The 124,902-nt window shown below is 41.8% G+C and overlaps 2 protein-coding genes and 1 long non-coding RNA gene across 6 annotated transcripts; 2 read left to right on the top strand and 1 right to left on the bottom strand.

The window, feature by feature from the left end:
- The first annotated feature begins 5,124 nt into the window (after positions 1 to 5,124).
- trioa (trio Rho guanine nucleotide exchange factor a) lies at positions 5,125 to 73,079 on the top strand. 2 transcript variants are annotated; one of them, XM_046418701.1, is made up of 63 exons: positions 5,125 to 5,486; positions 21,007 to 21,057; positions 31,456 to 31,530; positions 33,495 to 33,609; positions 35,245 to 35,437; positions 37,613 to 37,717; positions 37,952 to 38,148; positions 38,909 to 39,161; positions 39,923 to 40,045; positions 40,597 to 40,788; positions 42,230 to 42,361; positions 43,965 to 44,195; positions 44,921 to 45,043; positions 45,846 to 46,037; positions 46,651 to 46,820; positions 49,020 to 49,194; positions 49,358 to 49,553; positions 50,178 to 50,344; positions 50,462 to 50,581; positions 50,690 to 50,881; positions 50,980 to 51,129; positions 51,254 to 51,368; positions 51,529 to 51,644; positions 51,764 to 51,886; positions 51,974 to 52,168; positions 52,279 to 52,394; positions 53,628 to 53,694; positions 53,822 to 53,931; positions 54,163 to 54,232; positions 54,488 to 54,577; positions 54,663 to 54,755; positions 54,842 to 54,953; positions 55,107 to 55,297; positions 55,655 to 55,756; positions 56,892 to 56,921; positions 57,752 to 57,894; positions 58,038 to 58,137; positions 58,256 to 58,499; positions 58,648 to 58,755; positions 59,040 to 59,233; positions 59,329 to 59,499; positions 62,599 to 62,694; positions 63,040 to 63,188; positions 63,300 to 63,366; positions 63,538 to 63,641; positions 63,724 to 63,793; positions 63,891 to 63,980; positions 64,088 to 64,180; positions 64,400 to 64,450; positions 64,538 to 64,615; positions 64,802 to 64,993; positions 65,087 to 65,267; positions 65,361 to 65,627; positions 65,721 to 66,229; positions 67,105 to 67,352; positions 67,611 to 67,752; positions 67,861 to 67,888; positions 67,984 to 68,146; positions 68,271 to 68,392; positions 68,482 to 68,560; positions 68,686 to 68,886; positions 69,497 to 69,635; positions 70,348 to 73,079. In XM_046418701.1, the coding sequence occupies exons 1-63, from the start codon at positions 5,417 to 5,419 to the stop codon at positions 70,903 to 70,905; spliced, it is 9,339 nt and encodes a 3,112-aa protein (XP_046274657.1). In that variant the 5' UTR covers positions 5,125 to 5,416; the 3' UTR covers positions 70,906 to 73,079. The 2 variants fall into 2 exon arrangements, with proteins under 2 accessions (XP_046274657.1, XP_046274658.1); XM_046418702.1 differs by lacking the exon at positions 56,892 to 56,921.
- On the top strand, positions 24,542 to 27,555 carry LOC124075205. Its single transcript, XR_006845967.1, has 2 exons — positions 24,542 to 25,235; positions 27,042 to 27,555. It is a non-coding gene; the product is annotated as an uncharacterized LOC124075205 (long non-coding RNA).
- Positions 73,080 to 77,875: 4,796 nt separating the features above from the next.
- On the bottom strand, positions 77,876 to 119,290 carry LOC124074305 (growth factor receptor-bound protein 10-like). Of its 3 annotated transcripts, XM_046417065.1 has the most exons (17): positions 119,010 to 119,290; positions 116,016 to 116,104; positions 112,146 to 112,239; positions 106,021 to 106,276; positions 105,667 to 105,790; positions 95,224 to 95,380; positions 92,488 to 92,603; positions 90,408 to 90,482; positions 89,869 to 90,006; positions 89,560 to 89,670; positions 87,944 to 88,042; positions 87,769 to 87,846; positions 86,259 to 86,375; positions 85,520 to 85,586; positions 85,290 to 85,377; positions 84,765 to 84,858; positions 77,876 to 83,411 (listed from the first exon to the last, which is right to left on the bottom strand). In XM_046417065.1, exons 2-17 carry the CDS (start codon positions 116,064 to 116,066, stop codon positions 83,265 to 83,267), a joined length of 1,812 nt encoding a protein of 603 aa, XP_046273021.1. In that variant the 5' UTR covers positions 116,067 to 116,104; positions 119,010 to 119,290; the 3' UTR covers positions 77,876 to 83,264. The 3 variants fall into 3 exon arrangements, with proteins under 3 accessions (XP_046273021.1, XP_046273022.1, XP_046273024.1); XM_046417066.1 differs by lacking the exons at positions 105,667 to 105,790; positions 106,021 to 106,276; positions 112,146 to 112,239; positions 116,016 to 116,104; positions 119,010 to 119,290 and adding an exon at positions 96,797 to 96,938; XM_046417068.1 differs by lacking the exons at positions 105,667 to 105,790; positions 106,021 to 106,276; positions 112,146 to 112,239; positions 116,016 to 116,104; positions 119,010 to 119,290 and adding an exon at positions 95,552 to 96,674.
- Between the last annotated feature and the right edge of the window lie 5,612 nt (positions 119,291 to 124,902).

The following is a 124,902-nucleotide window of genomic DNA, read 5'->3' as shown; positions in this document are numbered from 1 at the left end:
ATAAAGTGAGAGTATGTCCCTGCACAGTTGCCTCAGTATGTTCCTTTATGATAATAACACTTGTCTCTTCAAGGTCCTCTGATTGTCTTTCTGTGATTCTGCTGTCTACCTCTGGCAGCAGAATCAATTTATAAACTGGGCAGACTCTCCCTCAAGCACAGTGTGGAATATGTGTTTCAGTTATGGGTCACAACAAAGTCCAGTTGTTGAGACTTCAGATAAGAGAATAAATATCCTCTCAGTCATTGAGCAGCTGTAGTGCAGATAGAGAGCTGCTACAAAATAGACCTATACCACTTACCTAATGTTAAGAAATGAAGCTATTGCTGGGTGATAGTTAACATAGATTAGCATACAGACTTGACACTGGGGAAGACAGCACCTGGCTCTGTTCAATAGTATAATTTTATGGGGAGTTATGTGTCACTATTTATGCTAAGCTAAGCTAAGCTAAATGGCTACCGATTGTAGATTCATACTTAACATACAGATATGAAAGTACCATCAACTCTTGGCAAGAAAGCAAATACTGCCAAACTACTACTTTAATTTTAAATTACTGTATACTTTGAAAATAACATGCTGAACAAGCTATTTTAACAGGGACACCAAAAACTTAAATTCAGATGAATATGTTGTCATTTTATTTTATGGCACACATTTTTGGAGGCTGTGTATGAGCCTGTGTCCATCACCTTCGACACACAGACACAAAGATACGTCAACCTATCACTTCAGAGAGTGTGTGTGTGCCTTGCACAGTGACAGTGGCCCTAGAGAAGGCTTACATTGTCCACATGGTGGGCCAGTTAACCTTTCAGCTTTTTCCATTTAGGAGATTACAGCCGTGACATACACCTTATTTATGTGTGTGCGAGTGTGTGTGCCAGTCCCACCTGCTGTTATTATTCTCTCCTGTAATTACGACAGAGCAGCAGGGGGCGGCCAATAAGAGAACATCACTCACTGCGACTTGAGTTGGCCAAGACCATAACATACACACATGCAAAACCCCAACATAAAGCCCCGCATCTCTCTGCGAGATGGGAAAAACAGATTTTGATAACATTGTCCACAATTCAGCAGCAGTTCAAGAGGTTTCCAACAACTGTGACGTAGAAGACAGTAGGGATGTGTGGACAGCCAGAGACAGACAGAGTGAGGGAGCTGGAACATGATCACCACCTGCTTTCTTTCATTTTAGAGGATGTCTCAGAGCACAGGAGTAATTACTGCTGACATTTCAGAGGGATATATTGCTATTTGGTAGGAGTCACTGTGGGAATGAAACCAAGTGAAGGTAGGGGTCAGCTATTCAGTGGTTCTGAGTTATTAAAGGGAGGTACCTGCGTTACTGAGCCTTGTTCCCATCTGTATATTTTTTCCACTGCTTCAGATGTTTTATTAATAAGAAATCAAATGTTATGCTATGCACATGTTTTATGTCATTCAAAGTAGTAGTGAATATTTTATTAATATGAAGTTCTCATCAGTATGAAGCTGGGAATAGAGGTAATATGATTATTTAACAACCAAAGCACTAGTCCCACAAATGTCTCATAAAATACAAATTAAAAATGACATTAACATTCAGAAAGTATCCATGTACCACAGACAGCAACTTTATTGTGAAAAGCAACACATTTTTCACTATGAAGCCCATGTGAACTTTCATCAGGATCATGAAAGGCTCTGAAATCAGCTTCTTACACAGAACAACGACCTCCTACATGACCTCAACGCTGTCAGCCAAAGTTTAAACAGTTTTAGTTGTTTTTCGTGTGAGATTTCTGTATTTGTCTTTTTTGCCATTCTTCACCTTAGGTTACTTGGTTACTTTAATTTTAAGAGGGCAGCCTCAGCTAAGAAAAACCACCAGTCAGTTGTTTCAGTTAAAACATGATAACAGGTGTGGGGTTGTTTGCTTGAGTGTTGCTGCTTTCCAAAACCTATTCTTCCATACTATTAGAATTAATATAGAAGAAAAAAGATTTATTTATGTGTGTGTATGTGTGTGTGTGTCCATACATAACATGACAAATGTTGCTTGCTTTTCTGGCTATTCTGACCCAAAATTCAGCAGCAGTACAGCCGAAGATTCGTCCCATGGGCTGAACTTCCTAGAGCACACAGACAGAGTGCACATTGGCTGCATCCCAAAACACATACTTTGTCTTTTTATTTCAAATTTCGCACTACAAATTGTGACAGATGTTATAACATACAAGTAGTACATCGTAATTGTATGCATACTGCATGCAATATTACAAGAAGTATTCACTATTGCAATATATACTATTTGTAATGTAGCCTGCGTGCGCTGTCCAAACCACATGCACAGTCCTGAAGAAGCAGATTCAGTTAGTCTTAGTAAGTTCATAATGTTGTGATTATCAAATGATTTCAGAAAAGTCTTTAGGGGCTTTAAAAAAGAACATGCAAAGGGCGTAAAAAATACAAAAAGCTCTGCAAAACTCAACCACTGATCACTTTTTACTTCAACTATCACCATGTCCACCAGGTTCGTGTCTCTTACTGGTACAGACGGAAGCCAACTTGTTAAAGAGCAGCAGTTCTTCTCATTCTTCCACTACACATCATTAACATCCCTCTGTGGACCGAAGCCAGTTCATCCCTAGTATCAGCCTCCCCCCTGCTGGACATGGCAAGCAATACATCAGCAACTGCAACAGAAACAAAACACCATAAACATTAGAAGAAGTAAAACTAATCGTATATGTCAGTATTCTACGAGCTGTTTTTTTAAAGGTAAGAGCAGGACAGATGCAACCAATAACATTCCAGCGAAGGCCACAGCAGAGGGGAGAACAGCCATCTCCCCCATGTTCCAGTGAACAATCAGCTTTAGCTCATGGGAGCACCACTGGACTTTTCTTCAGAGGAGAGGTACAGTCACACACCCGGTGCAAACTACCCACAACAGGACGAGAAGACAGGACAGCAGGACACAGACAGAGTGAAATCAATAAGAAAAATACTCCTGCTGTAAACTGCCCTTGTGTGTGACTGTGGACAGAACTGGACAATTTCTATGTTGAGGTTTTGCTTTCATGTAGTTTGCAGTGCTCCTGCAGTGCTGTTTTGAATGAAATTCATGTTCTGTTTTTCTGTTAGGGTTTTTTTTTGTTTGTTTTATGGCCTTTCATCCCCTATTACACTATGTAGACGTATTTATTGAGTTGCATATACAATTAGCTGAGGCTGGGATGTGTATAACTTGATGAAAGTGTAACAAATTACATCTTATGTCCTATAAGATGGTAAAATGAGTTAAAAATGTGTTGCACAGGTGGATAATTTGGCATTACCAAATCTTGAATACATACATACAGAGAGAAATGTGTTATCCAAATGACCTGTGAATAAGAGAATAACAAGTGAAGTAAGAATAAGTGAAATAACAAGAATAAATGAAATAAGAGATTTTTCATCATTTTACTGCTGCTGAACAATTAAGCAGCTGCATCATGGAAAAAAATATGTAAGAAAAAAATAATAAAAAATAGTATAAGAACAGTCATGCCTAAAACTCTGAATTTAAGTTTATTTTATTTTAATTGCATCTAATTTTATTACATATATTCAATGAAAAGAGTCAGTAACTAATTTGAAATGCATTACTTGAAAAAAGGACATTTGAATGAACACATTATGTAGTTTAAGTTTCTCTTGACTCTTTATATGTAATAATTAAATAAACACATAAAGATTATGTAGGTTTGTATATCTTTATAGATATATTTTTATTTTAAAGCTTAACATTTGTTTATTTGTTCATATTGGCTCAACACATGAAAAGAAATGTGACCCTTTACATAGAACTTAAGTAATGAAATTATATGAAAAATGTGTTGGGCATAGTTTTTGTGAGTGAGAGCCAACAGAAATGAGGCTGATCTGTAGTCCTGCACTGACTGCAGTGAATACATTACAGTACATTACAACTAAAGGTCATTCTCCATGTTAAGTTCCACTTAAAAAGGACAATATAATGTCACCTCATCAATGAATCACTCCACTATTGGCTGCTACATTGCCTCAGCAGCTGATCAATATCAGCATTTTCACTCACAGAAAAATCATTTGGAGCATTTTGTGCAGTGTGGGGGGGGGGTGTAGGTGGGTGTGATCTTCTCATTTTCACTGGAATAAAGTGTGGGGGGGGGGGGGGGGCTCCAAATGTCAATTAGCACCATACAAGTAACCAGTTGTGGATGATCAGGGTGTAATAATCAAGCAACAGCATTCTGAAAAACCTGAATACAGCAACAAAGATGGCAACATGGTGATACTGCTTTTGCTTTCTGGAGAACCAATGTGATATAAAGTAAATATTCATAATAATAAATGCAGGAAAAAACACAATATAAACATACTACTGTGAAATAATCAATTGTAAAACACAGCTCAGTATTATGAAACGTTACTTCATCCATCTTCTTTCCACAATAACAAAGCTTACTGCAGTATTTTTACTTAACTCTCTGTGTTTTTATTCCAAAATACAATTTATGCTTTGTTTGTTGTTTATGTTGTTTATTTTTCTGCACATGATAGACACTAGTTTCTAATGTTCATGTGACATTTTCATGTGAAAGACTTTCATGTGAAAGACTTTAAGCAGAAGTATCATGACGTGATTTTATAGACCAGCAGATGGCGATAGTAATACAGCTCAGGTCACAAAGCACGGTGGACCTTTTCTGTTTGTATCCGGGAGACAACCAATCGTTGCACTCCTCCCTAGAAGTATGAGTAACTAAACATTCACCCAGTTTTTATGAAAACATCACAGAAGCTATCAACAGTATATGAATCATACTCTATTAAATTCCCTAAAAGTAGGTCTTTTTCCAGCGGTGTGTCGCATATTTGAGCCAGACAACTCGAGTTACACATATATAAACTTGCCATTCACATCATTGTCACCATTAGTATTGTGTAAGCCTTGTTTCTGCAGTAGTTTGTATTGGTTTGAAATGTCCTACATTTCACTGAGTCGGACACGCACGCACGCACGCACGCGCACGCTCGCGCGAACCCAGTGGCCGCCGTCGTTCCTTGATGACCCACCGTCTGCTCATTTCCGAAAGCCGAGATTCACCGAGTACCAACCCGGCCCCTCCCGCCCCCCCTCCTCCGCGCCACAGCTACTCTCCCCTCGGCTTCACTCCGAGGAGGAACCCGGTGCCCCCGGCTGATCGTTTCCAATTACGTTACCCCAAGATGGAGGTCTTCAGATGGCACTGCTAGCATCTACGAGTCACCGTAACCGTCCGTGTGTCCTTAATGACGCTTTTGTAGGGACAGAAGTGATTTCTTCCCACCTTTTTTGTCGATTATTTGGGGAATCTACTTGGGAGTCACTGAGCTCCAGGTTCGGATTGTGGCAGCCATGAGCTCCGGGGAAGGAGCGGAGGAGACGACGAAGGACGCCAGCGACATAGCGGCGTTTTTTAAGACCGGTAAGCTCGAAAATGAGTGGAAGAGATCGGACTCAGCTCCACTGAGAGCGGCTCCTTTCGTTCCAGTTACATGAGGGACATTGTTCCCTTCTGTTGTGACTGTTGTGGGCTCTCAGACAGTGAAGGACAGGAAAAGCTTTTGCCGATTAATTTCATATATATTATTGTAAAAGCAGTGTATAACAAATGGCAATATCTATCACAGCTGTAGATATCTGCGAAAACTGGCGTCTTGAATGCATTTCTCCAACTAGCCAGGCAACGTTAGCCTCAGCGCTAAGCGTTACAGTTCCATCTTCGGACACCTCCCAGATTTGGCAGAGCTTGCCAGTTATCTTTCGGTGTACTTTCAAATACATTATTCTCCATTTCACCCTTTCCATGGTAATACTTAGATCTATTTATATTTACTGTCTGCTGTCAAATTGATGATAGGGACTATAGTTAAGTTTGACTCAGTAAACGTCAGAAGAAAGGAAAACACAGGGATCGTGAATATATGTTCTCCGTCCAGCATATCAGACAAAATTGACCAAAGAGACATTTGTCATCAAATTTAATACACAGCTACAATGGGACACGGGGGGCATACCCCTTGTCTTAATCCAGTGGAGTGACTCTAGATTTTTTGAAGCTAAAAGCTAAAAGAAGCAGGTCATGGCTGTCCGATAATGTGTTAAGTAGTTTCAGCATTTGCTTCCAGTGTTAGCCTGTAAGCTAGTGAATCCTGTATCAGATTTGGTGAATCCTGTCTGCTTGGTTAGCTAACAAATGCTAGCTAGTTTAGCATTCCTAGCTTGCTAGTGGGTTGACAAAGCTGGCGTGTATCTAAACATCTTATCAATGCATTAACTACAAACATATAAACCGTACGTCTGTTTTAAATTCACTGCTCCTTTAACTCTTTGTTTGTTGTTTTCTGTGCTGTCAAAAATAGCACAACTGTGCAAGCTATGTAAACAATACATGGCGTGGCACATACAGCCTGGGTGTGCACTGTACTGGATAAGCTAGCTGTGTAACAGAGCTATCAAGGCCAAAAGGCTTCCTATTATCAGGATCACGGTCTGTTGGTTGTGATACAAACTCCAGAATGTCAGTGAGACTGATTTCCTCATACACAACCAGACCGTTGTTTTTAGGTGTGGTTAAAGGCTCCCCATTGGAATGTAGCGTTACAAATTGTTAACATTAGCTAAGGAGGCTAATTAATCAGCAAGCACTACTTGAAGTCCTAACACGGGCCTACAGTGATTCTATAGGCTGCAGCAATAGCTCATAAACTGTCAATTCTAGGGGATCCTAGCAGAGAAAAATATGGTTAAGTTTTATTTTATACAGTTGAATGAAATGTTGATCCATGGGCCAATATCTGTTTAGTTGTGGGTCTTTGACATGAAAGCAGAGCTTATGGGGTGCACTTTTATATACAAGTTAATACTCATATATTAATTATGTTCACTGACCGCAAGCAGTCATTTAGATTCTTTGCCTGGTGTCACATCTGTCAATGTAATCATGTAACACCACTGTTGTAGCTTAATATTACTATGAACCAATAGCTGGCTTTGTGCAATGCTGGTTTCAAGTGAATTTTTCCTGGTTTTACACGAAAAAGTGTGTGATATCCAAATAATAAACTTGGGCATTGGAGAATAGCAATGTATTGTATGCACTGTTCTTAAGCAAAATCACTGGCCGTTGTATGGCACTGTCATGTGTAGGACCATTGTGGCAGAACTGAGATTCTGAAGTACAGTTAGAGGCTTCTAAACAAGGGGGAAAATGCAGAATATTGACATCCAGCCTCTGGCTCCTGTGGTTTTGTGTCTAGCTAGATAATAAGCACAGAGGGAAGTTCAGTATCTGTATTGAGCTGATCTGATGGCTTCCTCTTAGCTAGAGAGGCCCGTAACTCACTTGCAGCAATGCTTTGTATGTTTGTTGATGTTGCACAGCTGCAGCCATTCTGATTCACTGTCAGTCAGAGCTGTTGCTAATTGCTGAATGATTAAAATGTTTAGATATATCTCCTTTTCTTATTACTGCAAGTCCAGCTGCTGCAGTTTTACTTATAGTTTTGAAATAGCTCTTTATTTACCAATAGAACACTTTATTTGAGAGAAACAAGTTGTTAGTTTTCGTGGTGGTGGTGCTCATGTTGAGTTAATAAAAGAGAAACTGTGGATAATATGAAAACAAATCTGCATCTGTTTTTGACAAAAGGCCATTTCAAGGACCATGAATGAACATTTCATGCCACTGGCATAAAAATCTTAAAAATAATTTTACATTCATTGTCAAATAAATTTTTGTCCAGTCTGTAGTAAATTCTCTTTATTGCCACTGAATCTTATTAGGATTTGCAATTGTGATAGCCTGCTGGCAATTAAGTACATTTATTGATGTTTTCTTGACGTAATGCTACAGTAACTTGCTTTATTAGCCTAACTGCTATCTTGTATGAAGATCCTTTAGTAGAATGTTTGTTTTGCCACCGCACCACTAAAGATATACTTCAGACTGATTATGAAGTATGTTTCAGACATTGTGCCACAGTCCCAAGTAGCTGGTCTGTATGGTTAATATGACCCAAGTTTTCTCAGGTGGTGCTGTTGGTTTGTGCTTATTGTTGATGCTGCTTGTGTGTTTTTGTACCCCCCTGAGAGTGCCTGGCATTGTCAGTTAGTGTGCTGATGTAACTAAGCACAACAGGACATTGGTTGACAAGACTGCCAACTGTTTAAGATAATGAAAGCTTTGGACAGATATTTACTGTAAACATGAAATTTCTGCGTCCATTAAAATTTGTCTTCAAACAATGTGTAGCTACCAGGGAGATCAGATATGCTTTTAGTAACACTTGTCTGCACATTCCTGAGCATATATTGTGCACAGTCCAAGTATTTTTGAGTTCTCGCAACCCCATCTGGTATTGAACTAGTTCGTATGGTTATTAGCAAAGTGGAGCCTCCTTATTGAAGGTCTTGTTTAGAATTATCTCAGCGGTGAAACTACAATACCCCTTATAGTCTGCAACAGATTTGTACAAGCTGGTTGGAGGACTTGAGTGTCACGTTTGGGCTCCCCTCCTCTTTGTTTTGCGCATGAACTTCCTCCTCATAGATCTGGGAGTCTTGTTTTGACATGCACAGGTTTGAGTGTCTTGCCGCAGGCTATGCTTTTTTCTCCGACTCCATCCCCAGCTCCATCCACATCTCTTTTTCCATCCTCCGGCATTTGGTCTCTTTGTCTTTCCCATGTTCTCCCTCTTTTCTTTCTTCCCTTCTCTCTGCAAGCCTGCTGTCTGAGTGTTCATTCGCCAGTGTCTGTTTCACGTTTTCCTTCCTCCATCATTCTTGTTGCGTCGTGTTGGGCCTCTCCGTCCTGATACAAAATGACAACTAATAAAATAATGAAACAGGACTCCCCCCCAGTTCTCTCCTCTGTCTTCGAGACTGGAATTAATACCTAGGCCTCAGAGCTCTGAAAGGGGGAGTTTTGTTGTGGCATGTTGTCAATCATCAAGTTATTCCACTCCAAACATATCTTTGGCTACACTGATGACTCAGAGGCTGATTTTGTGTTGATTTCATACACTTTTTACTTTTTTAGTGTAGGTTATTATTTATGGAGGAGGGGAAAAAATCTGCAATCTGCACTACCCAGCCTTCATGAATGAATGTTTAGAGCGTAGAACATGTCGTTCACAAGGTTGGTCTGTATGTTTGAATGAGCATCAGTGTGTACGTGTGTTTGTGCAAGAAAGAGAATGAAACAGACAAGCAGTGGAGAGAGAGAAATCTGATCCAGAGCATACATTTATGACTCAGGCCCATTCACCCAGGATGAGGTCTGCTCTGACACACATACACACACATGCACCGCGACTAATGGGTATTGATCCAGGAGATGGAGACTGATTGAGGTCCCTCAGTAAAGGTTTCCTCCAGGCTTAAAGCTGCCAAGTCAGACACAGAGCAGAGACTAAAACCTAATGCTCCACAAAGCAGATTTCTTTTATCATCCCTGAGTTTATGGGATGGAGCTAAACAGAGAATTGGTGACTCTTAGATCAATACCAATGGATAATTCAAGGCATGGTTTGTTGTCACTTAGTTTCGATCCTTTCTCAACAACATACATTTTCACTGAATTACTTGACATATTGTATTCAATCTGTAATCATAAAAAAAATTAACTAAATGAGTATCAAACAAGGTGTTTGTTGAAGTCGAGAGGCTTTAAAAAGCAACAGACACAGAGTTGTCCTGATTTTTAGCCCCTAGTATGTGCCACACCCCCGAAACTGTAGAGCCTACATTTCCCACAGTGCAACTTGATAGCCCCTGATGACATCATGACCAATGTTATTTTATCAGACTTTAGAAAACCCCCTGCAGATTCACAGAGGACAACTGAAATTTCACATCACAAAGTCATATTTCTGACCCAGAAAACTGGGAGAACCTCACCAAACCTGACCTCAAAATCCAGTAGTACAGTACAGTAATGAAATGCATAGCATATATTGCTTATTAGTACTTTTGTCTTATTTGTGTATTTTGAGTACCTTCCAAGTTGTATCTGTAGACTTGATGCTGCGGTGTTGTATGTGCAAAATACTGTGTAACGCATTATCAAATTATATAGCTAACAATGGTTTACCTGGCAAGTGAAGTTACCTTTAGAGACAAAAAAAGGTTGAAATTTGCTGAAGAAAGGTTTCAGAGCACAGAAATCAGTGCATTGGAAAGATAAATTCCACCAAGCTTAGGCTGAAGGGGAGCTGTTCAACATTCTTCATGCGGCTCGCAGTATGAGGGGCTTTGTGATAGGCAGCTACTTTTCTCTCTCAATTGCTTTTCACACTTCCTCACACCGGCACTTTCGTTTGCCGTTCTGCACTGACCCCGTCTCTGTCTCCTGCATCTCATCTTCTCCCTCTCTCTGTATTGTTAATATCAAAGCGTACATTCACAACCACGACGAGGGGCCAATTTTTACTCATACACACATGCAAAATTTGAGCTACCTCACACACCTCTAAGTAACTGTACTATTGAGCAACAGAGAGGAGTGAGCATAATAAATGGAAACCAGCTGGAGGGAAAGATGCTGGTTATGAGATTTTAGCTTTTTATTTATCCAGGCAGCTTCAATCAGGGAGCAAATGGATAAAAAGCTTTTAGAAATGGCTGGAGATTAAGCTAAAAAAAGGGGGATAAAAAACCCCTTCTACTCAAATTGTTTCCTTTATTGTGGCATTGAAAATGTGATGTTTCGGTTGGAGAGGCATTCATCCCTTAAAATGAAGCACAAATACAAACACTGAACACATGGTAACAAGAAGAACAGCACAGGCACTTGGAAGCCATTAGTGGCACAGACCATCATGTCCTGAATAACAACCTTTTGCTGTCATGCACCGATTTTTACCGAGAAAATTTCAGAAAGATGCTGAAAATTTCAGTCAGTTATTAAAGTGTAAATAATTTAAATTGCTCTCATATTCCCATGAGTACTTGTATAAACACATGATGTTTCCCATGGCTACTAACAGGTGCAGGTGCATTAAAATTTAAAGGCAGATTAGAGTAAGCAGAGTAAACCAAACCCCCTCAATCTGCTCTGAGGTTGGTGAGAATGAGAGGATTGTGTTTTTGTTTTTTTATTATTATTATCATCTGTTGAAGACTGTGGCAAGATGATCAACGTTTTTGGTAAATCATTAGCAGTCAAACATAGAGAGCTGCCAGTATGTCGGTTAAATGAGAGGAATGACGTGGCAGATCAGGATTAGTGAAAGTGTTTGTTTGTGTCAGTAAGGAAGGAGAATGTCCAAGGTTATGTTTGATGGCTCACCTTGTAGAATAACCACTTTTTTACCACATCATGTGACTGAAACCGTGACTGAGTGCAGTATGACAGTTTGACATGTGCCAAAAGTCACACCAACACAAACAGCATAGGTATATTAAAGGCTACTAATGTCAGAGCAAGAAAAAATCTGCACAGCAACAGAGCAGCTCTACTTCAAGTTTTAGCTTAGTTGTATCAAATAATTCCTTACTTTACACACCCAGCAGGTAAACAACATCATTAATATTATTTTTGGATTTGTGCTTCTGGCCACCAGATAAATATTTAGTCCGATATTAACTCTCACTCTCTGCTGAGCAGGTAGCGTACACTGGGTTTCTATAGGTTTTTCACTGCCTGAGAGTGAATCAGTTCAGCTTTGGGCTGGTAAACCAAAACACTGGGCTGAAAGATGCTAAAATGTTCTGTATGCCTGAGGGGAACTGCAGAGTCAGGTGATGATTCTCTGTCAGTTCAGTATGCAAAACTGTCCACGTGCTACGTGACATGTCATGATCCATTGTTAATATAAATATATTGATAATGGCAGCTTTGACTATTGCGCTATGTTTCGCTTGGAAAGATTACCCATGCTCAGTTAACGTTCCCTGGAAAAATTCTAGCTAGACAATTTCTGGGGCAAAACTGACGCCAGGCTGGCACAATACATCATCTTGCTGAAGGCCTTTTGTTGTTGATCTCTGTATCATATCACAGGCTTATATCACAGCACTGGTCACCTGGTTCAGGTTTACATTGGCATAACAGTGATGTATGCCTTTGTGCAAAATCTGGGTTTTCCTGCTAATTTTTTTCCAATGTGCCATTTAATTAATGTCATGATGTAAGTCAAACGGTAAATTTCTTTTGGTAGCAGTAGGACAGAAACAGTTTTCCTGTCTAAACCACACTAGGCTTAGTGGTTAAAATCAGTCAGACAGAAGGTAATGAAATGACTTACACACACAGATCATGGAGAAATCAATTGCAAAACTGTCACTATGCACTGTGTAAAAATCTAAAGGAAGAATCTACCAGCAGTAGCTTCAGTTTACCAATGCAAATGGAGAAGTTATTGAGGCTTATTTAAGTTTTTTTTGGGGGACTGCTATGGTGACCAACAAAGAGTGAAAAACTGTTTTGACCTCACAGATTGAAGTCCACTGGTCGGAAAACCGGCCCACAGATGTCTGGCTAGACTGAACGTTGTAATTTTTCAATCAGAACACGGTGAGCGAAGAGAGAGCCATGAAGTAAATATGAATGGCAGCACAAGAGTCGTTTGTAGCCCAAAGCATGTATGATGTCAGTCAGTGTGAACTCGCAAGGCGCACCACAGTAATGCAAACCTAAACCTGAACAAAAAGCACCGGATTGCATTTCAAGGGGAGTAACATTCACTTCCCTGATAGTCACATGCTTGTAAACAAGTTGGATGTGCCGTACATGGCAATGTGAAGAGCGGCCTGTAACAGCTTACTAACGAGGTAGGACAAGTTTGGGGAGTGATTTTAAAACAATGGCCCTGTGTGTCTGCTTATACTGAATTTAGTCAGTAAAGAATGGATTTAATAAGACTGCCTTAGATGTACATGATGATTGTAAAGTGCTGTAAGAATATATAGCTGAGAATACATTGTTTCAATACCAGAAAGTCAGTATGTTATTAATAATATAGTGAACAGATTGCAGATCATCTGAGAGGGTACGGAGTATGTAAGAAAGCAGACTTGCCGAGAACTGTTTTAACAACACATCTGCTTGCTTAAACAGAAATATATACGTGATGTGTTTGAGAGCAGAGTCGTGTGGCAGCAGTACAATTCCCTGTCCCTGTGTGTGGTGGTGTCATGTTGTCAGCTTTAACAGCATTAGGCATGTTAGAGGTGAGAGTTCATTGGATTACACACGCAGACCTAATCTAATCTGGTGTTCAGTCCCTGGGATTACTGTGTGTGTGTTATCATATGTAGGCGTGGAGGTGAAAAGAGAGGTAGGAAGGTGTCTTTGCAATGTGTCAGTGCACATGGTTACACACATACACACACACTGATCTGCTGGGAAACCAGAGGTCCTGGTGTTCATGAGGATGTTCTTTAACATGCAGGCTACCACCCTTCTTAACACCCCTCAAGGGGCCCACCTGGCGCCAGATCCCTCCAGATCTCAGTCAAATCGAGCATCTGCTGGATTTGCTGTAACGAGCCCAAATAGTTTGATATCATTCTCATGTCTTTCTATAAATATGTAGCTGGAACCAGTTTAGCCTAAAGATTTGGAACAGGAGGGATTTACATCTATTCTGAGTGTTATGGACACATTGTGGGTGGGTAACAAAAACAGTATGGAGCTCATGTGTAATTTTTAGAAAAGGTATTGGGTATTTTAGCACAAGATCTAGAGAGCTTTATACACTATCAGTGCATGTTATATCCTGCTTTCATGTTCACCAAACAAGGCTGAACTAGCAGTCTGTCACCATGGTAACAAACAGCTATCATGTCTGTCTGACCCATGCTGTCTTTCCTAACAGGTCCTTGTAAACCGGGTTGGCAAAGGCCTGCGCTCTCAGTGAGCCTTTGCCACACACATGCACACAGGTAGCCAACAAGATACACACAAGATAAGACCAAGATAAGAGAGTCAGTTTCTGTGCTCTTGATACAGGCCACTTAGTTCAAAGGTGGAGCAATACTGGATGTATTGCAAACAAAGTTTTACCTGTGGTGCAACTCCAAGTCACCTGCCAAAATAAAACAAAACAAAAAAGCAGAGGAAGGTATTTATATTCAGTTTCAAAGTAGGCCGTTGAGTGGTAGTTGGATTGATTTTGCACCGTTGGATAATAGTTATTTAAATACAAAAATATAATCATGTGAACTAATAGTTATATTTTGAGTATTAGTGTGTTTGACAGTTGTGTAAATGAAACAGTTTTTGGCTTGTTTAAATCCAATCTTAGGAACACACACACACATACACACACACACACACACACACACACATGCAAACCTCTCCCCTGTCTGTGTGTTTATAAAAAGGAGCTTGTCCCACTTTTTCCTCTCATCTGCCGTTTTCTCGTTCACTAATTTCTCCGGCGTGATAGCTAATTGGTGCGAGCTTGGGGAAAATTTGCCGCCCCGCTGCTGTCTCCTTTAAACAAGCTGGAACCAGTGAGGGATAAGAGTCGAGGGGGCAAAGAGAAAAATGGAGAGAAGATGGAGAAAGAGGCGAAGACGGGAGGTAGGTCGTTAGGCAGGCGGGGTGTGCAGGTTGTGAGATTACGTGCAGAAAAGCATTTTCTTTACGCATTCTTGTCAGAGAAGCATAAACAATAAGTGGAGTGCGTGAATGATTTTATTGTCCTGATAGAAGGAAATAAGGAAGTCTATTCACGGCAGGTGGAAAGGAGAGGAGAGGAGCTGTGAAATTCAAAGATGGAGAGCAGGAGAGAGAGAGACCTTGGAAAGATAACGTTGAAAGAAAAAGTGTAGGTGTGAGTGCCAAACTGTGTTAACAGAGTTTCTACTGGTTAATGAAAAAGGTTGGTAAAGGAATTGGATGGGCTTGCAATTGATTAGGATCAGTGTGAAAGATTTGCCAGAATGGTCTCCACTCCTATTTTGAGATTAGAAAGAGACAGAGTGAACCAAACTAGGACAAGTCCTGAAAGACCATTGTACTCCTTTTCTCTTTGGGTCTCCGGTGCATTCAAAACTGCTATCTCACTGTTCCCTCCCCATCTCTCTCTCTCTCTCTCTCTCTCTCTCTCTGTCACTTTCTCTTTCTTTTACTTCCTCTGACTACTTTTCACCCCATTTCTCTCCTGATAAGAGCTAGTAACCGAGAGAAATTGATCCACTGTAAACCTCACAGTCAGCGGCCTTTTATGAGCAAATGCTATGGACCGAGGTCCTTGAGGGGGTCCCAGTGGTCCCCAGACAAAATGAGGAACAGTTTAAAGCAGTGGCCTTAATGGCAGAGCCATGTGTTTTTTATCTTGGCTACAGTGTCTAATTGGGACTATTTTACAACTGGGATCCAAGGTGGGGGCAGATAACAACAGGATTGGATAGAAAAATGTGCGTCTTGAGCATCAGGACTGAAGAGAACTGGCTTAGTAAAATGCTTTTCACATTACGTTAATTCTGTCTGCTCCAATAAATTTTGTTCTGATTAAACATTTCTGATTTCTGGATAGCTGACAGCTATATCATTCAGTCATTCACGTCATTCAGTCAGCTGCCTGCATTTCCTGTAGTACTTGGGTGTACAAGTAGTAATGTATTCTGTGTTCATCTGAAATGATGAAGAACAGACTTAGTAGTCCCTTCAGGGTTGCCGATAGAAACGGTATGACACACTACAACCCATTTCATATGGGTTTTATGGTATTTTATCCTTTAACCCAGAAGCTGGACTTAAACATGAAATACCCATGTTAGGGGTAAAAACAATGGACTGATTCTCTTGTAAATGTCAGATTGATATTCAAGAGACATCATTTTAATAACACTTCGCCTCCCCCTCATTTTGTTATTCGCATGCAGCCAGGACTGGAAAATGCTTTCAAAATATTTCATTAATTAATGCTGTTAACTATTTAAAATGGAAAGACTGCAGATCATTTGTTCTAATTTTCAGCTGTGTTTCACATTGCATTTTAGTAGACCATGGATGTCTGTGAATGGCTTGACACAGAATATTAGAACAAGAGACTGAAAATACAACCAGTTTCTCTATTTATTCCATCAACAATCTATTTGGAATCCCTACTATTATAATAATCATAATTACTTAATATAAAACTGAATGAATTCAATTAAATTAGTCCAATAGGCAGGACAGACTAGACCCCCACCCTCCAAGATATGAGGTTACCAGACCTCTTAAGCCTGCTCTTCAATTCTGCTTGAGGCTAATGGCTCCAGGCTTCATTAGCCGCTGCGTGCCTAACACACCTGAATCTCCCACTGAACTGTTGGCGGCACTGTTGCATTGTGGCTAATGTGGGGCCCTGAATGTGTAGAATAAAATGGTTGGTATCACTGGTTCTACTGTGATACATATTTATATTAACTGTGCGTCGTCAATCTGAGAAAAGCAATACTAATTCAACGTGAACTTTAAAGATGGGCTTTTTAATAAGGCATTGTTGGGCAGGCTGGTGACCATCATGGCTGAACTGACAAAGAAAGGAGATGGCAGAAAGCGGTGCCACAGTATCAATCACCTTGCTTGACCATGAGGTTATCTCTGGGACGTGAAGTGCTTAAATACCACAGTGATGAGCATTTGGTTTCAAAATCAGAGGCCAAGATAACAAAATGCAAATCTCTGTATTACATACCACATGACTATTTGCATCATGAGTTTTACAGGCTGACATCACAAGTTTCACTCTCTGTTGGTATCTCACCACCTATAGCTCTCTCTATTATTTTATTAAATGTGTTGTCCGTGGCCCTTGACATTTAAATGTTTGCTAAATCCCTGTGGCAATGTCTTGCGCTACAGTCTCCAGGACAGCTTTGACAGCATGGTATTGCTCATTGTTTTTGAGCCTCTCACCTCATTCTAGTGAGTGTGAGCCAGACAAAAGGTATTTTTAAATGAAAGGGGGTCTTTCCTTTTTGTGTATGAGTCAAACGATGAGTGTGCCTGCCGAGAAGGGAAAGGCAGGGGCCCACAGAAAGGGTGGTCTTGTGTTAATGTGGGCTTAGAGACAGAAACTGTGTGTCGGGACAAGAGAGAGCCGACTGTAGAAGGGAGCTCGGTGTAGGATACAGTATAGCCTGTGTTCAACAGAGCTGAGCTCCAGGTGAGTTCACTGTACCCGAGTGTTTGCATGTTTCCAAGAGATGGGAGCTTGGTGTTTTACGAGATCGGGTCCTTTTTGCTTTGTCATTTCCTCAACGGCCATTAGATGTGTATGTGTGTGTGTGTTGTGTGTGTGTGTGTATGTGTGTGAGTGAGAGAGAGAGAGAGAGAGAGAGCTGTTTAACTTTTTTTCCAAGTGCCTCCGCTAGTGTTTTGGCAAAGTTGGCTCAGTGTTATGTGTGTATGTGTGTGTGTGTGGTTGGATTATCCCACTGCTTCAATAGCCACATCTCTGAGGAAAAGCCTCTGTTGATGACTGAATCTGTGTGTATCTCTTTATGCACACATACATTGTGTTTTATCTCCTTTTTGTCCATGTGTGTTTGACTTCTGGCTCGGCTACAGCTTTTTGTTGTTTAGATTGTGATAAGATGTGGGCAGCCACTACTGTGGTCTGGTATTACATTGTTGCACACTGTGGCTTAAGTGGACATCTTTGGCATTGCAAATATGTGAGGTATGTGTGTGTTTGGTCTTTCTCTTGCCTTCCCTTTTTCCCTTCTATTCTCCTTCATCCCATTCATTCTCTGTTAAGTTCTCCCAGGTACACGGCCTCAGAGGAAATTCCCCTGAGATCTTTGTGCTTCTCTTCCCATGCCATGTTTATGTGTGTGAAAGCTTTTCCTTATGAACATGAGCCTCTGTGGCGCTGGCAGTTGTTGGCAGCAAGTTTGCTCATGTGTAGATTTATGTGTGCTGTGTTGCAGTATGCTCATTGCTGAAAATTGCCATGAGCAAGATATTGCTAAGTCATAGCTCTCTGGTAAGACAGTTTACAAAAGGAAACCGATTGTCATGTAGAAAAGTATTTTATCAAAAAAATAGGGCAAACTGAGAATGGAAACTTCAGGGTAACTTAAGGTGACACGAGTATGTTGGTCCTTGCAGGGAAACCTTTTCCTTCTTTCCTCTGAAGGGCAGAGGTCACAGTGTGTTACGTCAGAAGCTAGAAGGAGTTATGTTTCTTAAGGGCCCTTTAGCAAGGACAGATTCTTCCCTAGTAACAAGCTCGGACCCCCAGCTAACAGATGGCCAACCCATGTCTAGTGTATACCGGTCCTGCTGGTGTACGTATGTAAAATAACGGTAAACAAAAACAACTCCAACTTTTGTATGTAGCCACCACATCAGCACATATGCTATAGTAATGACTGTTTATTCCCTGATCATCATAATGAATAAAATCCTGTTGTAAAATCCTGAATATTTTACATCATTATGCAGTGCCTTATAAGCCTTTAGATGCATTAATCTTTGTATTATATTTCATTGTCTCAATGGTCATCTTGAACAATATGTACTCTACAACCAATTTTTCAATACATAATGATTCTCAATATCTGAGTTATTGAGAATCTGTTGACTATTTGAGTCTTCATTTTCAGTATTGTTGTACCCTCTGGTGTTCCTTGCGTAAAAAAATGTGGATGTTATAAAGAAACTTGAGGTTACAATGTTTGTTCTGTAGAATGTGTCTGCAGTATAGCGTGCAAGAATAGTAATAACCTTTGTTTACTTATAAAATTGTACTGGTTTGTTTTTCATTCAGCGGTTGTTTTGTTTCAATAGTAATGGTGGCACTGTAATTACAGTCGCACAATATATATCAGACCAATGATTTATTAATTTACATTATCAGCAACTGACCAATAATGGAATAATAACTGACAAATAGCTGACGTTGTGAAGCCTAATTTCTTGCATTGACTTGTAGCATTCATAGCTACATACTCTGTCTACTCATGATGTTGCAGATGTGGACATTTTTAAAAGTTTCAGAGGTAGTCAATATGTCAATATGGTTGTAGTTTGCAGTACATCTTTCACAAAGGTTCAGAGAGGAGGGAAAAATTCTACAAGTTTTAACACAATAGATATTTTATTAGAGCTGTGCAACGTTAAAATACATCTCTGCTCACTAGATCTTAGCCTTTCTTACCCTCAGGTGTGTGTAAACTACAACAACTAGAACTAGAACAAACATCTCTTTAAAATACAAAAATGTGACGTTATCAGTTCCTATTGGTAACAGTCATGAGAAAAGGTAATTATCAGTTATCAGTACTGGCTGGGAAAAAAAATCCATATTGTGTTTCTGTAATTATAGTAATAGTGCCAGTGCAGATATTCACATCGCAGATGTTTGAGTGCAGTCCAGAAACAAATGTTTTCCACAGCAAGGAAATGGTGCGGTAACAATACTTATTTGCATCCATGTATTGGAGGATGCTGGTTAACTGGTAATCCGTCACAAATGAGCATCTGTTTTAGTGTGTGAAATTTTGCACGTGTGATCTTTGGCAGTTGAGCTGTGCTCTTCAGTTTATGGAAGTCTACTCTGTTTATAGAAGGAACAAAATGTTGAATTCTGTGTTTTTTTTTGTCATTTCATTCCCCAAAGTAACAACATAATCCCACATCACAAAATCAAAAGGGCACATTGTCTAGTTTGCATCCCTTTAGCGTATCATTCGTATACTATACTGTACGGTACATGCAGCATGGGTCTTCTGTTAAATATAGAAAATATCCTAGTCCGTAATAAGTATTAAAGTATTGACATTTTTTCAATACTGTGTGCTTACAACAGTACTATATTTCTGTTTGATTGTATTGAACGTAACAAAGCTATAAAAAACAGATATCAACATTATTACAGCTTGTTTTATACTAGTTTTGTATAAAAGTTAAAAATTCTGATGTTGTGACAAACTTAGTCTATATTGCTGGATACCTGACAGTACAGATCCTGTATTCAGTACAACCTCCAGCTTCCCCCTGCCTTAGTGCAGCCGTCTGTAAGGTTCAACAGGAAGGCGTAAGCCTGAGTCAGAACAGAGGGAGCGTGTGTCACTGACTCAGCCAGTAGAGCGTCCAGCCTGTTTACATGTTGACGGCACATGATGCTGACTGTATCTTCCCCCTCAGTCACAGCAGCAGCTTCTCTCACACACAGGCTATAGGCTTGATCAATGGGCCGATTGTTGCATTGGTTGAAAAACCAGTGGGCCTCGGTCATGGGGTATAGGATGATGAGAAGATGACTCCTGCATGCACTGATCCAGTGTAAGCACAACATGCTGTTTAAGAAGAACGTGGGAACCTGACATATTGGTGGTACCTTGATATGACAATTATAAACAAAGGATTCTATGGTTGAGACAAGCGGTAGCTTCTTTTTCCCACACCAGTGACACTGACCTGCTCATTATTCTGAAAATTAGGACTGGGTTTACTGCTTCCTGTGACTTCCTGTGAAGTCAGTTTTTGCTTTACTGAACAAGCTAATATTGGAGGGTTTTCCATCAGCGTTAAACTAATGCAAAATTTCTAAAAGCCTCAGCTCTATAAACTGCACCCTCTTTTGCTGTTAAGCAATCCAGCAGATTTCTGAATCCACCATGGTGGAACTTTGGATCACCACAAAGACTGGCTGTGCACAGACTGCCAGTCTTTCTTTTTACCCGCACAGCAGCACTGATGACAGCATCAACAGTCAGTGCTTTTACGGTTTGGAATGAAATCTCAGCGACAATTGGATAGATTGCCATGAAATTTGGTATAGACATTTGTGTTCTGCAGAGGATGAGGATAATTGTTTATACTTTGAACCCTTGACTTTTTCTCTCATCCTGCCAGCAAGGCCCAAATTTTAATTTGTCCAATATAATTCGCAAATAAAAACTAAAGTGGAGAATGAGGAAACTTAAAACCTGCTTAACAACAGCATATTAGCATTGATTGATACTGATATGTTTCTGTGTTTGTGTGTCTACAGATGGATCCCTCCCTAAAGAGCCAAAAGGAGATGTATCGAGTCAGATAGCAGGTAAAACATGTCTGTTTTTGTTTTACACACACACACACACACACACAAAATAAATTTGTGTGTGCACTCCCATACCATGTTCTCCACACCTGTGATAGGCTACTTCTGTCAGCGACTCAACCCCTAGTGTCAGCAGGCTCTTTATGATGAGCTGAGATGGAATGTAGCTTTCATTATGTTTTTTTCTTTTTTTGGTCCAGTTGATCTGTCCATTATCATTTCAGTTGATATTTCCATTTGCTTCTGCTGTCTGCTTCATGGTGATTTGTTCATCCACTTTGCCATTTTTTCATCCTAAAATGGCCTTTCTTTTCAGCCATATTTGATCTCAATATTGTTGTTATCAATGCAGCAAAGACCAGAGGCAAAAAAAAAGTCTTAAGATGCTTTTTTCTCTCATATAAGACGGTTGATATCTGCTAGTCAGTGTTGCCTGGCTCTGATGTGACATTTCGAAGAGAAATATTACTTTGATATTTAAGATTATTACTCTCCTGTGCTTCAGTGGGAAGTTTTAATGTTTCATGGTCTAGACTTTCTACTCCGAAAAGGAGACACTAACAAATGATTAACTTTCAGTAGTTTTAGTCCAAAAGTATCAGCAGTAGTGGCCTTGAAAAATCAAAATCCTCAAACCCTCCATATAAAAGAGGACAGTGAGTTGGCAGGTTGCTCTGATGCCCAAGGGCCCTGATGAAGAGAGCTCTAGCGCCTGCAAAGAAATGTGATGAAAACACCATGAATAGCGGTTGTATCAAGACAATACTTGGCTTTCTTGCTACCGTTTGGCCTGTGTTGTGTGAAATGCTGTCAGGGCAGTGTTTTTCTTAAGCTTCCTGGTTCTTGCCAATTATCACTTCCTGGTTTTGGGGGTGGGAGAGATTAGGCCTGTCCATCTGCTGGCCTGTCCTCCTCATCCACTGGTCTGTGTGGGTGACTGATGAGTGGGTTACAAGGGGAGGGGTGGGGGCTGTGCTGTTATGTAATAATGTTAATGCCCTTGGACCTTGACAGATGTGCTAAAGACTATTTTTCAGAGAGAGTGTTGTGGGTTTGTGCATTTCCACCCGTGTCTCGGTCTGTCTCCCTCATAGTTTGGTCAAAATGTAGAATGACTCCTTTATAAGTGAATCTTCAGTAATCAGTTGCAAGTTGAGAATTTCTTTTTATAGTCAACTCTAGATGGCGTATTCGTGCAGATTGAAGAGCAGAAAAAGTGTTGCAGCAGGCTGAGCTGCAAGTTGCTGTTGACAGTGTAAGGCAGGAGGACTCGGCAAACAAGACTACGGTCTCCAACTCTTCACTGTGTGTTGCATGGAATCTCAGCTGGTGAAGGGAGAGAAGTGTGGAAGTATTGACCACTTTGAAAATGTACAGTGGTTGCTTTCGTCTTTCTATTGTAGTAGAATCAGATTTTTATATGTATGGTAAGCCTTTATGTTGTCAACACTGCTTTTTCTCTCTCTTGTCACAGTTTGTCAGGTGACATTAAAATACCCGGACGAAAGAACTCTTGGCACCGATAACAAGCCATCTTTTCTCTCTCTCGTCTTTTCTTCCTCCTTCCTCCTCCCTCTCCCCTCCTCCCCTGCTGTGTTTGGGTCGCTGGGGTAACCCTGGCCTGTGTCTCGCTTGGTTAGCATACCCTGCTATTAGAGGTCTGGATGGATGGAGAGAACAGAAAGAGGCGGAGGTAAAGGAAAGATGGTGTTGCTTGCTCTCTCTCCCAGGCCAAAACTCAGATTTGGGGACAAAAAGAGGAAAATGGGGCAGGACATGGAGAGTCTGAGTAGAGTGGATTGGAAACAACCGGCCAGGCTGTTCTGCTTAATTGTTCGTGCTGTCAGTTTGGTGTTTTGCGATAACAATAGCCCGTTTTCATCTGATTCTTCAAAGCAACGTGAAAAGTGCTACAGAATTATTTTTTTAATGAACTGCACCTTTTAGTCCATGCTTGGATCAGACCAGATGGCTGGCCAGAGAAATTATTCCAGTGGTGTCGAGGAGGATTTTATTCAGCTAGTATAGGGGTATCAGGCTGTACAAAATGTAGTGAAATCTACCTCCCACTGCCTGAAAGAGATGCCAACAGAGAGTTTCAGTGTCCCATAATGCAGTGCAGGCTTTCCTACCCCTATGAGACAAAAATGTTTGGATGCGAACACTATATTTATATAGTGTTCGCTTCCAAATATATGAATTCCTTACACATCTAAAAATATGGGCACCGAATGCCCATCTACCAGATGAAACAGCAGGTAGTAATTCCATGCTTCTTGTTAAGTAGTTACCCACTTGTTTGTGTGTGTGTATAGTGGCATAGCCAGTGCCATAACCACAGAAGATGCATTGGTAGAGTAGCATAGCTGTGTCTGATCTCAACGGCCAATCAGCTCAGCCCTTCATGGCTGTCAAGTTGGGGGCAAAGCCCTCCTGTGCAGTAGCCAATCATAGCTGCGGACCGGGACAGAGGGGCAGCTCGACATCTGTTAGAAGTGAGGGAGGGTAATGACAGTTCACACAGGAGGAGATGAATGCGAAAGTGTTGCTGGATGTGAATAAAAACACAAAGCATGAAATAACAATTGTCATAGAGAGAAAGAAGGAAGTCTGAGTGTTTCGTAACGTGAGAAAAAGAAAGATGTAAGAGTCAAACAAAAAAGGGAAGCAGATGAGAACATTGGCTGAACGAAGAAGGAAACATAATGAGAGAATGTCATCCTCTGAGTGTCAGCTGTTTCCGACCCAGGAAAGTGACTGCATCAGTCACATACTCATATTTATTATCTGTCACCTTTAGCTCATTTCTCTTGAGTGGGAATGGGTGTGTCTGTGGTCAGTGGTGAAAAATGACACACAGTAACTGATTGTTTGCTAATCTGCAGGCAGTGACTGTCCACCACACTTCATAGTGTAGTCCGTCATAGGGTTGTCAGCTCAGAAAAAACATCTAGACCATGTAAAAAATGTAATGTTCATGCATACTGAGTAAAGTCAATGCAAAGTATACCAATCAAGTTACCGTAATCCCTTTTCCCTTTTCCCACAGTGAGACATTCATGAACAAAATAAGCATACAGTCAGATAAAACTGCTCATCTTCAAACTGCATCATATCTTTTTCTTTTCTTTTTTTCCCCCCTAACTGAGCTTTTCAGTGCGTTTGATCAGGATGTAGGTCAGGGGTCCAGGTCACGGACACCCTATTCCTGTCCACTCCCTCAGCTTCAAGGAATTCCTGCCATTCCCACACATGGCTCACCAAGGAATTCCTGGCACGCTGTGAATGTGGGAAGTCCGGAGCTATGCCAGGATGCACACACATGTGCATGGTTCTGGTTTCTCTTGACCCGTAACAGCTGGTTTAAAAAAAATAAATAAATTAAAAAGAAGAAGAAGAGTCAGCCGGAGAGCCATTATGAGATTACGGCTCTATGTGACTGCTCTTTAGTCAGATGGGGAAGTTGCTGCGAGTGTGTGTGTGTGTGTGTGTGTCCTCCTTTTGCGGAATGTAGGCAACTTTTCCCCTCCCTCTGCCGACTGAGCGTACCACCCGTCCCATCTGTCTCGGTCCAAGCAGCTGTTGCATTCTCCTGCTATGTGTGTGTTTTTTTTTTTTTTTGAACACAGAAACACACTCACTTTGACCGCTCCCCAAGCTATTTGTCGCAGTCTCTTTGGGCCAATCTTTAAGCGCCATTGTCGAGTGAACTTCTTTGTTGCATCAGTCAGCTTAATGCCCACTTGACCTCTCGGAGGACCTTACAAGTGCCAAGCCTCTGAAGTGTGTGCTGAGCGTTGACATATTGTGACAAACACACACGACCCAGTAGCACTCCTGACCTGGAATGATGAACTGACCTTGCTATGCTTTCCATATAGCAATGGATGATAAACATTTCTGGCATTTGCCTCATCTGTTTCTCTTTCCCACTGAAGGGTGTAGCCCTATCAGTGCAGCCTACTGTGTTTCACCACTACCCACTTCACACAGGACCCAGGAAGTACTGGAACTCACTGTCGATTAGGAAGGGTTAATCTAGTTAATGTGGCATTTCTGTCATATGGGATAGAAAAGCTTCCTGAAAAATACCTCAGCTTATGGAGAGTAAATTTTTCTTTGGGATTTATGGCTTGGCAATGGATGAAGAATTCCTGAATTTAGACATCATCAACAAGGTAATAACTTCATCAGCTGCAGCTAATGGCTTATTGGTTCTAAATAAAGTGAGGAATGTTATGAAAGTGCTCATTCTGGTGTTCCCCACAGTTTGCCTCTGTATTTCATCAGTGGGGAGTATCAACACTGACTTCTTGTTATTTACTTTTCATTTTAAGTTCTTGCTTGGCAGCACTTTGGAATGAGTCCAAATCAGAAAGTTGTTTGCCAGACCTAACTGAGCTGGGTGGTAAATGGATGGCTTAATCATGTTGTTCAAAGTAACCAAGTAAGTTTTTGTGAGGATTTTAAACCAGTTCTGCAAACGTAATGATAATATCCTGTTTCACTAAGATCTCAGACATTTTTTTTGTTGCATCAGAGCGTGGGGGTTTTTTGTATTCTTGACTAATTTAATAACTTTCTGTGGTATATGGAATTAGTGCCACTGATAACAGTAGAAACTTATCTGATAATCAAAGAAGGTTTCACAATTCAGTTCAGCAAGTCATATTCAGACAGTCTCTAATAAGATTGCAACTACTGCTTATTTTCATTATCCGCTGATTTTTTTTTCCTGGATTCAGTTGAATTGTTATAATTCATAAGGTAATGTATTGTCCTAACAACAACTTAAATATAACCAATTTATATTGATATAACGAAAATCTAATCAGAAATCATCTCCTTTTTTGAAAAATGACAGAAATGTTTCGTTGATGATTTAAAAAAGAATCTTCCAATGATCTTTTTAGGGCTGATAACAATATTAAGCAAACAACGAGGCCGTTAATAATATGCATTTACAGTAAAGAAATAAAAATCATTCTGTCAAAATCTAGAACCAGTAATTGAATGTACAGTAATTAAGTGTATTTTCCATTTTCCACTACTTTGTACTTCTACTCCACTAAATTTTGGGTTCAGATATTGCATGTTTTACTTTATAGTTATATTTAAGTGAATTTTAAAAATTAAAAAAAAATAAAAGATAACCAGTCATTTAATATAATAATAGCTCCAAGCCGATAATCAGTTTATGTCTTTTTGTAAGTCAACTATTAATCACTAGGTCCATATTTGATTAATCATTAAACAAATAATTAACTGCTAAGCAAGGACAAGAACTAAGCAAAGGTATGAATTCAGTTCCTTCCGTCCATTATATAATGTAACCTAATGACGGCCTTTCCCAGGGCCTTTCTGTGTGGAGTTTGCGTGTTTGCCCTGTGTCTGCGTGGGTTCCCTCTGGGTACTCCGGCTTCCTCCCACACTCCAAAGACCTTCAAGTTAGGTTAATTGGTTAGGTTAATGAATTCAGTTTTTAAAGAGGTGTTAATCATGAGAAACATTGCCATAAAACCAGACATTGTTCTGTGAGGATTACAGCCACATAAACATTAAATCATAAGACGATACACACAGCTGCTAATGCTGTAATCAAGTTGGGACCTTCAGTTTCAACCTTTGAGATGTATTATGATCTAAACACTGATACACATGACACGTACAGGTGTGGATGCTGCCCAATATAATCACAGGCAGCAGGTAACGTGACTATGATGTGTAACACTCTGCTGCACTGTTAGGGTTTCCCCCATCAAATTAATCCCCCCCCCATGCTAAGCAGCTTCTCAAGGTGTGTAAATGCAGTGCAGGCATATTATAATTACTGCCCCTCCTACACATTGGGGATTACCTCCAGGAACCTGCCTTTCCGAAAGACGGGCAGATTAGCAGCTCACCAAATGCCGCATGAGGTGCACATTGACTCTACACGTCCACACAGCACAGACAGTCCACACTGACAGCCGTCTTTCTGCTAGGAAATGTTTGCACCAGCTTTTCCGTGTGGACGTGTAGACGACAGCAAAATGGGTGGTTTTGGTTGTCTGCTGGATTGGAATATCTCCCCTCAGGAATCCCAGGATTAGCCTCAGCTGCTCCGACTGCGCCCACAGCTCAACACGTCGGCCCGTCAGTCTGTCATTAACTGATGGTAGCCGCAGACGGCGATTCCCCAGATCCACAGCAATTTCTGGATTTTTTAAATTGTCATTTCACAAATTGTGGAAGATTAATCAAGCATGACTTGCTGGGCAACCAATCACAAGTGGCGGAACACCCAGAATGGCTTCGGCCTCATCCAGCCGACAGGTACAACACTACATCGGGTGGGTGGATGTTTGACTGAGTGGGTTGCAAAATTGGTTGACCATGAGGTCATCACCTGCGTCTCCTTTTTCTACTCTTCTTCCTCATGCATTGGTTCACCCTGATGTGAAGTAAACTTAACTTCACTTACTTTCTTCTGGATGCTCTAAAAGAAATGAAAACAAACCTTAAAGTAAAGAAAAAAAAATAAAGGAGAAGAAGTCTGGAAGAAAAAAGAACAGTAAATAAGAAGAGGATAAAAGAGATGATGGAAATGTTTGCTTGACAGTAACTGATTGGTTGTTACCATCTCTGTCTCTTCCTGCCTCCTTCTGTCTGTCTGCCTGCCCACCTGGCATCTCTTACCCCTCCTCCACCTTCCTCTTCCTTACTCTCACTCACGTTTCCTCCCCCATTCCCTCACCGCCCCCTTGATTCTCTCCTCCCCATTTCCAACCGGAGGATTCATCTCTTTATCTCTCACATCACCCATTCACACTTTTGTGGTTTTTCTTTGCCCTGTCCACTTTATTTTGGCTCATCATTCATCCAGAAAACCTTCCTTCTCTGCTGTGTGTGTGTGTGTGTGTGTGAGAGAGAGAGAGTGAGAGAGAGACAGAGAGAGAGAGAGAGAGAGTTAGAGAGACCTGGCTGCTCTATATTTAGCTGCTGTGCCACTTTCTCCAGTCCCAGCACTGCAGAGTCCAGGGAAGTGATGCAGCTGTGTGGTTAAACTTACCTTTTGTGTTTGGTAGAAGAGAAAATCCACCCTAGAAATACTTCAGCACGGGTCATATAAATATGTCCTTATGTTCACATTCTTCTAGACAAAGTGCCATTTAGAAGCAGGGAATGTTTCAGGGATCCACATAATGAACTCTGATCATAGCAAGTGATCTTGTGTAGAGAAGCAATTTTCCATCAATGTTCAGCCACACAAAATGAAATCAGACATATAATTGTCATGGAGGCAAATATACAGTTGCATCATCAATCAGCAAGACTGCATTTCACTGCGCTTTCCTGGAGACTGTTGGAAAGTATTTTTGAAAGATGTAGGAATTCACTAACTGAAGTAGAAGTTGATGAAGGAGTGCGTTCACAGAGGAGAGAGTGTGTGTGTGTGTGCGCAGACCCTAATCCAGTTACTGTTAAATTTGACTGTACAGTAGTGAATTCACACAGAGCTACAAAGCACTCACTGTGTGCGCTCTCTCCCTCTACACACTCCCTTTCACACACGCACACACGTAGTGGTTTTCTGCTTGTCATCTTGTCAACATTAGGTTTTTCATTGACCTTTGATTATCCTGCTGCTTGATGGCAGTCAGCCAATTTGGGGGAAAGATCAAAGATTTCTGTACTCTAGAAAATGAATCACTGCATGGTGAAAAAAAATGCTCACTTATCCATTTGTGTGAACATGTTTCACACTCTCACAAAGCAGTAAAGAAATAAAAATCAATGAAAAACCTAATGTTGACAAGATGACAAGCAGAAAACCACTACTTTCACACTCTCACAAAGCAATGATTGAGGAATTACAACTGTAAATAAGTTGTTCGAAAACATTTCACTGTTAATACAGTGGAAGGTAATGTTTAGCATGCATGCCCCAAAAGTGTCTAAGGTAGCCATATTGGACGTCCACACGACATGGGGAATGTTTTGTAGTCTATGTAAAACTGCAACAGTTCTTGAGTTGATTTATTGAGTAGTCAATCATCAGAAAAACAACAGAGAGCTCTGTTTTGAAGAACAAGCTAATTATTAGCTGCAGCCTAATTTGACACCCCTGCACTCTCTATGGACAGTGAAATCTGTCTTCTGTCTGCATCAGCCTCCCCTCATGCGTCATCTATAAAGAACTACAAGCTCACTCTCTACTGGGGCACAGTGGGAAATGTAGTTGATCATGCTAATTTGTTTTTTGTGGCACCCTGAGGGAAGTCGGGAGATAAATGAGTGGAGGAAAGAAGAGCAAAAATAGAGACAAGTCCTGATTCTCATCCATCTCCTACGGTGGTTGAAAATAATTAGCATACATTAGCATACAGTCATGAATATGACGACGTGCTGAGAGCAGAGACTAGAGTACAATGCACTCCGAGTGCCCAAGACGTGTGTGTGTGTGTGCGCGCATGTGTGTATGAGTGTGAGGTTTGTATCACAACAATAGTAGACAGAGAAATCAGAGAAATCATCCCTTCTGTTTACACAGTACTGGTTATGTAATACATGGTAACAATTTTGTGTGTGTATGTGTGTGTCTTGCCAGTTCACCACCACACTATTAAGACACTGAAGACTTATCCATCTCTTTCTAAAGATTTTATCTGAATGAAGGCCTCTTACATGAAGGACAGCAGAGTAGGGATTCAGTTCTGTCAACCAGGTTGGGGCTGAAAAAGAGGAGAAAGTCAGAAGAGACACCAAGACAAAACAAGAGAGAATGAAAGAACCTCCTCACTGTCATGTCAATATATGGTACTAACACACACTAGTAAATGTGTGTGCTTAAAAATATTCAGACAAGATCTCGAGAAAACAAAAAATGAGTCTTAAGACGGACAGAATGAGAGAGAAGAGAAACGCTTATAAGAACCGCGGTAATCAGTCCTGATCAGTCACAAACCACACCTCTGCTCTGTGTCAAGGACAAAATCTGGGCCTGTGCTGTCCACCTGGGTGGTTTTTCACTTATTGAATATCTCTTGACAGCCATTCATTGACTTCTGACAGAATATTAGCAGCACAGTGAGGGGCTTTTTGGCACCATCACACCCACGAGATCCAGCTTGACATTTATAGTGTGTCAATTTATAGTTCAGCTTATTGCTGTGGGGCTTTCTTTTTTTTTCATTAATTCTCATGCTAACCATCCAGTTCTCCTTCCATTTATTCCAGAAAAACCAGTATGTAAAACACATCAGGCCTTGTGTGACGTGCCAGAGGATTTTTTCCCAGGACAGAGCCACAGTTATTCAAGAGCCAGTGTTGAGAAAATGTTCATCTTTTATGAAGCAACGAAAGGCTCAGCCACTATTGTGTGATTCATCAGTGAATGCGAGCAAGTCCTAGCAGACATTTATTTATAGGAAAATATCAGAGATTAGTATTCTAAGAGAAGGCGAAGAGTTGAAGTGGGTAAAGTATATTTAATTTTTCTTAGCTGACAGATTGTTGGCCTTCCCTAATAGTGCCATTTAGAAAATCTCCTGACTGCGGTTTGTACAGAAAGTGGAGGGAAATTTTGAAAGCTGAGATGTCTAAATTTCAAATTGATACCATGCAGTTAGTTGACAATCCCCAGGATTTATAAGGTTTATAAAAATTGTTAAATGGTGTAATTGGGGTAATAGTTTTTCACCATGGCTCTGTGGATGGAAATCGATCTGTTGATGGATTGGTCCAGGATGACATCGTTCAACGACTGTGGGATACTGCTAACAAACAAATGTTAGCATGCTAACACACTAAGTTAAGGTGCTAAACAAGGAAGACATTACACTTACTTAACAGCAGCATTAGCGTTGTCCTATGGTGTGCTGACATTTTTTTTTGTTCCCCCACTGAACACTTACTGGTAGGTTTGAAAGCTCACCACCTACTCTTGTTTAACAGTGTTATGCTTTAACTGTAGCTGATGGGAAGTGAAGTGGCCTATGGCACTTGGTGTTGCTTTACCCCGTTTCACCTCTGTTGCTGCAAGAGTTACAACAGCTCTTTGTTTCTCCTGAACTTCCCCTCAGTTTGGCCTCACTTAGTCTCACCACTACTGTTGCTCCAACCACAGCCTCGCTTCCTCCTGCTGTGTGTGTGTGTGTGTGTGTGTGTGTGGTGGTGGTGGTGGTGGTGGGGAGATTTGTTTAAATCTTAACAACTTTTTCCTCCTGATACGATACTAGCAGTCTGGAATGGAACTCAATCCCCTGTGTTTTAAAGCTGCAGATTTCCAGATTACAACTTGCTCTGTCCCAAATAATCTGCCTTTAAGAAAAACAAAAGTCACAGCTGTTCAACTGGGAAAGAACAGCGAGAAACATGTTCTGTAATTCCCCCATCCCTCTTTTTATGTCTGTCCAGGTTTCAGGAGAAATGAGGAGATGAGAGCAATGGAGGTACTTCCCATCCTCAAAGAAAAAGTTGCCTTTTTGTCAGGTAAGATTATGTGTGTATAGATGAGTGTGTGTGTATGTCTAGTCGCACAAGTCTACCAGCCTTGACTGTCTGATCATGAAAGATGAGGCTAATGAAACATGAAGTAGAGTCCTTAGTTCACGTAAATGCACAACTGCACAACTTGCAGGTATCTCTCTCTCTCTCTCTCTCTCTCTCCCTCCCTCCCCCTCTCTCCCCCTCTCTCCCTCTCACTCTCACTCACTCTCTCTCTCACACACACACACACACACACATAGTCTGGACATAATAAGCTGAGCACTCTGCCTGTATAAACTCACAGGGTCAGACTAAGACTCCAGCACTTAACCCTTGACCCTTCTTCACACACACATACGTGCACACACGCACACACTCAAAGACAACACACAATACACACACTGATAGACACAGACATCCTTTGTTTTGCCAGTATCAACAGGACTACAGGGTTACAGCTGTGTCTTTGCCTCTTCCAAGGAAAGCTCAACCATGTCTGACACACACATACACACATACACACATATATACATACACACACACTCACACACTTGCACACTCGAATCATGCCGGAGAACACTCACAGGAGGCCGAGCTGGAGATAAGGACTGCCAAGAACATCCAGCTGAATTATTTGTGTAACACACAAAAACATTATTCAGCTTGTGTTTTATGTGTGTCTGTGTGTGTGTCAGCGTGTGTGTTTTGTCATCACCTTTATCTGTGTGCACGCAAATGACAGCAACAAACCTGTCATGCTGTCGATCTGAAATGGAATAACAAAGTGAAATATAAGGTAATTTGTTAGTCTGTGTGCACACCTCTCTTTGGCCTCCTTGTGTCCGTGTGTGCAGCGGAGGGCACAGGCAGATACACAATGATGACGATGACTCAGACAAACACGCTGAAATTTAGAGAAGGAGAGACGGGGCACCGTTGTCATGGAGATGACTTACTCTCAACGACCGCATCCCATAGTAGTCGCTTGCGGAGTAATTGGCTTTGATGTGAAGGAGGGGAGGAGGGGCCGCTGGTGAAAAGGAGGGTAAATGAGCTAAGCCTATTATCCTGAAACTGGCCCCTTTAATAAATCGGCCATGTTTGCCACGTGAGCGTTTGATTTTCTCCTCTGAGCAGCCGGGTCGAGCCTACAGGCGCACAGCAACCCGTCTGAACTTACTGATTTGTGGGCTGAATGCAGTCAGCCTGTGTTTGCAAGTTCCCATGTGACTGAAAGAACTCTCTGCTTCTGAAACAGTACAGCAAATTATATTATAATTATTATTATTGTGCCAAATATTCTGAAGTTAGTCACAACTATGCATGTAAATGTAATTAAGCAGCAAATGTTACTCAACTACCATTTGAAATGACAAAATAATATTCAGTTTAGAAGGTTTTTGAAGGAACAAATACTGTAAACCCACAAAATATCATATATGGGAAAACTGCACACGTTGTATCACTTTTCACCTTGCTAGCACCACAGCTTTAGGGATGGCTGGATGGATACCTAAATGATGAATGCATGCGAACCTCTGGCCTTCCATCTAGCACCACCAGCAGATCAAAGTTTTCATCATCCTGTGAAATATTTTTAACATATACTGGTGCAAAATATTGACATTCATGTCCTCTCTACAATGAATTTTAATTACTTTGGTGAATTTTTCATCTAGCATCATCATCAGAGCAAAATTTTCTTTATCAGACATATTACTCATTGAATTATTCAGCTTCTTACTGTGCCTATTATACTTCAGTCATATTTTTGCTGATTTAGAGACAGCAGTGTAACACTCAGGTAATTTAGAACAGCTACCAACTCTTTAAAAGAATAAATGAATTGTTAGATGTCAGATACATTGCTTCCAAAATACTAAAACTAAATGGATATGCACATGAGTATTTTGTGTGTTGTTCTTACTCTAATCTTCCACTGTGTGTGTGTTTGTGTGTCGCCTCAGGTGGCAGAGACAGACGCGGTGGTCCGGTGTTAACATTTCCATCACGCAGCAACCACGACAGAATACGATCAGACGACCTGAGGAGACTGATCGCCTACCTAGCCGGCATCCCCAGGTTACATTTTATTACGTTTGCATGAGTACAGCATCTCTCTGTGTGTTGTCAAGGAGAAGCAAAACGATCACCCGCAGCAAGTGGATTAGGCTCTCTGAGAAAACACGTGAGAGAGTTGAGATGAGTGTGTGAGGGTTGAGGGAGGAATGAGAATAGAAATAATTCAAGACCATTTAGTTTGCCGCAGCTCCTCCGCTGCCAAAAATCAGTTCTGGAGATGCAGGGAGATGCTGAGACAGCGAGGGAAAAGCCTGAGCTAAGAGAGGGATGTGTAAAACACAACAAATGATGGAAGGAGGGAGGGATCATCAGAGAGAAAGCAGTAGAGAGACAGGGAGAGAGGGAGGCAAGGGATTAAAACTGACAGAGACAGAGAGCGCATGTGTGAGGAGGTGTGTGTGAGCGAGCAAGCGAGCGAACGAGTGTGTGTGAAAGCAAAACATAGTGTCGCAGTAGCTGAGGCAGTGCAGCAGCAGCGGCAGCAGCAGCAGCAGTAGTTACCTTGGAGGAGTAGCTCCTCGCCTCGCAGGTAAAACATCTTTCATCTCCAGCTCTCTGTTTACTTCTCTGTCTCTTTAATCTGGCACTTGTCTCCTCCTTCCCTCCATCTGTCTTAATCCAGCCATTCTCCTTCTCTCATTGGCATTTAAGTCACCACACTACCTCTATACAGTTGAAAATGCCAGTAAATTCTCTGTTAAAAATGATTTTTTTTACTTTTTTGTGCTCTTAAGGCGTTCATAACCGTGCTGTCATCATGTCATGTTTTGCATATCTTCATAATCTCTGAGCTGTGTTTGGTGACCAGAGGTGTTCTATTTTGGGAAAGGCAACATCTGTACACTGCACATTGACTACTGGGAGAGGTTTGGAAAGGGATGGAGGTATTTAGACGTGCATTAATGGAGGGATGTTACAATACAATTAGAATTCGCCTACAGCATTCTAAAAAGACCGAAGGACCGGAATTCATAAAATTACCAAAAGGAAAAAAGGGCAATCCTGGTTTGCCATATAAAATAACTAGTTGTAATCAGATACTTGATACCAAACAGGCTTTGTAATAATGTTACTCCTCAACTCATGAATACAGATTGTAGCAGATTTTAGTTTTAGGTACATAGATGTAGTTTGTATGTTTGTAAGGTTATCTGTTAACAGTGTCAGCCAGAAGTGAGCACCACAGGGAGTTGAAGCTGCTGATGCACAAATGTGCTGATTTGTATTTTTGTATTTATGCACATGTTTGTGACTCATTCGTCGCAGGTTTCTGTGTGGGTGTGGAAGAGAGAGTGTGTGTGTGTGTGTGTGTGTGTGTTTGGGATTGCGTGGGTGGGTGTTTGTGTGGGATGCATGTTCGCTGCGTAGGCTTCTCACAGTATAGAAAATGCGTCATCTCACTGTTTGTTTTGATCCTTTTCCTCCCTTTTTCTTTCTTTCCCCTTTTTCATCTCTCTCTCTCTCTCTCTCTCTCTCTCCTCTTTTCTCTCTATCCCTCACTCATCCTTTCCCACGCCTGTCATCTGTCTCCTGTCCTTCTGGATTATACTCTCTCTCCAATCCCTTGCTGCCCCTCCCTCCCTCCCTTCCTTCTCTGTAATTCCTCCCACTCCTGCCGACCTCCCTCCATCCCAGTGAGGAGGTGTGCAAACATGGCTTCACGGTCATCGTTGATATGCGTGGCTCCAAATGGGACAGCATCAAGCCTCTGCTGAAGATCCTGCAGGAGTCGTTTCCATCCTGCATCCACGTCGCCCTCATCATTAAACCAGACAACTTCTGGCAGAAGCAGAGGACCAACTTTGGCAGCTCAAAGTTCGAGTTTGAGGTAGGACAAGGAAGGATTCTCTGCAATAACAGATAATTTCCCAGTTCTCTGACTGTTTAATTTATCGGCTCCCTTCATGTTAAATGTTTCAAACTTGTTTTTAACCTGTTAAATGCTCACCTATGAGTTAATATTAATTAAAATGTAAGGATATGTTTTGTTTGAGATTTGCAAAATATTAAACCACACACTGCCAATGCATGGCAGCAATACATGTTAACTCGTAGACAAATTATGTCATTGAAGTTTACAAGTGGAAAATTATAGGAATTGCTGCCTGTTGCTTAGTACAGCTATAGAACATATAGTATGCTCTAATGAATTTTGAAAACACTTCGATATAGAGACACTCAGTACCTCAGTTTTATATTTGACATTTTGAAGTAATGAACTCTAAAAGAATAAAAAAAGTCAGCCATTTCCCCTTAATTTTCTGTCAGCTGAGTTGTGATAACGACTGCTGTATCCAGCTGAGCAGCTCATCGTCAGCACATTTGATTATTGTCTTCTCCCTGCTGCTTTGAGTGCGTACATCACCAGCCAGCTGTCTTCGAGAGGACAGATTTCATCACGTGCAACAGCAGATCACGAGGACCAGTGTTTGTGGTGCTGTCAGTCTTGTGATAGAACACATTTTCACAGCTAATTTAATGATATATTCACAAGTACAGGCTTATTTTTGTGTGCTCAAAGGGAAAAAAAATATTGAAAATACCACTGCATAGATCTGGGCAGGTTTTCTGCTTTTGACGTTGTGAAGACACCTCCATCTAATTTGAAGCTTGTTAAGTAAATTCCCTCTGATGAGGACTAACACTAGCTAGCTCCCACCCTCCTGCTTGATTTGTCATTTAAGAACCAAGAACCTTCCTTGCTGTGAGAATTATCAGCTTCTTGTTCTGTTTTTGCTCTGTGTACTCAAGGTTCTTCTGCACACGGCATTTGACTTTATCTGTGTATGTGTGTGAATGCATTGGTGTGGAAATGGCTCTGATCGCTCCCATGCACACGCAGGGTCTCTGTGTTCTGATTGTGACACTTTATTGATTGTTTGAGAGAAAGAACAGGCAGATGCCAAAGGGCAGGTTGCAGTTATCCACGAGCCACGCTGCCAGGCCACATGGGCATTGATTGGGTTCACTTCATGTGTATTTGTATGTGTGCCTGCCTTTGTGTGTCACTGTCTGAACTCATAAGACTTCTAAATAAGACTTCTAAAAAATCATAGCTTGTAATTTATGCATACCTTAGCATAATATTAATCTATCGCTGGTTCTGAGGATGGACATTATTGACTGTTATTGGAGCAAATGTGTGTTTCTCTCAAAGATTTTCTCCTGACTTGGTGAAATGAAAACTGGAAAAGGAGGTAGGACATGTCTCCCCTCTCCCGTCCTGTTGTGTTGGACTCAACAGAGTACAAATCAATTAAGTTGAACAACAATAGCGAACACGGCAGCATCAGTATTTTCCTGTGGTGAGAGCCACTGCGCTTTCTTACCCAAGGACAGTGTGTTTCTGCTTTGTTTGGCCTACACAAAGCTATCTCGTTATCGTTGTCTCCATCCATCTCTGGCCATGTGTGTGGGGGTGTTGCGCGGAGGTGGCACAGCAGAAACACAGAGGCACTGAAACCAAACAGGGAGACGTTTCCTCGCTGTGTCTTTGAAATTGATATGCAGTATGCAGTTGTTGTGTGGAGAGGATTTTAATTTCACTTAGCTGTAAAGTGAAGCACGACCAGAGGGGATCAAAGTGTAATCTTCCCAAGGTGTTTTAAATGTTAAATTCTGAGCTTTTTTGGTCCGTGAAAGAACCGTGGATCCACTGAAACAGTTTTTTTTTTCTCTATAGTATTGCGATGTGCTGAATTGGCAGGATGAAGAGGATAAAATGGGCTTAAGTCATGTCAGTGATGTATTAAGTCATTAATTACAGGAATTTAGCTACAAAATCACATTTATGCAACTCTGCTGTCATTAAAAAACTGGGCACTACGGGTTGGTCCTCTCTAAATAAGTAACAGCACAAGACGGCAGCAAAGAAATGCAGTGGGAATACAGGAGTGATTAGAAACATTTTGCTCTTAATTGATTGAATTTAACCTAAGTCCCCCTAAATCCCATTCAATCCCTCTTTTTCTTCTTTTGCTTGTCCTCTACCTTTGCACCCTAGACCACCATGGTGTCACTAGAGGGCCTGACGAAGGTTGTCGATCCCTCCCAACTGACGGCGGACTTTGACGGCAGCCTGGACTACAACCACGAAGAGTGGATAGAGGTGAGATTGGCTCACCCACTGCCTGTCACTCAAACCCATCTGCCTGATTGGAAAATCTGTCCTGAAATCCCTAAAACTCTTAATACCTTTCAAATACAATGGTGCTGTATGCAATAAACAGAAAGCAGGGCAAGAAACTAAGTGGATGAATTGTATCAAACCTGTACAGGAATGGAAACTGCTGCCAGCTGTCAACTGCCCCATACTCAGATGTTTTGCTGTGTTTTTATCCAGGTACGTGTGGCGTTTGAGGAGTTCTCTGGTCATGCCACGCAGATGTTGGCTCGACTCGAGGAGATGCAAGAAACAGTGTCTAGGAAAGACTTTCCCCAAGATCTGGAAGGAGCCAGGCGGATGATAGAAGAGCATGCCACACTGAAGAAGAAAGTCATAAAGGCCCCTATTGAGGAACTGGACACTGAGGGACAAAGGTTAGTATTAAGAGATAAGTTTTTATTAAGTTTATTGCTTCTTCCTTGTTTAATTTAGGAGTGAGCAATAGTGCAAAGGCTGGATAGCTTGAATGACCTTCTCTCAAATGTTTTCACATCTGTTCGTTCATATCAGTTTTGTCCCCTCTTCCCTGCGGCTTTGTCAACCTTTTGTTGTCATTGTATAAATGAAGCTTATTCCATTCATGCTCTTATTGGAAGTTGTTCCGAAGAAGTGAACATTTAAATGTCAGTTCAGTTCAGAATGCTTTCGAGGCAAGCGTATGTGCAAACACCAAAATACCAAGAGGTGACTATTGAAAGGAAGAAAAAGTTGTCATGGTCACCACAGGAGCAGGATGTCGTCGGTGAAGGGGCCCAGTGTTCTACATCAGAACTTCTTCACAGGTGATCAAGTAGCTTCAGAGCTCGGATTACGGAGTTGGTTTTGTCCGACCATTTCTGTGAAATTTCTGAAACCAGTGATCAAACCATGATTACAATGCCATGGTAGTGAAAAGTCAGGGTTAGAAGCAGGTTCTCTTGAGGATACCCCGCCCCTTTTCAACATCATGCTTGATAGGCTTTTACAGTTTACAAGAAACCGATCCCTGCTAATGTGCTATCTAACTGTGCTACTCAAGTCAACCATTTTTCTCAATAAAATATTTCACACAAATGCAAAGTTTTGGTCAGTAAAACAATTGTAACAAATCACAAACATGAGTAATGCAAAAGCACACATTAAATCCCTGTCCAGGTTGCTCCAGCGCATCCAAAGCAGTGAGTCGTACTCCAACCGCAATGGCGGAGGCGGCGGCAGCGGTGGCAGCAGCAGCAGCAGCAGTGGGGGGATGTGTAACGCTGACACCCAGGGATTGGTGCCACGGATCACCCAGCTGCTGGATAAGCTACATTCCACCCGACAACAACTCCACCAAGCCTGGCACGTTCGCAAACTCCAGCTAGATCAGTGTTTCCAGCTCCGCTTGTTCGAACAGGACGCAGAGAAGGTCGGTGGATTCAGTCAGCATGAGCAGCATTGTAGTGGTAATCTATAACCACAGTTGGTGATCACTGTAGGGCAGACAACTGCCAATACAAACAAAAACGTAATTACGCCCACAAAGGAACATTGATTTCTGCTGTGTAGAGCTCATGAATTCACATCCTTTTTATTTTGGCCTTTAAACAGTGACTTAAACTTTATTTTGCGAATCTAATTAGAGGTAAAAAAACTAAGTGACTTTACCCTGCAGACAGTGGAAGATGGAGGATGGCTTATGCAGGCACAAGGCCACCTGCTTTGACTGCCTCCCTGACAGCTCAGGTGATGACAGCTGCAGCACAAAATAGAAAGAGACAGGTAGAGACATTCAGAGATCCATGTTTGAGTGAGCAGAATAAAACAGCAGGTTGCAGCAACACAGAGAGCTGCAGTCTTGGATACACTGCAGTAGTAGGAGCTTGTTGCTAGGACACCACAGGCCACGAGTTGTTCTCTTGGAGAGCCTGAGAGGATACTCTTAATAGAAGCAGTCCGTTTCTCTGTATTCTGGCCTGGAAAGATGACAAGTATCTACACACTGCAGAAGTACATAAACACACACAGGTCAGCCTACAGTGGCTAAGTGCCAGCTGTTTGTTTTTACCTGCTCTTGCAATGATCTGTGAAAGTTAATGATGAACCCTGTGCCTTTTTTGTATATGTTTTTATTTGACTGACTAACAGTGTTGTTTCTCTGTGTCGGTTCTGTCATTCCCTGTGCCTCAGATGTTTGACTGGATCATGCACAACAAGGGTTTGTTCCTGGCAGGCTACACAGAGATTGGCAACAACCACCCCCATGCTGTAGAGCTACAAACCCAGCACAACCACTTTGCTATGAACTGCATGGTAAGACACGCACACACGCACACACACGCACGCTGATCCACAGCAGGAGGTAATGCTCTTCCGCCCACTTGGACTATCGAGTCCGTGTGGTGCACTGTATAATCATATAGTTATTGCACTTAGCGTCAACCTTTAGCACTGTGTTTGAGTGTTTGTTTGGAGCAACATGTGCTTGTGTGCACTCGCACATTTTCTGTTCTCAGCAGCACAACTAGATATTGAATAATCCTATTCTTTATCCACAGTCGGTCTTATGTAACCATTATGAAACTGTTGAGACGAGGAATCAATCTGGCTGCTAGAGTTTCTGTCCTCAGATGAGAAATGATGCCGACGATTCGATAGCCATCGCCTCAGTCTTGACTCCTCTTTCACTCACAGCACTTAATTTACTCTTTCCTCAAGCCTATCTCCTCATCTGTCTAGTTTTTGCTTTTTTAAATCAGTCATTTTTCATTTCGTTTTTCGTTTTTCATGTCCGGTTTCTAATCTGCCTACAAACCCTTCTCTTCAACCATCTCTTTCCCTGTCTTGCCCATCCCCCTTTGCAGAATGTGTACGTGAACATCAACCGCATCATGTCAGTGGGCAATAGGTTACTGGAGTCTGGTCACTACGCCTCCCAGCAGATTAAGCAGATCTCAGGCCAGCTGGAGAAGGAGTGGAAGGCCTTTGCCGCAGCACTGGATGAACGCAGTACGCTGTTGGAGATGTCAGCCAGCTTCCACCAGAAATGTGACCAAGTGAGACAAATTCAAATTCCCTCGCACGAGAGTAGGCCTGCAACTACAGATTATTTTCAGATGATCTAAAGAATCTTTTGTCAGTTAAAGGATTCATCTTTGATGTAAATATTATGAGAAAACTGTGATAAATATCCATCACATGCTCCTAGAGTCCACGGTGATATTTTCAAATTGCTTGTTTTGTGTGAATAACTGTTTCAAATTCAAAGAGAGAGACTGCTGTTTCATTTTATTAACCATAACAAATCAAATCCAGTCAACAATTTATGTACAGAGCAGCAGAAATAGTTTCTTGTTTCTCTTTCATACAATATTTTGTTTTATCTCATGTTCAACTTGTGAAACTGATCTAAATTAGGCAAAAAAAAACATGTCCTCCTGTTGTCACAGTTTTAGTGATCAAATGAAACTCACTTTACTTTATTGATTTTAAAGAAAGAGCAAATTGATGCAGCTCTCATTTCTGAAGTTAGAGTCAGCAGGCAGTTAGCTTAGCTTAACGTAAATAAAAGCTAGCCTAACTCCAAAGGTACTAAACTCCACCTGTCGGCATGACTAAAGCTCATTAATTAACATGTAATATCACAGGTTTAACTCTAAGTTGGAACCGGCTGAGGTGTTGACCCTCGCTATGTTTTTGGGTGCACACAGCCAGGGATGCACACGCTTTCAGGATATTAAAATACCCATTTGGCTTCGTTAAATCTATAAAGCCTAACGTATGCATTGCATTATCATATATTTACATACACAATTCAGAATCTAAGTATTTGTTATCTACTGTTATTTCTGTCTTGTGCTCATTAGTTTGGACACTGTGGAATGATTTATGGCCTGGAAAAGCATGTAGAATCCCAACGGGGGAACATGGATGGTACAGCTTTTCCAACCTGAAATATTGCTGTCATCAGACCAGCCTTTCATGTTTGTGAGCTGAAATAGAAACAGCTTTATTTTGTCAGAAGTTTCACCCCAACCTTTTGTCCTACTCATATAAGGAGAAGCTCATTTTAAATCTTTCTTCTGTTCACGTGTCTAGTTATCAGCAATAATGAAATCACTTCAGCTTTCTGTTATTTCTTTGAGGCCAGTTATGCTGAGTGGTTTGCCTCCCCTCCCACGTGGGGGTACAGAGAGTTCTAGGAAATCACAACAAGGCAACAAACAGTACACTCAGTCATGAATAATTTCTCTGACAAAGTCTTAAAAGAGCTCATAACCATATAAAAGGACATTTCTCCATGTTTAAGCTCAGCGATGGTAAAGAAAATGCTCCGCGGGCGATTTCTTGCACACTCCAGTATGTCTGAAAAACATGTGACTCCTGGGAAGAGCACAAGGATGTATACGTCACTGTCTCACGCTGTGTCTCATGTGAAATACTTTACATCTGAGCGGCAGTGTGTGCAAATGTGCATGTGCGTTTCTTCCCCTGCAGTACATGAGTAACGTGGACTCGTGGTGTAAGGCGTGCGGCGAGGTGGATTTGCCATCCGAGCTTCAAGACCTTGAAGATGCCATTCACCATCACCAAGGCTTGTATGAACACATCACTGCTGCCTATTCTGAGGTAACATCACACTTTATCTACATAAAAAACCATGAAACCATTAAGCACATTTGCAGGGTAGATAGTATTTGTAACACTACACAGCTAAAATATGGACTGTAATTTAATTTGCAGCAAAAAACTTATTATTATTATTATTCAGTGCAATTCCAAGAGTCACAAGTAGGTTTACTGCATTATCAAAACATAATTTACATACAGTTACTGTGGTGGCTTTTCTCTATTAGTGGAAAATAAACTTTTAAAATGCAGTTTACTTTCACAAACTATGAAAAATGCATCTCATATTGTTTGGTGTAGAATTGCTTTTTGTAGAATAAAGTCACAATTAAAACTTTTTCCAGCCAACTTTTACACAGTACAACTCTGTGCTTCAAATTTAATTTTACAGAACTGATGCTGACTGTATGAAAGATGTAATCGATCAGTTCAAAAAATGGCTTTCCATTCTCACAGACTTTTTGTCCTTTTGTGAGAGACTTTTGTGTGATGCTTTCATTTTTCAATTCTCTTTTTGAGTTTCTGAATATAATGTCATATAACATCATATATTCATAAAACATCAAGCTTCGTTCTTACAAAGAAATAGGTCCTCCTTGCTGCAACATACTAGCTAAAAGTGCTAACTTAGCCTGCTTCTGTTGCCGTGTTAGCCTAGGCCACGAATTTAGCTTCATCACGGCATTCAGCTTAACATCGTTATCTGTGTCATCTTTCAGTCAGTCAATAAATCAAGTTTATTTGATACACGTAATTAGATAGGATGCTTTGTGTTCAGTACATTTGCCGGGACAAGACACAGAGGGACGGCTTGGCGCTGTCCACAGTGCTGAACTGGACAACAGCCGAGACCCTAAAATCCCAGGGACTACTGAAAAGTCTCATTTCTCTCTCTCTATTTCTCTCTTAAGAACTTTCACTGATACAAAAACAAGGACTGAGACCGATATGTATCTTGGGAGCCTCTCTTAATTAATTTAACAGGATTCACAACAACACAGGCATCATTAACACTGGGCAGATTAATGGAAAAGTAAACACATTCATTTTGGATGTTAACCTACCTGACGACAGTTAGCCCACGTGCCTCCACTTATCTTTCCATTTTGTAGCACTTATAACAGACAGAATTGTGAAATGTATTTATAGCTTTAAGTCTCTTACCATCCAACCATTACCGGGCTGCCTTGGTACAAAAGAAGCAATACAGAGCAACTTACGTGCGGAACGATACAGAGTTCTGCAAAGGAACTTTAAAGGAAACGTAAAGCTGTTATATGCAGCGTCAGCCAAAATAATGTATACTCACATCAGGAAAAAAAGGTAATGCCATCTGTTGAGAAAACATTGTACAACAGTACACAGTGTTATCGTAATTTGATCAAACTTTGAAAGTGGTATCTATATGTATAGAAGTACTTATACAATGGTATAATTAAATATTTATGCATGTTTTTCTTTTCCTGATGTGTGTATACCGTATATACCACGGTTATCCTTATTATAAATCATGTTATATGTTTCGGGACTCTTCACCTCTGTGCATTTGTGTAGTTGTGAGGAGAAAAATACCACAACAACTTCTTTTCTAACTGTTCCTCAGGTGAGCCAAGATGGCAAAGCCCTGTTGGATAAGCTGCAGAGGCCTTTAACCCCAGGCAGTGCTGATTCACTGACAGCATCAGCAAACTACTCCAAGGCAGTTCACCACGTCCTGGACATCATCCACGAGGTGCTGCATCACCAGAGACAGTTGGAAAACATCTGGCAGCACCGCAAAGTGCGGCTGCACCAACGTCTGCAGCTCTGCGTCTTTCAACAGGATGTCCAACAGGTGAACACATTCTTGTGTTTTTGTTTACATGCATGCACATGCTTTTTCAGCTACGTGGTAATTCCAGGACAAAACTTAATTGCCAGGTTTTGTTTTGTTTAGGTTTTTTTTTTTTCAATTTAACATGAGAGGGTTAGACAGTAATTTGAAAATAGCAGGGTTGCCTGCTGGTTAGAAGAATTCTACTAATGGAGGGGTTTGATCCCAGCAACAGCTATGTTTCCTATCAAAATGTCCTTGAGCAAGTTGCTGGAACCTTGCGTCTTCGCTCATCATGCAGTGGAAAGGAACGCTGGATAAAAGCCTCAACTGTAAATGTTTTCTGCAGAACAAAAGATTTGAAAACAAGTCTTGTGAGCATACCCCAATCAGATGCTCCAATCTGATAATACGGTTGCATACTGTCCAAAAATCACGGGCATTTCTGAGTGTGTTGACATGGCAACTGTTGCTATGGTAACTGAATTGGGTCAGTGTCCGTGCAGATGCTGTTCATCCGTTAACGCTTTGAAGGACAGAGTGCAGGGAGAGGAGTGTGAAAAGAAAAGGCTCGGTGTGACGCCTCGTACAGTACTGATCTGCATAGATGTCATTCCCCTTCTCTTACACACACTTTTAATTGCCATCATGACTCGTGGTTCATCTGCCACCTTAAAGCGCCCCCTTGTGGCTGCCGGGCTCTGAGTGTCTGTCTCACTTTGTGGATGCGTGGCCTCTGCTCCCAGGTCCTGGACTGGATAGAAAACCATGGTGAAGCCTTCCTGAGCAAACACACAGGTGTGGGAAAGTCCCTCCACCGAGCCCGAGCTCTACAGAAACGGCACGAAGACTTTGAGGAAGTGGCACAGGTAGCTTGGTTCTCTTTCTTTAACTCTCACTCTCTATTAGATTTAAGCCAATATAGTGAGTGTCAGCAGCCACCAGCATATTGCTGTTTTTTTAACTGCCACAAGAAGACAGCTTTAAAATCTTTAAAAAAGTGATATTGTCTTGTTTTTTTGTATCTCTTTATTTGTTGTTCTTACTCCACTGCGTTTAATTGAGTACTACTAGTTACTTACAGAGATTTTACACACAAAACATATTAATTATGAGCAAATTACCCAGTAGTATCAGAAAAGTTTAACTCCGCTTAATTACATTAAAATGCATCTTACATGTCAATACGTCAGTTATAATAATTAAGTAATATACAATACGTAACACTAACATTTTTCTGAGTGAGTTAATTTTAATGCTTGCATATTTTTACATAACTGACATTTTCATTTCAGGATTTACGTAACAAATTATTATCGCAGTATTGCTGCTTTACTGAAGTAAAGGAGATCTGCTATAAACCAGCAACTTTGTGTAGAATATTAATATCACCTTACTGATATCCCACCTTCTTATAGCCTCTTGTTTCTGCAGCGTCTTTCTCTTCCTCTTTATGTGACATTTGGCCACGCTTCTGTTTCCCCTCAGTAGTTATCTCTGTGCAGCTCTAGTATCACTCACTCTTATCAGTGTGTGCATCTCCTGCATATCCTGTTTGTCATTTCTCCTGCTTCTACTCTTTCTCTCACTGCTTGTACTCAAAATATGTTTTACTTGCGTTGTATTGTCGTCCTGGGTTAATCCGTCTCTCCGTCTCTGGCCTCGGTGTAGAATACATACACCAATGCAGACAAGCTGCTGGAGGCGGCCGAGCAGCTAGCTCAGACGGGAGAGTGCGACCCAGAGGAGATCTACCAGGCCGCCCACCAGCTCGAAGACCGAATCCAAGACTTTGTTCGCCGCGTGGAGCAGCGCAAAGTCCTGCTGGACATGTCTGTCGCCTTCCACACACACGTCAAAGAGGTAGGAAGGGAGGATGACGTAATGCTGAAGTGGATGGTGGGCTGTGTGGATGAGAGCTTTCACAGTGCTCCCTGAGCAAGAGGGAAATAATTACCAGATAAGATGGAATATATGTTTATGTTTTGTTTTTATCCAGTTGGTAACATAGAGCTGGACATTTTTTTTAATATTTTTTTCAAATCTTACCCTTTATCAAACAAAGAAGGATAAAATATAAATTAGGATGAGGTTTAGGTAAAGGTGTATATAAAGGTTTGCAACGAATTCAGATGGCAGTCGTTGTGAGTGTCATTAAACAGCCTTCATAATGACAAAAGTGATGGCAAGTTTGTGTTACTGATGGCGTGTTAGGCTGATCATACTTTGTGTCTTTGTGCGTATTGTGTGATCAGAGTGAGAATTTTGAGAGGCACAGATGAGTGTGAGCTTCTATGCAAGTCCATCAAATGATGGATGTGGCTGAAATTTGACAGTGACTTCAGACAAGTCTGACAAAATATTTTGTATGACAGTCACCACAAAAGTCCCTACATAACATAACATAACGTAACATAACACAACACTCTGTGTTGTAACAAAAATGTACATCTTACTAATAAATGTCTTCCTGTAGCTGTGGACATGGCTGGAGGATCTCCAGAAGGAGCTGCTGGACGACGTTTACGCCGAGTCGGTGGAGGCTGTGCAGGATCTGATTAAACGCTTCGGCCAGCAGCAGCAGACGACGCTGCAGGTCACCGTCAATGTCATCAAGGAGGGAGAAGATCTCATCCAGCAGCTCAGGTAGAGACTAATATACCTGACTAAAAATGAAACCCGGCAAGCTGAGATCATACACTGAGATGTTCCGTAGCAAGCAAATGAAGAGTTGTGAATAGGGAGAAATCTCTGATTCAGTGCCACAATTATTTATTTTAACCTCCTAAGGTGATTCATTAACTATGTCACATGTATGTCAACTGTGGATGCATTTTCCATCTCTGTACAGTAACCTTATGTTTTATAAAACTCAAACTAAATCATAAAATAAATCATAACCTGAGTAGGAAAGAAAAATGAAACAAGACTTAAAACATGTACTTCTGAAAAGTGATCTGAAACCAGCCCAAATTTCACTTCTAATGTGAATCCAAAGCCAGTCCAATGCAAAACCAGTATTCAGTCAGGCAGCTGCAGAGGAAAACCAATAACCTGACGCCAATCAGTCCTTTAAACCTTAAACAGGTCTTCTTACGTAATGGTTTTCTTCTAGCCATTCTTCTGGCAGGGTCATTTAGACATGGGCAAATTTGGGATTAAAATGTGCATGAGTTTATACGTGTATTTAATGAGTCTGCCCGTGTAATTTTGAGAAGACAGCAGCAAGATGCATGAAAACCCGAAAAAGAAAGCTGAGAGGATGGAAGGATGTGTTGGAGAGGTGGATGCAGCTGAACGTCATTCTCCAGCTCTATTTTTACACAGAGGATGTTCCAGTCCCTCTTCATCCACCCGCTTTGTTCTCTTCTTCTCTCCTTCCCTCTCTCGCTGGTATACCGGCTCCACAGTGAATTCTTACATAAGTCTGCCACACAATTAGACACACGCTTGCAAAGTCAGTCTCCTCACGAGGCAAATGCAACTCTACACAACTTGTGTGTGCGCGAGACCGCACACGTGTGATTGTGACTGTGTGTTTGACCTGAAACTATCTCGCTCATTTATGAACCTCTTAGGCAATCAGAATGCGTCTGACTCCCACTGTCTTTGCTTACTCATATTTTGCCTCTTGGTAACTCACTGGTGTCCGTATGTTCATACATCATGCATGTGCGCATCTGTCAGACTGATGAATCAGAATCCATTTGTGTTTCATGTTTAAACAGTTATTGGCCTTTAATTATTCTGGAGGAACAGTTCAATGAAGTACAAGGAAAATGAAATTAATTCAGTAAAAGTAACCTCCGTCTAAGAACTTTCATCTCGAAACGAATGATAATGCTAATGATATAAAGAAATAAAATTACACATTGTGGAATTTTGTTAGAACGATGTGAACATCCCCAAATTATGTAGTTTTTGGAAAAGACAGTTATGGACAGTTATTAGACTTGCTGTACAGACGTGCGGGGTTAAAATATACACATCCGCATTCTGCTTTTTAACCTTCGTAGAGAAGCACGTCCACCAGCTCTGCGACGAAAGTAGAGAACTAGTGTTCTACCGATGTGTGTTCTTCGGCGGAGAGAACTGGTGGTCTGGTCGGCGGATAAATAATGCCCACATGTTGTTGTTGTTGTTATTGTTTTGCATCTGCATAAAATACAGCAGTTTAAGAATATCAAATAAGAGACAAGTGAAATGGAAAAATACAGTTTGGAAGGTTAAAGGTTATTCTTGTCAGATTTCACAATGTGACTGGTATTTAAGGGAGAGCAGGTTACAGTTTGTCAGAGGCGACATCATTCATCTGCATCATTCAGTGCATTATAGCATACAAACTACTACTGCAGTCCTTTTTTGTTTATTAGCCTCATAAGTGTAGGCATCGGCCGATCGATCAATTGACTCTGAATTTGAATGTTTGAGTGCAGAAAGTTAAACGGTGTGTTGGACTTGAGTCAAGGCCTTTTTTTCTCACTAAAAGATAAAAGAAGTAAACAAATTTTACATGAGACCACATTTAAAATGTGATTTAATTAACAGACATCATGAAGATCGAAAGCCTAAAATGTCTACAAAATTCAATCTTGAAATTGAAATTTTAAAGGTGAAATTTGCTTTCTTCAGGCAGAAATTTAAATTAGATGAACATCAGTTCCCATTTTTGAAATCTGCTGCTTCACTACAGCTGAATAAACTGCTATAGGCTGTGCTCTGCCGCACTTGGTCAAGCTGCTTGGCGTCATGCCCAGCTGTGCCCTTATAGCGTTTTTATTTTTTTATTTTTTGCACAGTGCAACCTCTTAGTGCTTATTGCTTAATTTTGCGTTTCTGTTCCAGGGACTCGGCCATCTCGAGCAACAAGACGCCCCACAACAGCTCCATCAACCACATCGAGAGTGTCCTGCAGCAGCTGGACGAGGCCCAGGCCCAGATGGAGGAGCTCTTCCAAGAGAGGAAGATCAAACTCGAGCTCTTCCTGCAGCTCCGCATCTTCGAGAGGGATGCCATTGATGTGAGTCTGCTTTTGGGGAGTCTGTGTGAGAGTGACTGGTGGCGAGACATTTTAAGTAAACATTTAAATAGACCCTGTAGACATTGTTTTTTAAAAAAAAAAAAAAATAATGATTGCTTGCTGTCTTTTCTACATTGTCAATAAATACCCCGTCTTTCCTCAGATCATCTCTGATCTTGAGTCGTGGAATGAGGAGCTGACAGGTCAGATGAATGATTTTGACACGGAGGACCTCACGCTGGCCGAGCAGAGGCTGCAGCATCACGCTGACAAGGCCCTGACCATGAACAACCTTACCTTCGATGTCATCCATCAGGGACAGGAGCTGTTGCAGTATGTCAATGAAGTCCAGGCCTCTGGTGAGTACACCACCCAAACTGTACTCTGTATACAGCACCACACCATGCAGGGTAGCCATTGGTCTTTACAAGGAAAAAAAGCAGTGTAACAGTTACGTTTGTTGTCCTCATTTCCTTTATACAGCAGAAGTGAAGAGATGTTTGACTGTCATTTGATTGCTGCCTTTAGACATCAGTCATCATCCAGCTGATGGTTAAAGCAGGATACAGCTCATATTCACTGTTACTGCACAGATTTTTGTGTTGGCTACATTTGTTTTAATATTGATACTGTGTAGGTGTCGCGGGTCAGATTTGGTCAGCGTTTGTGATGAGAGGCACCCACTCACTAACCATAATATCTCACCTGTGATCTCACATGCTAATAGGTGCTCTCTGAAACTGTGCAAAGAATGGTTACATCATATCACATGTTTGAAACAAACTGATAATATTCATCAATCATCGGTTAATAGAGCAAGAAGTAAATATCCTTAACAAGGCTAATACAAATGTGAATAATAATAATAAAGACTGTCTAGGCTAAGAGTATTTAAAGCAGCCAGCAGAACTTAGAAAGAACTGCAGCTAGCATGCATAGAGGTCTCCATTCAAAGCTAATGTCATTGTGTGTCTTGCCTCCAGGTGTGGAGCTGCTGTGTGACCGGGACGTTGACATGGCAACGCGGGTTCAGGACCTGCTGGAGTTTCTCCACGAGAAGCAGCAAGAACTCGACTTGGCAGCCGAGCAGCACCGGAGACACCTGGAGCAGTGTGTCCAGCTGAGACACCTGCAGGCAGAAGTCAAACAGGCAGGGCACGCCGAGTGCATACCAGGATATCTGCACATTATTAAAAAATAGATCAAAATGAAATATTGGATTTCTGACATTTGATCACAGCTTCCCTCTTTTTTTTTTTCTCCCTAGGTTCTCGGATGGATTCGTAACGGCGAGTCAATGCTGAACGCTGGTCTGATAACAGCCAGCTCTCTGCAAGAAGCTGAACAACTGCAGAGAGAACATGAGCAGTTTCAACACGCCATTGAGGTGAGATGGCGTTTATCTCATCAGTTTCTCCCTCTCTTATGTTTTCTATACAAAGTCTGAAGCTGGCTTTTACACAATGAATTCCTCATTATTTTGGTCTTTCTGCAGAAAACCCACCAGAGTGCCCTGCAGGTTCAGCAGAAGGCAGAAGCTCTGCTCCAGGCAAACCACTATGACATGGACCTGATCAGAGACTGTGCAGAGAGTGTGGCCTCCCACTGGCAGCAGCTCATGCTGAAAATGGAGGACCGACTCAAGCTGGTTAATGCCTCAGTGGCCTTCTATAAGACCTCCGAACAGGTAGGAGACCCCCATGTGGGCTCAGCATTCAGTTGAACTATTTCTTGGTCTGAAAAATTCCACAAAGAATAAACACAATTCTGTGTTTATCCCCACAGGTCTGCAGTGTGCTCGAGAGCCTGGAGCAGGAGTATAAGAGAGAAGAGGACTGGTGTGGAGGAGCCGACAAACTGGGGCCCAACTGTGAAACGGACCATGTCACCCCCATGATCAGTAAACACCTGGAGCAGAAGGAGGCCTTCCTCAAGGTAACATACAGCAACATCAAAACAGTCTCTAAATATGTTACCAAGTTACATCAGAGATGTAACTTGATACATCTCTGATCTCAGTGTGTGTGAGTGTCTTGGTGTATGTTGATATTTCTAACAGGCGTGCACTCTGGCCAGAAGAAATGCAGATGTCTTCCTCAAGTACATGCACAGGAACAGTGTGAACATGCCTGGGATGCTGAGCCACGTCAAAGCACCAGAACAGCAGGTTAAAAGTGAGTATCCGAAAGTACATCACCTAATAATTACCAGTTCTTTTAAACAAATCTGAGTTCTTGTAATGTATTGCTGGTATGCAGCACTGCTTAAATCTGAGCTTGGTTGAGTGCTCAGCGCCTGAAGTTTGACTGGTTTATGTGTTTCTGTTGTGTTAAGACATCCTCAATGAGCTGCTGCAGAGAGAGAATCGTGTTCTCCACTTCTGGACCATGAGGAAACGGCGGCTGGACCAGTGTCAGCAGTATGTGGTGTTTGAACGCAGCGCCAAACAGGTACCTGAAACACACAGTGCTGCAACACTTAAGTAAAATGGCAAGATACCCTTGCACATACACTGCAGTCTCTTGTCATGTGATGTGAAAATATGTGTATCCCGTCTGTGTCTTTACAGGCTCTGGAGTGGATTCATGACACTGGGGAGTTTTACCTGTCCACACACACTTCCACCGGCTCGAGTATCCACCACACGCAGGAGCTCCTGAAGGAGCATGAGGATTTCCACATCACAGCCAAGGTTGGCTTCACGCATGCAGAGACACACACAAGCAAGCATGTCCCTGTGCTCATACTGTGTGTTCATGCATATAACACTGTCCTTCAGCAAACCAAGGAGCGTGTGAAGCTGCTGATCCAGCTGGCTGACGGCTTCTGCGAGAAAGGACACAGTCACGCTGGGGAGATCAAAAAATGGGTGACAGCTGTGGACAAACGCTACAGAGACTTCTCCCTGCGCATGGACAAGTACCGCTGCAGCTTGGAGAAAGCCCTGGGCATCTCCTCGGACTCTAACAAGGCAGTAAGTGGTCATGTGTTCTGCCCGGGGTTTACAGGTGTAGAAAATCAGGTACTTCACAGTCTGTCTCCTTTTATCACTTACATTTTTGTCTTTGTTTCTGCCTGTGTCAGAGTAAGGATCTCCAATTGGACATCATCCCAGCCACGGCTCCAGGGTCAGAGGTCAAGCTGCGGGATGCAGCTCACGAGCTCAACGAGGAGAAACGCAAGTCGGCTCGCAGAAAGGAGTATGTCACCACTTCCGGTGTTTAGAAAAATGAGAAAAACTGAAAAATTAGAAAAAACAGGTTTACAGATAAATATCAGCTTTCTCAGAAGAGCTAATTGATTATAAAAGTGATTGTTCAGAATGATTTAGCAGATTAAAAATGTTTCATAAAACTGTTGAACCTGCAGAGCTGAAAACTCCAACTCTAAACAGTATGTGCTGTGCCTACAAACTGAACAAATAGTAGCTAATCATCACTTTCACTGTATTTTTCCCCCTGTTGGAAATTTTATTTTATTGGCCCAAAGGACAAGTGATTAAAGTATTGGCTCAGTGCCTGAAGTACCAAGCAGAGCAGTCTAACGGGCGGCATGCGTGATGCACAGACGCAGAGCGGCACGTCTGCTGCAGTGTGCCTACAGCAAAATGTGTCCATTGTAATTACCTGAAGCGGCTACACTGACCAAGCAATAAGCATCCTGCTGCACATCTCTGTTTTTACTGGTACAATCTGTTTAAAAATGATTTTAAAAAAAATACCTTATTGTGCCAGGGGCAATGCAGTGCACTCAGGCAACCTTGTGGGTGTTCGTTCATTACACATTCAAATAAATCAGTTAAATGAATTTATCTATGATCCTGCAGTTAAAACTGAGTACCGGTTAATATGGCCTACACGTACAAAACACCCGCTCCGCCCCGGCCAACCTGACACGACACATCCACACCTGTGTATTTCAGCAGCGATACTTTCTAAGGTGGCACACGATGAGAAGGTCACAGTTTCGATTATTGCACCCGTCACTGTCCTTGTTAACAGTAATGTCAACACTGAAGCTTTACTTGCTTAATATTTGTAAGTGATTCTGAGTAGGAGAGTGAGCTCAGTGCAAATGTACGTACATAATGGATTTCCTCCTCCACACAGCAGCCTATTCTTCACTGCGCCAGCAGATGAACTGCAGGAACAACAGTCAAGCTCCACAAGAGATCAAATGAATCTGCATGTAGTACACAGGAAAAGGAGACGGCGTCATTTTATATGAGCAACACAAATCATGAGCCTGATTTCAGTCATTCACGGCTGGTTTATGACCAAGTTTTATGGCCCGTAACTCTTTCATTATTCATTAGCGTAAATGGATGAAGCAGACAGGATGAAAGAAAGCTGCTGGTGATTTATCATTCTCTGGATGAGGACAGTAGGACTATTGCTAATTTTGTGTGTGTTTGTGTGTGTGTGTGTGTCTAGGTTCATCATGGCAGAGCTGATTCAGACAGAGAAAGCCTACGTGCGAGACCTGCGGGAGTGCATGGATGTAAGTCAAGCCTCACAGCCCACCGCTGTTAACCTGTTTTATGCCAGAGTTGTGGAATAACTTTTCACACAAAATGTGGATATGAATCAGAACCCTGGTTTAATATTGACTCTCTCTGTCCGTGCAGACCTACCTGTGGGAGATGACCAGTGGAGTTGAGGAGATTCCTCCTGGAATCATCAACAAGGAGCACATCATCTTTGGAAACATGCAGGACCTTTATGAATTCCACCATAAGTAAGAAACATCTTGACTCTGTGATTTATTCAAAATCAAATTTTAATATTACTACATTTAAACAGAGTTTATTATCACAAGAGCTCTTATACTGCAGTTCCTGTGTAGTTAATGTTTATACAGATTTGCTGTTTTATTTTTCATTTTGTAATAACACTCTTAACACTCTTTATTTAATGAAGCTCTCACACTCTTTCTCATGTTTCAATCTGTCTTTCCTTGTTTCGTCAGCATCTTTCTGAAAGAGTTGGAGAAATACGAGCAGCTGCCAGAGGATGTTGGACACTGCTTTGTCACATGGGTATGTGTCATTTGTTTACCAGCATTTGCTGTGTGTGCTCAAACCTGCCATGCGATTAAAATATTTTGAATCTTGTGCTGTACCAAGGGACTCGTAGATGCTTTCATCCTTGATGTTCCTGGAACTAAGCAAAAATATTTTATAATTAGATTTTAATTATGATTGATCGCTTGTAGCTTCATAAAACACGCTTAAATCAATCACTGTCAACTTTCATCATCTTTCAAGTCACATCATGTTTCTTGTTTCATCCAGGCGGATAAGTTCCAGATGTATGTGAACTACTGTAAGAACAAACCAGACTCCACCCAGCTCATCCTAGAGCATGCTGGGAATTACTTTGATGTGAGTGTCACCTGTGGCAGTTAAAATGAAATTGCATGTTCCTGGTCAGTTATGTCTGATCACATGACTGTTCTTCTCGCTACAGGAAATTCAACAGAGGCACCGACTGGCTAACTCCATCTCTTCCTATCTGATCAAGCCCGTGCAGAGAATCACCAAGTATCAGCTCCTGCTGAAGGTAACACACCATACCAAATCTCACTGCTGTGGTGGCTGTTGGCCTATGTTCTTGTTGTCATGGTTTCTGTGTGTGCGTCTGCTTAGGAGCTGCTGACTTGCTGCGAAGAAGGGAAAGGAGAGATCAAGGACGGCCTGGAGGTGATGCTCAGTGTTCCGAAGAAAGCCAATGATGCCATGCACCTCTCTATGCTGGAGGGTAATTAGCACACGCTGCACACACACACACACACACACGTTGTTTCTGAAATCCTTTACTGTTTGTTGTAAGTTTTATTTGTAGCAAGCTTCAAAAATCAGGCAACGTATTCTTTAAAGAATTGCGATGCTAATATCACCCTCCTTCTCCCAGGTTTTGATGAGAACATCGAGTCGCAGGGTGAGCTCATCCTCCAGGAGTCGTTCCAGGTCTGGGATCCGAAGACTCTGATCCGTAAGGGTCGAGAGCGCCACCTCTTCCTCTTCGAGATGTCTCTTGTCTTCAGCAAGGAGGTCAAGGACTCAAACGGCAGGAGCAAATACATCTACAAGAGCAAACTCTTTGTAAGTAGATGATTATGAAATGTACGTAGCGACGGATGTTTGATTGTTTCTCTCAGCTAAACTAATTTAAATACAATGTATTTAAAATTCAGTCAGGCTTTTGAGTGTTCTAGAAGTCCTGTAAGCATTTCTTATGGTTCTCGATGCCTCATTTCTTCAGCTATTGTATTTGCACTTTAAGAGATACAATTTAATTGCAACTTTCCAGTCTCAACTATTTCATAAAATCACACTTTATTTGAAGACAGAATATTTCAGCTTGCCATTGTACTGCAGTGACAAAGTCATCCCATTAGAAGGCTACCTGAGTCAGCTGTGAAAATTCTGAAGACTCAAATTGATCTTCTCTCTTCCCAGACATCAGAGTTGGGGGTGACGGAGCATGTTGAAGGGGACCCCTGTAAGTTTGCTCTGTGGGTGGGACGCACCCCGACTTCTGACAACAAGATTGTGCTCAAGGTAAAACACACTTGCTCTCTCCTTCTAAAATCTCTATTAGGGTTTGACCGATATTGGTTTTCTGAAATCATGGGGGAGGGGGCTAAATGTCTTAAAATCCAAGATGGTAACATTGAAACGTCAGACATTTTAAATTAAAGTTTGCAAGGTATGTAACTAAACACCCATTCATTCACAATATCTGGTTAAGAGAGGAAAAACAGGCCAATGCTGGCTAGATGTGTCAGAAGATCTTTATATTGGTCTAACCCTAACTCTCTATTCAACCCTACCTTTCTTTTTATATTCTCGTTTCTCTGACGTCCTGTTTGATTGCATGAGCAGCTTCAAGGTGGCTCAAGAGGCTTTCTGTATTCACAAACTCCTCTTCTGTCCTTCTGATTTCTTTCTTCTTTCTCTGTGTCTGTCTCTCTCTCTGCTTTGTTCCATCTGTTAACAAATACAGGGACATCTGTATATCTGGGGCTGTGTTTTCTGTGGATGTTTGTATCTCTAATTCTCTCTGTGGGCTGACGTGCCTCCACCAACGCCACTGACACTGATTCAACCTCTTTACGCCCACAATCTCCCATCCTGGCTTCACGCCACTTTATCAAAGTGACGAATAGCCGTGTTTCTCGACAAGAAAAATAAGCTCTTCAGTAATTTGCGGAAATAAGAAGAAATATTCAATGTATTTAACTTCTTTTTTTTAATTTTTGGTCCTGACTGTATTTTTCAGCCCTTTATTTTCACGTCTTCTGTGTGGTGTGTTTACCTGTTGAGTACTGTCACAGATGGATTAAAATCAATGTCAGTCGTTGGGACAGCATGAAGCCGCAATCCTAACACGTTTAATTCAGAGTGTTACAACTCTATAATCCTTGCTGACTACCAGACTAACCACTGAGAAGCAGTCACGTGGTATGTGCATTGTAAATGAAGTGTGTCTGTTCACTAACTACACGTGTTCACACGCACAACAAACCATTACATCCTGCTACACATTTAATTGGCCTATAGTCTGTTGTCAAGGCAAATTATCAGTGTTGTACATTTCTATCATGTCAAGCCGTTTTGTCAGCATAAAGAATGTCATGTACATCTTCTAAAACCAAACCAGTGAAATTCTCTATTTTATATTTTAAATTCAAAGCTAAGTCAGGGATCCAAACATGGAGCGATGGTGAGTACAAACTTCTAAAACACAGCCCTCAGCCATTTCTCACAAGTCTGAAACACGAGCTTTTAGCACTTCTTGTCCTTCTTTTTGAACAATAGCTGAAGACCACACATAGGCAAAACCAGTACATGTGGTCAAAAAGAACATGGGGGCGTTGAAAGGTCATAGCATAAAATATTCTACAACTGTGATTCCTAGCTGTACCCCAGGATGCTATATATCAGTTGCCAAGAAGTATATAAAAGAACTGTTATCACTCAACTAATTTACAAACAAATTACAAATAGAAATATCCACATATTAAGTTTGCTGTATCACATGAACACTGCATGTTGTGAAAAGCGAAAGAGAGGTCTAAACACTTAACTAGGTTAGCTAAAATATACAAATATACAAATAAATTGTTGAAGTAGATAGCTACCGCATCACTTAAACAAGTAGATAGTAATGAAAATGTAAACTTAAAACAACCTGACCTGAACAAAAAACTATTATATCCAGTTTAATGTAACAATTCTCCTGTCAACATCCTGTTTAAAATCAATACCAGGGAACAAATTTGGAAAATGCCGGGTGAGGGCTGTAGCAAGTTCATCTGTAGGGGTACAGCTGGGAGGAAAAAAGGGTTGGAATAAATCTTCCAGGGGTCCAAAGCTGGAGAGGGTTCACATGAATTAAAAATAGTCTGAAAAAGTACTTCAGTTAATAAAAGATAACAAGAGGTAAATTCAGACTTGTGTGAAACGCACAGAGTGAAACAAGAATTCCAGATGAAATCCATTTCCTGACAACCTTTGACCTCTTGAACTCATTCTATTACTGACCAACAACAGGCGTCAAGCATAGAGAACAAGCAGGACTGGATCAAGCACATCAGGGAGGTGATTCAGGAGCGCACCATTCACCTGAGAGGAGCGCTCAAGGAGCCCATTCACATTCCCAAAGCAACCACAGCCAAGCACCACAAGGGGCGAAGGTAAACGTGACACCTACTGCTCAAGATGTTCTAAGAGGACAGGCAGTAATGCTCACGACAAAGTGATGTGTTTTTCATCCCTTCATTTAAGCTCACTTTCAGAAACACTTACACCTTTTATTGATCATTTGTGTGCCTAATAGAGATGGAGAGGACCTGGACAGTCAGGGTGAAGGCAGCAGCCAACCGGACACCATCTCTCTGGCATCCCGCACTTCACAGAACACACTGGACAGCGACAAGGTAAGCCAACACACTGATAGCCAGAGAAATGACATCCTGGCAGCACTTGACATGCAGTTAGAAAAGTACTGTCAGGTCAGCTTCTTTCTAAGAGTCATCATCACCTTTTCCCGCTCAGCTTTCCGGCGGCTGTGAGCTGACTGTGGTGATACACGACTTCATGGCCAGCAACAGCAATGAGCTCACGGTGCGCCGTGGTCAGACGGTGGAGGTCCTGGAGCGCTGCCACGATAGGCCAGACTGGTGCCTGATCAGGACAACAGACCGCTCCCCTGCTTTGGAAGGTCTGGTGCCCTGTTCTATGCTCTGCATCGCCCACTCCAGGTCTTCCATGGAGATGGAGGGCATCTTCAACCACAAAGGTACTGTTCTGACAGTGCATCTATGAAGGAGGAAAGAATGTGTGTTCTGTGTTTAAGAAATTTTTACAGCCTGGGACTGAAGCGCTATTTGTGAAAGTCTGCATCGTAAGGTAAATTCGGTAAGGTAAACATCACTTTGATTTCACAGACACTCTGTCAGTGTGCAGCAATGACTCCATCATGCCAGGGTCGTCCGCTACGCTGCAGCCCGGTCACGGCATCAGCTCCCACGCCTCGCCAGGGCCTAAACGACCAGGTATGATCACCTGTGCTGTACCATCTGTTCCATCTGCTCTCTGAAATCCTGCAAATATTCTCACAACCATGTCAACTCAGAGAAAAAGTAACACCAGCATGGTGTACGCAAAGATCCCTTTCCACACAGACAACTTTCACTAGAGCAATATTAAGGTTAAGTAAAAGTACTGCTCGATTAGGGTGTTCTAGTGCTGTTTCTAAACATAATATTACAGTGAGGCAGCATTAATGGATCTGCGGAAATAATCCACATGAGTTTTGTGTGTCGGCTTTGTTCCATAGGTAACACGTTGCGGAAATGGCTCACCAGCCCGGTGCGTAGGCTGAGCAGCGGTAAGGCAGATGGTCACGTGAAGAAGCTGGCCCACAAGCACAAGAAGAGCCGTGAAGTGAGGAAGAGCGGGGAGTTGACGATAGGTTCCCAGAAAGACTCAGACGACAGCGCTGCTACACCCCAGGATGAGACTGTGGAGGAGGTGGGCTGACACGCAGTCCATCACACTCTCGACGTCGGTCTCTCTCCATTTAGCAGTTCTGTGAAGATTTATGGTGTTCTTTTTATGTGCTGCAGAGAGTTCGTAACGAGGGCTTGTCCAGCGGCACCTTGTCCAAGTCCAGTTCTTCGGGCATGCAGAGCTGCGGTGAGGAGGAGGGAGAGGAGGGCGCCGACACGGTACCTCTGCCTCCGCCTATGGCCATCCAGCAGCACAGCCTGCTGCAGCCAGACTCGCAGGATGACAAGGTGAGGAGGGGGAGGACATCACAGTGAGGACAGAAGAGAGGGGTCAAAGAACAGGGAGGGAGGTAGACAGGCACAGATGATGAACAGAAGAAGCAGGGAAGACACTGGGAGCAGGAGAAATAATTAACAACTGTCGGACTGTCAACATTTTCTGGTGCTACAAAGTTGGTTCACAGTATTCCCTAAATTTTAGGTCTAGAGAGGCTAAGTGTTATTCGCTTCTTTTTGGAGTTAGAGGTGAGAGAACCTACATGGTGATTCTAGATGTTATTTTTGGTTATCTGGCTGCAGCAACATCATTTTAGTGCTGGATTTTCATGATCTTACAGGCTACATTACAGTTAAATGATAGCTTTCTGACCAAATGTTTGTCATTTTTTAGTGCAAATGATTTGACTAGCTGTTTGGACACCATACAGTATTTCTCAGTTCTTGTGAGTAATGAGCTTTTAAAAGTCCCAGTTGCTGTCACCAGTACGTTGGGCTATTTTCTTTAGAGTTATGTGCTATTAAATATAGCATTTAATTCCTATTGCTCAGTCCTAATTCAGAAATATTCTTTTGTACTATTGTTGAGAGAGAAGTGTTATGTTTTATCTCTCAACTTGTGTGCAGTGTTTTCTGCATTGTGTAACCTTTGTTCATATAATGAACAAAAGAAGCTCGGTATAAGGGCATTTTCTCCTTATGGTTTTACTGTGACAATAAAATATCGAAACTAGACAATTTAATCAACAAAATAATACCAAAAATATCTTTTACAGCTTAATGAGGAGGAATTCTTTTCAAGTCAGTGACTGCAGCTAAATCACATTTGGTCCAAGACTGAATAAAGTGTATACTGTAAGGGTTTATTTCCATTAGACCATACATCATGTATAGCTTTTTTAGACATAGGAACAGGTTAAGAACTTGATCTGAAAGAGAAATTAAACACTTCTTACACAGGCTCTCATAACTACAATTATGATTTTCAGTTGTTGTAGGTTATGTTTTCACTCATTTCAGTCTCCAACTTTCCCCCCCAAAAAAGAGCATTTCCTGACATGGTTTTGAGTGACTCCTTAGTTTCTGTTATGCATAACATTTTATCTTGGCATTTTGCATCATGTTCTCCCCTCTCTTCTAAAGCAGAAAGCGATGAAAAGTTTCAGGCGCTCTGAGTCTCCTCCTCGACTAAAGCGGAGACTCCTCTGACACTAATTTCTGTTTCTCTTTTTTGTTTTGTTTCCTGGTTGTATCGTTTGCTGTTGGCCACGCTGTAGCATTACCTTGATTTATGTCCTGTCTTTGCTTTGTCTCAGTTTCCATACCTCTCCATTTGAAATGCCCTGCTCTTCCCCCTCTGTCTCTTACCTCAGTCACTTCTTCAAATCTCTCTTTTTTTCCCCCCACTCTTCAGCTTTAAATGCTACTTGCTAAAGCCTTTTTTTGTTTCTACAGCAGTTTATAGACTGAGAGGAAATTAAGCTAGCAGCTTTTTAGACTTAATTTTCTTAAAACACCTTTCTCTGTCCACTTAAAGTCACTCTTTTGTATTTTTCTGAATTTTTAAACATTCCCGAACTTCTGAATTTATTCTCTCTTTTTTTTGTTTTTGTTTTTTTTGTTTTTTTATAAGTTTCACTCATTTTGACTTGTATTTTCTGCCCTGTTTCTTCCACACACCACTATAGTGCAGAGTCATCTGGCAAATGAGTAAGGACGCTAACATGTAGATAATGAGAGGATGCATGTAGCGCTTTACTCTACATAAAGAGCAATGTGGAAGCTTTTTTCTTTGGTTGTTAGTGCAGATCAGAATGTCTTACTTGAGTCAAATTCTATACATTTCGAGGACATTTTCCATTGAATCTGTTGGAGTAACGCAGGACTGCAGCTTTTTTCCACATCATTCATGAGTTGGGAAAAAGGTTGGTAGCGTTGGTGAGGTTTAAAAGGAACAAGTAGATGTCGATATGAATGCAAAGTTGGTAAGATCAGCCCTCCTGGATAACAGTGTAAACATGACCCCACACTGAGGTGAAAATTCAAAAGCCCCTCCCCTGTTCCCATCATCCTCCAACCCCCTCCCTCACCCGCCCTGCCCGCTCGTCCTCATCTCCCTTTTACCCTCTGTGCGTTAACCTCATTACCCATGCGAGTAATTGGCATCTCTAAACGCTGGCGAGGCCAGAAGGGCACACAGCCTCACCCAGAAAACCTAATTGGGGAAAGTCTTGAAGCACAGCACAGCAAGGGTGAGAGTCTCCTCAACTATTTATACATACATACATATACCTTCTTCCATTCTCGCTCTGTTAGCATCCTTTCTTTATTTCAAAGGCTGGTCATCATCACCAGGGAAAGCAACAGAAACATCTTTCATTCAAACATCACTGTTTTTTTTTTTTGTTGTTGTTTTTTTCTCTCATCAACATTTTCTGACATTTTCTCTTTTTTTCCATATCTTCATTTTGGTCAACCCACTTTCAGCCTCATGTTTGTACCTTTTCATTGACGGGTTTAAATTTCATACACTTCTTCATATACTTATTCTTACTTCTACTTTTTAGATACAAACCCCAAGCACTGGGGTTTCGCTTGTGGAAACATCTTTGGATCGCTCTTCAGATTTTTACTTAAACATTTAACAAAACTGTCTCGCTTAGATAACTAAAATGAAATATTCACTTATGGTAAAACTAATAAAAACACAAGCTGAACAAAAGGTAATCATGAAATCATTCTTAACCAAAACTCAAGCATGACCTTTCACCATAAAATAACATGAGGTTACAGAGTCCAACTTAGTGCATTTAAATTCACGTTTGTGGGTTCAGTCAGCTTTGAGGTTCTCACAGAAAATAGATCATGAAAACATCATTGTGTTTTTTAGTAATGAAGCAATTGATGTTTAAGTTATTAGATCTCCTGAAATGATTAAGTTCGTATCCATCATGAACTATAATCTGGTTACTGTAAATGTAACACTGTAGACAGAGTTGTACTGACACCAGCAGCCAGAGCAGACTTAACAGGATTAGGTGTCAGGTTATGTTTTAACTGTTTCTAATGCCTTTTTTCTTTCTTCCTCAATCCTCTCTGTTTTTCACCCAGACCTCTTCTCGTCTGTCAGTCCGACCCTCCAGTTCAGAGACACCCAGTGCCGCAGAGCTGGTGAGCGCCATCGAGGAGCTGGTCAAAAGCAAGATGGTAGGATAATAGAGGAAAGCAAGGAGACACTCGGCTTGACACACCCCTTCATGTGTGATATTGTACTTTCCATGGCTTTTTTTTTTCTCATAAAAATTTTATCTAAGCAGGTTTTAACTGGTTTTCATTTGTTTTCTTCAAGCTTTGAACAAATCCAGTTTGTCACTGAGATCAGTTAACTGACAAAGTAAACATTTCATTTGTATTCATGTCGCTCTTCCTCAGAAACAGACGGAAACGTTTGACCTATTTAGTGCTCTGTTTTTTTGTTTGTTGGTTGGTTTTTGTTTAGTTTCTTAAGTAGTACTTAAGTAGTTTCTGGTGGGTTTTTTTTCCCCGGTGCAGGCTTTGGAGGACAGACCCAGCTCGCTATCAGTAGAGCAGGGAGACAGCAGCTCTCCCTCCTTCAACCCCTCCGACAACTCCCTCCTCTCCTCCTCCTCCCCCATGGAAGAGATGGACGAACGCAGGACCAGCATCCTGAAGAAAAGACAGTACGTCTCCTTCATTCGTCTGTATCACAAACACACACTGAGGCATTTGGGAGTTCTTAATCACCTTTCCTTATTTCCTGAATTTGGACTGAACTTTCTTCTTTGATATAGTTATGTTCTGCTGGAGCTGGTGGAGACGGAGAGAGATTATGTTAGAGACCTCGGCCTGGTGGTGGAGGTAAGATGATCACTGTCCTATAGATCCGAAAATATGACTGATTCTTGGTTGCTTCTTCTGCGGTAGGCCGCCATTTTAAAATGTGACTTAACGTATAAGAATTGATTTTGCTGACCTTCAGACTCCCTGGTGTAAACTTATGTCAATGTGATTGTGTGTCTCCATCATAAGGGCTACATGAGCCGGATGAAGGAGGAGGGGGTCCCGGATGATATGAAGGGAAAAGACAAAATCGTGTTTGGCAACATCCACCAGATCTACGACTGGCACAAAGAGTATGTAATGCTCACATACAGAGCAGGAGCTTTTGCTGTTCAGAGTGACTCGTCTCTTACGTCCCTTTCTGCTGTCTTTTAGTTTCTTCCTTGGGGAGCTGGAGAAATGTTTGGAGGACCCTGACAGACTAGGACCGCTCTTTCTCAAGCAGGTTTGTCCACAGTGAATTTCCAACTTCGGCTCCATTATGGGCACAGGCTTTGTATACGTTTGACCAGGATGTAATTGCGAGTTCTTTCTGTATCCAGGAACGGAGACTAAACATGTACGTGGTGTACTGTCAGAACAAGCCCAAGTCAGAGCACATCGTCTCAGAGTATATTGACACCTATTTTGAGGTACAAACTCATAATTTTAGAGATTTTGCCCTCTGAGTCAGATACTGCAAAACTCCATCTAGCTATCAGCATCTCAGGTAGGTAACTTCTGGCCTTTGACTTTGTAGGACCTGAAACAGCGGCTGGGACACAGGCTGCAGATCTCGGACCTGCTGATCAAGCCAGTCCAGAGGATTATGAAGTACCAGCTGCTGCTCAAGGTTGGTTTGTTTCAAAACACCAGAGGGTGCCAGAGATTAAGCTGCTTTCTACTTTCCCCTTAAACTAGTCTTAAAATCTGGCAACCACAGCGTTATACAGTATGTCACTGTCATCTGCTGTCTATAAATATACATCTGAAACCACAATCTAGACTGAAATTTAAAAGTGTAAATGAATGACTTTAAACTTTCTTTAAAAAATGTTATCTTCTCTTCAAGGATTTCCTGAAACACTCTAAAAAGGCTGGGCTGGAGTCTGCTGACCTGGAGGTAAAATAACAAGTTTCTCAATGACTTAAAATCGAGTCAAACATGCAGCAATCCCATCAACCTTTTGATCATTTGTGACTCTTACAGAAAGCGGTGGAAGTCATGTGCATCGTGCCAAAAAGATGTAATGATATGATGAATGTCGGCCGGCTTCAGGGATTTGATGTAAGAAATCATACTGAATTATGAATGAAAGCAATGCTGCAGTAGCCAGCACAACACACTCTTCACAGCCTGTTGTTTTATTGAACTTTATATTGCATCATTTCAACTTTCTCTAAATGTTCCACATTGTCTCTATCATCCTACACCTGATCCTCCCAATTCCTTCTTGTTCACCTCCGTCTTCAGGGGAAGATCGTGGCTCAGGGTCGCCTTTTGCTGCAAGACACATTCATGGTGTCTGACCCGGAAGGCAGTCTGCTGGGCCGGATGAAAGAGAGGAGAGTCTTCCTCTTTGAGCAGCTGGTCATCTTTAGCGAGCCCCTCGATAAGAAGAAAGGTTTCTCGTTGCCAGGCTTCCTCTACAAGAACAGCATCAAGGTAACAGACAGAAAAGAGGGTCAAGGATGTGGACTGCGCGTTGAAACCCACTGTGACTGTGACTAATTACATGTCTACCTCCCCACACTGTAGGTGAGCTGTTTGGGCCTAGAGGAGAACGTGGAAGGCGATCCCTGTAAATTCATTCTCACTTCTCGGTCAACCAATGGCACCGTGGAGTCCTTTGTTCTCCACTCCTCCCACCCAGGGGTGCGCGAAGTCTGGACCCTTCAGATCAGCCAGATACTCGAGAGTCAGCGCAACTTTCTCAATGGTAGGAGGCTAACACGCACGCACACAGAGGACACGCTTTATCAGTGGAATTGTTTGGCTCATGGCCACCCTTGTCTGTCATATCTTATCATAGCTCTGACCTCACCAATAGAGTATCAGAGGAACCATGTGGCAGCGAGCAGTGGGCCATGTATGCCTGGCATAGGAGCTCCGGCTGGAGGCAGCAGTGGGTCCAGTGTCCCCCATGGAGTCGGAGGTGGAAACTCCCAGAGTAGTGCCATCCCTTCAGGGCCCCAGGGTGGCTCTCGTCGGCCCTCTAGGATCCCTCAGCCCTCCCGCCTGCCCCAGCCCCTACGCCACCATCCAGGGGCAGATGGCGAAGGCCCCAACAAGATGTCAGGTATGGAACACCTATCTTTAATTTTGAAATGTGTTTTTATGGAATAAGAAAAAGGTGTGACTGAGGAATGAATATGGTTCACTTATGATCCAGGTTCGTCCCCTTGTCCTGTCCTTCCTTCCCTACTTCCTCCAGGGGGTAGCCCGCAGGGCAAGCGCCCTGTCCAGATCCCAGAGGACCCAGCACAGACCCCTACTCCTGCCAGTGCTGTAGCCCCTATTCCCCGTGCCACGGTTGGGCCCCTGCCCTCGACCCCCACTTCCAAATCACGGCCAGGAGCCGTGTCCCCTATGGCCCCTCCCCTGGCCACTCCTGCCTTTGGCAAGGATGGCCTGCCTCCGCCCCCTCCCAGCCCGGGCCAGAAGTCCGGCTCTGGATTTTGGAGCTCCATGCCGGGCTCTCCAGCCAGCCGGCCTGGCTCGTTTACCTTCCCTGGGGAGGGAGGAGAGACTCCGGTTCGTCAGAACTCGAATCAGATCCAGACTGGCTCTGGATCTGGGAGCCAAACCCACAGACACTCCACGCACAGCAAGGAAGCTGATCGCATGAGTACGTGCTCATCAGCCAGCGAGCAGTCCATCCAGTCCACCCAGAGTAACGGGGTAAGACTACTAGCTGCTGCGCAGTGTTGCACCAACTAACACCGTGACAGAGGGAGGCCTGGTCTGTCCTGTCAGCCTGCTGTCTTCTGTCCTGCTGCAGCCAGCTCTACTAATCTGTCCCCTACTACACATCTCTGACAACCTTCACTGCTCTTCAACATCATCTTCTCTTGCTTTGACATTTTCTGAAGACACGTGTTTTCAGGTTCAGAACCTCTCTAGTGGACCTCAGTCAGCTGTTCAGCGATCCTCTTTCAAGGCTGTCTCTAGATTTCTTAACTCTGACAAAGCTTATACTAACACCTGACTTCCTCTCGGCCGTCCTTCATATCCTGCTGTCTTCATGGTGTGTTACTGCAATGTACTTTTTCTGCAACTAACCTCTGACGTTTGTGGGCGGCCCACAAACGTACTCAACAGCGATCCTCTCATTCAAGCTAACCTTCCTCCTTTCATCTTTGCCTCGAGCTGCAGAGCAAAGACGAGTGAAATGGAAATCATCTTATTCCAGCCTTTCTTTCTTCAGCCAGGTCTTTGTTTTTTCAAAGAAGACAATAACAAATTACCGTTTTTTTAATTCTTTCTTGCACTCTAATCCTTTCTGAAGGCTTTATCAAATGGACAGTAATCAAACTTCTATTTCTACTGTTCGTCCTCCGATTCAGCCTTTTCTCTCACTTGTCCTCACCAAAAGCACCAGATTTCTGAATTATATAAAATGTATGATCCTATTGCCCGCTTAAAACTCTGTCTGAAGGAGTCAACTTTGATTTAAAAGCTGATTTCTAGTCAGTTGTTTATGATTTCACTGCAATGAACCATGTGAGTTTGTCCTTACGATTTTCCACCTGCCATGTTTCCTCCCCGTGGTGTAGAGTGAAAGTAGCAGCAGCAGTAGCGTATCCACCATGTTGGTGACCCAGGACTACATGGCAGTGAAAGAGGATGAGATCAGCGTCATTCAGGGCGAAGTGGTACAGATCTTGGCCAGCAACCAGCAAAACATGTTCCTGGTGTTCAGGGCAGCAACCGAGCAGGGCCCCGCCGCCGAGGGCTGGATCCCCGGATTTGTGCTGGGACACACCTCAGCCATCGTCCCCGATTGCCCCGAGGGATCCATCAAGTAAGGGCTCTGAGAAGTTCCACAAGGATAAATTATTTATACTGTTTCATATTTACAAAAGCTCCATCCACATTAGTTGAAGTTGTCCTGGACTGATTTTCAAAATAAGGCTAACATCACAAACATACTGGTGAATTCATATGATGCTATCATTAACTTTGAAAAGAAATTCAGTTGTTTTATACATTTTTGGCAGTCACGCTCTCACCTAGTTTTCATGTTTAACAACTTGATTTGACATTTTTTTTGTCATCCCAGTAGGAAGTCTTCATCCTGGCACACGTCCCTGCGCATCCGAAAAAAGTCTGAGAAGAAGGACAAGGAGGCAAAGAAAGAGACCAAGCTGGAAAACGGTTACAGGAAGTCCAGAGATGGCCTGGCCAATAAAGTTTCTGTAAAGGTGAGTTTGTCCATACATCTGAGGACATTCTAATGCTGCTATTAGCATGCATGTTTGTTTGCCTTAATGCATTTTCCACTCTGATGTGATTTGTTCTTTGTTTTCCAGCTTCTAAATCCAAACTACATCTATGATGGTAAGTGTTAGAACAGAACCAATTCCATGTATTATTTTGAAGATAATTTTGAATTTCTCAGCATTTAATCTCAACCTTTTTTTTTGCCCCTTCAGTTCCCCCAGAGTTCCTTGTACCTCTGAGTGATGTGACGTGTGACAATGGAGAGAGCGTCACCCTCAGATGTAAGGTCTGCGGCCGACCGCGGGCTGCTGTCACCTGGAAGGGACCGAACCAGAGCAACCTCACCAACAACGGACACTTCAGCATTGCCTACAGGTAAGAAAACACAGTGTGAATGTCACCACACAACTCTCTTCTGAAATAATCAAATTGTTGCTCAATAGTGAAGAAGCCGAGTGTTGAAGTCAGACGTGAATGAACATGTATGTGTACATTTCAGCGATACAGGTGAAGCAACGCTGCGGATAATCGGCGTGTCCTTTGAGGACGATGGTGTTTACACTTGTGTTGCCACCAACGAGCTGGGCAGCGTAACAACTTCAGCTAGCCTCAGAGTGTTAGGTAAGAGTGCGGGTAGAGAACACAAAAGCATCCATACCTTCAGAGATTATTTGAGTGTGGACATGAATTAATTGTCTCTGTTGTCTCAGCTGTGTCCACTGATGGGATCAGAGTGAGCTGGAAGGACAACTTTGAGTCTCACTACACTGAGGTGGTTGAACTGGGAAGGTAACAGACTCTGCTTAATAGCTCCATGGTTAGACCAGTGATAGGTTTTGTTATGAATTATATTTGGTATTCAGTTTTTTTCTTCCTCATATTGATAGAAGTTTTTTTTTTTTTCTTCCCACCAGGGGTCGTTTCTCTGTTGTCAAGCGTTGTGACCAGCGGGGCACCAAACGTACAGTGGCGGTCAAACACGTGAACAAGAAGCTGATGAGGAGGGACCGGGTGACTCAGGAACTCAACCTGCTCCAGAGGCTCCAGCACCCCCACATAGTCAGCCTAATGGACACATATGAAACCCCCAGCAGCTACGCTCTGGTCTTGGAGATGTGAGTACGGACCAAAGGAAAAGAAATTTAACAAATTAAATCAGAACTAAAGCTGAAGGGATCTTGGTCTCTCTGCCTGTGTGTGTCCTTTCATTTTTCTCGACAACCGTTCATCTAATTGACTTGCATGCGTGAGTTTAAATGACAGTTAATGATTATGTTTCTGACTACTGACAACTACCCAGAGCCATGCAGAGAGAAGGTTAGGGTCAGCTAATTTGAGTTTTAATGTTAACGTTTCGATAACTCTACTCAGTGATGAACTTAGTGTTGTCAAGCTAACATGAGCAAGTCACTTTCAATAAATAATGTCAGCCTATCCTTTTCAACACCCTGGGAACCAGCTGTAAGTTTGGGTAGCTGCCTTTCTTCGGCATCAGTTCAGAATGAATTTAATCGACAGTGATATAGCAGTAAAGTTTTCCTTCTTTCATTATTGAGTCTGCGTGTTAAACTTAAGAGATACTTTTTTCAATGTATCTCGAGCAAATGAATAATACTTCAAGTGGAATTTGGCACAAAGCAAAATTCTCAACAGACACTGTAGTAGTAAATTTAACTCATTAGCTTTAATAAACCTCCATTCTCCCATGTGACGTTTGTGTTTCAGGGCTGACCAAGGTCGTCTGCTGGACTACATTGTCAGCTGGGGGAATCTGACAGAGGAGAAAGTGGCCTGCTACCTTCGGGACATTTTAGAAGCTTTACACTACCTGCACAACAGCAGGATAGTACATTTGGACGTAAAAGTAAGAACCTTCACTTAATGTCTTAATAATGTGCATGATTTTAGATATGGTAGTGCAGGAAAACTGTACATCACAGACCAGAGAGTAAAAGATCAGTATCACACTTAAAATTCTGCACAGACGGTGCAGAGTGGTCAGGTTGGGCAAAAACACAAAATCATTTGCTACGCAAATTGATACCAGTCTCTTTTCTGTATGACAAACATGGAGCTCCTGCTAGCAGCTAGCTAGCTTAGCTTAGCATAAAGCAAAGTCTGGTACAGAGTTTTTGTACAGATTAAACAAACAAGATATAGCGTTCTATTGGTGAGCTTTAGAGGTGTTGATGGGTAGATTTTGCTACCTTCAGACAAAGCCAGGCTAGCTGTTTTCCGCTGTATTCAGTCTGTATGCTAAGCTGAATCGCTGCTACCATACAAACATGAAAGTGGTAATAATCTCCTTATCTAACTGTTTGCAATAAACCAAACAAAGTGCATTTCATCAAATATCAAGCTATTCCATTAAGATGTACCCTAGCCTAAAATTGTAATACACTCAAATAGGATAAGATGAGCCTTTATTAGATAGTTCGTATTTTTCTTCTTTACACAGTAAAAGCTCATCAGTCAAGACTGTCCTTTGCAAAACACTTTCCTTATCTCAAGCTGGTTTTTATGGTGTGTTTGTACGTATATAAAACTAATGGTAACACTGTAATCCCTTTTCCCAGCCTGAGAACCTGCTGGTAGCCCACAGCTCCAGCGGCCAGCCAGTGGTCAAACTCACAGACTTTGGTGATGCTGTCCAGCTCAACAGTTCCCACTACAGTCACCCTCTGTTGGGCAGCCCTGAGTTTGCCTCCCCAGAGTTGGTCCTCGGGGAACCGGTGTCACTGACCTCTGACATGTGGAGCCTGGGCGTGGTGACATATGTGCTGCTGAGCGGCGCCTCCCCCTTCCTCGATGAAAGCGCAGAGGAGACCTGCCTCAACATCTGCCGGTTAGACTTCAGCTTCCCCAGGGATTACTTCCAGGGCGTCAGCCAGGCCGCTCGGGACTTCATCTGCCTGCTCTTGAGGACCGACCCAGGCAGGAGGCCTCCAGCTGGGCTCTGCCTTCAGGAGCCGTGGTTGCAGGTTGGGTCGGCTGACGGCCGGGCCAGGGCAGAGGGGTGCCTGGACACTTCCCGCCTCATCTCCTTCATAGACAGGAGAAAACATCAGACTGACGCCCGGGCCATCGGAGGAATCAGGAGCCTCATCCAAAGTCGCCTTCAGCCCCAAGTCTAAAGGATAGGATACTCAAGTCTAAACCAAACCTCAATCCCTACTGCATCCCGTGTGATCGTAGCAGAAAGAGGCCACAGGAACTGGACTGCAGTTTGTTGTCCAGTGCTGAGGCTGTCGGGGCTGCAGGTTCCTCTGGAACTGAGCATCATGATGGTCTAGGTGTAAAAGGAAGGAGAAATAATGAACACTGATCTTATCCTCTTTCAAAGAATGTTGATTCACTTAAGTCCTGTAGTCCTTTGACCAGTTAACCAGAGACCTTTGAGGGCCTTTGGCCAATCAGAGTCCTAGAGAACAGAGTTCTCACCTATCACCTAAATTAATGGATGCCCTTGTCTACTGCTGCTTGCTGATTTCAACTCAAAACAGATTTTGTAGTTAAGTGAACAAAAAATTAAAAAAAGGACAAAAAAGAAAAAAAAGAAAAACATTAAGAAGCAATTTATTTTCCTTTGCAAGAGTTAAAGCTGTTGAGAGGAGCCAGTTGATTGAGCCTTGACACCACTGCACAGAAGCAGAGCTTTCAGGAGAAAGTGATGCCAACAAAGCTAGTGATAGCGGTGAGGGAGACTGCCCTCTCAGTTGTTGCTAGAAGAACACAGACGTGTGTTTTTGCTCTTTTACACTAAAACTGTAACTCAGAGACTTTTGAGAAGCAGCCCTTTCTTATAGAAACAATGTATACAAACAAAAATACTGTCTCTATGTTTCCAAGAAAAAAAAATTAATTGTAGAAAATGCTCATCAGTTGAAAGTTGCTGTGCTACTTTGGACTCTGTAGAGACAGTCACTGAGGTTCTTGACTTTACTGAGACATTTATACGTCCGATCAGAGTTTTTTGATGGCTGCGCTTATATAATGTACCTAATCTAAGACACCATGATGACCATGTCGCAAGTAACAATGCTGCACTGTCCAGTCTGAGAAGAAACAATAGACATCCATCGTTTGCTTTTCCTAGAACAAAACTTGTGTTGCGCAGGTATGAGATGTTTAAGCCTTACCTTGTATATAGACTTCTGCCTTCTTTCCTCCTACATTCACAGCAGACTCCAGCTTCTGGGTGGCAGGACATGGAACGTTGGAGCCTCAGTGGCAGCAGTGACTGCCTGTCAGATGAGAGTGAATGTGGAGGCAGAGTAAGACAAATTACTGTAAATGCACTCATTGTATGTTATGTTTGATTATCATGTGCAATGTTGCGGCTTTAACATTTTATGCAACTATTTATGAAGACATCTGTTGTATCTGTAATAAATCTAGAGAAAAGCATGTACTTGGTACTGCAAGCACTGCTGGTAGTTTGTGTTTATTTGATCTCTGAGTGTTGGGACTGCCAGGCCAGGCCAGGTTAGAGGTCACAATCTACAATCATTATGGTTTGATCAAAAAATAATTTAACATTTTTTGTACTGTATGCCTCTGTAGTATTGGTACACCAAAGTTGCTCTAGCTTTATAGTACTTAATAAAAATGTTTTATTGTGATTGTTTCACTTGAGTTAGGCAATCTATGACCATGTGAAATGATTGTTTACACACTATGTTAGAGAAATGCAGTTTGGTCTCCTGTGCGCTTTGTTGAAAAGGCGGGGGATTGAAGAAAGATGGTGGAGCGTTGCAGTTTCATTAGAAGCATTGAATGGGAGATTTCTGCACATCGTTTACTAAATGGTGTTCTAACTTTATGCTCAGATACTTTTTGCCAAAATGTTCCTTCCGTAACTTCCAGTTCCTTACAAAGAAAACACCATAAAACAGCAGCTAACCAGTGGTTTTTGGTTTGACTTGTTTGCTTCGCTTTCCTAGCTGTGTGATAACCACTTGACTCTACATTAATCCAGTATGGGGGTTGAGATGTGTCACGTTTGAACTGACTCTACCAGGAACAGAAATCACAGTCCTCCGTTACCTTTTTATTTATTTGAAAGGTGTGCACAGGCCATTTAAAAACAAGGAAACTTGGACTGGATACCTCAGTTTAGGTTTGTGTTTTTTTCCCCATTGTTGTTTGTCCTTTTTTTGTCATGTTTGTTTCCGGTTTCATTTGTTTCATGTTTGCTATTTGTTTGTTTTTTATCTTTGCATGTATATTTCTTTGTACAGACCATTATTTGTAAATATCCTCATTTTGCCATCAGTTATTTGAAAATTAAACATAAAGAAGTCATGTATCTTGTTCTACATTTTTCTTGAAGTCTTGTTTATTATTTCTTTTTGTGTTTTATTATTTGGACAGCTGTATTTTGCAGCCCTTTTCCATGGGAGCCTGCAGGTTTTCATCCTAGTTATGAAACCAGACGAGCTACAGTAGGACGAGTATCTGAAGGGCTCTGTTCGCTCTGTGGAATAGTCTTTGTAACAACAGTGTTCAACTAATAATGAGATTTTCAAGACACAATATTCACCCACATTATCAAACCTGTATGATAAAGCTCCCTTTCATTTGGTTATTAATGATTTTTGAGCACTGAGCACAACATATAGCTCAGCCTATTACAGTACATATCAAATAGACAATTTACATCACACAATCTCTTTACATTAACCAAGATATTTAAAAATCACAAAAACAGACCTTTCAACAGCAGAAGTGTTGATCAAATTTAAGGTGGTCATTCAAAGCTCGCTCTCAGGTTCGTGTTTTTATCGTGGGTGTAGAACAGGTTTGCATCCTTTAATGTTCGAAAAACAAGATTTTTCTAATGCTTTCCATCGCGGCAGCATATTATTGACCTTCAGTCTGAAAGGCTTTGAGCAAAAGTGCCATCAACAAAACAAGAAATAGCTGAGTGCTAAGGCTGCACAAAAAATAGAGTAACCGGCATCTCAACTGTCCTTCAAAATAAAAGCATTAGTCGAGCATCGCCCCAGGCTGGGAGTTACTGCATTAGCTGAGCAACATGCTGACACCTAATTCAATCAATCTGAAGCTAATCTACCAAATTAACAGTAAAAAAAACACATCAAACACTGCAAGACTTAAAGCCTGAAGTCTGGTCACAGACAGCCGTTGTTGATCCATCCTTTATCTTGTATGGTCACACACAAAATTAAATAGTTTACAAGCCGTTATGGAAACACTTCACTCAAAACATAAAGTTAATCCACTTGGTCTTGACATCCTCAGATCAGAGTGGATGAGAACTTTTGTGAGGATATTTATAAGCCAACAACAGCGCAGCTCACATGTTTAGCTCAAAGATAAGAAATGGACAAGATCTGATTGACAATATCCAGTGGTTTCACACTTAGAAATGTTGAAATGTAATCATCTCTCAAAATATCCTGCCAAAGCTGTACCCTCCACATGTTCAGAGCCAAAGAGTGAGGCGGGCAGCACCTCTGTGGGGGTGGAGCAGAGCCCTGAGTTGAAGTTGGTGCTGTGTTACATAGTGACGTAGAGAAGTTACAGAAGCATAGGCTGGACTACTGGCCAGGTTTTTCAGGCTGTTCAGGAGCCTTATTTTCTGTAGGAGAGAACAGCTCCCTTTGGCATGGATTTGGAGCATATAGATGTTTTGCATGCACAAAAAACTGTATTACACACTACAGGAAAGGTCAGAGAAGGGAAAAACATAATATGTCCTTTCTAATATTAACCAAGTGGGCGTCTCTGCTATGCAATGCCTACTTCAAAAGGTCTCTGTCTAGTTAGTGGCATCTTAGGTAATCCTTAAAATAACATTTTGTACTTGGAAATACATATTTTATCTGGGCCTTGCAAAGAACTTATGCTCTAACACTCTAGTCTGGTCTACTCGCTAACAGCATCTAAGAATAGCTCTGCAAAATGTAATTAGACGTACAGTATGTGTACACAAGAGTAATTATCTCCCAGTCTCTTTTCAGCACACATTTGATAGATGACAGAGCCTACCTAATTAAGCAGCCAGGTTGATACTGTTGGTTTATTTTAGCTTATTACAGAAAGATCAATATCTGTGTACATGTCAGCTGATAAGTAACATGAAATGACATGATAAAACTGTTACGTTAAGTTTGTCCAACAGAGAGCACTGGCCAGCTTACTTTCCACTTCCCTCAGCACGTATGCGCTCGGTCACTATGAGCCTTTTGTCTGAACTCTACGGTGCGAACACTTCTTCCTACAGATACCCCTTCCTTTGGTGTTTTGATGATGGCAGAGCAGCGCGCTGTCTGACATGTCACTCTTAAATCTCAACCTGTTTCAGATCTGGCGACTGAAAATCACAGCATGTGATCCATATCAGTGTCATCAGACTATTCAATGAGCTCTGCCACCCTTTAATTCAGGTTTCTCCTTTAATTTGTAACTGTTCTTTTTCTTGGTCGAATTCCTTTTATAGCCACTAGTGGGTGTTTATTTATATAATGTGTTTATCTCAAAAGCAGCTTAATTTTGCTTGGCTGATTAAAGGGAGACAGTTTAAGTCTTGCAATTAAGTTACAAAAGTATATTCTAAAAGATAAAAAATCTTAAAAGTTAGTCTTGTTATTATCTAGAGATTTGATTCCGGTCAAAAACAATAGCCTACACTGCCCTCAAGTGGCTCTTTGGTCACATTAAAAGAAGAATTTGCTTAACAGGACTCAGATGATATTTCATGTGCTTAATTATTTATGTTTTATCCTCCAAGATCCTTGAGGGGGACTGTTAGATGCCATCAACATCTATTTGTCCATGACACTACCAGAGAGTAATGTAAGAACATTGGATCTGTGGAAAATAAACCTGTTAGATACCAGCTATTTCCAGTTACAATATCCAACAATATCCACTCATGCAGGAGTGGCACGTAGAGGCAGAAAAGTTCTTTCTTACCTTGCATTTATCTTGTGTTGACTCAGCAGGACTTGATGCAATCTGTCTTCTACAATGCTTGAAGTCTGGCTTATTTTCTGGGCCCTTGAGATGATGCCCTCACATGTCTCAGGAGGGACACGTCAATACTTGAATTTGATGTGTTTCTGAGTAGATGAACAGTAAACACAATTTCACTGTGTCCTGTTCAAAAAATATGTTATTTCTGCAAAACATCACAAGGTTGTCCTCGCTTTCCAAAAATGTCCTCATTCTGTTGGTTAACTGTCAAGACTGAACTATGGATCAAAACCCAAATGCACGACTCTCAAAGTTTCAAAATAAAGTTTTTATTCACAAAAGTCCAAAACTTTCCTTTCTTCGAAGAGGAAAAAACCTACACTAAACTAAGAAACAAAAACTCACTAGACTGAACCTAGGCTAAGAAAACAAACTGAAAAAATGTCACAAAATAACAAGACTGGGGAATGGGAATGGGAATGGCATGGAGATTAACGCTGATTGTCTGACACAAGGGACAAGATGAACTGATACAGGACAAAGGAAGACGAAAACTATATACACACACACAAGGTAAGGGCACAGGTGGAGACAATCAGGGCGGAGACAGGTAATCCCAAAGGAGGGAAAACAGACAAAGGGAAAAAGCAAAGCTGACGACAATAGATACAGACAGGAAGTAGTGACAAAATAAAACAGGAACTCACAAGACAACAAAATGATAAATTAACTTAACGTTTCCTGGAGATGACAGTTAACAACTTGCTACACACTATATAGCAAATACAAGTTTACGCACACAAACACTGTGCACTTACTGTTAATACAGCAGCTTGTCCACTGGCATCCAACACACCAGTAAAATAATTGAGGTTGGCTGGGTCTGCTGCCTGCTAAAATGAGTTTAGACTAGACCTGGAGGGTGTGTTACAAAGCAAGTTTGACGTGAGCCGGCCCAGTCAGAGATAATTGAGTATCACAGTGGTGGTTATCAAATTTCTTTGTTGATTCAGGCTATCTGCTTCAGCCTCTGTGAGCATTTCCACAAAACAGGACATCTGGTTGACAAAATGGTCCAATCGCATGCCGCCTACTTCAGCTAAGACACTGTCCTATAATGAAGGACACATGGAAACAACTTCAATTTTTAGCCAAATAAAAATGAAATGAATTTTATTGATTAAACATTATGAATACCAACAGACTAATCAATTTTGAATCAGTTGTAAAACAGACACTGGCAACAAACAGGACCAAGAATTAAAACATAATCTAAAGTCTATGGTGGCTGTGCTTTCATCACTCTTACGTTCACTTCCTATTCCACTATATTCAGCCTTCCCATAGTTAGACTATTTTAAAGGTTGAGATTTTAAATGAAAATCAAAAATTCATAAAGGAAACCCTAAAGAGCCTTTGCATGGGGCAGCCCTCCCTATGGGCACCAATTTGCTGAACTATCTAACTATACGTAATGTGGTTAAAGTAATTCCATCCTGAGCCGCTAGAACAGTAGAATTCTGCCTGTACATTGAAGCAGAATTTAACTACTGATAATGTCATATTTTATATCATTCACAGAAGCCATTTCTCTATAAAAATAAACAAATACTTTTGATGCTTTAATTACATTTTGCTGATAATACTGCACTTTTACAGTAGGAATTTTTTTTTAATGGAGTAATATTACATGACGATATTGGAAGTTTTACTTAAGTATAAGTATAAGCATATGCAAGTAAGTATAAGAAACAGTATATGCATGACATTTTTAGTATTATTATTTATTATTTTATACTAGTATTAGTATTATCTGAAATTGTGAATTTAAAATGTGTAAAGAACTCATGTATATGAGATAAATTTGATATTATTAATAGATCTTTTTGAATTTGAAAAGCTTTGTATGTTTTTGAACACATGCCAAGGATCTGCAGTACAGTAGTTATACTGCCTTGTTTGTAAAATCATTAGAGCATTAAAGTCAGCGAGCACACAGGCCTCATTTTATTTCTGGCCAGTCAAAAACGTAAAAGCATTACGTTAGCAAAAGTTCAAGATTATACAAACCTGATCTGACCCGCTTGCTCTCACTGATGATCAATAGTACCCTCTGATCAGGAGGCTGCTCAAACACAGAATAACACAGTACTAGGCCAGCCATTTTTGGTTCATAGCAAGGCTGTATTTTATTCTAATTTCCAATAAACAGAGAATATATCAGTCCCTTATTTGTACAAAAATACCTGAACAGGATATAATGGAGATCCAGGAGCCATACAGACAGAATGAAGCAGAGCACAGTGGGGTTATCAGAAAAAATGATTCTGGTTCACTTGCTTTCATTTTACTTTCCCTGAAATGATTATTTAACTTCAGCTTATGACTTCAACCCAAAAATAAAACACAACCAACAGCGAGTCAGTTTCATTTGCACCTACACTGTGAGTCACCAATTTCGACCTGTATGCAATGTTGACCTGATACTAGGATTTAGTTCCAGTAGGATTATGCTGTTGCAGCTAGCTGTAAATGGATGCAGCGAGTGGACGGATGGCAACTAAGGACTTGATGCTGTTCATAAACAAGAGGCACCTGCTGCAACAATAGGATTAGTACAGAAAAATAATTTTAAAACTTTGTTATGCACCTTAAAATGAGAGTAAATGAACATAATGAAATGCAAAACCTTCTTGAGCTACAGCATATACGGTAATTGCACTACTTGCGATGAAAGGTGTACAAAAGCTGCTAAGACTATCCCCAAGGGTTAAGTGTTGGTGTGTGTGCTCTTGTGTGTGTTTGTGTGTGTGTGTGTGTGTGTGTGTGTGTGTGTGTGTGTGTGTGTGCTGAACAAGTTTAATATCAAACATTTACTGTCTCGAAAGTGAAAGTAAATGAATGGAACCAGATGTGACAGACTGAGAGGATATATTCTGTAGATGTGGTTTTAAAACAAAATGGCATCAGAATTGAAAACTGGCAGATTTGAAGACTGTCAGCATGTCAGCTTATACACACATCTGATGTTCAGAAATTTGACACGTGCCAAAAATCCAGTTTGATCTCTTCAAATAAAATAAAAAAACAGCTTAATTTAATACTGTATATACTGTGGTATATTCTTTTTTCATATATATAAAAGGTCATTTTGTGGCAAACCAAAGAAAATACACAATAATGTCAATATACACACAATCAAATAATGGAAAAAAAGGACAAAATAAATCATTCTTCATTTTACACGGAGTTATGAGCAAAAGCATAACACCCCATACATAGTGATCTGTGACCTAGGTACAGTGTTAGATCTACGTCTTCTCCATAGCTTCACATATTTAGAAAACAAATGATACTGTATACTGGTATATTCATATACTTGGGCTTGTGTATAGGATTGCATTGTAGCACAGTGATTAAAAATGGAGGGAGAAGGAGAGGATGGTGGCTCGCCCCTGCTGACCCAAAACAATGTGGTTTCTTTGACTGACAGGAAGGAACCTCATCTGAGCACTGAGAATGCTGGGATACCTCCAGCTAAACTCCCGTCTCCTGTAAATCCACGGCTTAGCTTGACTTTACCCAACTGACAGAAAGCCTTCCTCTTACAATCTCAAAAAAAGCAAGTTATGATAACCAGCACACTTAGCAATCCTGAATAGTAAATATAACAGTCTGGCCATCGACACACACACACACAAACAAACACACACACACACGCATTCACCACAGGGTCATAGCTTACAGGCTGGACACAGGTAGGAAAGGGGGGTAGGGGTTCAAGCATTATCCAATCCCTGGAGAGAGAGAGAGAGGGAGGGAGGGAGTCTGCCCTGGCTGACTAGAAAGGCCTGATTGGTGGAACGCAGAGCTGGTGAGTCAGTCAAGTCACGCAATTGGTTGAATGGTGGCAGTGGCTTGCGAGTCAATGACAGTACTTGGAGAGAGTTTAGTTAGCCTGGCAGGGTGTCTGATGGCCTCGTGCAAACCCTGTTCACTCAGTCTGGCACAGGATAAAGAGGAGGTGCAGGTGAGGGCGGGAGGACAAAGCAAAGCTTTTCATTCGCTGGTCACGCGACAGTAGGAGAGGGCAGGAAAAGACTTCAAAAGCATGTTCCTACAAATTCATTCATTTTTCTTTCAGATGCGGAGAGAAAATAAAAATCCACTCAGATCATCTGTTTAAGCCACTAAATTAGCTATTTTTTAGTTAAATACAGCATGTGAAAAAAGCTGTGTTTTGTTACCACTAGGTGGTGACAAAGTTGGACATTTTCAATTCCTACATATCACGGCTTTAGGTAATATTTGTTTAGTGATTAAATGTCATAGTCTACTTTTTTGGTGGACAAAGGCTTCCTACTTCATCTCCCAGAATAATAATTACATTTTTGATTTCGTTTGAATTTTGCCATGAATTACACATTTGTCAATTTACAATTTAATTTCTCAAGTCAAGAAAGTCACAGTTTGACACAAAGAGAGTTAAATACCACAACCTTCACCTTGGCATAGAAAGAATATTAAGAGGTGAAAATCACAGCAGGTCTGGCCATGTTGACAGCTACAGCTATGTGAAAGGAATTGTGTAAGCTAGCTGCACATGGAACCGGCTTTACAAGGTTTAATTCAAGGGTTTTAGTGAATGTTAATCAAGTCAGTGTCATTTACAAGACTGCTGAGACTGTGCATAGTCTTTCTAATTATATATTTCTATACTTTAACAGTTTTATGACAAACTGACTTTCTTCAGTTGCAAATGAATTCTTTAAAATTGACAAAAATGTACAATTAATAGCACAGTTCAAACAGAATCAAAAAATGTTTCTCTCACCATTAACTGCTGTACATAATTTTGCATCTCTATGTTGTGTTCAAGGAAATACTGCCATGCAGTCACAGAAGGTGAGCAAGGTAGCTACATTATTATACATTTGCCATTTTTTTTCCCATTTGTCTGTAAAATGACAGAAATTTGTGAAAACTGTACATCATAATTTCCTTCATACCAAGGTCCACAAGATATTCAGTTTACTACAGGACAAAAAAAGCACAAATGCTCACACTGGAGAAGTTGGAGCCATCACGTTTTTGCTTAAAAACTATCCAAACTGTTACCAGTCAATTTTCTACAGAATAATCAATTGATCATTTCAGCTCTAAATGATTCATGAACACTGGTATAGCTAACCCTACTGACCACTTGCCTGAGGGCTGCAAGGCATTCTGGTCTACTGAGGCTACCTGATGTTCACCACTGATGCTAACAGTCTGCTGCAGATATCTGGACATCTTATATTTTAACCATGTATGTGCAGAAATAAGATACAGCACCCAATGAAGAAATAAGCTCAGAAATGGAAGGTTACACACCAGTACCTGTTTTCTAAAGCATATTCAAGTAGATTTTCAATTTTAAGAAATAGTTTGACATTTTGGAAAATATTTGCTTTCTTACCAAGAGAAAGATGATAAGATCGATACCATTGTCATGTCTTTAGTTTATCTGACACAGTGTAGGAAAAGAATCCAGGGAACACATACCTGAAAAAGTCAAGGAGAAACCCATTAAATCCATGACTGGCGGTCTGTACTGCAAATATGAAGCTACCATACTGCAGCTGGTTATCCTAGCTTAGCTTAGGAAGTGACTGCACCTGGAATAGTCCAGCACACAACAGATGGTAAAACCACAAATTGTCTTTTTCAATGAGACATAACATGGCAGATTTTGTTACCTTTTGACAGAGCCAATCTAGCTGCTTCCCCCCGTTTCCAGGCTTTATGCTAAGCTAAGCTAACTGGCTGCAGGCTGAAGTTTCACATTTACAGATGTGAGATTTTTATCGATCTTCCCATTTAACTTTCAGTAAGAATGTGAACAAGAGTATTTCCAAAAATTGTTATCATTTAACATAATCTTAAACACTGATGTAATTCCATCCTCGTAAAATCTGTTACTATATGTGCATTTTAATATAACTTGGATTTCATGCGCAACGCTTGCAATTTTCACTTAAGGCGAGTGAATCTCATTTGACTGTGTGCTGATGAACAGTCAACTGAGTTCACATTTCAAGTTATTTCTTCAATTCCGTATTAAAACAAACAAAACAAGATGTAATGGGAGTGCTTTTGTTGATTTGTCTTTTCTAAGAGTGAGTGAACAGTGGTCAGAATCTGAATGGGACACCTCCAACCCACCAACGTCAAATCGAGATAAATAAAATGTGCAAGCAGTGAGCTCAGACTTAGGAAAAGAAAATAACATTCAAAGAAAAATTCACCTACAGATTTAACCCTTTCAATTAAAAAAAAAATATATTGTAGAAGCCTGGGGGTGGACGTACTTTTCAGGAGTCTATTTAACAGTCTTCCTCCTCTTCATCACTGCAGACACTTCAAGAGCACATTCATTTTTTTACCAAAGCATGGTCATGTTGGTTCAAGCCACACAGAGGTCCAAGATATTCTTAAACCTGTCTGAAAGGCACTGCATAATCAGCCGTGACTCTCTTTGCTCCCACGCCACTGTAATCCAATCAAAACTCGTGGAAATTCACATGCATCCTTCTAAAAAGGGGGGAGGAGAAGGAGGACGAACAGAAAGCAGCTTCATTTAGCTGGAGACAACAGCTGTCATCTGTCCGCCCAGGAGTGCAAAACTAGTTCTGCATTGAATCAACAGTAATAAAACAGCATTAAAATGACATCAAGTAATCAACTCTACAGGAGAGGCTTGTTACAGCGTTCCTGATAAACATTCCTCTGTCCTTTCAGCAATCCCTCGCCACTGCTCTGCTTTTCTTCCTTTAGCTACTTCTCTTTTTTCTCACAACTTTTCTCTGAGCTTTTGTGGAGGAGGAGAGGTGGTATCAGGGTTGCACCAGGGGATTGTGGGACAAGACACAGTAGAGAGGCCGCATCAAGTCCGCTCGGGTTGTGGTGGTGGTGGTGGTGGTGGTGGTGGGGTGTGTGGGGTGTCAGCTTATCCAGACTGGACTGCACAGGTTGAGAAGACTCCTGGATCATGTTTGATAAGACCCAGAGAGGTTCCCGTCCATCCCTGATGATTGATGAGGAAGTCAGAGGGTGGTGCTCCCCGCCCTCCTCGGGTGGGGTGGGCACCACAGCTTATCAGGCCTGGAGGATGAGGGAGGTTGTGGGGCTGAAGGGTGAGGGATTCTGAGGGGTGGGGGATCCATCTGGGACAGACCTTAGCTGTCTCGTGGTTCACAACATATGGTCTCTCTCTCCAGGATCAAAACGGCAATGACAAAACGACTGAGTCTCCTTGATAACGTTGCAGGAGCCGGGCAGCTGCTGGGTCTACTATCTGGAACTGTTCAAACGGTTGCCATTCAAACATCCAAACAGCGGTAAGGCAGAGAAACGCACGGGCTCCCGCTGAGTTGCTCACATCCCGAAACTTGACTTTTCTCTATCTCCTCAACCTCATTGCGTTGGTGAGGGAGGGGCAGATGGGGGGGGGGGGGGATCTCAGGGTGAGAGGTGTGCAAAAGGGGGGTGGAGGTGTTGGGGGTTTGGAGTGTCACAAGGCCACAGCGGTACAGGGGTGTTTGAGCTTGCAGGGCAGCACTCCTCTGTTGAGCTGGTAAAACTCCACCAGATGGATCAGGTCAGTGAACTTGGTGGCGCCGTCATCAAGGCTGAAGAACACCTGACCGTCCTCCTCACACTTTAGGCCAGTGCCAGAGGGAGGAGAGAGGACAGTTAACCATCGCATGACAGTAAGGTTTGCATATTGAAAAAATGACATCATCAGACAGGTGAGAGCAGCGTAGGGAAAAATCATCATCATGTTAGCATTGTCATTGTGAGCATGCAAGTATGTTAATATTGGCCTTTGGCACTGCTGGCATAGCTGCAGACTCTTGTTAAAATAAATATCCCATTCTTTATTCATGTGTATACTGCTCTGCATGCACACTTCACATTATTACAAGTTTTTTAAGTTAACCACAGCTGTTGCACCTATACAGTCCTATACAGTGTCCTAACATTTACAAGTATTAGGCCAGCTTTCTCAAAACCTCACTTTCTGCATAGGTAGATACCTCTAGGGGAAAGTGGAAAAGTGTAGTCTCGCGTTTGTGTGCTGTTCTTTGAGTGAACTAGCCCTTTATGCCAAGTCAAAAACATATTTCAAAATCTTAAAACAGAATAACTGCCTTAGGCACCAGTCAAGATGCAGTTTACATCCATGTCTGTCCAGACTCACGTAGTGACTTAGAGGCAATACCATCAATCAATACCATCAAAGCCAATGAACTTGTGATGACTACGATGCTTTAAATGTGGATGTACTCCACAGAAGCTAAATTTCAAAATGTGCAAGCTTCACACACATTTACGACCTGGCAGCACATGAGATCAGTCAGTAACACATTTCATGCTGTAGCCCAGTCACAAACTGCAGGAACAGCCTCAAAAGCTAGCCATCGTGTCCACCTTTTCTGAAAGCTCAATGATATCCAAGCCATCCATTTTACAAAGCATGCCATACTTTATATTTATAACTTTTATTTAGTTTATTTATTATGTGTTTGAGTTGTCCATCAGCACCTCCGTCCATTTGTCCGTCCCATTCTCGTGAATGAGTTAAGTAAGCCTTAAGGGAATTTCTTCCAATTTTACACAAATATCAACTTGAACTCTAGGATGAACTGATCCGACTGCAGCAAAGGTCGCTGTCACATGTTTTTAGCCATAACCAAAGAATTCATGCACTGATTATGACAAAATTTCACACAAATATCTAAAATGATGAAGTGATGACATTTTATATCCAAAAGGTCAAAGGTCACCTTCACTGTAACATCATAACATCAATAATCTTGAGTGTCAATCTCAAAACTATGCTGATTACAGTATTTTTACTGTAAATTTTACTGTCCTGAGAAAAAAAAATCAACCTGTGAGCACTAATTTGAGATGCGTGATTTCTAAGAGAGTAAAGCAGTGATCTGCCTCACTGTGTCTTGACTGATTTTACAAGTGTAATATGACTGTATGGTACAATGTGACTGACCGGAAGGATCTGGAAGTGCTTGATCTTCTGGTGGTGGCACAAGGTGAGCACAAATGCCTTGGGATTACTCTGACTGTCCCGCAACAGGAATAACCTGACACACAGAACGTTGAGGGACACAGAAATGATTAATGCAAAGCATGACATATACATCACTACTGTAACTCCATTTCAGTGGTTTTTCATACGCTTATGTTTCAAATGCTTGGCGATGTGCCGCTGCATGAGCTGAAGCAGCTGCGACTCACTGAGAACCTTATCTTAATCCACCGGGTAAAGGCTAAGATTGTGGTTGTCAAGTCAAAAGGCTGATTTTAGACACAGACATTTTACAGATCTAAGGTTTTCTTGGCAGCAGTGATGTCTATATTTTTTACATTTTTTTAAATTCATATTTTATTCATATAGTTCCCGTTTGACAAAATAATCTTCATTTAACTTGCTTTTTTTCCAAAGCTTTTCATATGAGGAACATCTTTAGCGATAATGTCACAAAAAGTGAGTTCAATATATAAATGCTCTTACCCGTCTACTTGGCCTTGCTGTATGATCATTCTGTGGGCTTCCTCTCTCATGATGCGTCCATGAAACCATACCTGTGTCCTGTGGATCACTGAAAAACACACATCTTTGAGTTTCAGTTTTCTTATTTCTACCACCTTGGACAACATTCAGACATATAGTTCAGTCTTTGGCTACAGCAATAGTCTGTACAGGACAATTAATGTTGTATTTGTGGTTTGAAGTGAGAGTACCTGTGCTCAGAGAGGATGGGTGCAGGGGGCTGGGACTGCCCAGCACATTCATACGCTGACTCCGTTTCTATGCAAAAGACAGTACATGTGCAACATTTACCATAAGATAGCAACATATCAAACCAAGGTCCTCAACATCCAGATTCAACATCAGCTGCAAGCCTTGAACTTCCATTGGTCTTATGATGCCTTTATAGTGAAACCCGCTGAAATATTTATTTTAACCAAAAACACAAAGAGATTAGATTTTGTGTGAAATTCAAACGTTGATTCTGTTTAATACAGTAAACATCGTAACGCAATGCAGGTCAGCCACAAACCAAAAACATGTGAGCATCTTTTCTGCTCAAGCCCGGTCAGAAGAATGATCTGAGCAACAGATAAGTGGAGCTGCTGCACACAAGAATGTACTCGGGAAAGGAGATGCAGAGGAAAGACAAAATCTGTTTGAATGGAAACGTTTCCATGAAAGAAACTACAAAAAGATGGCTAAGAAGTCAAAGATATAGGAAACATGTGTCAGTGAGTGCAAAAGCAGTGATCTCAAATGACCTGTGACAATATATTTGGTGTGATAGGGGAAATCAGGGTCCAATACAAAACCAATCCAAGGGAGAGTTTTTTAAACACTGTATCCTTTGCATCAATCACATCAAACAACAATGCAGCTTTGCATTCAGATCTCTTTTACTTATGATGAACTCTCTTTCCAAAACCCCAAGCTTCACCCCGTTCTTACCCTCCATGTCTGTCCCTCCTCCAACGCAGCGCTCTGGGCCTCCACCGGGTTGTCAATGACGCGGCCGGTCCGTCCGGAGAAATCCATGGCGACAAGGGAGTTCTCAGATACACTCCGCTGTCGGGAGACATGGCAGGGTGAGAGGGTAGGTGGAGGGTGGTGTGCAGGGGGAAGGGGTACACAAGGATGGTGGTGGCGGGGTGGGGGGTAGACAGGGGTCAGAGGTCAAACAAGCCAGACACAGTCACTGGGGCATGACAAATCCTGTCTGCACAGAGACCCACTTCAGTCCTCAAATGCCTCTCTGAAGGAAAAGCACAAGCCTCTCCTGGCTTTCCGGCACTCCTGCTCAAATTAATTACTTATGTGTTTCCTTTATTTCAAAAAAAGTCAGTTAAACAACATTTTGAGCAGAACTGCATATTACGATGATATGATAACGGTAATGGTTATGTTATGTTGTGTTGTTCAGTAATTGGTGTACCTTGTGTTACATGAGTTTGTGTCAGGGGGGTTTTCGGATGTCATATTTCCCTTTACAGTTTCTCACACTCACTTGGCCATAGAATGAAAGGACCTTTCACTGTCCGGTGCCCTAAAATTTGCCTTTGTGACATTGTTTGACATCATAACATACCTCCTTTTTCAGCCATTATAATGTCCAGTTATACAGCCTTTTCATTTTCTAACTGCTCTTACATTACAGCAAATATCTACAGTTTTAAAGACTGATAATTTTACTGATAATTTTCAAACATTTTCAAAAACATGCATTATTATTATTATTTTATTTACCTGCAATTTACTTTTTTTTTTTAAACCGAATCTGGGTCCAGTGGTATTCTGCAAACAGTGGTGTAAAGATTTTTCATCACAACCTTTAAATCAGAGCGATTAAATTTTGTCCTGAAACTGTTTTTATTTTTCAATAAATCAATTGGTCAGTTAACAGAAAATGAATCGGCTGATGTTTGTGTTTTGGATTATTATATGACCACAAGTCTTTAAACATAACTTACTTCATAAGTCTGTAACAAAACATTCAAAACATTTGACAAAACACCTAAGACATTACTTTAGAGGCCTCCTGGTGTCAGCCAATTAGTGTCAGTTTAACACAGCCTCCAAGTATGCAGATTCCTGTTTGATGAGGTTATGTAAATGTTGTTAGCTGCCAAATGTACTTTTGTTATAGACTGCTGTTTGTTTAAAGGAGTAGTGTGACCTAAATCTGGACTATAAGCCTTTCACTACTGAGCACTACTTTCAAATCATTAACAGAAAAAACCTAATTGCTGCTGTTGCTATTATGACTGAATAAACGACTAGCAAACTAACAAATATTAGTGACCTAGCACACGGTTGCATGTTTTCCTTTTAAGAGCAAGGCGCAAGGTGAGCACAAAGTGAACTGGTTTCCACATCACCATCAGCTAATTAATGGATCAATCTGGATTGGTCTTGGCTGAGTGGGGGCATAAGGAGGTGATGTCAGAGAGCAGATCCTCACCACAGGCGCAGAGAAAGGTGACAGGTTAGACTTCCTCTGCTGGGGAACGTTGTAGCTCTGATATAGTACTATCCCATACTGTCAGGACACAAGAGAGAAAGAGGCGGCATCAACTCGTGTTTCCATGTGCTGATAATTTAATTCACTGAACAATATTTGACAGCAAAGGTAGTACTTTGAGCAGTCTGAAGGCAGTCATCCAGCAGGTCCTGCTCTGTTCGTCCTCTGCACATAGCATCTTCAGCTCCTTACAGTCGCTCCTCGCTTTACTGGGCTGTCAAGCAAACAGTAAACATAACAGGACATTTAATTAGATTAGAAGATTGCCAAAGTGATTAGCCTATGTGTCTGTATTTTATGGTCACTATTGGAGCTAAAGGCTATTTAACATGTTCTAACAATGGCCACAAGTAACAATAACGAAAAAATGGAAAGTTTAATATACACAGCAATATCCCCATATGCTACTGGTCAGATCAAACCAAGTAAAGCTGTAACTGCTAAACTCCTGAATGTAATAAAACGAATAAGAATGTATAATGTGTAAGAATGTGTAATGTATTTGACTGATAAATGAAACTTTTCATTTTTGAAAGGAAGAATGTATTATTTATACTTTAAAATATTACATATTTTACATAGTACATAGTTTTAAAAGCACCAACGACATGCTGACAGTGACCACTTCCACTCCTCACCGAGAGTCAACTCATGTTTGGTCCAGCAGACACAAAAGGATTCACAGTGCCATTCATTAGCACTGTGCTGATATCCTCTGAGACAAAATGTGCAAAAGGTGTTTGAAAACATTACCATTCTTACTTAAAATATATTTTTCATTATATCTTCTAACATTAATAATGGAATCTCTTAAATTAAAAATATTGCTTTATTTCATCTATATTATACTATACATTATAATAAAAATGTCGAGATGAGAATGTCGTCATAACAATAAAGAGAAAATATCTTGACTTTGGTCCATGATGTCATATTAAACACCCTCACATGAACAGTCTTTCAGACAGGGATATTATTGGCAAGACCATAAGCTTGTCATGTCTTCCAGGTACCTTAAGAGACCCCTTAACAGTCAATGAATGACCCTTAAACAATATATATTAAAGTCCTAATAATTAGGACTTTACCAGTGTCACGACACAGACTTTCTTCTATTCCTTCCATCAGTAACAACAACGTCAGACATATTTCTCCTTCGAATCCACCCCTACCGATAAATTTATTCATGTCACCATAGCAACAATCCAGCCACCCCCAGCCACCAAGTAAAATCCTTTACCAAATCCTGCAATGTCACCCCCGCTGACAGCATCTGACACGCCGACCAATTGTGTGTGTGTGTGTGTGTAAAAGAGAGGTGAGGAGGTTAGGAGGGCCAGATTCCCTGTACCATCCTGGCTTATCCCACTGGGTTTATCCCAGATCAGCAGGTGACCCACCACAGATAACTCCTGGAGGGGGACACACAGTGCTGAGTGTGTGTTTGCAACCCCGCTGGGTGGTTTTAACCCTCGTGTCCTCTGAGACACACACACACACACACACACACACACAATATACAACATGTAGAGGAGAAGCGGCATCTGTTATAAAGCCAGTTATTCATCTTTGATAGGATTTCTGTAGGTACAATTTCAGTTAAATTATTTGTGGGGTTTGTGGGAATCACCAGACACTAAAATAAATAAAAATACTAAATAAATGTAAAAGTGTGAACTACCACGGATTAATTGAGTTGCCCTGGCTGCAGTAATTTCTGGTGTGTATTACCTTGATGCAGAACTGGTAGTCTGTGGGAGCATTGTGGAGTTTCCTGCCCGTGATGATGGTGAAGATGTTACTGTCCTCCAGATCTGACAGCAGCTGCAGGTGTCGGGGCTCCTGTTCAGTTGTGGGGAAGCAGAGGGGGGTCAGCAACAACATAAAGAAAACAATGGAAAAACAAGCTTCAAACTTTAACTTTTTTTTAAGAATACTAAGAAGTTGAGGTTTTCTTAACGAACACAATAAGACTATAACGTTGTAAACCACATATGTTCGCCATACCAGTTTCAGAATAACTATGCAGTCATTTATCACCTTGGATGTTCCTTTAGTAGAGTAGTAGAGCCCAGAGCGTCGCAGGAACATGTAGAGTTTCTTCCAGGACTTGCGTCCAGGCTCCTTCAAGTACAAGTGGCCCTGGATCTCTGGACAGCTGCTGGAGTTCAGAAAGTTCTGCAAAAACACACCAATAGCATCTATCGGGGACGCTGCCGCGAGGTAACTGAGTGTACATAGCACAAGTGTTTCTGTTTCTGCTTCTAACATCAAAGGAAACGCAGGTTCATTCCATGCTGTGAAATCCATTAAAGATCTAAAGATCGCAGTGACAACACTGGGTACATGTCATTAGCAGATTTCGGGAAGTGTGTGTGAGTGTGCGTGTGCATATTTTTGGACTACCAGATGTCCTCACAAAGATAAAATAAATTTAAAACAAAATGCCGCAATAAGAGAATTTTCCTGCAGTCACTTCTTTTTCAGGGTGGCTCCTGTAGATTTAGGATTAAGAGTGAATCAAGTCCTGCTGTTTGTGCTATTCAAGATATCTGTGAGTTACTGAGACATCACCTCACCTGCAAGAGCTGTGACTGAGGGATTGAGCCATCAGACTCCTGACACCAAGCCACCATCTGCTCTGGAAAAAAGTTCTGGATGGAAAAGAAAAGGGAGAGAGAGAGAGCAATTATGAGTGAGAGAGAAAGAAAGAAAGAAGGAGGGAGAGAGGCACTAGAAACCTCTTAGTGCACATGCAAGCTCAGAGTGGGGTAGAGTTTCTCTATGCAGAATACGTCTCACTCTTTTATGTGTGCGTGTATCTGATGACCACAAGGACGAGACAAAGTGGTGGGGCAGAGAGAGGGGGGGGGGGGGGCAGGGAGAGAAAGAGAGAGAAAGAAAGAGAGAGAGAGAGGGAGAGAGGGAGAGGGGGAAGGTGGGGAGGGTGAGAGAGAGGGAGAGATGGAGGGAGAGAGAGAGGGAGAGGGAGAGGGAGGGCTCTCCAGCCTGGAAGTAGATGCAGTATGATCTCACCCGCTGATGTAATCCCCTTTAGCCAGCAGCGCTACTCTTAGCGTGATTGACAGGCCGTGGCCAGCGCTCTGGTGTTTTACTGTGCTCATTACCACAGAGCTGAGGTCACCTGCTGGCTCTGACACACACCTAAATCAGCACGGCAATAATGTCACTGTATACCCGACCGGCACGAAACAGCAGAGCCCCATGCTGAGTCCACATCAGCAAAAGATCCACGCAAACCAGCTGACACTGATGGGTCGGCTGTCAGCAGCAGGTTTCTGTCCTTAAAATGGTGAACAGTTTCGCATTTGACGTTTCAGCTCACATCGTTATCCAAAGAGACACAGAGTGAGTGCAAAAGTAGAATGAGCTTCCACATCACCAGGAAGAAGATAGAAAATGAGTAAACATGCATGTACTGTTTTGCAACTGGATAGTAATTTAGTAGGTCAACAAAAACATTTAAATTGTGTTTTTTATAATCTGTCCCCAAAAGCAAAAAACATGCATAGCTGATTACAGATTAGATAACCTTTTGCTATAATAACTTCACGCAAAGTGCAAACAAAACACAATGAAGCGTGCTGGGTTGACCACATCACATTTCATCAGGCACCTGAAACGCAGTGTATAGGTGAGCTAAAGTCGAACAACAGTGAAAGTTAAATTTAGTGCCTGTGTACGTTTGGCTCGCTACGAGCTTTGACGCCAAGCAGGTTAACTTGATTAGTTTGCCGTTTGCTGAACATTTTGAAAAGATGAGAATTTGTTTGCTTTACGGACTTCTTGGCATAAACTTCTCCTCATTGCTCTTTGTTTTTCCACGTGACTCACTCTGTGCTGAGAACTTTTTTACAGCGACTGATACCAGGTGGTGAGGTTGCACGCTCTTCCACTTCGCTCCTCTCTGGATTCTTACGGTGCGTAACCTACCTCTACGTTTTCTCACAGGAGTTGGCTTTAATATTTTTCCCTGCACTTTACTTCCTGACCAGCCATCATATCTGCACGGATAACCTTAAATATTTCACTGTACTGCACAAATGGGGTGCACATAGGGTTCTGTGATGCACCATTACACATGATGCAGCAGCTGGCAAAATTTCATACTGCATATGTCATATTGATGATAATATGTCTTGAATTCCTTACAAATAGCCAGGCGGTGCTCTAAGCAGACCGGATGGCATGCAAATCACTTTCAAAAAATGACTTGTAAGCATTGCTGCATTTAGATCTGCGCTGTGCCAATGAGAAGCTCAAAGACATCTTAACGTGGTGGGATACGATACGTCATGACCATCAATGAAGATTTTGAGAGAAAAATAGTTTGAGTGCTACAAAGGGTTTACCACCACGTCTAGAAAATATATTCTGCTGGAAACACTGAGTGCCTGTAGGTGTCAGCTAAAATCAATCAAATATTAAGGTTTTCAATGTCAGCATGCAACTATCAGCGGCTCCAATCCAAAAATATATCAAGGCTGGAAACTAGGTTGAACCTCAGCTGTGTGTGCATGTGTGTGTATGTGTGTGTGTGTGTGAGAGAGAGAGAGACAGTGTGGGTGTGGGTATGGGGGACTGCATGCTAAACTGAAGCAGTCAAAAAAAGAGTTTTTAGGGATGTGAGAGACTCACCAGGGGGTTCCTGAAGAATTCATATTTGGCATAGTTCTTCCTGAAGAGGAATTTACTGTCGCTGCTCATGGAGGCTTGAACCTGAACCACCAGCTCGTGGTCCTCCAGACATCTCTCTGTATGAGGACACAGGAAACACAGTGTTAGCCTCAAATGTATTATCTCTGTATTGTCCTCAGAGCTGTAGTTGGATTCAAGCACAGATCAGATTTTTAAATCAGTATAGACAATTTTAAGGCTTTTTCTCATTGTAAGAGTCTGAATTTATTTGGATTTGAACATTGACTGAAACCTGGCCGCTAAACGTCTGTTAAGGAATACAGATTTAAGCATTTTAACAATACAATTTACCTTCTATTTACAGTTTCACTGTTCATCGTTCTTGTTCTCTTTAGTGCTGGTCTGCAGCATAAAAAGCAGTCCTTGAGCATGCATGTCCTCCCTCTTTGTTCATGCTTTCTTTCTCTTTTTGATATTACATGCATGCTCTGAGATGTCCTTGTCACCAGAGGACGACGCTCAACGTAAACTGTTTTGAACAACGTCCTCTAAGAGCTAAGAAACACTCTAAGAAACACTTAGATGGGCTTGAACATGAAATCCAATTGAAAATCAGATTAATGTTAAAAATCTGTTTGAAATTGTGGAATTTATCATAAATTAAAATTAAGTCAAATGTTTAAGCCTAATGAATCTCCATCATTAGAATTAAGAGTGAACGTCACATTTTGCAGCATATAAATTCTGCATATACAGCAGCTGACTGTGGTTCCATTATAGCTTATCAGCTATGAAAAAATGACGCCAAACTGGAGGTCAGAGTTTACCATCGCCTTTTATGTACCAGGAATATCAGCTGGTTATACTATTGTATACGATGACACAGCAAGAACAAATGGCCTGTTACTAAGAGACGAGCATGGGAGTAAGAGGGGCTGTGAAAAAAGAAGCACTGTGAGGCAGGGCGGGAGGAGGTGAAGGTGGAGAGGAGAAGTGGTATGAGATGGAGGGGGGGGGGGTGAAAAAGAGGAGGAGGAGGTGATGGTGGTGGTGTGTGTGTGTGTGGGGGGGGCATTGCAGGAAGATGATGTCATGTATTTAGGCTGATTGCTGAGAGCGGCAAAGCCATAAGCAAAGTACAAGCCACGGACAAACACAACCACACATTAAGAGCTCGCACAGGCCTAACCTGCTCACTGTGCACCACAGAGGCACAATTACTTTCCCTGTGTGTGTGTGTGTGTGTGTGTGTGTGTGTGTGTGTGTGTGCGTGTGCATTCTCCTCCCTCTTAAAGTTGAGGGTATATGATCTCAGAGGCCAATTGGAAATTGATAGTGACAGGATGTTCCAGTTCTGCGTGGATGGACACTCACACACACACACACACACACACACACACACAAACACACACATACAAACACACACAAAATGATGGCAACCAGGATTTAGCACTAATTCTCCCTTCCAGATTAACTAACAAAGTCTGATTCTATTAAGACAAAACACACACACACACATATGCGCATACACACACAGGAACAAACCCACACTCACTCATGTATTTTGGTGAAACTGTGGTTACTTTTCTTGTTAAAAAAGTATTCTGGCCGGAATTTCAGGGTGGAAATGTTTGAGCTCTTTTTGACTTTATGTGTATGTATGTGCGCACGCTGGCTGCGAGCAGGGGAATTTCCTGTGGAGGGTTAAGGAAGGACTGATTGGCTAGCAAAGCTAGGGGCTCGTCTAACAGACAACCATGATTGGTTCCTAGCAACTCTGGTATGACGCTTCAGTCCAGGCCTCTCCGCCCTTCCCCCCCTCGATCGTTCTCTCTCCCTCTTCCCCCCTCTGTCTCTTTTTCCCTCTCCCTTCATCTCGCTCTTTTTTCCCTCCCTTCTCTCCTCACCTCACATTCCATCTCTCCAGTGCACTTTTTTTTTCCAGAAACGCAGATCATGCTGCAAAGCACAAAGCAATCCTTTGACTCTAAAAATACGACTCAGGTGTAGGAAAGCCTCACCAAGGACAAAGACAGACCCAGAGGGAAAAAAATAAAATAAAATAAAAAATAAATAAAGCTGCAAACGAAGACAAGGCAGAGGTGAGGGAGCAAAGAACGAGTGTCGTGTTTTTCTTTCTTTTCTTCCTTTTTCCCCTAAATGAATTAATGGGAGCAGGCATGCGAGCAGAACACGGAAAACGCTTAATCCTATGACCACCGCACCTCCCTCCCTGAGCTGTATAGAAGGCACACAAACACTCGTGCCATGCCCAAGTGAACATGCACACTGAGGGTACACACAAGAGAATATACCCACCCATGCAGAGACACACAAAAGTGCTATAGACACAGAGACACACACACACACGCAACAGACATAAAAAAAAAAACCCAGCAGACAAACATACAGAGATGCAGTGGAAGGTAAACCCTTCATAACTCATGGTGTTTATACATTATCTCAAGGCTGATATAAATCTCTTTGACAATCAGGTCATCGATAGAAAAATATGGCCTTTGACTGAAAAACAGCAAAAATAAAGGCTCTTTCTGAAACATATAACCGACAATGTAGCAGATTTTGGCTGGCAGTACTGGTGGTTAGTCTTACTGAAAGTCAGACTGCTGTTTAACCAGTTTTCACAAAGTGCTACATCATTGCAAAAAACCAATGCATGTACAGAGATGCACACACAGAAAGTACACAGTAAAATCTATATCCACAAATCCTTACCAAGGCCAAGGATAGGGTGGTGCTCCACCAGTGTCCAGGCATTGTCATCCAGACAGTGGCTCTTATAGACCAGGAGCTGGCAGACATCTCTCGCCATCATATCTGCTGGGATCTCCACCACTTTACCGGCTCCATCTTCGCTCCACACCTTCACTATCTGAAAAAACATGGGTATAATGATGAGAAAATGTTCATAAGAACAGTGAAAGCCATGTTTTCACGTGCTGTCTAATAACAGTCAGAAAGTGTGAGTACTCCTGAATCACTTTTTCAGAATTTGAATGAGCAGAGAAAAGGGAGAATGTGACAGATCTGAGGCTACTGTTACCTCCATAACCAGGTGCTTTGTCAAATCCACTCTTAAAAAGTCCTGTTCATGTTATTCTCACTCCAGCATGAGAACCGCTTATAAAAAGAAGGATGACATCTAGTAAAGGTCGGCCAGCCGCTGTGCGCTCAGTTCAACCCTTTGGTCCACAGCTCAACCAAACTTACTCACACGCACATCAACAAATACACATGTAAACCTGCTTGCGCACAAACCAAAATGACACGTTTTCTGTTACATGCAAGAAAATCCACAGTTGGAAAAGTACCACATATTCACACTTGGGCAGCGAAATAAAATGGTCCATTTACCCGTGCTGCATTTCGTCCTTAAAAATGTCACTGCTTGGAGCAGCAAGCGGGTACAGTTCAAAGCTGGAGTACCTCCCATTGTTGCGCCATTTTGAACCATTTCAGCCAAGTGCCCAAAGCAGCATTTAAACCGGGTGTAATCTTGCCTTCTCTCAGTGCGTTTCTGCACAGACAACCACAGACCAGCTGCTTCACACCACTGTATGAGCTAATTCATACAGATAAACACACACACACACCACGGAAAGCACTCGCATGCAACATAACATACAAACACACACATGAATATGAGGAAATAAACATCAGAAAGTGCCTGCAAACCATGAATATGACTCCGATTATCTTCCACGTTTCGGAGAAATCGTGGGGGTGTGTGCATGTATGTCTGTTTGTGTGTATTCTCACACACCCCTCCTCACAGCGGGGATTCTGCTGCCCTGCACTTCACACAAAATCACTGGGGAACAACTGCTGAAAATTACATGAAACGAGACACATAGCCGGTGATGGGTGAGGGCTGGAGGGGGTGTACGGAAAATTAAGTCCAACAATGGCACCACGAGGTGGCAACATAGAAAACACTAAATAAAAAAAAGCAGCAGCAACGGTGGCCTAGAAATGACACAAAACACCAGAAACACCAGCACGGTGAAGCGAAGAGAGACTCCGATTGCAACCAGAAACAACATCACAGCGCTCACTGCCCCTGCAATGCCAGAAAGCTACCTCCTCTGTTCCCACACGCCCCTGTGAAAGAAAAAAGTAATCTCATGACGCATGAGTTTTGTTTGAGAAAAGTTTTATAAACACCAAGGGGGAATTAAAAAAAAAAAAAAAAGCAAAAGTCCTTATTCCTGCAAACTGTTAACCACATACACACAAAGCTCACAACGAACATCCAGCAAAGAAAGGAACACACGCACACGTCTCTTACCTCCACAGCCTGAAAGAGGCAACAGTCTGGAGAGCAGGATGGCATTTTCACACTGAGACGCTCTCCAGTGACACAGAGAGAGACAGAAGAGAGAGAGAGAGAGAGAGAGGGAGAGAGAGAGGGAGGGAAGGAAGTCAGGAAGAGAGAGAGGGAGAGAGGGAGGGACAGATTGGCTAGGAGAATGCAAGAGAGGTAAGAGGGAGGGGGGGGGGGGTGACAGAGGAAGGACGAGAGTGAAAGAGAGACGGAGCGCGAGAGAGACAGCCTGCCCCTTCTTCTCGTGCTGGGCAGCATAAAGGCTGAGCTGCGAGGAGCGGTATGAGCCACTGCCCGTCTCCTCCTCCTCCCCCTCCCCCCCTCCTCCCCACACTGGATTAACCCAGTGTGGGATTTTTAAACGGTGAGCTGCTACCTGTCACGTACTCTACACTCTTATCTTCAGGGCTGCGTTCAAATCCTCTGACACCCCCTCACCCCCCAAAAAGAAAAAACGATCTCCTTCAGCTCCCTCTACTGATGGCGCCACACAAAAAGTAACATTTTGTTCCACCTAAAACACGCCCACAACTCCTCCCATACACACACACGCACATGGATAGAGAGAACAAGCTCCAAATACTAAACCGATCACTGAACACACACATCCCTTATTCTAATACATCTACAGACATTTTCTTTGAGCTACCTGACAGTTTTATTTTCTACACCGTCCCTCTTTTCCTCCTCCTCCTTCTCCTCCTCCTCCTCCTCAGCTGCATGTGAAATACTGTGCAAAAGTGTTAGGACCAGAGCAACATGTGTAACACACACTGACGGCTTCGGGGTTTGCAAAGAAGGCAGTTAAAAGGAAAAAGGTGGGGTCATTTGATCTGAAGCTGTATGGATCACGTGTCGGGTGTTTGAGCTTTGCTGAGGGGGGTCAAGGGAGGGGTAGTGGGGGGGGGGTGGTTGCTGGGGGGGAGGTGGTTGCTCAGCAAATCTGCCCAGCCACGGGAGAGGTAGACAGAGGGCCAGAGAGAAAGAGAGATAAAGGAAAAGAGGGGAGGGCGAGGGAGAAGAATAGTGAAAGAGAAAAGAGCGAGCACTATGGAGGAATGTCAGTAATGCAATACTGAGTCATAATCAGGCTCATGTGTGGAGTGCAGGCCAACCCAGCTGGCTCCTAATACAGTGTGCATGAGAACTATGAGCCGCACACACTCGCACACGTCGGCGAAACACACACACAAAAGGGGAAGACAAAATGTAAACTATGACAACCAGCTCCAGAAGTTTTTTGACTGAACTGCTTGCCTTTTTCCTCCAGTCTCATGCAGCAGTTTTGCCACCCTCTGGGGAGCAGTACAGCACTGGGTTCTTACTGAGTTTATGATGCATGCGTGAGGACAATGCATGTTCGTGTATGTGATGAGCACATGTGAGAGAAAGGGTGGGTGCAAGGACAGATGATAAGCTCATTTGGTGCATTCATTCTTTTCTCTTTTTTTTCTTTTGTTTAAATTCCCTTGACTATAAATTTGAAATGACTGTTACTAGCCTCACAGTCCCTTAAATCCTCAGTCTGTTCGGACGAAGCTTTATCTTTACATGACGAAATCTAACTCACCTTGGTTTGTTCCTCCCCCCAGTCTGTTTGCCACTCCCCCCACTTCCTCCTTTCTCTCTCCATCAGAAGAGTGGTGAGGGGTGAAAATGTACAGGCTTATTGGTCTCCTATGCTGCTTATAGCAGCAAATACACACATACATTAAGGAGGCTTGGAGCCACAGCATATTGGATTGAAGGGTCATGGACATACAACTGCACGCCTATAAACAAAGACACACACACACAGGCACACACACACAGGCACACACACCAGCACAGTATGTACAGGGTCAGAGGTCAAATACAATAATCTGCACCAGGGTCAGGCCCACTTGACCAAGGGGTTTATGGGCCCCTAAACCTATCAAGCACTACGCAAACACACACTCATACACACATGCACACACAGAGCAGATCTAATCCACAGTAACACACCCCGCAGGTTGTAAAAGCAATTTTAATTCATTCAGAGAGGAGGGGGGTGAGTGAGGGTGGGGATGGGTAGTGACAAAGGCATTTTTTTTTCAACAGAAAAAAGTCTAAAGTATAAATTCTACATCTTAACAGTACAAATGAATCAAACATGCATGTAAAAACAAACATAATGTGAAGTTGATATGTTAGCTATACAGGCTAGTGTCTAAAAGTGGCTACCACAAGATTAACAAGGACTAATGATGACTTCAATGAAAAATATGTTAAATGATGAATTAACTTAGGTTCTTCATGCTAACACTAGCGTGGATGCTGAATGATCCTGGTAGGTGCTCAAGGCTGGTATTTGTTCCCGAGATAAAAAAAAAAAGGCAAGGTGCTGTCCATCCACTATTTCATCACCCACAAACTTCACACATCACTGAACTGCAGAAAGTCATACATCTCCCTGCAGAATTCTGGCAGTCAAAGCCACATTGACTAGCCTAGGATTCAAATATGGTCAAATATGTGGTAGTGAATGCCCTGAAGCAATGTTAGGAATAATTTTTTGCATTTAGGGCCATCTAATGGGTCCAGTATTAGCTCTCCCTTTAGCTCGGTTTTGCTCTCAAGCAACTCCTGAGACATGTATCTGGCTCTTAAGCTCCTAAATGATCTGATAAGTTTTTCCCAACACAAAATGGTGACTTACTAGAACTGATTGTTGCCTGCTGTGGCAGGAATGAAACTGAAAATAAAAATAACTAAGTATATATATATATAAAATATAATACACATTAGAAAAGCTGAAAAAGTTGGAATTAAAGATGCTAAAACACTGAGCGATATTTCACGGTCTTGCGATTTTTTTTCCATTGTCAATCCACAACTTTTGTTTTGTTTAGTATAGCTAAAATCTTACATCTGTTACTTTTATATTTTCCTGATGATGCCACACAGGGTATAGTCAAGTCCCAGTTCTCTGCTGTCAGTAGGGTTACCTTTTTGCTAAACCAACATGTTAAATGGCTAAAAATATTAAATGAAAAGCCAATTCTTACATTATCCTTCAACTCTAGAAATTATACGACCAGCAGCTACAAACCCCCAAATGATAGCTGGCTGTCTGGTGGAGGTTTCCTTTGTAGACTAACACAACCATGACTAAAGTCAGCATTTGAATGCTGGCTGGCGGTGACTTCCAAACACTGGTCTATTACAACATCAGCTGTCTTTCATGTCTGAGAGTGGTCGGGTTTCAAGCCAGACAGAGCTGATTAGCTCTGCAGACAGGCCAAACTTAATTTCACCTCACTGGAGCGCCACCACAAAGCTTCACTGAGTGGCTCACCTCCCCACCTCCCCACGACCCAACACTGACACAGCACTGTCTCACACACACTCACACACACTGACTGATAGATGAATACTAGTAAGTCCTAGGAGTTCCTTCATGTGGAAGTATCACCAAAAGGTTTTACTAAGTAAAGTCAGGTGGCCGTTCACGTAATCAGTCCAGTGAAACAGAAAATAAATCAAATCCTGGCAAAATGTAAAATTAAAAAAGCATTAGAAGAAAAGTTCACGCTGTGATTTATTTTTCCACACAAAATTCCCATCTACTCATCAATCATCTTTCATTTAATTTGTCTGAGCAGACAGACAAGGTGTCCATCTCCTGTTCCACAGCAGTACAGAGGTCTGCTACATAGTTTGTCCATGTACATGTTAATATTTATCAAGAAGCAAAAAATCATGTAAATCTTAATTCCTCTTCAGGTATTAAAATTTCATCTTATGTGTATTTCTTAAGACATTTTCCCAGACCTGAATTTCAAAGTTTCTAGAATTCTGCCCAGGTAAGGGGCTACACTCAGTTTAACATAAAGCACCTGGATCTACCATGAAAACTACCTGACCTAGACTATCTAACAAAAGAACTTCTATACCTAGGTCATTACAAGCTTACTTTTCTGAACAGACTTTCACTGCCATATTTCCACACACATGCATGCACCCACACACACAAACACGGGAACATGCACCTGATTGCAGTGGGTCAGCAGACCATTGCGTGCAGAAATACATCAGCTGATCACAGACAGGGGTGGGGGGTTGGAAGTCATAAAACAGAGAGTGTGTGAGTTTTTATGACACTGCTACAGTATATAGGCATAGATCATTCAAAAAGCTAGTATTTGTTTGGATTTGTTAAGAATGAATTAAGAATTAAGAATCACTTGATTGGCAGTATATATATTTTTAAATACACACTGAATTTGTCTTCTGCATTTGACACATCCTTAGTTGAACACACAGGAGCAGTGGGCTGCATCAAGCACCCAGGGAACAAAATTGGAGGTTAAGTGCCTTGCTCAAGGGCACACAGCCAGCTAATGGAGGTGGGGAGCATTTTCGCATTAATCACTCCACCACACCCAAATTTTTCCTCCCTGTCCGGTGGAGGAATCGAACCGCCGACCCTCCGATCACAAGCCGCTTCTCCAACCTCTATTATATAGTATTTTGTAGTATAACGGTAGCAGTATATTTTTAGAACAACACAACAAGAAGGTATTAATGTATGAAAGAGGAGACATTCTTGTTTAATGTGAGGTTCAGCATGTCAAACGGGTTACCAAACAACAGTTATAAATAATCTCAAAAAGCATTCAGCCATTTCATGCAAGGAGGACAGACAATAACATGTTTGATGATATCATCACAACATTGACGTGTTACACATCAAAGAACAAAACCAGGCTCGCTAGCTGCTCTCCAAGGCTGCACTTAAGACACAGCAGTGCTAACATCAGTTTGCTAACATGCTCACAAGCATAATGTTAACATACAAACATAAAATGCTGCTGAGTCTCATGGAAAGTATTGGACACTTTAAACCTTGATCTGTTGGTGACATTAGATGAAATGTCAGATCACAAAAGTTATTGCAATTCATCTTGATGTCAGCATTCATGTCTGTACCAAATTTTATGCCAATCCATCCAATATTTCACCAAAAAAATTTAAATATGAAATTCTTGTTGGTGCAAGAGTTAAAGGAGGATCACAAAGTATTGTTGAAGTATTTGAGTGTGGATCAAAGTGGTGGACAAACCAAACTGTCTCACACTGCCACCACAACAGAAAAAACACCAGACCAGACTGCAGACAACAAAGTACGATTCCTCTTTTTCCATTATCGTTTTTAAACTTTGGTAAAATTTCACAACCACCAAACATTTCAATAATTACGCCAGGCACTGGATAACAAACCATGAGAAACTGACTTTTTCACACCCCGTTGTTTTCATTAACACCCACTTTTTTCTTGCCTGTTGCGACAAACAGGTCAAAGGTCTGGGTCATTTAAAGAGCGCTGAACCTGAAGCTGGAAGGAGTTTAGGGTCTTGCTCAAGGCTACTTCAGCAGGATGGATGCTTGCTAACGAAGATGGTTTGAAGCTGAATCCTATGCTTGGGAGATGGTCTGTTAGCCCGATGGGGCTCACTGCTGTCCCTGACATGTCGCATCTCTGGCAACAATTAAAAGCAGAAGTTGCATTACAACTGCAGTCATGATGCCAGAGCGAACCCATTCACCCAGTGATGACAGACAGGATCTGACCAAATCCTTGTGAAAGCCTGGGTAACATGACCAAACTGTATGGTGCAAGAGTGCCACAACTTGCGTGGGAAACCGCTTTTGTCAGACTCAAGCATTAACTACAGTCAGACCGCTGAATCAGCTTTGGCACTGGCAGCTACTTGAACTCCTGTAAAGAGATAAATAGGATTTACCATGACATGGGTATACACCTCTTTCTAAAAGCTGATGGAGAGGCAGCGTCATGTTATAGCAGCCTGTTGCATGATAACCCGAGGACAAATCCATTTATCTTATCAAAGGCAACGCAGGCCGTAAACCTGTCATGTCACGCACATACACAGTTTTACTAGCTCATAATATAAGCTGTGTATCCCTTTGAGAAAGACTGAAGCTTAGAAAAGAATGCTCAGATTGCAAGTGTACAGCTGGAGGGAGAAAGATCCTATGATAAAACCATGCCAATGCAAATACAATGCAACTATGTCTGTAGACTAAAGCAAGGCACACCTCCAAGTCCTGCTTTGTTGTGTAAGGTCTTCAGACATGATAACTAAACTGACCTGCACACATCCATGCGAACATAGATCATCTTCACAACCTGAACTAGCCTATAGCCTTTCTGTTAGCTTACATATGACATTACACGACATTGCATGCCAACAGAAGAGCTGACGTCTGGAGCTTAAGGCCACATTGTAGCCAGTGTGCCCCTGGTCTTATGAACTTAAGTGATATGATCAGTGCAGGCTTCATTTAATCAGCTGAAGACAAACCACAGCTCATTGTAAACATTAGAGCAGATTAAAGCACATTACGGGTCCACATGCATCCGCTGAAGGAGGCCAGTTAATACTGGGGCTGCTTTAGGAAGATGCTACATAGTCGTAACATTGTTAAACTAGACTCACGGTCTACAGCACTGAGCAGCTCTGTGAGGCTCAGGCACAACGCTGCTTTGAGCTAAATGCTAACATGCTCACAAGAACAATTCTAACATGCTGATATTTAGCAGCTTATGTTTATCATGTTCACCATCTTAATTTGTGTTATTATACTAATTAGCATGCCCCACACTAGTTATGCACTAGCATAAAAATCAATGTATAGCTGAGTCTAATGGGAATGTTCTACTGCTTTTTGATCAGAAATCCAAGTACTGTACAACCTGAAATTTTTATGTTATCACAGTTTATCCTGAGAAGGACATCAGTATCTGCACCAAAATTAGTCACAATCAATTTTCACTTGAGTTTTACTTGAGAAATTTTAGACCACAAATGTTAACATTATGATGGTACCTGAGGAAAAGTCAAGGAATCACCAGCATCATTACAATACATAGCCAGAGAACCATGAAAGTCTGTACAAATAATCAAGGCAATCCATCCAATACCTGTGGGTATTTTTCAGTTATGACAGTCATTGCCATCCATCAAACCAAAACTTATACCATATATGTTTAAGCATTAACGTATCACTGTCATATCAATTAAACTTGGTGAAGTAATCAAATTATAGTTAAGATGTTTCTTTACACCAGTGGTTTTAATTTTCCATGACCCCAACCACCTCCTGTCACACATTTATCAGTAGATGGTTTCCCAGCTAACTCCTCCCCTTCTTCAGCTAAAAGGTTTTTCTCTTTTACAGACAATGACAAACGTCTGTTTGATGGAAAGTTGGAAGAGATTTTTCCATGTGCCTTTTACTCTCCTTCCAGCTCGAGCTTTATCACAGCTTGTGCTGGAAGAAAACTACCACCTTCCTGTTTTTGTGCCGTTAAGCAGTCTTAAAGATTTTCCTGCCAACTCCAACATGGTGACATGCCATGAAAAAAGCTGTAAAGAAGAGGAGGCAGAATACTGCCAGACCTCTGATCCATAAGCTGTCAATGTGAAATACGAAAGCATATGCAAATCAGCTTCAAGATAACCCAAACAAAATCTGCAAACTGCAAATACACCAATTACTAAAAAACAAACAAACAAATGTATTCCCTATCATATAACAAGTGCTGAGTGATTATTTTCCTCTTTAGATACACAAGATGATGGTTAAATGAACTCAACACAATGACGATGTTCTGGGAAAGATTCAGCTCTCATAGACTCAAACACACACAAATGATCCTTTGTACAAACTGCAAACTTGCTCTCTGACTCTAGACCTTGTGAGATGATGTCAGCGAAATTCAAAAATAATGCTTGGCCTTATCACATCCGTATGTGTGCGTGTGCTGAATAAAGCCACCTGTGTGTGTATCAGTGTGTGTGTGTGTGTGTGTGTGTGTGTGTGTGTGGATGAGAGGGCAAGAAAGAGTGAGCATCTAAAATAAATTGTATTGTTCAGGGTGGGCATCCTGAAAACATCTTTTAGAGGAATGGAACATTCCTGGGAGAGGAGGCTCTACCGGGGGAAGGAAAGGCAAGGCTTTGACACACACACACACACACACACACACACACACACACACACACACACATACATACAGTGACGCTAAGGGCCAGGCTTGAAGCGTGTGAACCGGAAATGGGCGCCTGTCTTGCTATAGCCAGCACAGGGATTCAGAAGGTTCAGAGAGATCCGACCAGCAGACGTTCCCAGCCGTTTCCTAGTTCCACTACGGAAGTCTGTGCTCTGTTTGCAGCATCCTGGAGACATTGCTCACCTCCTTCCACAGCAAAACATGTCTATCACTCTGTATATGTGTGTGTATGTGTGTATGTGTATGTACATGTGACTGATAATGATGCCTCCACAATAACACAGACTCATACTGTCAGATAGCCCAGGGTGAGCTGTTGTGTAATGGAAGGAAAGACTGTCAGCTGCCAAAGTCAACAAAGGCCGGTCAGCTGGTTTCAAAATACACACACACACACACGCATATAAATACACGCAGACTCTCCCACACCCCTGGAATAGTGGTCATGTAAAGGACACCAAATACAAGGAAGAGTCATATTCTGTCATGCCCATAGTGGTACTGACAATCAACTTCAAAAACTCACAAATATATAAAATAACACATTCAGCCGTGAGCATTTATCTTCTCACTGTATGCTGCAACATGTAATGTTGTGAGTATGTGTTTACTTTAATTAACAATTAAGATTTGCCAGAAAGTTGGTGGTGTTTGTTATTGCCAAAACAAGCACTGAGAGCTCAGAAACCATCCAACAATAACCTGCTTCCCGCAGTCAGTTTATTTCAGTGAGAGTGTGTAAGTGCCAGTGAGGTGCTGTAGGTGTCCTTACGTGGTTGTTGGAGGTCTGTGTGGGGCTAAGAACAGGGGAGCCTGCTGGGCTGCACAGCTCAGGGAAAGGATTGGGGATGGCTGGTAGGGAGGCTGGACGCAGCTGCTGCTCTTCCTGCAGGCACCTGCAGAGGGAGACACACTCACTCATGTCAGTCCTGGCTGACCAATGAAAGACTGACAATACTGTATATGTATGACGATAGGCAGCATTTTGGTGTAGAAAGAGTATTGAAAACACACCATATATTGAAAAAAGGCAGTGCTGTCTTTATATGTGTGTGTGTGTGAGTGCTTCCACCTGTCCTTATCTTAACATAAATCAATGCAGGGAACAGGTTATGTGTGTTTCTACCTGACAGCCTGGATATGCATGGGCTGAGAGTGCCGCAGCCTCTCTCTAAAGGGGGGGGATGTGGGCAGGGGCGGGGTGTGACGGCGGTGAGCCTGGCTGTGTCCCGGGTAGGCAGGATGTATGTGGTGGTGGTGATGGTGAGCAGTGTGCACGTGGCCATTGTTCAACAGCAGCGCCGTGTCTGCCTGCGTGGAGTACACACTCTCCATGGAGGAGTTCATGTCATTCACAAGCTGCTCCAGGTCCACATCATCATCTGTAGAAGCAGTGGGAAGGGACAGGTGGAGAGGGGAGGAAGAAAGTGAGTGACAGTGACAGTAAAAGTTGCATGACAGCAGAGATCCACTAGGTGTCGTCTCAGAGCGTACCAGTCTGAGAGATTATTTTAAAACCACGTACAGCCAGCTGATATTAAAATTCATCCTTCATAAACTGTAGTGGTAACTCTCTCTGCAAATGAGGTTTAACTTTAATGAATCTGTGCGGTTTAACTGTAGCAGCCAACTTCAGAGACGAACAAAGCAGCTGAGGAACAACGAGAATGATAACACAGTTGTTTTCTCTCAGTAGTCTTGACAGCTGATGCATGGAAGGTTTATCAAAGGTAAAACAAAACAAACAGTGAAGTTGTGGACATTCCTATGATGTGATGTGCCTCGTCTTTTTCTCCTATTTCTGTGTTAAAAGACAGCCAGAGTAAATACAATGGAAGCTACTTTGTCAGAAGTGCTTGTTAAATGAATCCTGTTAGACATCATGCTTTACTTTGAACACACAGCTCAACATTTTGACCTTTTGTCCCATTCGCAGTGCACATACTGAGACAATGCCACAGCATTCTGACTAGCAACTTTAATTAGTTGTAATTTAACATGGTCAACAGTGCAAATATTGCCAGAAGAACATTGTGGCCCTGAACCTTCGAGCACGAGAGAGCGAGAGAGGGAAAGCACAGCCACAGAGGTTTTCACTCTTCGTGTTGGATTTCACTTTGGCTTGGACTGCTTCCCATGGCTGTGTAGTACACTACCACACAAGCTTGCCATTGGTCAGGTTATGTGAAACCTGTCACTCACGGGGTTGAGCTGCCTGTCAAGCACGGGAAGTTGGTACCAACGGTCGCCCGCCGACTGAACAACCAACCAAAGTAAACCAGGATGAAAGGGTCTCTCTTGCTGCTTTTGCAGGACAGTCAATAAGGCCAGTCGGTGCTTGTCTTTTACCCTGACCTGTGATTAATTAACTCAGTCCAGGATCTGGAAGCTCTAATGTAAGTTAAGCTGAGTACTTTGATGACCATTTTTGAATCAGCAGATTTTTTTAATTGAACTTAATACTGCAAAATCTATTTTCCTTCTGACACAAATGGACTTCAACTTGCAGACTGATTATTTACTACTTCCCAGGTCTACAGAAATGTATTTTAAATCTGTACATCTTACAAGCTCATGTGCACTGCCAGCTAGTGGGTAGAAATGTACTAGTCAGACAGAAATCCGTCTAATAAAGTCAGTTGGAGGTTAATGGCAGAATAAGTGTGAGACTTTGTAGGTCCATTAAAACACAAGTGGGGTGTGTGTCCATGTGTTTCTGTATGTGTGTGTGTCCAAAGCCCTTTGGTCCTATGTGCGTCCCACCCCAATACCACACACAGAATTCCTGACATTCCTGTAGGAAGAAATTACAGCACTCTGGGAATGCTCACCAGCCTGCTCATGGCATATGGTGGCCAAATGATCAGGACAAAGTAGGGCACCAAAACACACACAAGAAGAGCCGAGGACACCATGTACGCTATGCAGTGCTGATGAGCATGTGTATGTAATTATACAGGGGAATTAAAAGCAAAAGCACATTGTACTGCACACACAAACACACTGAGAGCACACACACTGAGACTACTGAGAGAAAAAGAAGCCGCTGTACCAAAAACAGCAGGAGTCAGCCTGCCTGATCTCAGGTCACAAAGAGGTATGCATGACACAAATACACACTCAAAAGCACACAAAAAGGACAGTCTGAGACACAAGGCCATGTGATGTTGAGTGGGACAAGGGTCGGGGTGACACGGAAGGGACACACGCAGAGTTAGAAAAGGCCTAGAGCAGTCAGAGATGGTTCTTACATAAAGCAACCCAGTAAACTGTAGACCTCTTTCAGGGCAAACATTTTGACTTGTCATACTGAGGTAGGGAAAGCGCATGTGTTACTGATAATATCAATGACGGCTGTTCTGTTCAAGTGTCTCAGTAAGTCTTAATAGTGTGACAGTGAGCGAGCTTGAACAAAAACAGGAACCACTGCAGATAAATGAAATTCCAACATAATAATTGTAATATTTACACCTGTGCTTTTCTTATAGTAAACATGTTAAAATGTCTTATTGTATTGCATTGGTCTCCTACACACTAACGGCTGCAGGTGGAGCATTAAATGTAACTTTTCAGAACTTCAATATGCAGAAATCTTGTGATGATATTACCAAAAAAAAATTCTCCAAGTGTTGGGCTTAAAATTTATGCTTTCAGTTGTTCCAGAAATCCTAAAAAGATGAATGTGGAACATTGAAAAAAATCTGAATGAGTGAAGGGACTGGAAGTCAACAAGTGCATCATAGCCATACTGGCAGCACAGTTGTTTGGTTGGAATGTTGGTTGGTCTGCCACTTTGAGCCAGACTTTAGTACCTCAACAGCTACTGGGAGGGTTTCTGTGCAATGTTATACAAAAGCAAATGACTCTGGCAAGTTTTAGTGCCACAAACATGTTGACATTTCTTATTTTGAGAGAAATGTTTCAACAAAACGTTGCATGGATTGTTGCGTGGATTGTACCAAAATTTGGTACAGACATCCACGCTCCCCTAGGGTTGACTTTTCTATAGCTGGCTATTGCCTTTCTTTTCATCTAGCACCATCATCATCAAGTCAACATTTTTATTTGTCCAGTAGCCTACTTTGGTTTATGACCAAATACCTGCATGATAATGGTCATTCCCAACAGCCTCAGCTGTACTTCGTGTTTAATGCTAATCAGTTATAGCCTCAAAGAAGCAATAGCATAGACTCTTAATTATGTTTACCTCTTTTATGCCTAAGTGCCCAATTCAAGGTCATATACTGAAAGATCCTTTTTGATTAGAAACAGCTAGCCAGTTAAAGATGGTACTACAATAGCTCTGGGAGTTACTTTAAAAAAATAAATATAAGCTCCCAGGTGGAGGAAGTGAAAAATCATTGGTTTAGTTGTCAGGATCAAGTTTAGCTTTCTCCAAACAGGCCACAAGTTTCCAATTTGTCACTTTGTATGCACAGACAAGATTTCCTTCAAGTGGTAACACTTAAAACTAACATTCAGTCAAGCCAAACAGATGCTTTTAATTTTGGGAATAGGAAAGTTTTCTTTCTTCAGCTCTTAGGCTGATAAGTTTTAACATAAAAACAGAGCCGAGTGCAGCTTTAAGAGGATAATGATGGTATCATTGGCATTCTTCTTCCTCCTCCCGTTGCTGGCTTGGCCCACACTGCACTGCTGGCTTTAGTCGAGGAAGCCAGAGGACATATAGAATGAAAACGTCTTTTCTTTCCTCTCTTTTGCTAACTGCAACTTTGAATGTAGATGAATTGCTGCAGCACTCTGGCAAGCATCTGACAAAAAAATCCACCATACAACCATGGCCAATTCATTCCCAGAATACCCTGAATGAGTGCTCCCTTTCCCTGGCCACGACAACCTGTAATCATCGATCTCTGACGGCAGTCTAGAGGTCAGAGAAGAGAGCTGGATGTTCAGGTTTCCAAGGACAAAGTGCAATTGAGTTCCTTTATATTCAATAAAAACACTCTAGTTATATGTGACATAGAGATGCACTGGTACATTTTGTATCTTTTTGTTGTAATGTTACACATTCATTGTATCACCTGCACCAAATCCTTTTACACTGCACTGAGACCACTGTGTTTTTGTTTTTAAATTAGTCACATTTTGCATTGTAGGAAGCACATGTGTTCCTTATGGACAAAAAAGTGAAAGTGGAACTTGTGAGTTCTCAGATTACGGAGGGGAAAAGTGAATGTTACTGAATCGTTACTGAGGTGGAAGTTACTAAACTTTTAGTAATAATCAGTAGGAAGTGAAGTAAGTGAAGCAGCACTGAAGCACAGCGCACGTGCGCGCACACACACACTAACACAAAAAGAAAAAAAAACATATTAAACATTTTGAGTAAAACATTAAATCTGGGAGTGTACACCGGATGGCTTGCATGCGGTCACCACCGCAGTCTGTATTAAGATACATGTCATTAGACCATCAAAAAGACAGGGCTAGCGTAAATGAAGGGCATGAAACCTGAGCCAGGCATGATCTAAATATACAGCACATCCATCGGTGAGGGTGATGTGGTGTTTCTCTCTAGTGCAGGAACCAGAATGAAACATTAGATGGGTGACTGTGACCCTGGCTTTTTCACTGAAGTCATCAATCAGACATCTCACTCATTGTTACAGATGTAGTCTTCATCTTGTCTCATAGTGTCTATTCAGTAAAAATTCTTCAAATGTGTCTCCTGCATGCACATTAACATTACAGAAAAACTAACTGATGCTATTCAGTGGTGCATCAGCATAGCTTAATATCTGGACACCTGCACAAACCTACAGTACACTGACATTTACTAAAAAGGACATCATAAATCTGGCTACTTGGAACTTTAAGGTAAAACTCTCAGCTACTCTTGTGCTTTTACAAGAGTATATAATTTGTATAAAGATGGACCACGTGAGGGCTCCTCAAAACTGAAGCCAAAACATCTCAATCACCCCATGGTGTTGTGTTATATATAATATATATAAACCCTTCCCTTCCATGTTAACAGAGGGGACTTTGACTAAACTAAAAATTCAAAGTACAGGTCAAATAATATTTTTCCCAAAGATGGTTTCTATAATTTTAGGTAGTTTGTAACATACTGATGTACTGTATGTTCAAATGTTAATTTTTCGATTAAGTTTGGCTTTAATTAGTTATTTAATTAGTTATTTGATAAAAAAGGCACAATTTCTATGATTGTTAAATGTCTGTTAGCGCTTTAAATAAGCACTTCATTGTGTTGAACCGAATTTTACATCAATAAAACCATGTTTTCCTATTAGACTCCATTTTCTTTAAACTTTCTTTCCATGGAAGTTATATCATATTCAATATTTATCTCCAATTAAGAAAAAGGCTGTACAGGGTCAGAAATGCTACAAGGGGCATTCAAGTTAACAGATGCTTGGTTTGGTGTATGGTACTGTGTGAAAGCAGAAAACTTGCTCTAATCACTCTGGGATCACCTGTGCTGTCACTGCCTGTATTAAAGTTTGAACTGCATCACTTCTACTATCAACCCCCCCTCCCCTCCCCCACAGACGTATGGCCTACTTACAGTAAACTCCCTTCTGCCCGGCACTGGCCTGACCTACAGGCCTATATAAACACCCCATTCGCGTGAAGCCAATATTTAATACTCTCACACGAGCATGACCACCACACATCAGCAGGGCAGACAACTAAACCACTTAACCAAAGGGAGAAAAAAAGGCCAGGGAGAAAGAATTTACAACCTCTCCTCTCCTCAAGTTGGCTGCTTTCCAAAAGGATTTCCCATTTTCCATGATGGCTGAAGGAATTTCTGAGAATATATTGAGAGCAGGCTAACACATATGTGTGTGTGTACAGAGAGAGTGGGAGGGGGTGAAGAAAAGTGCTGAGCAGTACTAAAAAAAGAGTGGGGCACTAAACAGTTGTCTATAACCTCTCCACCTGGAGAGCAGAGCCTGCAGTGATGAAGGAAGAAAATGTCCTAGATGTAGATGGAGATAGAGAAGGAGAGGGGGGGATTTCTAGGAGGGCAGGAAGAGATTTCAGTGGGCCAGCAAATATGTTTTGGCAGTGAAGAGCTTCTAAAAAGTCAGGTAGGGAAAAGTAAAATGTGTGAAATATGGACTGAACTGTTCAATCCATACATAACATAAAGAGTGGATAAAGAGACTATAGCGAATTATGACCATAATTTAAGTTTTATTATTCAAATCCCTGAATACATCTGACATGTACTGGATGAGGAAAGGAGATGACAGTTACCATGGTGATGTGGCAAACTTTGATTAGTTGCCCGCTGAAAGCTTGGAACAATCAGCTCCTCGGGCCTACGAGACGAAGCGCGGTCCATACTTTCCTGTTGAAAAAGGCGAAGAAAAGAACAATTTCTTTCACAAAGTGGAGACCATGCAGTGTGCTCAACATGTCAGATATGTCAGCGAAGGGTAAGACAATGTGTTACTTTCACAGATTACAGAAGGTCAGACAAAGAGTGGTTTCACGAGTCTTCTCTCGAGGAACATCAAGCCTCAAGTCCAGAGACCTGTGACACTTTGACCTCATGACACTGTGGCTTTGTGACCCGCTGCCCTCTCTCTCTCTCTCTCTGCAAGTGTGTCTGGGAGAGAGACACACAAACACTTGCACTTGCAACATACACATTTCAAACTCTCACTTGTGAAACTTGCATCAGGTACTGATTTAAAAAAGAAAAACAACAAAAAAAACAGATCAATCATTTTTAGCCCAAACAGGTCAGACACACTTTCCACATATAACAATTTCACATGTCTGGAGATGTATGCACATACCACCAAACTTCTAACACATTGTCTAATTTGACACAGCACTGAGGCAAGAAAGCCACAGAGGAGAAAGACAGGGGATAAAAGCCAAACAAATTTTCAATCTTCCCTTTTCTAGGAAAAAGAAGAACGCGGAAGCATTGCTTCCAGGAACAGTCCGTGGCCAGGGGTCCTGTTGTGCATGTATGCACATACACACACACTCACAACTCTCCTCTGTGCTTCGAAAACATCCATAAATGCCCAGAGTAAGATTTATAGCTCTGAGAAGAGGCAGCCAAAAGCTTTCCAAGGAAGGCAACTTGGCTGCAGGGTCTGTGGACTGACAGAGAAACTCTGCAGGCTTCAGCTAGAGCTGACTAGCTAGAGACACAAGAACCTGTCCACTAAATGGCCTCTGATATACAGTATATGTCACTCAGCACGTTAAAGAAACACAAGCCAACATGCAAACAACAATGTGCACTACTGCAAATCTGCACAAAAGTGAGGCGTCGTTCAAACAGGTGAGATAACCCCACATCAACCCCCAAAACTCTGCCACGTCCTCTTGTAGGTCCATCTTTACAAACTATTGTCGCGCAGCCAAGCACTGTTCAAACCCAAAAAGCGCAACATTTGGACTACATTTTTAAGTCCTCTGTCTAGGGCGTGTTGGGGCAGATTCACTTCTTTTTCAAACTATCCAGCTGTCTACACAGGACACGATCTGAAGCATACTTTTACGCTTCATGTACACTCTTCTGTCTCACGTATGTTATTACAGTGATTGGGCTCTGAGCACTGCCAAAGCACACATGACCTACACTCAGCGCTGCATCTGAAGGCATCCTGTAGATACAGAACTGAAGCTGCTCTGCAAACAAGTCATATGTAGACCGGTGTTGGATTAGTAATTTACTCTGAACAAAAACTGAAATATAAAAATGACCATTTGTTTTATGGTAGGCTACATGCAAGACAATGTTGAACTAATGAAGATTAAACAAACAGGATCTAAAATGTTAATTAGTGAGCTTTACAGGCACTAATATGGGAATTTTGATATAGTTGGGGGCGGCACAGTGGTGCAGTGGTTCACACTGTCACTGGCAACCAGTCCAGGGTGAACCCCGCCTCTCAACCCTAGTTAGCAGGGATAGGCTCCTTCCTTCCTAATTACATCTTTTAAAATCCTTGACAGGTCAATTAAGAGTGTTAAGCGATTGTTGTGGGTGTATGAAGAGACCTTGTTCAAGGGAACCAGTTGTGAATGATGTCTCCTCCTTCTTGTTCTTTTCTTTCACAGGACCGCTTGCTTTGACTCTCTGTCCTGCTGTATGTTTGTGGTCATTTCCTGTGCTTTTCTTGGATTTTACCGAGTTATTTCTCATCTTGGATTTTGGAGTCTTGATACATTTATTTGGATGAATGTCACGGCTCTTGAAGTTGGCAGAACTGGTAGAGGAAATCTTAAGATTGGTGTTTCAGTTTGACATAATTGAGTTTCTCTTGTTCATGGCTAGTCATCACTACTCTTGACATCTCTTTCATCATTAGCAAACTTCTCTTGTTTCACTGTATAGCCCAAAGCATTAACATTTAGGCATTTCAAGATACTTTCTCTGAAGAGCATCAAAGGCTTCGCTTCCCTGAAAGCAAAAACATGAAACTGAACTTGCTGACTGATGTGGCCGCTGCTGCGTGCAGCCACTGACCTCCGACCTCTCATAGCTTAAAGAAAGTAATAACAGCAATCTATGTTTTCAGAGAGAACAGACATGTTAAGGACTATTGGCCGGGACACTAATGTTTAGGGGAGAATATCTGTTATACACTTAATTCATTCTGCACTTTTTAACTCATTTAAGTCATAAGTCAGCTAAATTTTGAGTCTGTGGTTTGTTACTATTCTGCAGTTCATGCACATGCACAAGAGAAGATGGAAGGGAAAAGAGAAAAAAGAAAGCGAGAGTTACTGGCTTTCTCTGGGACATCTCTGGCACAGACCCAAAGTTCTCACTACGACAGACAGATGTGCGCGCAAACACACACACACACACACAAACAAGGAGACAGGCCTGGAGAGTTGCCCAGATTTCCAAACATGCCCGGCATTATGTGTAGCGTTATGTAAGTATGCAGAAAAGAGGGCTCATTTGCGTCTTATCTATACACACTAAACCTACAGTCACTGCCCACAGAGAGACTCCACTGTGTGTGTGTGTGTGTGTGTGGGCGTGTGTGTGTGTGTGTGTGTGCCATGCTGTGTCATGTCAACTGGTGAGGTTTACATAACACACATAGGAACACACAAACACACAGAAATGCTGTAACCCGCTTCTCTCCCTCTCACTATCAAACTCTGTTTTTTCTCCATTAGATGCAGGGTGGAGGAATGTTGATTTCTATGGGGATTCAATTCACTATTCACTGCAGTCTTACTGGTGCAATACCCTTTCCTGGAAGCTAACGTGAACCAGTCCAGCTCCATGTCAGCTCAACAGGGGCTCAGCTGTCCCACGCTTGGGTTTAGCAGGGAGCTGCATTTTTGTACCTCCACTAAGAGAAATAAAGAAACTGAAGCTACCTCCATAGTCCCGTCGTTCCCAGTACGACGTCATACCATCAATCCCATGCTTTCAGGCCTGTCACACAACAAAGCCCCCAGTTTGTTATTGTTGTTTGTTTGTTCTATTTTTAGACCTCCACGATGCTCTTTAGCCAAATTCTTTAGGTTACTGCAGGGTTGGAGAGGAGAAAATCCGAGCAGAGAAACAAAGGGCTCATTCTCCAGCAGTTGGACAGTGAAAATGGGTCTGTTGTGTTACAGAGACGCCATATTTCACCTAACTAGGCCAGGAGTCATTCACTGTGAAGAAAGTAGACTCACAGAGCCACTGTACACATGTTGATACACACAGAGACGTTTGTATGACTATACTTATTAGGACTGTCCTCTAAGTGAAGTCTTTCCCTATCTTATTAACACCACCTTTTCTAATGCAAAGATTCCAACCTATCAACAATAAGTTAATGTGCAATATGAATATGTAAATGTGTAAAATTATCAGCAGTTCTCTTCGGCTCTGTAAAGCATTTTAGCATATTTGAGCTCATTTAATTGACAATGAACTGCTGTTATTTTAATTTATTATAACTTTTTAACTCACTTACTATTTCTGAGATGTCAGGAAAAGGTGACATCCTGACAATCTACTTCAACATAGAAATATATATATATAATATATCTATGAAAACATAACTGTAGGATAACATTACTGTCACCTGTTCTTCACTGCAGCCATCCACCACTGTCAAGTGCACATACGACACACAAAATATTTACCTGGTAGTTTGAGTGACGTAAGAAGTAGTCAGGACATCCTGCTAAGGCCATGGTGTGCCTTCAGTGTTCCCTCTGCTCTTACCAGCACCCTGTACATGGAAAACAGGAGACAGAACAGAAAACAGACTGCCTGAAAAAGAGGAAACAAAGCATCTATCACTAAACTGACTGAACGGATATTATAGAGGAAAACACAAAATTACAAAATAAACTAGAAGCTAGAAGGAAAAAGAGAAAAGTAATCTAATCTAAATAAGCTAACTCACAAAAAAGAATTAAATCCACAAAATTGCCCAACCATCCCAGGTGAGTGTGGTGATTCATGTTAAATGCCAGGCAACAACTTTGAAAAACCAGTATGTACTGGGTACTCCCAATACATACAAACAAGACAAAACCCCTGCACCTCTTTCTCTGCTCAAGAGACAACAAAGCTTGCATGTGCGAATGAATGTGTATGCGTGGATGAACACGTGCACACCGAATCCAATGTAAACACAGCCATTGTGTACAACACACACACGCACACAAGTCAGTTCCCAAACAAAGCCTGGGGCTTAAGACTAAATAAGAAAACCTCTCCAAGCTTGCAACACATCACCACTCACCACCTGCAGACTGCTGGGGAAGAGGGGGGAGAAGCTTGCTGAGGGAACTTGAAATAGGAGTCAGCTATTGCCACTGCATTGTGCAGCATTATCTGCTGGAAGTAAGCAAGGGGAAGCTGTGCAGATCTGTGTGTTTGTGTTTGGAAAAGTGGATAAGAAAATTTCCTTTTCAAGCTGTTCAGCTTTGAGTCTTACGTTACTTGGAGCATAAAAACTACTGGATGTCTATGCATTGTTGTATAGGACATTTTACTTTCAAGAGTTGTTGTTTTCAGAACAATTATACAACTTGTAGTTACACCCCAAAGTTCATTCCAACATATATTTATAAATACATATATATATATACACAATACAAATATGAAGAAAAATGGGTTCCTTGTGCCTGCATGATGCCTTTTTTGGATCAAATTTCCATTTCCATTTGTTTTATTGTTTTGGCTAGAAAATCTTTTGGGTGAAATCCCAGATCACCATCAAAATCTAAATGACTGTTCCCTCTAACAACTCTTATCTGCCCACCCAATTTCATGGAAAGCTGCAGTAATATTTTAGAGATGTCTGTCTCATAAACTATTTTTTCTATTATTTTTATTCAAGTAAAATAGGAATTGATCCACACAGAAAAAAATGCTTTTTAACATGGATATTTCTGCAGCCCACAATACAAAGTTCAGGGAAACGCTATTGAAATGATACTGCTTCTAACAAAGGTGCAGCAAACTGAATCCACAGACACACACAGATAGATAGAGAGAGAGAGAGAGAAATCTGCATCTCTCTAACTAAATAGCTGCTCTCACTCTCTGCTGGTTCCTCTTCACTTTCTCTCCCAGCATGTCTCCATTGTACCGGTCATTATATAACAGATATCAGATGGTTCAAACAATATCTCCTCCTCCTCCTCCTCCTCCTCCTCCTCCTCTGCTCTCCTCGCCTCTCCCTCTCTTTTCACCCCACTAATTACTGTTTCCACTGGGGCTCTGCTATCTTTAGGTTGCTCTGCTGACTGAGAATCTGTGTCTAAATGTGTGTGCACAGTGGCATACATGTTGAAAATACAGCTTCTCTTCTATATACATATATATAGATATATAATATTTATATTTATTTGTTTTTACTGCAACCAGTTTTATATCTCACATGTTCCGGCATAAGCTTATGCTTGTGTTTACAACAGTCAAACTGCTGGCTAAAAGGGCAAGTGCGGCTGATTGTATTGTGTCGCTAATAAGCCTGAAAGCAAAGCCAAAGCTCCAACTGCTTGACATTTTCTGACATTTGTGGTTCCTCCTGCAGAGAAAGGGAATAATTCAGCTTTACTGGTCATATGGGGAGATCTAGAGAATGAAATGGGGCAAGGAGCAACTTAATAATGCCACACATGTGAAAGTGTGTGTGTGTGAGAGAGAGAGAGAGAGAGAGAGAGAGAGACCCACTACACCCCTACATCTGTCCAAGTACAACAGAGTTCTGATGCTGACACTGAGTGGTTGACATTTGGATTCTGACAGTACTTTCTCATCAGTAAATACAAGGACAGCATTGCAACCTCATCAGCAACAGTTTCTATCAGTATAGTATTCCTCTGCACCTGCACCTTACACACAGTATTACAGGTCTGCCATTAAGAGGCTCTTACAGGTCTGAACAGACCTGTAGTCTTTTTTATGCATCAGAAAGAAAGGAAGGAAGGAAGGAAGGAAGGAGGACATCTGGCAGTCTGTAGAGATTAGCCTACATTAAGTCACAGCTAATGGAGCTTTATGACAGACCATCAAAACACACAAGCATATGGACATACTCAGCCAGCTTATCCTCCTCAATGCAGCCGTTCCTCTATGTGCTGTCGGTTCAGATGACTCCCTTACAGTGTACCAATTAGTGGAAGCAACCAAAGTACAGCTACAGTAAGGAGATGAAACAGTCACTGCAGAGCACAGAGACAATGACATCTATCAGCATCTAGACTGACTGCTGTGTCCAGGAGAAGTTCTCTCAGGTTTTGTCTTGAAAAGCCTTCCATCATCACTAAGCCCGGCTCCACATTAATGCAGTGAGGTAGTGTTAGAAATCAACTTTGGGCTCCAGCTGGTGATCTTCACAATGTCAACAACATTATGCAGATATATATGCTCCGTATTCTTTACATGTCAACCTCTTCACGGGCTGTACTGGATTTGACACAGTTTTAGATAAGGGCAGTAAATTTAAAGCTCACTTCACAGCATAAACACGTCCGTAAAGTCTTAATCCTGCCAATAAAAGCGTCTGCCCTCCTCTGCATCCCTGTGCATGAGGAAAAGGCTTCTATAGGAAGAACGTGTGACACTGACTTGAGCCATAAGTGTGCTACACTGAGTTCCCACACAGGAGAAGTACTTACAGTAGTCAAAGGTCAGGACGCACGACGGAGCAGCACGCGGCGCGTTTCGACTGTCCTCGTCTGAATGTCCACACAAACTGCGTCTCCCTCCAAAAACTCTGTCCGCTGTTCTGTTGTCTTCACCTTGCCCCCCACCCCAAAACCCTCCCCCCCCGGAGTTGCTATCCTTGCCCACGTACACACACGTAAACGCACACTCGCACTACACGCAAACAGACGAACACATGCACTGATCTCAGCCCGCACTTATCGACCAGCTGACTCTTCTCGCTCTCTCTCACACACACAGACACTCACACACATACACACACTCACTCCTTCTCTCTCTCTGAAGGAAACCTCCTCTCTCCGCCCCGCCCTGATCACAGCAGCACACTGCAAAAAATTTACCTTTTTTTTTTTTTTTTTTTTTTTTTTTTTTTTGAAGCCGGTGGACAAACTCACCTATAGCCGAATAGGTAAGAAAATAATAATCTATCCTCAAAGGAGTTCACCATCGTTCTTAAGTGGTCGGTGTCTTTTTATTTTGTTTATTACTTCATTTAAGACTCAGAATAACTGTGAAGGTTGACATTTTTTGCAGTGTGTTCAAAACCTGACTTTAACCCTTGAAGTAGAGGGAGGCCTCCCCTCTGTGAGTTAAAGTGACACAACCATTAGTGTCATCCATCCATCTAGTCTAGTGTCACTACTGCAGGTGTGCAGAGTGTAGCTGCATGCGCTGCAGCCTGCAGCATATGTCCTTTATGTCAAATCCCTTCACACATTTACACCCGCAGACCGAAAAACAACCAAAGTCCACGTTACCCCAGGCATATTACAGCCATACCAGAGGAGTTAAAAATAAAGTAGCCTATGACAAGGCCACTATCTTACTATCTACCATAAACAGACTGTCAGCCATAATGAGATTTTAAAAAAAAACTCTGAAAACCATATCATGTACTCACCCATGCACACACGCTGACTCTATTCCAGTTTAACCTCTTTTACAGATCATAAATTGTATACAATGTGTTAGATAATTCTTGACACCTACTCTGCTTTTACCTATCCATCATCCAGTGGCCATTCACAAACCCAGGTTTCACCCACTCACAGGTTAACTAAACCCCTCACCTTATCTACTTTCAGACCTGCAGTATGCAGACACATGTTGGGGCTGACAGCAGATAAACAGCGGGCTTGGCGATGTGGATCCAGTAAGGAGAGAATACTTTATTTGAACCCAGCACGACATTCATTCATATCAAGGTTAGACACTTATGGGACACTCAAGGTGGCATCTCCTCTGCCACACAGAGCACCTAGTGACAGTCCACACCCAGCAGTATGCAACATATTGAGTGCTCTCGCTTCTGCAGACCCCCATCTGCCTCAGACACATGTGTAAGCCTGCCAAAAGCAAACAAGAGCCTGCACATACATGAGCCCAAGGCGACATGCATGTGCAGTTTTTCATCAGGTTTTCAGGAAAAAGTCTGCTCTGTAAATAGGTCAAAGGTACAGGCTATTTCCAGAATCAGCACTTCATGTAGGCCTTTGTTTACAAAACCAACACCGGGAGGTACACTAGAAAAACACATGGAGTATCAAACCCTAACCATCACATGGTAGTGTTTATACTCAGTTACAGAACTTGGCAGAACTTCTCTGACATCTGTAGCTCTTCTGTAGCACGTCTGTGCTCATTAAAGTACTGTCTGTGGTGACATATCAGACTGTACATTTAAATCATTGTGTGATGGTGTTTTCAGGTTAGATTGCACTTGCAATAGAATGGTGTTTATAACAGCTGGAGCAGAGAGTATCTTCACCAACAGGAGACAGCACCATCTGATCCCAGTCCTGTGAAGTCTGAAAGGAACTGGTGATGTGAAAGCAGGAAGAGGATTATGATGCAGAATAAGTTCTGACAGATACATTTGAAACTGGTGACCCTGTTTGGCCACTGGGTCACCTGGTTGATCATCCAGTGGAACTTTTTTCAAATCCATAATATGAGTAGGTGTATGATATACAAATCTAGGGACATCATCATCATCTTCTTCATCACCATAGATCAAAGACATAAAGTAATTCCAATGTTATCTGGTTAACATTAAATTAGTACAGAACCTAGCAGGAATACCAATGTGTCTGCATTTTTTCATGCGTTTTGTTTCTGTCTTTGTACATTACAGTGGAGTCATACAGTTCCAGAAGACAATTTGTCTCCCATCTTTGAGGGTACCATAACTGCCGCCTCATGACTGAAGCATAATATATACATTGTATACATTTCAAAGAGGACAACTTTGTGTTTCTACATCTCTGAATATGTCCAGTTGAGGTTTAAGGAGAGCAAGAGCATGACACAACACCTATGTGTATTTAGCCCAATTTTGACTGAGTATGCAGATAGACAGAGGAGAAGTAAATTATGCCACAGGAATGCTTTGAGAGTTTTCTATAGATGTTTTGATACTTTTCACCCACAGTGAAAAGAGGTGAGCAAAGGAATTCATCGCAACTGATGGTATCTGCTAATCTCCACCACCGAGGAAAACATGAGCACTGTACAATAACCTCACCTTCATAGTACAGCTACCTTACATGTCAACATGGAAAGAGTGTTTGATAATCAAAAGATACATATTTGGGTGTATTTTCCTTTAAAGGTCTTATTAACTAAACTCTGTTTAAAGCTGTGAGGTGCACCTGCAGCAGGAAGGGAAGGTATTTTATATTGGACTGCTGGACTGTTCACCACACATATTGTGACTTTTTGTGAGAGCTGAAGCAGCCACCTGGACCACCACAATTTCCATTGTAAATTATTTACTTTGAGTCATCTAAAGGACATATGCTGTGTATTTCTGTCAGAAGGGATTTAGTTTTCACTGCAGCATCACCTGTTTCAATAAATGTCTAATAAAATGTCAATATCATGAAATGCAGTATATTGCCAGTCCAAGATGCTGTCCCTGTGTTCAACACTTTTTAAACAAGCTATCTGTTTGGAAGCAACTGAAAGCATTTAATTCCAACTGGCAGATTTTCTAACTTGTAAAAAAAAAGATAAAGCATTGGCTCTGTTAGAGAAGATTCTAGGAATATCTGAGGTACTACCTTCGGTTATGGCTTCCAACATAAAACCATGTGTGCTGGTAGAAACCAGAGCACAAGTTTTTAAAAAATGACAACCTCTAGCACTTCAAAGCACAGTGCCTTCTAAGAAAGCCAACAAACTTTAAAGGCTCGGGCCTGGCTTGGTCGGATGACCGGCGGGTCCCACTGCTCTGTTTGTTTGCATTCATAGGTTAAGTGTAATAGAGTTATGCAATCGACAGCAGAAACAGCTTGATGCTTCCCACTGAAATGGGTCAGCCGCGCAAACACACGGGCTATCACAGTGTTTTGAAAACACAGGAGAAGCGTGGCTGTTACATAAAAATTCCACTGACCCTCGTTGGGAAGTTGTTGGGCATCCCAGATGTGGTGGAATTTGAGTCTCTCAAGGCCTTGGGAGGTCAAGTCAGACACACACATGCAACACACCACCACCATGGGCTAAATTGTCTCCAGTTGTAAATACAGTGTACAGTACGCTCACATGGGATGCATAAAAGTGGCATCAAAGCGTTACCCTGTCTGAGAGCGTTTTGATGTGTGAGACAATTAAAATGCCGTAAATGGCTGGGTCACAAACTCGGTGTGTTGTGACCATTCTGAAACCTCGGAGAGCCCCATGGAGTAAACAAAGCCACATGGAACTGGGTCATCCTGACATTGTGTGTCCATGTGTGTGTGTGTGTGTGTTTGTGTGTGTGTGTGTGTGTGTGTGTGTGTGTGTGTGTGAGATCTCTTCCCCGGCACAATGTGTGTGACTCACAGCATGTTTTGTAGGTGATTCATTGTGTGCGTCTGTGCTTGTGGTGTGTGTGTCTGTGTGGACAAAGTGTCTGTGGTTGGGTGGACTAGGAGCTGTTGTTGATGTCCTACTGTTTTTTTGTTTGTTTTGTTTTTTTCTTATTGATGTTAACGTCTGAGCTGGAATGCTTCTTCACTCCAAACATAATACATATCATGTAGAGGTGGACCGCGACCCTGACGGATAAGCGGTGTAGAAAATGGATGGATGGATGTAGAGGTGGAGTCTGGTCCAGAGAGATGGAAGGAGTGACTGATAGAACAAAGAACTACATAAGAAATGTTGTAGGGATAATTAGTTCTTTTTAAATAAGTCTGTGGCGTTGCTCTAGAGATGGTAATGCTGTATTTAAATCCACAACTCTGGTCCAAACTGCACTTATCAACTTCTAGATAGATTGTCATTCATGTCACGCTCAGAGTGAATTGTAATAACTTCTGTGATCCCCTTTGCATCATTCTCTTCATTACTATTTTCTTCTCATTGACAGAGAACTTTGCAGTTCATGGATGGCACATTAGCATCTGGACCAACACAGCACTCCAAGTTAGAATTTCAGTTTGTTGCTAAAGTTTATCACCACATACACACAGAAATAATTACATTCTAATCAGTCTCAGCTGTGTTTTTTTGTTAGGCGCTTACTATCAAATGTTAGCATGCTAACATGTGGAACTAGGATAATAACCATTTCCTGCTGAATATTAGCATTGTGGGCATGATGACATGATGCATTTAGGTAAAAGTGCAAGTGTGTCTCTGGGCTCACAGAGCCACTAGCATGGCTGTACTCTACAGTGTGTTCACACAGGAAGTGAGCCACGAGCCGGGCAGTTATTTGCCCCACACGAACAATGTGCCTGGACGGAGTCCCCAGGCCTGTACTGTTGGTTTAAAACTGCGGTTACAGTGGTTGCTATTACATTTTCAAGCGTCATTAATCCGCTAACACATTTGTAATCATTAACCTAAATTAGTAACAAAATAATTTTTTTCTGTCTTTTGCCTCCTCATGGGATTGGGATATAATTAGGCATCTACATTACAAACTTAAATCTTATTAAGAGCTTGGGATTCAGAGATTTGGTTCTTTTGGTCATGATAAGCCCTGAATCTCACACACACACACACACACACACGCACACAATTTTAGTTGCTCATTATTTACAGTAAACTTACATTCAGTTTTGGCACTAAAAAGTTTTTTATATTTAATTCTGGATTTAAGATGGAAACCTTTCTGCTAAATGGGTTAGGTATCATTCTTCCTTTGAAAATAGTTTTGTTTAATTTGTTTGATTCATTTTAGAGACAGAAGTGTCAGTATCAGAAGGCCTCAACAGATAGTTTGACATTTTGAATGATTCACTAAATGAACTAAACACTGAAAAATTTGACTGACTATTTTGACTTGTTTTGACAGACTTAATTACAATTCCAGCCTAGATTATGTGACTCATGATGGACATCATTTGCAGTGTTTGTGTGTGCATGTCTGCGTGTGTGTCTGAAACGTGCACTAGCCCAAACTCCCCTCCAAAGTCGCTTAGAGTGAGTCAGGAGATCAAAGTCGAAGCTGTAGATTAATCCACATAACAGGAGCTTTTCCACTAATAACAGAACATTCTTTTCACTTTGGCTGCCTGGTACGTCAGTGCCACTCCGCCTCTACAGTCACACCAACATGCACTTCAAACGTGATCCCTGGCTAAGTGAACCGAAATGAAACACAGCCACAAAGTACTGTGGAGACTCTTCTGAATGTACAAAGGGTAAAGTATTGCATCAAGATTTGAAAACTTAATGCTATTTTAAGACCGCTTTCATATACGTCACTCGTATACAACAACAGTGCACATACTGGACTTGGTGCTGGTCAATCACAAGACCAACGCACAAAGACAGATAGTCACACACAAGGACAATGTAGAGGTGTTAACTTCTGTTAATTAAGCCTCTGTTAATTAACCTAATGTGCAT

The sequence above is a fragment of the Scatophagus argus genome, chromosome 17, assembly GCF_020382885.2.
Source record: "Scatophagus argus isolate fScaArg1 chromosome 17, fScaArg1.pri, whole genome shotgun sequence".
NCBI lineage: Eukaryota > Metazoa > Chordata > Actinopteri > Scatophagidae > Scatophagus > Scatophagus argus.
The sequence above is the reverse complement of the archived record's forward strand: the minus strand, read 5'-3'. Positions and strand labels throughout refer to the sequence as shown.

What these genes read in the sequence shown, in the direction of transcription:
- trioa (XM_046418701.1), top strand. Translation starts at nt 5,417, where the DNA reads ATGAGCTCCGGGGAAGGAGCGGAGGAGACGACGAAGGACGCCAGCGAC. An exon ending in GATCCAAACATGGAGCGATG is followed by an intron (nt 56,922 to 57,751) that starts GTGAGTACAAAC and finishes GACCAACAACAG; the next exon opens with GCGTCAAGCATAGAGAACAA. An exon ending in AGCTAGCCTCAGAGTGTTAG is followed by an intron (nt 68,393 to 68,481) that starts GTAAGAGTGCGG and finishes CTGTTGTCTCAG; the next exon opens with CTGTGTCCACTGATGGGATC.
- LOC124074305 (XM_046417065.1), bottom strand. Translation starts at nt 116,066, where the DNA reads ATGGCCTTAGCAGGATGTCCTGACTACTTCTTACGTCACTCAAACTAC. An exon ending in CCCATCCTCTCTGAGCACAG is followed by an intron (nt 85,378 to 85,519) that starts GTACTCTCACTT and finishes TGTGTTTTTCAG; the next exon opens with TGATCCACAGGACACAGGTA. An exon ending in AGCACTTCCAGATCCTTCCG is followed by an intron (nt 83,412 to 84,764) that starts GTCAGTCACATT and finishes ACTGGCCTAAAG; the next exon opens with TGTGAGGAGGACGGTCAGGT.